The sequence below is a fragment of the Bos mutus genome, chromosome 15 (assembly GCF_027580195.1).
Source record: "Bos mutus isolate GX-2022 chromosome 15, NWIPB_WYAK_1.1, whole genome shotgun sequence".
NCBI lineage: Eukaryota > Metazoa > Chordata > Mammalia > Artiodactyla > Bovidae > Bos > Bos mutus.
This window is the reverse complement of record NC_091631.1, coordinates 16,200,193-16,344,371: the sequence shown is the minus strand read 5'-3', so window position 1 is coordinate 16,344,371 and position 144,179 is coordinate 16,200,193. Positions and strand designations below refer to the sequence as shown.

Here is a 144,179-nt window from a genome sequence, read left to right as displayed (position 1 = left end):
GGAAGGAGGCAGAAACTGGGCCAGAGAAGCGGAACCAAAGGTCGGAGGTGCAAGGTGAAACTAACTGGAAAAGGAGTAAAGACACTGGAAAGTGAGCCGATTAGAAACAGACAGAGTGAAGGCTTGACTGTATCAGGTGAAGGGCTGTGGGCGAGCCTATCTGCTGGGTGGGGGGCTTGTGGGACTAATACAGCATGGGCAGAGTGCGGGTACACTGGTCTGGGAACTGGGCGAGGTATCCATTGCTCACAGTGCAGGGTGCCAAGTCAATGACTGATAAACCCTAGGACCTGCAACCCAGAATCATATAAACCACGAGCCAGAGGAAACAGAAGTCAGATCATGGGATTAATGATAGTTAAAACTGACTGAACATTAACCCCAAGCCAGGCACATTGATAAGTGCTCTATGTAAATGATTTAACCCCCCGAGAATTATTTAACCCCCTGTAAATTATTTACAGAACACCCCCACCCCAAGACTCCATGTGGTGAAGAGCATGGGGTGAATAGAAATGTGAAGTCCGAGACCAGGTGGGGTTTGAATCTAGACTCCTCCATCTCTTAGTTCTGTGATCAGGGCAAGCTAGTTAAATTCTCTGTTTCTCAGTCTCCTCGTCTGTAAAATGGGAGCATGTTAGTAGCTCTGTCATATGGTTGTAACAAGAGAGGTAACATGTAAAATGGTGCATCACAAAGAATAAAGTCAATTTCATTATAATAATTGTTCCTATCATTTGCCCTTTTCAGAGACAAAGAAACTGAAGCACAGAGATCTAAGTAACATTGAAGTGATGGGCCAGGGAAGTAAAGCCAGCCAGTGTTCCTATGGAAGCGGTGTGTGTAACCATTATGCCTTGCTGCCTCACATCAAGTCAGAGGAACAAGGTGAAGAGAGGGCGCCAAGGTGAGAGGCCCGGGAGAAGGCAGAACAGAGAAAGGACTCCTGGAGAGAGCTCTGAGCAGATCCCAGGGCTGTCGGCAGGGGCTGAGGGTGGGAGATGAGACAAGTGCGCTCTGAGAGCTGAGCACAGCCAGGACACACTGGAGACTGAACTTCTACATGGTTCCGGCAGTCGAGATTCAATCCTCCTGTTGAAACAAGTTTTCTAGATGGGATGTGTGGCCTATATCCAAAAACCCCGGGGCTTTGCTGCCAAGTCATCACTCTGGCAAGAACCACACCTGACTTTGTAGACCTGAAAAGTGACAACAGGAAATCGTTAGTCCTGAACTCCCGTGGGGCCGGGTTGCAGAGGAGAGCAATGGTAACAGCTAAGACATACTGAGTGATGACCACATGCAAGGTACCGTTTGATGCACCGAGTGCTGTAACTGAGTCTTCACCATAACCCAAAGAAGTCCCAATAGTATCCCCATCTTGTAGATGATGACACAGAGAGGTCAAGTAACATTCCTGAGGTCACACAGCAGGTAAGTCACAGAGCCAGGAACAAAACCCAAGCTCTCTGGCTCCACAGTCCATACTCTTAACTGCTAGGATTTATAATACCTAATCAGCTATTCTCAAAAGCAACTAGATAATTTATCAGACCTTGAAACATTTATCTGTGAAAGGTTTCTCAGCCTGAGTAGTCAAGTATACATAGAACAGTCAACTAAAAACCTAAAAATGGAGAAATTATTAGGCAATTCCAACTTGAGAGGTGTTCTACAAAATAACTGATCAGACCTCTTCAAAAGGGGCAAGGTCCTAAAAGACGAGGAAAGACTGAGGAACTGTCACTGGTGGGAGGAGACAGGACAGCTAAATGCACCGTGGGACCCTGGACTGGATCCCAGAACAGAAAGGACCTTCCTGGAAAAACTGGGGAAATCCAAGCAAGTTCTAATAGTATTGGAGCAAGGCTGATTTCTTAGTTTTAATCAATGTCCTGTGGTTATGTAAACTGTTGCCATTACAGGAAGCAGACTGAGGGGCATACGGGAACTCTCTGTCTTATTTTTACCGTTCTTCTTTAAGTCTAAAATTATCTAAAATTTTTACAGAATTTGGCGTTGAAAAAAAATATACATATGGCAAAAGGATCAAAACCAGTGACATTCTCAGTTTATAAATGAATGTGTTTATCTTTGTCATTGTAATCAGACTACATTTCCTCCTAAATATGTAAATAAGTACTCATTTTAACTTGACATTAAATCTGTTTAAAATTGTGAACAACAGAAGCTAGCAATGATTAAGTTTAGAAACCTGGATCTTCTTTAGAAAAACATATCACTTCGGTTTTAAATGTATAGAAATGTTGAATCACTAAGGTATACTGTTGTAGGTCAATCATACTTCAAAAAAAACACCCAAAGTCATACAAAAAAGAGATCAGAAATGAGGATTGGGGGCAGGAGAATTGGATGAAGGCAGTCAAAAGGCACACATTTCCAGTTAGAAAATAAAGAAGCACTAGAGAGGCAACATACAAACGATGAATATAATTAACACTATTGTATGTTGTATATGGAAGTTAGTAAGAGAATACATCCTAAGAGTTCTCATCGTAAGGAAAAATTTTTTCTATTTATTTTATTTTGTATTCATGTGAGATGATGGATGTTCACAATACTTATTGTGATCATCATTTCATGATGTATGTCATTCAAATCATCACGCCATGAAACCGACACAGGCCTGCACGTTAGTTATATCTCAAAAGAACTGGGAGAGAAAAAAGAACAGATCATTTACACGTGCTTTGAGGTGTGTCTCTCTCTCATCTTTCCCTCTCTGATTCACATTCTCAGCATCACTACTCAATAGATCTACTCAGTATCCACAGGTTGATGGCCACTGCCCAGGAAAGGCTCGGATCCCCTGGAGGTGAAGTATCACTTCATAGGCATGGGTGAGCTTCCCGAAGTGCAGCCCGTTTGACACACACTAGGAGGAATGGGAGCCGTGGCTGCGCGGGCGCAGGAGGGCCTAGAGGAGCTATTCCACATTGAAGGTCAGGAAGGGAGGCAGTGAGGAAATACCCCTCATCCAAGGTAAGGAGCAATGGCTGTGCTTTGCTGGAGCAGCCGTGAAGAGATACCCCACGCCCAAGGTAAGACAAACCCAAGTAAGACAGTAGGTGTTGCAAGAGGGCATCAGAGGACAAACACACTGAAACCATGCTCACAGGAAACTAGTCAATCTAATCACACTAGGACCACAGCCTTGTCTAACTCAATGAAACTAAGCCATGGCCGTGGGGCAACCCAAGACGGGCGGGTCATGGTGGAGAGATTTGACAGAATGTGGTCCACTGGAGAAGGGAATGGCAAACCACTTCAGTATTCTTGCCTTGAGATCCCCATGAACAATATGAAAAGGCAAAATGATAGGATACTGAAAGAGAAACTCCCCAGGTCAGTAGGTGCCAAATATGCTACTGGAGATCAGTGGAGAAATAACTCCAGAAAGAATGAAGGGATGGAGCCAAAGCAAATACAATACCCAGCTGTGGATGTGACTGGTGATAGAAGTAAGGTCCAATGCTGTAAAGAGCAATATTGCATAGGAACCAGGAATGTCAGGTCCATGAATCAAGGCAAATTGGAAGTGGTCAAACAAGAGATGGCAAGAGTGAATGTCGACATTCTAGGAATCAGCGAACTGAAATGGACTGGAATGGGTGATTTTAACTCAGATGACCATTACATCTACTACTGCGGGCAGGAATCCCTCAGAAGAAATGGAGTAGCCATCATGGTCAACAAAAGAGTCCGAAATGCAGTACTTGGATACAATCTCAAAAACGACAGAGTGATCTCTGTTCGTTTCCAAGGCAAACCATTCAATATCACAGTAATCCAAGTCTATGCCCCAACCAGTAATGCTGAAGAAGCTGAAGTTGAACGGTTCTATGAAGACCTACAAGACCTTTTAGAACTAACACCCAAAAAAGATGTCCTTTTCATTACAGGGGACTGGAATGCAAAAGTAGGAAGTCAAGAAACACCTGGAGTAACAGGCAAATTTGGCCTTGGAATATGGAATGAAGCAGGGCAAAGACTAATAGAGTTTTGCCAAGAAAATGCACTGGTCACAACAAACACCCTCTTCCAACAACACAAGAGAAGACTCTATACATGGACATCACCAGATGGTCAACACCGAAATCAGATTGATTATATTCTTTGCAGCCAAGGATGGAGAAGCTCTATACAGTCAGCAAAAACAAGACCAGGAGCTGACTGTGGCTCAGACCATGAACTCCTTATTGCCAAATTCAGACTGAAATTGAAGAAAGTAGGGAAAACCACTAGACCATTCAGGTATGATCTAAATCAAATCCCTTATGATTATACAGTGGAAGTGAGAAACAGATTTAAGGGCCTAGATCTGATAGATAGAGTGCCTGATGAACTATGGAATGAGGTTCATGACATTGTACAGGAGACAGGGATCAAGACCATTCCCACAGAAAAGAAATGCAAAAAAGCAAAATGGCTCTCTGGGAGGCCTTACAAATAGCTGTGAAAAGAAGAGAAGCGAAAAGCAAAGAAGAAAAGGAAAGATATAAACATCTGAATGCAGAGTTCCAAAGAACAGCAAGAAGAGATAAGAAAGCCTTCTTCAGCAATCAATGCAAAGAAATAGAGGAAAACAACAGAATGGGAAAGACCAGGGATCTCTTCAAGAAAATCAGAGATACCAAAGGAACATTTCATGCAAAGATGAGCTCGATAAAGGACAGAAATGGTATGGACCTAACAGAAGCAGAAGATATTAAGAAGAGATGGCAAGAATACACAGAAGAACTGTACAAAAAGATCTTCACGACCCAGATAATCACGATGGTGTGATCACTGACCTAGAGCCAGACATCCTGGAATGTGAAGTCAAGTGGGCCTTAGAAAGCATCACTATGAACAAAGCTAGTGGAGGTGATGGAATTCCAGTTGAGCTATTCCAAATCCTGAAAGATGATGCTGTGAAAGTGCTGCACTCAATATGCCAGCAAATTTGGAAAACTCAGCAGTGGCCACAGGACTGGAAAAGGTCAGTTTTCATTCCAATCCCAAAGAAAGGCAACGCCAAAGAATGCTCAAACTACTGCACAATTGCACTCATCTCACACACTAGTCAAGTAATGCTCAAAATTCTCCAAGCCAGGCTTCAGTAATATGTGAACCATGAACTTCCTGACGTTCAAGCTGGTTTTAGAAAAGGAAGAGGAACCAGGGATCAAATTGCCAACATCTGCTGGATCATAGAGAAAGCAAGAGAGTTCCAGAAAAACATCTATTTCTGCTTTATTGACTATGCCAAAGCCTTTGACTGTGTGGATCACAATCAACTGTGGAAAATTCTTCAAGAGATGGGAATACCAGACCACCTGATCTGCCTCTTGAGAAATCTGTATGCAGATCAGGAAGCAACAGTTAGAACTGGACATGGAACAACAGACTGGTTCCAAATAGGAAAAGGAGTACATCAAGGCTGCATATTGTCACCCTGTTTATTTAACTTATATGCAGAGTACATCATGAGAAACGCTGGACTGGAAGAAACACAAGCTGGAATCAAGATTGCCAGGAGAAATATCAATAACCTCAGATATGCAGATGACACCACCCTTATGGCAGAAAGTGAAGAGGAACTCAAAAGCCTCTTGATGAAAGTGAAAGTGGAGAGTGAAAAAGTTGGCTTAAAGCTCAACATTCAGAAAACGAAGACCATGGCATCCGGTCCCACCACTTCATGGGAAATAGGTGGGGAAACAGTGGAAACAGTGTCAAACTTTATTTTTTGGGGCTCCAAAATCACTGCAGATGGTGACTGCAGCCATGAAATTAAAAGACGCTTACTCCTTGGAAGGAAGGTTATGTCCAACCTAGATAGCATATTCAAAAGCAGAGACATTACTTTGCCAACAAAGGTTCGTCTAGTCAAGGCTATGGTTTTTCCTGTGGTCATGTATGGATATGAGAGTTGGACTGTGAAGAAGGCTGAGTGCTGAAGAATTGATGCTTTTGAACTGTGGTGTTGGAGAAGACTCTTGAGAGTCCCTTGGACTGCAAGGAGATCCAACCAGTCCATTCTGAAGGAGATCAGCCCTGGGATTTCTTTGGATGGAATGATGCTAAAGCTGAAACTCCAGTACTTTGGCCACCTCATGCGACGAGTTGACTCATTGGAAAAGACTCTGATGCTGGGAGGGACTGGGGGCAAGAGGAGAAGGGGACGATAGAGGATGAGATGGTTGGATGGCATCACTGACTCGGACGTGAGTCTCAGTGAACTCTGGGAGTTGGTGATGTACAGGGAGGCATGGCATGCTGTGATTCATGGGGTCGCAAAGAGTCGGACACGACTGAGCGACTGATCTGATCTGATCTGAGGAGGAATGGGCAAGCCAGGGAGACCTGCATCTTCATGAGGGTCAACATGGCTGGCAGCCAGAGAGATAAAGGACAAACAGAGGCACAGCTCCCGATAACTACGTACAGGGCCCGGAGGTAAACACTCTGCCTGCATTAGCCCATTTAATCCTCTCCACAGCCCCAGGAGGAAGAAACTATGATTATAACTCTCAAGTCACTGATCGGGGAATTGAAGATCAGAGAGGTTAAACAATTTCTAAAGGTCACACAGCAAGTCAGCAGTAGAGTTGGGATACAGCATGAAAAGCATGTTATCATGAGAGACTGTAGGTTTCCCTTTCTTTGTTGACTTTCTTACTTCAGCCAAAATTGGATTGGCTCTCTCTAACAAATCATCCTCTGGTTTGTCCTCAACTCAGAGAGTAAGATGCAAAGTGAACCAGACAAATATCACAGAACACACACCATGTACCAGATGCTCTATATCCATCATTCCATTTGATCATCACCAAAGAGGAGTGGTTATCAACTCCATATTCAAAGGAGGTAACTGGGGCTCAGAAAGGTTGCTGCTGGGATTCTCCAGGCAAGAACACTGGAATGGGTTGCCATTTCCTTCTCCAGTGCATGAAAGTGAAAAGTGAAAGTGAAGTCACTCAGTCGTGTCCGACTCTTAGTGACCCCATGGACTGCAGCCTACCAGGCTCCTCTGCACATGAGATTTTCCAGGCAAGAGTACTGGAGTGGGGGTGCCATTGCCTTCTCCATCAGAAAGGTTACCAGACAGCTAAGTGGGCACACTGGAATTTTTCAAGCTTGAATCTTCCTGATAGCCAAGGCCCATCATGCTCTCTTCATTCATTCCATTTCCAAGGAAGACTCATAAAGTGAAAAAAAAAATCAAGTAGGTAAGAAGAAAGAAAACCTCTTCTCAAGTCCCTGCAGAGTAACCTTAAAAGACAGATCTACATAAGCAAATTCATGCAGATTCTGCCATTGTCCTTGATTTCACCTGTCACAGTGATCAAATCCAGATTATTTAGACCCTAAAAAATTAGAGTAGCTTGTTTGTTTTGCTTGTTTTCTTTTCTTTGGGGCCTACATCTCTTATTTTAGACATCTCCATGACTTAAACCATCTAGATAATTGCAAACACCCCTCTCCTGCATTCCAGTGTGTTTGTTTGTTTAAGAAACTCAGATTTACAATCCCTTTCACAAAATAGGCGTTCCTAAATGAAAACACGTGCACGTGGCAAATGGGCTCAGCCTGGCACTTGGAAGTTCCTTTACTGGTTTCAGCCAGAATAAAGCCACACCAAACCAGCTTAGTGCCCCTCAATGCAAGCCCAGTCCGTTGGTTTCAAACTTGGAAACAGAATCAGCAATATCACTCTCTCCTTCCTCAAAAGTGAATTCTCGGTATAGCATTTCACATTCTGAAAAGAAAAGCAATATGGAATTTTGGAAAGGACAGAAGCCCCAGATCCTAACACACAGGCGCAGTGGAAGCAGCCTGATGCCTCTGCACTATAATACTTGGAGGACCGATTATTCTGAAATGTTGTTTGGGCGATGACACACAGGATACTTGGGGGACCCTGCCTCCTGGGAACTCAGCAATCTTAGAGCAGCTCGCAGCTCCGCATCATACATCGCCTACAAAGGCAGAGGAAAAGCCAGAAATGAATATTAATGACTGATCTGAAGCAGTTTAAAATTGTCACAAACCTGAACTGTTTTGTCAAAATCTTCATTTCGGAAAACACTCACCCTTCCCATTTGCATCAGCAATTGGTGTCTTTATGAGCAACTCTAAAAGTCCACAGCTCTTCTTTCTCATGAAATTTAACTACTTAGCATACAATGAGAACCTTTCCAAAGTGCTGGAAGCAAGAAGGGCAGAGGGAACCAAAAGAGTCTCTTCCAGGAACTGAAACTCTGGACTGGATTGATAAATAGTGTGCTTTGAATTTACGGCTCACAGACCAACAAGAATATGAAAGATATGTGTGTCCCAACAAACACATAACACGTGGCTCTCTTCAATTAAATTCTATTGAAAGTCAAATCTGCATGGATGTCATTAAAAGCTGGCAATCTTGGAAAGTGTGTGTAGGCATCCTGGCAAATGGTAGCTCTGAAAGGAGAAGATAGACGGGTAAGCCGAAACCCCATTGTTTGTGGATTGACTGCATTAAAATCTGTGACACACAGACCAGTGTCTGGCATAAAGGAAGTGCTGCAGCAAGGTTAGTTAGCTGTCCTTCCTGCTGCTATTGTTATTACTAACATTCTTATTAGACTGCCCAGATGCACAAAATTTTTAGAAAACCTTCATCACCTTTAGGCAATTCCAGTTAGATAAGCAATGCAGATTGTTTAAAGAAGGCAGACATGACATCCAGAATGAGCAAACTCCCACCCACAAAGAGCAAGAAGTCCCGGCCTCTGACACTTTCCTAGGGAGAGACCACCTAGCAGCTGGGGAGCTGAGGAGTCTTTACTTGAGCCTTGAGAAGATGCCAAGGACTTCTGATGAGAACCAGTTCAGAAAGATATTTGATCGCATTTTCCAATGAGAAGCATATGTCCAAGGTACATACGCTTGCTTCATTCACGTAAGGATGGAAACAATGCTAAGTACACTCTGTCCTAAGAACTTAATTACTCATGCTTACCCTGCCATAAATCAGCCAACTGAAAGGTTGTTCTGAGAACAACTTCTGGGCAATCTTAATCGCGTGGCAATTCCCAAGAGCTAAAACAAATGCTCGATGTAGTCTGGACATCCATAGAGTTGATAAAAAGCTGTGTTTGATTTTTTTTTTTCTCCTTTGCATGAGCATCACTCATGACATCTATTATTCCGGGTAAGCACAAACAGCAAAACCCTTACTCTCAAGCTTCTATTGGGTTCAGGTTCATTATCTTCAAGAGACATCTGATTCTTCCAGGAAATCTATAAAAGGTCTGATCAGTAATGACTCACATATTTTCATAACCCATCTGATTTTATCATTTAATCCCTTGGCCAAGTTCCAAAAACAACCCAGTGCTCGTTGATTTGATCAAACAACACCCAGCACCTTCCCGAAACATGTGATGCCAATATTCTTAGCACCTCCGCCCCACAGAATGGGACACCTCCTTGAAACAGGAAAACCTCAATACCCTGGATGAGGCAACTCCACCTAAACATTTCACCAAAGGGGGGCTGGGTTTTGCTTTCCTTTGAAAAAAGCATCCAGGTAGCGATCCAGATGGTTTGTGAGCACTAACCTTCTCCGAATAGGGTCCTGGGGTGTCTTCATGGACACACACGGGAGAGTTATTCTGGGTGACCTGGGGTTAAAGAGTTTTATATTAAATCCCGGCTAATCTTTGCTGCTCCCTGGACTGATCTCTTGACACATCTTAGTTCAAGTCTACAAGAGAACTGCAAAATGACAGCGTGAATTTGTTGGGGGTTCGTTTCTCTTTCCCTTTCTTCCAGTCAATTCTGTCCTGTCAATAACCTTTTTCCTCCTCTGTGTTAAGTAGCGGTATAGTTGAGCCAAAGCGGAAAATAAAGAATGAAGAATGGAGCTGAGGGACCCAGTGGCTGTCTTTCCAAGGACAGCGCTAAGGCATTCAGGGAGCTGGGCTGCGGTGGCGCCTGCAGACGCTGCGGCCTCGCTGTTTGTTTTGACAGCCACTGGGTATTTTTAGATCTGTAGGGAGAAGTTAAGCGGCACAGGCTGGCTGCCACTAATGACACCCTGAGCTTAAAGAAGCAGGATGCACACAGCGACTGCTGAAGCTTCGGGCGTCGGAAGGCCACACCTGACTTAGCAATCACACATACGTGGAAGCAGAGGTGGAAAAGGGAGAAAGAGTTCTTCATAAACTTAGTAAATTAAGTACTGCAGAGCTCAGGTGTAAGCCACATAACCATGAGATTTTTAGGAGTTTTTAGTAGCTATATATATTTCTTTTCCTTCCTTCCTTTTCCCTCCTTCTTTGCTTTTTTCTTTTTTTCCTTTCTTTTTACTCTTCCACCCCTTTCCATCTGATCCTAGACGTGAACCAAGTGATCTAGTCAGATGACCTTTCCTACACCGGTCAGACCAGGAATGGGTGGGACTGGGATCCAGCTAATGAGGCTGTTCCCTGGGCCTTTTCCTTGAAGCATCAGGAAAGAAGCACTTTTTATTACTAAGCTCATCGACGGTGAGGATGCTGTAAGCTTTGAGCTCTCAGGAGCCTCAAATCACTACCTGAAACAAGACAACCCAGGAAAGCCCAAGAGATGGGAGGGAACAGCATGATCCTCATGATGTCTGTGCCCTTGGCCCTGATCCATCACTGACTCCCTAGACACCCTCGTGACCTTAACCAATAAAGCTCCCCTTTGCTCCCTTTGAGTTGGGGTTCCACCAAGAGTACCCCAAAGAAGCGTAAGGCAGAGTGATCTCCAAACGTAGATTTCTAAAAACGCCAGAGGAAGGTTAAAGTACAAGCCATACGCCTATCCACTCACGCCCATCCTGCTGCCCAAGGCCTCTTAACTGCCCTCATTTGCCCTCAGAAAGCAGGTGGGAAATTCCCAGCTGATCCTACTTTGTACTTTCGGAAAATAAAAAGTAGCATTCATTTCCTACAGTTGTCACATGGCACGCTTTCATTTGTTGTCATTCCCAGAAAACCAAACTTTCCTGATGGTTTTCATGCCCCACAACGGAGTGTGAGTACTGACCTCTGATCACACAGTCCCCTCCATTGAGTGATACTGACGATGATGAACTTGCCATAGTCTACGGCCCTGGGCAAAGCAGTCAACAGCAGTTAGACGTTTCCTTACAGTTCAGTTCAGTTCAGTCTCTCAGTCATGTCCGACTCTTGTGACCCCATGGACTGCAGCACGCCAGGCCTCCCTGTCCGTCACAAGCTCCCGGAGTTCACGCAAACTCATGTCCACTGAGTCGGTGATGCCATCCAACCATCTCATCCTCTGTCATACCCTTTTCCTCCTGCCTTCGATCTTTCCCAGAATCAGGGTCTTTTCAAATGAGTCAGTTCTTCACCTCAGATGGCCAAAGTATTAGAGTTTCAGCTTCAGCATAAGTCCTTCCAATGAATATTCAGGACTGATTTCCATTAGGATGGACTGGTTGGATCTCCTTGCAGTCCAAGGGACTCTCAAGAGTCTTCTCCAACACCACAGTTCAAAAGCATCAATTTTTCAGGGCTCAGCTTTCTTTATAGTCCAACTCTCACATCCATATATGACTACTGGAATGTTTACTTTACATATATATAATGTTTACATACATGATCTGGTTAAATCCTCACAACTCTTTGAAGCAGATAACTATCACATACCCATTTTACAGGTGAAGATACTGAGGTTCAGAAAGATGGAACAACTTGCGCAAGATCACACAGCAAGTAAGACGTGGAGTCAAGCTTCCAATTCAACCCCATGTACCTCCAAAGCCTGTGGTCGACTGCTATGTATCGAACCACCCATTGCTTGATGGACCTTTACTTGCTATTTATTCACGCTGTGTGTTCCATCCTGGTCTGTCAGCCTCTCTACATTTTCACTCCCACAGAGCTCCTGTTAAACTGATGTCTTCCTGAACTTTGTGTGTTTGATTCGCCAGCATTTCACTGTGATTCTTCAAGAGGGAGGAAGAGAGGCAACCAGACCAGTTACATCGTGATTTAGCTAATCTTTGGCAGAATCACGAATCCAGTCCTCAAGATGAAAATTCTATTTCCAAGAGAACAAATCCTAAGTTTAAAATTGTTCACCGAAAAAGTAAAAGATGATTTAGATCATGCTTCAAACATTTATGGTATACTATTTCTCAGCTCTCCAGGAATAAGAAGAACTTAAGTGCTTCTTTGGAACCGGATTCCAAAGTCTGGTTCTGCTTTCCTCACCCAAACACAACAAAAGTTAAAATCCAACAGACAACCATCTAAGGAAACTGTTAAACATATATGAAAAAATGTATATACAAAGATGTGTGTGATCACGTGGTTTGCAACAGTGATGTGTAAGAAGTAATGTCCAACAATAAGTGATTAAGTCAACAGCACAGTATGATTTGAAAACTTGCAAAGTGACGAGTCATTAAAGTTATGTTGATGAAGAATATAGTGGGGAAAAAACAAACCTGTCACAGTGCTCAGTGAAAGATGCAGACTTTAAAATGTTGATTAAAAAAAAACAGATTAAAAAGACATTAAAATGATTGTGGTGATTTTTTTTTTTGGTTGGTTGCTCTCTTGCTTTGTGATTTTTTTTGGTTGAAATCTGTTTTGTTTTGAGCACCATTATTTTTATCATGATGTTATTTGACAAATGATTGTTAATACTGGTTATTAATAAAAAAGCTACAAAGATTAGGCAGATGAAGATGTTACTGAGGTTATCAGAGAAAAGGAAAGTATTAGCTTAACGTGCCAGGGTGGGTGGGAGTCCAGACTCAAGTCAACTGCCTGGGATTGGATTCTGGTTCTGTTACTCACTTGCTTTGTAACTGAGCAAGTTGCCCATTCTCTCAGCATCTCCATTTCCCCACCTAGAAAACAAGGTTGAAAACAGTAATAGTGACCCCGGGGAGTCGTTCTGAAGGTCACAAGAGCTAACACACGTGAAGCATTTAAAACAATGCCTGGCATAGGGCATGTTCTGGATAAGCTGTTGCTTATTATGGTGAAAACCACTCAAGGGCAAGCACCCTATCTTATCCACATTTATATTTCCAGCAAGTATCACGAGGCTTCATGCACAGTGGGTGTCTGATCAATGTCTGTTGAATGGTACCCAGATGGGTTCCTGGGGGCAATGCTAGGGCTTGCAGGAGCAGCCACCACGATACCACCTCAATCATGATGCGTTTTGTGGAAATCTCTCTCCAGATCCTGTCCCTGGGGCTTCTTGGTGCCGAAGGGTCAGCAGTCGTTCTAGTGGTAAGTCTGGAGCATTGACAGTTAACAGAATAAAGGAGACAGCTGAAAAACAGTACGGCCACAACCCAGTAAAGTTTAGCAGTGGCCTGCCATCTTCCTCTACTGTTCTGGTCTGGACTCTGTTGGTTACTTGAAAGAGAAATGCACTCACACACAACAAAAGGGGAGAGTGTGATAATGTGAGGCGTGGGTATCTCATGGAATCCAAGAACAAGAAACAAAGTAATAATAGAAGTTGTCCTGCCAAATGCAATTTGGACCAGGGACTGGATGATTGGTTAGTGAGAGCTGAGGATGACTTTGTGAAATATCATAATTCTAGAAATATTTTAACTCAAAGTATATAACAAGCATTTGTCAAACTCTGGATGACCTCAGATCCCACATGGAATATGGAAGAAGAGTGTTCTCATCCATATGGCTTGATCCTAGAATGTCTTCATTCTGAACTCATCCTTAAAATCCCATGAGTTTTAGAAATATAATGTACAGATAAATGAAGATGACCTGTTCCTGCTCAAACAAGGAAGGCCAGCCCAGAGGCCATCTGCTCAGCATATGGCCATAATTCAAAACGACAAGCATGAGGAGGATCCAAGAATCCTGAATCCTAAAAGAGTCTCAGACTGTTCCAGCTTTCAGCCCAGTGGATTAGAGAACATCCATTCATCACTGAGGCTTACTCACTTGCTGAGTTACCTGTCCGTACTTGCGCTGTGGCATACTCATCAGTGTCCCAACCTCCAAACCTTCAGAAGATTCACCAACTTCACGAATGAAAAATACCATCACAGAGTTTTGGCCATTGATCTGTTTATGCTATTAGACAATTACACAAATAACTGAGAACGTTAATCATAGAATTTGGAGGATGTAAAAGGATTTTAGAAATCGAATCATCAACCTTATATTTTACATATGAAAGAAAGAATAAAGATTAGAGAGGTCAAGGTGATTGCGAAAGCCCAGAAGCCTACAGTCAGAGTCTCAGGGCAGTATAGTTTTTCTACTCTGCTGCTGCTGCTGCTAAGTCGCTTCAGTAAATAGGTAACCACCTGCCTACATATGGCCCAACTCATAGAGAGGCACTTGGTTAAACTTCCCAGAAATTTGTTGCTTATACAAGGATAAACTAAAGACATATGATAATAAAAATTTACTCACATGCTGAATGATGGTAAGATCATAATCACATATACATCATATGTGATCGGGCCTCAGAGTGAAATAGAAATATTCAAAAACAAAAGTTCTCCCCCTCTCCCCTAAGTGTAACTTAGAAAGACCAGTAAATCTCCCAGGTCAAACCATCTCTGCCGTCCTCTTTATGAATCAGAAAAATGGACAACTTTTTCGATACTCAGAAGAGGAATAACAGAGGTTGAAAGTATATGACATGAGAAGCGCATCACGGATTGTTTCTCATTTCATCCTCTTCACAACTTTACAAGAAAAATAGTATCTCCCTTTTTTCAGATGAGCAAACTGAGGCCCTGAGAGGTCAGGTAATTTCTCCAAGCTAGTCTGTTTTATTCTAAAGCCTCCAAATTTTGCAATACTGTGTCTCCCATTCTTCCCAGGCAGAAGATCCTGCAGCGGAGCATGGTTGCCAGAGAAATGGTCTTTTTGGAACTCCTTAAACATACACTGTTTGAGACCTGTAAGTTATCTCAGAACACTAGCTCTACAAGGAACCAGGCAAGCCCATCTGCTCTCCTGATCTTCCCCCAAGATGGGTTCCTTCAAAGATACAGGGCTTAGTTTCATTTCTCTCTGCCTGATTCTCCTTAGTATCTTCTAACCAAACTCATATAATAATTTTTCTTGACCCTACAGGAATTTGACTCATCAGAGTTAGAATTTAGGGGCTTCCCTGGTAGCTCAGTGGTAAAGAATCCATCTGATAATGCAGGAGACATGGGTTCAGGACATGGTCCAGGAAGATCCCGCATGCCTGAGAGCAACTACGCCCACGGGCCACAGCTGTTGAGCCAGTGCTCTAGAGCCCAGGAGCGCAACTGCGGAGCCCACGTTCACTGCAGCCCATGTTCCACAACAAGAGGAACCAAGGCAACGAGAAGCCCACATACCGCAACTAGAGAGTAGGTCCCTCTCGCCACAACTAGAGAAAAACCCAAGGAGCAACGAAGACCCAGCACAGCCAATAAATAAACAAAATTATTTTTAAAAGAATTTAGGCAGAGGAGATGCAAAGCAGCAAGCAAAATCATCCTTTGGAAAATACTATCTCTGAGCCTCACCGTGTTCCTTGCCATGTTTTTTCCATATCACCAGGTTTTCCTCTTCAATGGTATACCAAAATTCTTAGGCCCGTCTTGCCTTTTCATCTCTTACTCTCCTACTGTGTCAGGAAAGGAAAATTCCATGGACAGAGGAGCCTGGCGGGCTACAGTCTAGGGGTCACAAACAGTTGGACACGACCGAGCTTGCGCGCACACACACACAAAGGAACATGTCTTTTTAAAATGCATATATTTTCTATATACTTTCAGACACTGACAACCTCAGATACCACTGCAATGAAATTCAAAGATGTGAGTATAAAGCAAAACTCAATACTGAAGAAAAGCCATCAAAGTGTTATTACTTGGATGGCAGGTTCAAGCATTTTCTTCTGAAAGGAAAACAGGAAACCAATTCTTATTTTTGAAAATGAAAACAAAGTCACTTTAAGATGTTTTCTTTTGAATATCCTAATAGATTTCAAGAGATTCAACAATGTTAGGGAAATAATGATGTGTGGCATGTGAATCAACCATTTTAGGCACAACAATTAGCACACTGAAAGCTTACTGTGTGCCATAACTTCGCTCTACATTTTCTATGAATTTATCCTCACAACCGCCGCTAAAAGATCTGGTGAAACCTATATTACCTACGTGGAAACTGAGGCTCAGAAAATTTAAGCAAGTTGCTTTAATATTACTTTGTCTGAGAAGGTTATCTATGACTTTAACACGTGGCATTTCTTTAAAATAAAAATGAGGACAGCCATTTATATCTCAATAAGCTGCAAACCTACACTTTCTGACTTTCTCATCTTCCAGCAGCCTCCTCCATTCTCTCCTGGAATTGGTATAACAACTTGCTCCTGACCAACCAATCACTGTAGATGGACATCTTAATTATAGGAAGGATTATCTGAGCAGGAACAGGTCAACTCTTTCCGGGAATGAGAGAAAGTGCTCGTTTACGCATCCTGCTTCTGAACAAGTGACTCAGAGAGACACTCAGTCTTTTAAGCAACCTGAAATTCTGGGAAAACAGACTCTTTAGCCACAGAAGAGGATCAGGTGCAAATGGTTGGCTCATTTTAGTCTTTCCCTGCGGATGAAGTGAGAAAGCAAGCCCATACCCCATTTTCCAGCACTGCAACCGTCTCTCACTATTAGAGCCATGTAACCTTCCCCTTGGAACGACTCTCTGGACAGCTCTCTTTAATAATTCACTCTGGATAACTGACCAGAGAGGGTTTGGTTGTCATGGCAACAGCTGAAAGCCCTTATTTGTTTCTTTTTAAGTATCTAAAACATAAGACCATTTCTTCTCAAATGTTGAATTCATGACGGAAACTGTCTATATGTGAGAGTGAAATGTGAACAGGTGGAGAAAAGATACCTTAAAATGCAGTCTCTAAGTCATTAAATAATCAGGACATTAAAATAAATGCCACAAAAACATTCCTTGGCTCTATACTGCACTCTCCTGGAAAGAAGAGGAAGTGAAAAAATATAACATTTCTATACTCAGCTCTATTATTATGAAAACATATTCATAAGGAAAATTCATATGTAAAAGAATTTTTCCACACAAAGTTTTTTTATCTTCACATGTATTTCCCCAACTAATCTTTACCACGAACTTACGAGGCCAAAATTAGTATCCCTATTTTATAGGTGAAGAAGCCGAATCTTAGAGACCGTGGCTAAGCCTCACAGCCTAGAAGTCATGTAGGCAGGATCTGTGCCCAAGTCAACCTGAATCCAAAGTGTGTATTGTGTCCTCACACCAGTCCTGTGGGAAAGGGAGAAAACTGAACCCAACTGAGAGGGGGATAAACTCAGAATATACTTCAGGAAAATGGACCTTAAATCATTTTTACTATACACACTATTTAAAATATCTTTCATCACACAGCTAAAGAGAAGAAGGGAAAACGAGTTTTATCAGTTTCCTATCTTCAACTTTTGTACAGTTAGGAACCAGATAGAACAACATGCTCTTCTCCACTACCTTCTGAAAAATATTAGACATATTATTATAGAAAGATAAAAGCTGAGCTGTTTGAGGGCAGAGCATGAACTTACTTCACTTTTGGGTTGTTGCTCAGAAAAACGTGTGGAAGAATCAATGAAAGAATCAAGAAGAGAAAAGGAAGTACTTTTAAGCAACATCCCTTTAACTTGTGTTTCGTAAATCCCAAAGTTTCAAGCCTCAGGGACTCGTGACACTTAAGTCACTGGGTGAGTTGGCCCAGCTCCCATCCACGTGCACAGGTGGAGCCCCATCACGTGAGACAGGAGCTGTCCCCAAGCTGGGCACACAGAGTGTCTCATTGTCACCCCAAAACACGGCTCATGTTTGGGATCTTGGTTTCGCATTGCACCACTCTGGGTTTCAGCTTACTATCTGTAAAAGGAGGAGTCTTTGAAATTAAGTACAGCGATAGTAAAGTTTAAAGTTGAGAATTTTGATTTGTGCTTTTAAATGGTTGGCATGACACTAGGTAACTCGTTTGACTGGTTCTACACCAGTCATGTGGTCAACACAAAGCTCCTGGCACAGTCCTGCACGGCCTAAGTGAGGAAGGAACTAAACATCTCAGCCTGGGTTAAAAAAAAAAAAGCTTGACTATAGTGTGTAAAATAGTGAACATCAAGCATGTTTGACAACAGCCCACAGGAGGAAATACATCTGACATTTCTCACCATGACCCAGCACACACTTACACGCATCACACACACACACGCATGCACATAGACACATGGGCAAGTGCACACAAAACTGCAGGAAACAATCTGTATCCTTTCAATACAGAATGTACCCTGACAGGTTCTATCCTTCTCTATTTCGTTTTCTTAATTTGACTTTTTTCTAACAAATGGATTTCTTGACCCACTAAATGGTTATGATGGCAGTTTGAGAAGTACTGTCCAAAGCTGTGCTGTTCAATGTAGGGATGGAGCACTTGAAATGTGACTAGTATGAAATGAGAGGGGCGGTGAGTTTAAAATACACAGCAGACATTTAAAAATATTATCAAACATTAAAGTAAAATACCTCATTAATGATCTTTCCTAGATTGCATGTGAAAGCAAAAATAGTTTGGATAATTTGAAGCAAATGAAATATTTTACTAAAACGAATGTCACCTGTTTCTCTTTACTTTCTGTGGCTATGAGAACATTTAATATTACAGAGGAGGCTCATATTAAGGTTCTAGCGGGCAGCGCTGACCTAGAGCAGGGTCAGCAGCGACTGTCTATGTCAAATCCACCCCGCCATCTGTTTTTGTAGATAAACCCTTTTTGGAACACATCCTCTCTGCTTCATTCACATACTGTATTGGTGAAGAGTTGCCACACAGACAGTGTATGACCTCAGTTCAGTTCAGTCGCTCAGTCGTGTCCAACTCTTTCCAACCCCATAGACTGCAGCATGCCAGGCTTCCCTGTTCATCATCAACTCCCAGAGCTTGTTCAAACTCATGTCCATCAAGTCTAAAATATTTACCACCTGATCCTTTGCAGAAAAAGTTTGCTGACCCCTAAAAGCTCATCAGATGCTTATTGTCTGCCAGTTAATGTGTGTGTGTATACACACACACACACATATGCATACACACATATATATGTTATTTGACTTGATACTAATGACAATCCTGCAAGAGGAGTTTCATTACCACACTTTACAAAAGAGATTCCAAGCTATTAAGTAACTGGCTCCAGATCACTCAACTGGGCAGGAAAAAACAGAGCTGGGATTTGAACCCATGCTAGTCTGAGGAGGGTGAAAGAGGAGAGTAAGAAGCTGGACTCAACATTAAAAAAACTAAGATCATGGCATCTGGTCCCATCACTTCATGGCAAATAGATGGGGAAAAGTAGAAGCAGTGACAGATTTTCTTTTCTTCTGCTCCTAGATCACTACGGGCCGTGACTGCAGCCATGAAATTAGAAGTCGTTTGCTTCTTGGAAACTGTGACAAAGCTAGACAGAGTATTAAAAAGCAGAGACATCACTAGACAAAGGTCTGTACAGTCAAAACAGTGATTTTTCCAGTAGTCATGTGTGGATGTGAGAGCTGGACCATAGAAAAGGCTGAGCACTGAAGAATTGATGCTTTCAAAATTTAGTGCTGGAGAACTCTTTGAGGGTCCCTGGGACTGCAAGGAAAATCAACCAGTCAATTTTAAAGGAAATCAACTCTGAATATTCATTGGAAGGACTGATGCTAAAGCTCCAATACTTTGGCCACCATCTGATGCAAAGAGCCAACTCATTGGAAAAGACCCTGATGATGGGAAAGATTGAAGGGAAAAGGAGAAGCAGTGGCAGAGGATGAGATGGTTGCATGGCATCACTGACTCAACGGACATGAACTTGAGCAAATTCTGGGAGATAGTGGAGGACAGGGAAGCCTGGCGTGCTGCGATCCATGGGGTCTCAAAGAGTCGGACACGATTCAGCAACTGCATGACAAGGCCTGGGCTACAATTTCTACCTTGTAGGCACCTTCCCCTCCCTCAAACAATGCCTTCCTAGCTAGATATAGCACTAAACTCCACCTTTGTGGCTCAAGAACCGGCCCATCAGACTGTCAACCAGTCCATAGGAAAGTGGGGACAGGTTTGGGGAAGAAGGCCTCTCAGGGAATTTAAGGATTGTAACTATTCCTTTAGTTCTAGGGGAAATGAGCAGCTTTTGACCCACCATGCAAATAAATACTGCTCAGATGCTGCTCTGTGAATAACCAAAATGCCATCATTTCAAGCTTCTCTTCACTTCAGTTAGGGCTTTTCATTAAGGTGCTTCTTTTTTCATTTTCAACCATAATACTTCAGGGTTTCACACCTCAGATTTGATGGCCCCAGATAGCTAAATAAAGTTATTTTGGAAAAAAAAAAATAGTGTGGGAAAGACTGAAAAAGTCACTGGGGCTATTATAAAGTGAAAAAAATAAAATAGATTGCTGAGTGATATTCTATTTTGGTGAATAAATAAAAATCACTTATAAATGTCCTATTTTATGTGTGTGTGTGTGTGTGTGTGTGTGTGTTGAAGACTATTCTCACAAGGTGTGTGGAATATTTATTTGTTACAATGAAAACATAATTGCTGTCAAATTTTTGATGTTTCCTAGTTGAAGAAGTCACGCACATTTTCTGTGTGTGCAATTTTAGGTCGCTGCCATCCTTCCACTGATTTCCACGTAGGAAAACACAGAAAAAATGAAACCATGTAAGTACAAAGGACTAGGATCTTCAGGGCTCAGTCAGGAAACCCGGGGAGCAGCTCAATTGTTTTTGAGGAAAAGTGGGGCCACAGCGCCCCCCTGTGTCCAGGGCGGGGGATGTCACCAGCAGCGGGCAGAGGAAGCCAGCCTCTGCTGCTCTGGGGCAGGGGTCCTGATGGGCAATTGCATATAGACTATTGCATATAGTGGGCACAAGAAATGCCCGGGGGTCAAACAATATTTATGCTTGTTGAGTGAGACAAGTGAGAGAGCTCGAGCTCCAAGGCCCAGATTTTGCCTGTCAAAAGAAAGGCGTCCAGGGTTTCCAGACTCTTCTCGGTGGCAGCGGAAGGGCTTGGGAAAGCCACCGGGAAGCGATGCCCTGAGTCCAGCACAGCATCCATCCAGGCCTGGCGTCCTCAGATCTCTCTTTCTGGCAGATTTTTGGCAGCGACGACGTGCGCATGGACTGTAGCCTACCAGGCTCCTCAGTCCATGGGATTTTCCAGGCAAGAATACTGGAGTGGGTTGCCATTTCCTTCTCCAGGAGATCTTCCTGATCCAGGGATTGAACCCCGGGTCTCCCGCATTGTAGGCAGACGCTTTACCGTCTGAGCCACCAGGGGGACGTGCATAAATGTAGAATTAGTACACTTTGAATAAAGGTTTTTTACATTTTGAAGGCTCAGTTTCTGGTATTCCAGAGAGATTTAAGCACTATTGTGCTTACCTGGGAATATGTTTTATATTTTACACTAATGTATTTATCATTTCTTTTTGGCTGTGCTGGGTATTCGTTGCTGTGTGAGGTTTTCTCTAGCTGCAGGGAGCGGGGAGTACTCTTCATGGTAGCGTGCCAGCTTTTCACTGCCGTGCCTTCTCTTGTTGCAGGGCATGGGCTCTAGGGCACATGGGCTCAATAGTTGCAGCTCCCGGGTTCTAGAGCACAGGCTCAGGAGTTGTGGCTCATGGGCTTAGTTGCTCTGAGACATGTGGGATCTTCCCAACCCAGGCATCAAACTTGTGTCTCCTGCACTGGCAGGCAGATTCTTTACCACTGAGCCAGAAGGGAAGCCCTGGCAATATGTTTTATAACAGCCACCTTTTCCCCCAAGCACTTGTTTCAGGACCAGTCAAATGGCAGATGACTTTCATTACAGCCCTGCAAAGTAGATGCTATTATCTCTACTTTATAGTAGGGACAGAAGAGGAATCTGAAGCTCCAAGAAGCCAAGTTGCTCATCGGGAAAATAACCAGTCCGATACTCAAACACCTCTCACTCCTTCTAGGTGCCAGGGGTCCTGCACTAAGGTTCTGGCCAGACTGTGAGGACAGCTGGTAGCAGGAGACCAAAATGCATTCTCTCCAGGCACCAGGTGGCTGGGCCCCACCAGACGGTGGTATCTGACTCACGGAAAAGTGAAGTCACTCAGTCGTGTCCACCTCTTTGCAACCCCATGGACTATAGCCTGCCAGGCTCCTCAGTCCATGGGATTTTCCAGGCAAGATACTGAAGTGGGTTGTCATTTCCTTCTCTGGATGATCTTCCAACCCACGGATCAAACCCAGGTCTCCCACATTGCAGGCAGACTCTTTACTGTCTGAGCCACCAGGGAATCCCTACAGAGGGTCATCTTTAACACCAAAGCAGAGGGCCAGCTACTCTACAAGCAACTGTTAGATCAATGCTGCTGCTGCTAAGTTGCTTCAGTCGTGTCCGACTCTGTGCGACCCCAGAGACGGCACCCCACCAGGCTCCCCCGTCCCTGGAATTCTCCAGGCAAGAACACTGGAGTGGGTTGCCATTTCCTTCTCCAATGCATGAAAGTGAAAAGTGAAAGTGCAGTCGCTCAGTCGTGTCTGACCCTCAGCAACCCCATGGACTGCAGCTTACCAGGCTCCATCCATGGGATTTTCCAGGCAAAAGTACTGGAGTGGGGTGCCATCGCCTTCTCCGGTTAGATCAATGAACAGCACCTATTTTACTGCAGCTTGAGCCGGGGGCCCAGGTGATATTCCATAAGACTCCCCTAACTTCTAAAGCTCCCATGCTGAATACAGAGGCCAGCCCAGACCCTGATATTGCCTCCATCCTGCAGTTAACACAGGAGTCCCTTCCCTGGTCACTTTTAAGCCAGATGGCTGCAGGTGACTCACAGCATCTGCATTCTTTCTTCCAATTCTTTTTGCTATCTTAACGTCCTGAGCAGAGATGGCAAAAGTAATTCCCAAACTGGTATTCAGTGCTAAGCCTTTCATCAAATTAATCTTTGGTCATCAGGAAGAGGCTTCAGACAAGATGCGAAGGATGTTTCACGAATTTGAACAAAGTCATCAGTCACTTTTCTTCCAAGTTTTGAGCATTCTCTAGACTAATCTGTTCAGTTCAGTCGCTCAGTCGTGTCTGACTCTTTTCGACCCCATGGACTCCAGCATGCCAGGCTTCCCTGTCCTTTACCAACTCCCAGAGCTTGCTCAAACTCATGTCCATCAAGTCAGTGATGCCATCCGATCATCTCATCCTCTGCTGTCCCCTTCTCCTCCTGCCTTCAATCTTTCCCAGCATTAGGGTCTTTTCCAATGAGTTCATTCTTCGCATCAGGTGGCCAAAGTATTGGAGTTTCAGCTTCAGCATTAGTCCTTCCAATGAATATTCAAGACTGATTTCTAGTAATCTGTGGCCTCCTTCATATATGAAATATAACCAAATGAAAATTATTATGGGTGTGACTAGAACATGCATCTTAAAATGGCATGCAGATATTAAAAAGACATTTTAAGTAATTCTTTGCCTAAGAATGTTCAAGTTTTTTAAATATAAGAGAGAATACAGACTCCCTTTATCATCCTGTGCATTTCTTTCACAATTTTCCTCTTCTGTCTCTGAGGTTTTAATCTTGTGGGAATGACTAGAGGAGGTTCCAGACATTTGAGCCCCTTTTATAACCATGAGCCAGCATCCACCAGTTCACGTGTGAAGGAAGAAGATGTCTTTGTTCAACGGAGCCCTTCCGTCCTCAGCAATTTGCAAGCTTACTGCCTTTCTGTCACCAAATCCATCCCCAGCTCCTGAACAAATCCCAACCTTAACCCCAGGAGTCTTGAAAGATAAACTCCCCTGCCTTGTACAACGGAGAAGGCAATGGCACCCCACTCCAATAGTCTTGCCTGGAAAATCCCATGGATGGAGGAGCCTGGTGGGCTGCAGTCCATGGGGTCGCTAAGAGTCAGACATGACTGAGCGACTTCACTTTCACTTTTCACTTTCATGCATTGGAGAAGGAAATGGCAACCCATTCCACTATTCTTGCCTGGAGAATCCCAGGGACGGTGGAGTCTGGTGGGCTGCCATCTATGGGGTCGCACAGAGTCGGATGCGGCTGAAGTGACTTAGCAGCAACCTTGTACAAGGCCCCCCAGCTGTGATCCTTTCCCCCACCTCCCTCTCACAGGCAGTGGGGGCATCCTGCTTGGCTCACGTGGTCAAAGTGAAGGCTGAGATTCACACTCTGTGCCCAAACATGCCCTCAGCCAGGTGTGGAGGGGTCAGAGACACAGCTCCTGGGTCTCCAAAGCCTCGGCCCACTGCTCGGGCACCAGATACCTGCCACGATGTCCTATACCTGCCTGACCGTCCCTCGTACACTGGATGTGCAAATCTGGCCACCTGAATCTGCTGGAGCGAAAGAATGCTTTTCAACTACATAAATGTGCAAATAGCTCATTTAATTCTTCTGATTAAATATTAAAATTCCCTTAACATTAGTCAAAAGCATGAACTTTCTGGCCTAGAAAATGACCAAGTGACTCAGCAGAAAAAGGCAGGCCAGGCCAGGCGGGCAGATCCCTTCCTTTCTATCCTGGAGAGCTCACCCCATGGCCACAGCTTCAATCACCCCTCACCAGCTGGAAAGCCACCATCCCACTGGGCAAGAACAGGATGGAATTCCAGGAAAATTCGAACCTGTAGATTCTGATCTAGTTAGTGGAAATGAGCAGAGCCAAATGGCCCTGGGGTTTGGAGAGACACAGCTCTGGGTCCCATTTCTGCTGCACAATTAAATCACTGGTCATGATGTTGCAGCTGGAGAATAATAATTTTTAAAATAATATTTTTTAATTTTTAATTTTAAATAACTTTTTAGATTAAAAAAATATTAAAAAATTTTAATACCTTAAAAAATATTTTAAATTTTTTCAAAAAATGTTATTTTTTTTAAAATCATCATCCCCTCTTATATAGACTTCAATAAAGTCTATACATTCACAACACCCTTGTATGTGAGAGGCTCTGGGGGAATTAAAAGGCAAGGGTGCTAAGGGAAGGTTCGCTTTGCCACCTCACCTTCCACCAAGACTGCAGACAGAGAAGCATCATCCAAGGGACAGTAATGGTCCCAGGGACCCCAGAATAGCCAGCGGAGGCCCAAGGTGAAGGGACAATCACAGGTGAAGTGAGCAACACACCTTCTAAAACTGACACACTAGGAGGGAAGAAGAAAAGCTTAGAATATGCCTGAGACAGTCTTCAATTTCCATTTCCTTCTTCCTCCCAATCCTTCAAACTCACAGTACTCAGGGTATTGTGAGATTTAATGGACTGATTTCTGGTCCAGAAGCCAGTAGCAGAGCAAGGACTAAAACCCAGGTCTCTCTGCTCAGTTGGACTGTGGACTTCTGGCTAATGAGGGGGCTGAGCCAAATGTTCTGGAACATTCTGAGTCCATGGTGACAACAACAAGAAACACCTTATTATCCTTATCGTGACATAGAAGCTGATTCAGCATTCCTTGCCAAGGAAATTTCGCATGCCCTGACCGCTCTCTCTTTTGAAGAGGGTTGAACAAAAATAAGATCCGAGTTTGGCTAAGGAAACACAGCCCAAACTTGAAGTGCTACCCTGGGTGAGTCATCCAGAGGATATTAAGTTCACAGCAGCTCCACACTGAGTTAAGTAAAGCAGTGCCCCTTCCTCTCCCTCAGGGAGTTGCCTAATCTTAAGAGATCTAAATAAAGGCAGAGTCTTACCCTAAGCAGCAGCAGCTTAGCCTCCTACTCAGCTCCACAGGGCTGTGAAATACATGAGATGAGCTGATAGGCCATTCAGAGCCTTTTAGATAGGAAGGAGGGACACTGGCCCTGTGGAGCCTGCCCACGGCTGGGCCACCAGCTGAGAGACTCCATTTGTGAGTTTATTGGGTGATCAGGCTGCAAGTTACTTGCAAAATAGAAATTTTCAGCTGCAGCTCTTCCTACCAGCCTGGAAAGAGCAATCCCATCTACGCGGACCTGAGCATGGCCATTCTACTCCCCCTGCTCCCTGACCTGCCGTCCTCCCCACGTGGACCCCCTCCATCCTTAAGGAAGTCGAGAGCTGTCCAACAGACTCAGGTCCCCACAGACATCTCCTAGGTCACACAGGAAAGGAAAGCAAGAACTCTGAATGACTTGGTCCCCACACCTTAAGTCTGACCTGCCTGGATAATAAAGACAAACGGGATGATTCGCCCTGTTTGGTTGTTAGGTAGATGTCACCTCCTTAGGCTTGGGGCACAAAATCCAGATGACCAGAGCTGGAGGCAGGGAGGTGGCCTGGGTTGGGTCTCGAGACAAGAAGGTGAAGAACGGGAGAACCAGTGCTGGCACTCAGCACCTGTGTGTAGGTGAAGCCCAGCAGGTGGAAGCAGCTTGTTCAATCATCTCTTCCTAGACAGCGAAGAAAGGACACTTAGTTCTTGCCATCTGCAGCACAAAGACAGCTTCAGGCTGGCCGCTGTCACCAGTAAGACCAAAGCATTAGAGGGTTGGAAACTTCAGCCCCTCCTCCCACCTGGACCCTGGGGGAGGAGAAAGGAGCTGGAGATTGAGTTAATAACCAATGGCTGGTGATGTCATCAATCATGCCAACACCATGAAACTCCCATAGAAATCTCTAAAGGAAGCTTTTAGAGCTTCCGTATTGTAAACACATCAAGGTGTGCCCAGAGAGGGGACCAGACCCCCTTTTCCATACCTTGCCTATCATTTCTTCCATTGCGTGTTCTTGAGTTGTATCCTATACAATAAACTTGGACACATAGGGGGCTTCCCTGGTAGCACAGCTGGTTAAGAATCCGCCTGCAATGCAGGAGACCCCAGCTCGATTCCTGGGTTGGGAAGATCCCCTGGAGAAGGGAAAGGCTACCCACTCCAGTATTCTGACCTGGAGAATTCCATGGACTGAATAGTCCATGGGGTCGCAGAGTCGGACACGACTGAACGACTTTCACTTTCACTTTCTGGAAATGTAACTAAAGTGTTTCCCTGAGTTCTGTGGGTCATTCTAGCACATTAGCAAACCTGATGAAGGGGTTATGGGAACCCCCTTAATGTCCAGCCTGTCAATCAAAATACAACCTGGGCTTTCAACCAGCATCTGCAGTGGGACTGAGCTCTTAACTTATGGAATCTGATGCTAACTCCCAGGTAGATGGTGTAAGAACTGAACTGAATGGTAGGACACCCAGCTGGTATCGGAGAGTGTGGTAGAAAAAGCACCACGTGTTGTGAGGCAGGTGTGTTATGAGTAAAAATAGTTCAAGGGTTAAAAGCACAAAAAGAGAAAAACCTTCAAACAAACCATCACCAGTGCAAATACCACCATAAGATCAAAGAAGTCTGGGACCAACTTTCTAATCTTATCACCTATGGTTCTCAAGAAAGAATTAGCAAACACACACCCGTGCATGTGAGTGTTGGCAACCTAGCTTGCAAAGTAGAGAAACTGACAGATAACCCCACCTAAGCTCAGCAGGCTTAAAGCAACCCAGTAAAGGCTATTCCAAGATACAGAAAAACAATCATCATTACAGGTGGCCTCTGTGTCCCAGCCTCACATTCTGCCTCAATCCTTTCCAAACCTATCTGGTGGGTGACATTGTCCCTATTTAACAGATAAATAAACTGAGTCTCAGGCTAGTTAACTTCCCTGGAGTTTTATTGTTAGGAAGCCGTGCAACAGAAAATCCTTCCAACCACTACAACAAGGGTCCCAGAAGCTGTTTTATGCCAAGTATCTCATTATGAAACAGTCTAGGGCACTGCAAGAGATCAGATATTCTCAAGGTTATCACCCTCTTCCGTGCGCTTCATGGTGGGACTGGCCATGTGATTTGTGGGGCTTAGTGCAAAAATTAAAACCCCAGGACTCTGTTATTAAGAATTTCAAGAACGTGACTAAAGAGCATTAAGCCAAGGACAGGTCCCTTCTGAGCCCTGTGTAGCTGCCCATCCCATGCCCAGGAAGTCAGCTCTGCTTCCCTGTGTTTCTATGTGTATAATCAATAAACTCAAATAATCTAAGATTCTCTTGAAGGAGGACTCAGAAATTCTTGCAGTAAAGCTCACCCCCAGTGACCTTTTTGACTGTATTCATGTATATATTCTGTAAATATCCTATGGTTCTATGACATGAGAAATTCAAAAGTTAATTTTAAATGCCCCCTTGACCAGACACTAAACTCACAGCTACACAGAAGCCTGATTTTCCTGCTGCTTGAACACTCGAGAAGACCTCCATCTTGCTGACTGGCCTGGGCAGCTTAGCTCAAAGGTGGAGAGCAACGTCCTCTTTCGACCAGCATATGGACACATGGCTAAGGCCCTCCTCCTTCCTCTATGGTCTCCTCCTAAAGGAGTGAGCCCAGCAACCAGAACACAGTGCTTTCACACCTGTTTGAATTCAATTTTCTGCTTCCAACTGGGTTGGAACACAAGCTGGACTTCTGGGGTGGCTGGTTAGTCATTTGGAAGAGAGGAATATCCGCTTTCACGCTTCCACTCTTGCCATGTTTATTCTGGGGCCTTTCCAGTCCTTTCGAAACATACTTCTCAATCCCTTGTCTTTTTCCTCTCTCATTAAAAACCTTCTCTTCCTCCCCATGATTGCCTCTTCACTTTTAAAAAGTCTGCCAGGAACCCAGACCAAACCAGATTGGACCTACCCAGGCTCTGGAACCAGCAAGTCTCACTCGAAGCCCCCCGGTCACACTCAGGGAGAAGCCAGGAGGACTAGGATGACGACCCAGGACCAGGCTGGCAATGGCGACTGCTGTCAACTTGTTCTCAGCCTCAGTCCTGTTGCCCAGGTATAGCCTTGTGCTCCGGAGCTCTGGTCCCCAGGTATTTTAACAACTCCAGGTCACTTGGAAGTGGTAGGGCTTCCCTTCTCAAAAACCGTGGCAACAGCTGGTGCTGGCCTGCGGAGGGAAGTGCCTTCTGGCTCCTGATTCAGGGCAGCTGGAGAACCACCCTTGCCCCACAGCGCCCCCGCCTGGACAAACTGGGTAGATTTTTCTGTGTGCTGAACCATTATACATAGGGATTGTGTGTGGAGATCTGCAGCTTACTATCCTGGAAACCCACTGAGAGTCTTCAGAGGGAAAGTGAAAGCAAAGAAAGTAAAAACATGATCCGTGGATGCTCCAGCTAACAACGACTTCTATGTCAGAGGAGACTAGAAAACACAGCATCTCTACTTCAATTCTACTTTCAACTCAAAAACAGCAGTCTGACTGCCCTGGCTCTGAATCTAGGAAGAATCTAGCATTCACCATTAAGGATGATGAGGGTGGTTCCAGCTGAAGACTTTCTCATAAGGCTCAGGAAGGGGTTCCATAAACGGGCCCTTCATCCCATCACAGAATTCACCCTGAGGATGGAGAAAAAAGCATGCCGAGGGAGCAGAGTTTTTATTTTCTTATCCCACCAGGACACAAAAAACAGCCCTCAACATGTCCGTCCCAGCCCTAGAAAACTCCAGCAAAGAACTTCAAGAAATATAGGAATATCGCACATTTTTCTTTACATTACTGTTAGGGGAAGCACATTGAAACAGCCCACCCTGGACAGGCACCATAGTAGCCATTTGCATGAGCTGTTTTACGACAGGAGGTCCTGGTAAGGAACACGGAACTAACAACCCTCCACCAACCGGAAGAGTTTGGCAAAGGTCAAAAGGAGACACCACATGTCCGACCACCTCCCAGAATCCTTCTCTCTGGCCTCCATCTTGGCTGAACAAGGCTTGCACCACCAGGAAGAACTCTGAGTCAGAATGATTGGCCAAAGACAACCCGGAAACTGATCCCATCACCATAAAACCCGAGACTGCAAGCCATGTGGCAGAGCTGCTCTCCTGGGTTCCCCTACCCTGCTGCTCTCCACCCGGGCACCCTTTCCCAATAAAATCTCTTGCTTTGTCAGCAGATGTGTCTCCTCGGACAATTCATTTCCAAGTGTTAGACAAGAGCCCAGTTTCGGGCCCTGGAAGGGGTCCCCCTTTCTGCAACATTACCAGAAAACATATACCAACAGCAAGATGTTTCTATTTTTAGACCCAGCGCTTTTTCTTTTCCAACCACAATAGGAAGTCAAAGAAGGAACTCTAATGGGAATGTTTAAATACATTCAGAATCTCTTTAAAAGGTAAAAAGCATCAATATTAACAACGGAGTTGTCAGCTACGGGGACCTTTTTCTAGATCAGTTTCACAAGCAGTTGTACTGTTGAGCCCTGGATTTATTCACTGATGTAATTTACACATTATTTTTTACTTAAATCCTTCTTTGAATATCAAATGAGTGCTAACGTCTCCTTGCTTTCCTTCAGAAGGAAAGAGGAAAAGGAACAGAAAGACATCACTCAGAGAAAGCCAGAAGTCTTGGGAAAGGCAGGGGGAAGAGGGGGAAGCAGACTCAAAAACTCTTATCTGACTCCATTTTATTGCATTTTAAAATAACAGCAGCTATAGGAGTTTGTAATCTTTCCCAGACAACAGCATGGGAACATAATTGACTATGACAAATACATTTTTGGCCTCACAAGATGAGCTGCTGCCCAATTATTCTTATAACCTACTTGAACCTTGTCAACCTTTGCAGTGAAAAGGCTGGTTATTGACTGCTAGGCAGAGAAGTTCAACTGATCGCCAGGACCTAAAAAGGAGGACTTGTCCTAACAAGCAAAAGAGCAGGGTTGTTTTTTTTTTTTCAACTTTGGTGCTGTTCTTCCCTTAAAACCATCCTCTCTATGCCCCTGCATGTCTCCTTCCCAAATCAGACAATTCAGTTACACCAACATGCACTGTGATAATGATAAATTGGGGCACAAAGAAATGAATGTAGCCCTCATCCTCAGAGAGATCTCAGGATTGTGATGGCTCAGACAGACAAGAAAACACTTAGCACACTCCTGTAATAATGAAGCCTGTAGTAAATGTGATGGGGACAAAGTTCCTGGAAAAGGCCCAGCCCAAATGTCATCTCTCTAGAGAAGGCTTCCCTACATCCCCAGGCTGAGGTGGGTGAGTATTCAATTAATAAATGTGTATTGAGTGCATAGCGTTCGGATCCTGGGAGATGCCATGATGAACCAACCATCAGAGTGCTTACATTCTGGTGACGGAGGTAAGCAGACATAAGAAGATAAATAAAATTGTAACTGATGCCATGAAGAAGGGGAAAAGGAGAAATGATGTAGGACTAAGAAAGGGGGACCTACTTTCAGTGGTGGGATGAGAGGAGAGCTCTCTGGGAAACACTGCTCCAGCTAAGAACTAAAGAATGTTTCCGTGTAAGAGGGTGACGGCCAACTGGAGAATGGTGGTAGGTGGAGGATAGGAAGTGGTCCAGACAAAGGGAATGGGCCCTAAGGTGGGCAAGACTGGAGGGTGTTTGAGGAAATGAAAGTTAGGAGGTTGGGAAGCTTCCACTGGAGAGATGACTTGCCTGGGCTAGCATGAAGCATGACCATGGAGAGAAAAGGCCAGACTTAGATACGTTTTGGAGATAGAACTGAGAAAGCTGTAGGTTGGGACTGATGGAAGAGAAAAAAACAGGGCCAATACTTAACTTTCTAGCTTTGACTCTCTAAAGAAACTTGGGAAGGAGTAGGGGTGAGTCTGCAGGGAAAATAACCAACAGTTCCACTGTACCATGGTCATTTTTTTGTGCATTGCCCAAATGGAGATGTCCATTAGGGTGAAGGATACAGGAAACTGGAGCTGGGAGGAAAGGTCTGAGATAGAAACACACACTTGGGAGTTATCGGTATACATGTGGTATGCAAGTGCCCACGAAGGGATCCAAAGAGAATGCAGAGCTAAGAGAATGGGGATCGAGAACGAGTCCGAGGAAGTTTTAGGAGCTACACAAGAGCACAAACGAAGGATTATGAAGAAAAATAGAAGAGATCCAGCTAGTGAGACTTAGAAAGGCTATGGACAGTGAAACAGTATAAAAAAATAAATAACAACCACTACTAAAATATGCCCAGCTCCAGCCAGCTGCCCCCTCTCTCACTCAAAGGGCCACCAGGGTTGGCTGCATGGGTCTAGCAGTTTAGGGACATGAGCTTTTCCACGCCCTCTGCTCTGAGTCCTTCCTGGCATCGTGGGTTGAAGCAGGAAGACTGCAGGCAGCTCTGACCAAGCACTCAGAGCACTGCCCTGTCCTCTCCTGCAGGAGCCTCCAGAGCAAGTGATGAGTTACCCTCTGGGTCTACTCTTTTTCTTCATCAGCTTCTTCCACAAAGGGCACTCAAGATCTCAGCATCACTTAGACAACCTTTTGAGCATGCATACCTCACTCCTATACTGAAACGAAAGCAAGTAAACCAAAATGTAACCCTGCTCTCGCATCCTTCCCTTGATGCCCACTGTTAAAAAAAACCACATTCACTTTCTCTCCAGCCATTCCCAACTCACAATAACACACCAACAGTAGCCCTTATTTTGCTGACTCTAGCTCTGCTCAGCAACCACCTTGAAAATGATCCCTTTTCAGGACTTACATTATTTAATGTCACTGTAGCATGAAGCAGTGTCAGCCACTCCAAGACCCTTAATTCTCTCCTGATTCCCCCCTTACTTCTCAACATCCTAAGTACCCTGAAGCACTTCTGTCCAGAGAGACACATGGGAGCTCCCTAAGAGTCTTCCCTCAACCCACTACATGTGCTTGGTCACTGAGTCCTTCTAAATATCCTTGGAATCTGGTAATACATATGCATCTCTATAACCTAATATAGGCCAGTATTTTCCACCCAGATGTCATCTTCTAACCAGTCGCAGTGGTCCTGCCTCATTCTCTTCTTCAAATTCATATTTCACTCAAAATTCTCCTAATAATTATAATAACAAAGACTTGGAGATGACCTAAATATCTATCAATCAAGGACTGCTTAAGTCAACTATTATATAACCATAGAGTGGACAGTGAGCTATTACCAGATCAGATAAAATCAGTCGCTCAGTTGTGTCCGACTCTTTGCGACCCCATGAATCGCAGCATGCCAGGCCTCCCTGTCCATCACCAACTCCCGGAGTTCACTGAGACTCACGTCCATCGAGTCACTGATGCCATCCAGCCATCTCATCCTCTGTCGTCCCCTTCTCCTCTTGCCCCCAATCCCTCCCAGCATTAGAGTCTTTTCCAATGAGTCAACTCTTCACGTGAGGTGGCCAAAGTACGGGAGTTTCAGCTTTAGCATCATTCCTTCCAAAGAAATCCCAGGGCTGATCTCCTTCAGAATGGACTGGTTGGATCTCCTTGCAGTCCAAGGGACCCTCAAGAGTCTTCTCCAGCCCACAGTTCAAAAGCATCAATTCTTCGGCACTCAGCCTTCTTCACAGTCCAACTCTCACATCCATACTTGACCACAGGAAAAACCATAGCCTTGACTAGATGAACCTTTGTTGGCAAAGTAACGTCTCTGCTTTTGAATATGCTATCTAGGTTGGTCATAACTTTCCTTCCAAGGAGTAAGCGTCTTTTAATTTCATGGCTGCAGTCACCATCTGCAGTGATTTGGGAGCCCAGAAAAATAAAGTCTGACGCTGTTTCCACTGTTTCCCCATCTATTTCCCATCAAGTGATGGGACCAGATGCCATGATCTTCATTTTCTGAATGTTGAGCTTTAAGCCAACTTTTTCACTCTCCACTTTCACTTTCATCAAGAGGGTTTTGAGTTCCTCTTCACTTTCTGCCATAAGGGTGGTTTCATCTGCATACCTAAGGTTATTGATATTTCTCCTGCCAATCTTGATTCCAGCTTGTGTTTCTTCCAGTCCAGCATTTCTCATGATGTACTCTGCATATAAGTTAAATAAACAGGGTGACAATATGCAGCCTTGACGTACTCCTTTTCCTATTTGGAACCAGTCTGTTGTCTCATGTCCAGTTCTAACTGTTGCTTCCTGACCTGCATACAGATTTCTCAAGAGGCAGATCAGGTGGTCTGGTATTCCCATCTCTTTCAGAATTTTCCACAGTTTATTGTGATCCACACAGTCAAAGGCTTTGGCATAGTCAATAAAGCAGAAATAGATGCTTTTCTGGAACTCTCTTGCTTTTTCCATGATCCAGCGGATGTTGGCAATTTGATCTCTGGTTCCTCTGCCTTTTCTAAAACCAGCTTGAACATCAGGAAGTTCACGGTTCATATATTGCTGAAGCCTGGCTTGGAGAATTTTGAGCATTACTTGACTAGCGTGTGAGATGAGTGCAATTGTGCGGTAGTCTGAGCATTCTTTGGCATTGCCTTTCTTTGGGATTGGAATGAAAACTGACCTTTTCCAGTCCTGTGCCCACTGCTGAGTTTTCCAAATTTGCTGGCATATTGAGTGCAGCACTTTCACAGCATCATCTTTCAGGATTTGGAGTAGCTCAACTGGAATTCTATCACCTCCACTAGCTTTGTTCGTAGTGATGCTTTCTAAGGCCCACTTGACTTCACATTCCAGGATGTCTGGCTCTAGGTCAGTGATCACACCATCATGATTATCTGGGTCATGAAGATCTTTTTTGTACAATTCTTCTGTGTATTCTTGCCATCTCTTCTTAGTATCTTCTGCTTCTGTTAGGTCCATACATCCAATTCTTAATATGCAAACTGCATTATCCTATCCAGCTTACTTCAGCTTGCTTTTCACTTCATACCTCTAAGTATATAGGCATGCACATGCAGTTTGCATATTAAGGATTGGATGTTTACATTGTCTCATGTTACATGTTCCATGTCTGTCTCAAAAGACCCCAAAAGTGAGTATTTTTAGAGAACAGGATTGAGCTGAGAGACAATCTTTTATTTCTTTATGCTACTCTGTAATATTAGAAGTTTGGGGGTTTTTTGGTTTGTTTTTTAATAAGGCCACATTTTTCATTATGGGAAAAGAGCCACTAACCCAAAGGACAAAAAGTTTTTCTTTTAATTGTTTAAGATAATCTATTTGACAGTGGATAGTAAATTCTTCATACGCCCTTATCTATCTGATATATTTCATGTGCCAATTGTAGTCTCTAAATGTAGATTGAAAACAATCAGTGTTGCCTTACCCATTTGCTGGAAACATACACGATATCTATCTGCCATTGTAAATAAGAGACGTGTAACTCTTAAAAACAGGTAAGGAAGGAAGGAAGGTTTCGATGTTGGTTGCTTTACCTTCTGTTACTCTATAATTGGGCCATTTGAACTGAGTTGTCATGCTAATAAAAATACAAACACATTGATAACCCATGTCCTGGTCTCAAAGCAGACCAGGTCTCACCCGCTGTGAGAAAACAAGTGGAAATACCCGCAGAGGTATAATCTGCAAGGCCTTGGATTACATACAAAAGTGCTCTTTCGTCTCTGAACACATCTGCATATTTACCAAGGGAACAGAGCAGAGAAAAGTCAACATACAAGCGCTCTGGGCTGGAGGTTGACAGAACGCATGGCTTCTTGAATCAAAAGAACAAGGCAGTGGATGTTCCAGAAAGGGATGACCCAGTCCCCTGCCTCCCCTCTTCCAAGGCAAGGACTCCACGAGAAACAACAGTAGCAGGAGCATAGAAACAGCCGCTGTGAACGCTGGAACTATCAGTAATAGCTAGACTCTGGTTCCTGGGATATTTATCTGTTGATATTTCTGGCCCCTTCCATTCGCTAGAACAGGTTTCCCTTTCTTGGGCATCAATTTGAGATAATCAGGCTCCTGTTGGACCAGATACCTTTGGAAGGTCTGAGTGATGAGAAGGGTTAGGTCATCTGTCTTTGGGGGCTTTGTGGGTCACAGCTAGAATCAAGGCAGTGACGCCTGCTAATGCTCCCCAGCCTTGCCCACCAGAATCCACCTGCTTCCCTATTGCCCAACGGCACCCTCCTTTTAAGGCACAGTATTTTATTACAGATGACAGTTTTGTGGAGCCTGGATATTCAGATGGAAAGCAACGGAACCTCTCTCAAACATTTGAATTTGGAGCTAACAGTGGATGCTGTGGTGAGTTCCCCTGAAGGCCCCCATGTTCAGGACTGAGGCGTTTATCCCCCCAGCTGCCGGGAGTGTTGGTAAGTGACAATGCTTACCAACTCTATCTCTGTCTAAGGCCTTGCCGTGTCTTCACCCAGGGCCAGGCCCACTGCCTGAGCACAACCCAATCCAGAGGCGGGTTGTTCTAAGTGGTAGAGGTCTCTTTTCTCTCCATTCAGGACCTTTCTGCACCAGAACTTCCTGAAGGATGGGACAGGCACTTTGTTGGACTGTTTCAACTGCTTCCTCTGCTCCTCCTTGTTCCCTTCTCTCTTCTATAAGGATTTATTCTGAGAAGTTCTCTCAATAAATTTCCTGCACACAAGTCTCCATCCCAAAGTATTTCCCAGGAAAGAACTGCAACAGGTCCTCAACCCCAGTGTATTAATGTCTTGAAAAGACTGCAAATTTTGGTCTTTTCAGACTAAGACAGAAATGCCTGCAAATGATTAGTTCTTCGTTGAAATGTTAGCAATTAATCATGATGGAAAAATCAATGATCCCTGCAATGCTTCTGTGCTATGATGGTTTTACTAATGTCTGCTGATGGATGACTTTGAATCCCAGGAAAACACTAGGGGAACAGATTCAGTCTATAATTCCATTACACTCTATTCTCTTCTTAGAAATTAGTCCAATATTTACTTTTGACACTTCCTCTAGACCCTGTGTTGCATTTCAGTATAAAAAGTAACAGCTGAACCCATCCCCCAGAACTCATCATCCCTTTAGCATGTCTAAGCGTTGTCAGTTGATATTCATCCATTTCACTTCTAGACATAGTAACCCAATTTCGCTTTGTTCACATGGACTTCTCTAACAAAGCTGGTTATCAGATCATAACTGTCTTTTTACATGAATACTGAGATTAAAAACAAGAGCTTCCCAGATGACTCAGTGATAAAGAATTCGCCTGCCAGTGCAGGAGATGTGGGAGACAAGGGTTTGATCCCTGGGTCGGGAAGATCCCCTGGCAGTAGAAATGGCAATCCATTCCAATGTTCTTGCCTGGAAAATTCCATGGGCAGAGGAACCGAACGGCCTACAATCCATGGGGTCGCAAACAGTCAAACACGACTGAGCGACTAAGCACAGGAGGTAAAAACAAAACTACAATTTGGTCTACAAACAAAAATACAATTTTGCCTGATACCTAATTGAGAAGAATGCTTTCCTTCTTTTATCTGTTTTCTTTTACCTTATCTCCCTTGGTGCACTGCAACTGCTTCTTCTATTTGAAAATCTCTAGATTAATGTCTACAAGCTCAGGTCTAACCATCATTCTCAGTTGCCTAACCTTATTCCCACTTTGTTTCAATGGCAGTATTTTCTTTTGAATGTCACACCTCTGTTCAAAGATAAGTTCACTTCTTTTGGTCACCATTGCCATCCTTCTTGTGCGTTGCCTCTTAAATTCTTGATTATCTCTTCTTGCAAGGACACTTGGCTATCTTGCTTCCTTTGATCAAAATGATTGGAGCAAACAAATGAACAAAGGACTATAGACAAGTGGTCATGCCCTGTACTGTTTCCAAGCTTGTGAAATTTTAATAAAATGTGAATTAATTGCAAAATGTGGATACTATGAAACACAGTAGAAGTAACAGACAAAAAAACAGGTACCCAATTACAGTGTAAAAGCAAAATATCTCTGTTCCCCCATCTGTAAAATGAGCATAGTATTTCATAAGTTTTTCAAGGACTTGATGAAATCATATATGTGTAGTCATATAGACTTGGAATTCCAAGTTCAAGAAAATGGTCATATTTGTATTTGTTTATGGTGATATCTGGAGAAGGCAATGGCACCCCCACTCCAGTACTCTTGCCTGTAAAATCCCATGGACGGAGGAGCCTGGTTGGCTGCAGTCCATGGGGTCGCTGAGGGTCAGACACGACAGCGACTTCACTTTCACTTTTCACTTTCATGCATTGGAGAAGGAAATGGCAACCCACTCCAGTGTTCTTGCCTGGAGAATCTCAGGGACGGGGGAGCCTGGTGGGCTGCTGTCTCTGGGGTCGCACAGAGTCGGACATGACTGAAGCGACTTAGCAGCATGGTGATATCTGTAAACAGGGCTTCCCAAGTGGTGCTAGTGGTAAGCCAGTGCAAAAGATGCAAGAGACAAGGGTTTGATCCCTGTGTTGGGAATATCCCTTGGAGGAGGAAATGGCAACCCACTCCACTATTCTTGCCTGGAAAATCCCATGGGCAGAAGAGCCTGGAGGGCTACAGTCCAAAGGGTCTCAAAAGAGTTGGACACAACTGAGCACACACACACATATGAGAATCATCTCACGAACATCAAAAAAATATATTTGGTGGAGACATTTTTTAATCAAAAGAGAATGGGATCCTGTGAGAATTGAGATTCCCTAAGGACCAAAGGGACTCAAACAGCCAGTCTGGACAAAGTGCTGACATTTACTGTCACCTACTGGACAATCAGCAAACTGTGCCACTCTTAAAAATGCACAGAAATACATTCTCTGAGGGTCTTCCCAGGTGCCTCAGTGGTAAAGAATCCTCCTGCCAACGCAGCAAGACAAGGGTTTGATCCCTGGATCAGGAAGATCCCCTGGAGGAGGGCATGGCAACCCACTCTAGTATTTTTGCCTGGAGAATCCCATGGACAGAGGAGACGTCAGGCTACACCCCATAGGGTGCAAAGAGTTGGACAGGACCAACTGAACATAAACAATTGTAACAATATGTACAATTGTAACAATACACAACATATACAATTGTAACAATATGTTACAATTGACTGAACATACACACTCTCTGAATGATTCTTCCTCAATTTAAAAGGCATCCCCAGTCATCACTGTCTGCATATGTTGCAAAAAAAAAAAAAAAAAAACAAACAAATCAAGGACATCAGCCACACTCCTAAGGAGATAAGAAAAGTAGCTGGGTTAGGAAATGGGTAAGTGAAGTCACAGCCCTAACCAGCCACGCTTGAAAATCACATAAGAAAGAATAAATTCCAGGGCCTGCTAAATGCTCCACTACATTTGCCACTAAGAAGTATATTCTCAAGGCTCGATATTCCAAAGGATTGAACCCATGTGGTCGTGCACTGGGCTGTCTCAAAGCACTGCATCTGATAAGACCATGCTATTGGTGTCTGGACAACCAATAATTACAAAGGAACTCTTCATTAAGAACACAGTTAATGGAAACAAAAAGAAGGGAGTGTTTTGAAGGGATTAACAAGAAAAGTAGCCACAACTGCTAGACAGCGTCATACCCTGAGAAGAGAGACACCAAGCTCTCTTGCTCAGTGGCTGCCTTAGAGAAGTAAGGGGTCAAGCAAGAAACACGAGCAACTGGTCTCAGAAAAGACTGTGTCCAACCTGGAGAGCACATGGCCTGTCTTGGGGGACAGCCACTCTTCATCCCCAGCTGACTCTTCCCACCCTCCACCCCTGTGGGACCAGTGTAGCCTAGCGGTTAGAGTCTGGGTTCCACAGCCAGGCTGTCCGGGTTTAAAATCTGGCTTTGCCACTCACTCGCTGTAAAGCCAACAGCAAGCTGCTTAATCTTTCTATGCCTCAGTTTTCACACCTGCGAAATGGGGACAATAATAGTCTTTTTAAATCACATTGTTGTGGGGATTAAATCAGTTTATACATGCAAAGTGCTTAAGCAACTGTAGGGCTGTTAAGTATTTCAATAAATGATACCAAGACAAAAGGGCTGGTCCTTTATTATCAGATTTCCCAACATTTGGGAGAAACCAGAATCAACATTTTTTTTTTTTTAGGTGAAACATTGTTAAGTCTGAGCAAACTATTTAAAGGTTTTCAGAATCCTGTGTGACCCAAAACATATATGTCTGTGGGCCACCTACGGTCCACGGGCATCCGATACCCCAAATCTGCTGCTATGGGAAGAGCGGAGCTTGGGAGGCAGACAGGCCTCCACCCACTTCCACCTTGGCCACCATCTCCGGGATCCTTCAGGCACAGGGGCTGGGAAGCTGGGGTGGCAGGGACACATGATGGGAAGTTCCATGCCAGATTACAAAGACTGAGTGACAGATGGCACTCCTGACGAAATGTAACAGAAGAAAGTCCTCTTGGTTTAAATGAAGCCTCTAATATACAGGGTTTGTAAGTGGGGGAGTGGGGGTTGTCCCTCTCCTTGCCCCCATGGACTTCATTCAAGGTCTTTAACACACACCACCACCTATTCTACTGGGACCCAGATGGGCAAATCCAGCCGCCAAAATAGAGTTCATTCCATTTTTTCTAATTATTTTATTTTATTTTTTTATATTTTATTTTCTTTTTTAACTTTACAATATTGTATTGGCTTTGCCATATATCAACATGAATCCGCCACAGGTATACACGTGTTCCCCATCCTGAACCCTCCTCCCTCCTCCCTCCCCGTACCATCCCTCTGGGTCCTCCCTTTTAAAGGACAGTCCTTGCTCAACGAGTCCATAATCTGAAGCAGCTGCTGAGACTGCCAAGAACACCAGACGGCCGTTCAGCAGACAGCCATGAGAAATTAAATGGATCCACGAATGAAAGATAAGTAAATAAATATCAATATCATTGGAAAACAGCCATTTAAATTAAAAAAAAAAACCAAAACACACACACACTAAGAAAATGAGGTATCCTTTTCTGAAATTTAAGGATCTACCCCTGCCTTTATTCATTCCCCTTTCATATTGCTGGCCTATTGTCTTTTCTGCCATCATCTGATGCCAACCAGACAGATTTATAACGAGATGCAGGTCCTTTTCTATCCTACTGACAAATCTGCAACCCATCTGCCTCCAATCAATGATGGAGCACGTGGAGATGGAGCAATGAGATATTTTAAAACACTCCTTTAATTAATTCACTCCAAGGACTTGGCCGCTTGGTGTGGTGAGGGGTGAGGGGCAGACAGAGGGAAGAGAGAGCAAGCTCATGATCTGGTAAATAAAGAGATTTGCCGTAATCTGGATACCTAAAACCCTTGCTATGAAACATTCTGCTGGCCCCAACAAGCTGTTAAGGGTATGGGAGAGAAGAGAGCAGGCAAGGCGGTGTGTGGCATTTATTTGCTTTTTCAAACTCCCAGAACAAGTTCTGAAAATGCAAACAAAACTAAAATTTCATCTTGAGAATGACTCTTTTGCCTACTATTACTAGATTTGAAATGACCAGTGTCTGGTTTGATTAAAATAAGTATAGCAAGTGATTGAAATGAGGAGATGTAGTTGGTTCCAAGAGGAAGCAAGTCCCAAGGGGGGAAAAATCAGCATGAAAAACAATTTAGTTTGCCTTTAAAAGAGGGAAAAACCAGACATCTGGGCATTGTGTGATACAGCCGTGGAGGAGGGTAAGGAGGCAAGATTTTCACTGAAATCAACCTTTCTTGAGCTTCAAACTGTCAGTTTTGCAATCCTGGATCTGTATGATTTATGGCACACTGACCCAGAAATCTCACACCTTGTTGTTAAATATTGCCTGTTTCTGTACCCCAAGCACTGCCATCTCTTAAAGATTTTTCCTTATCTGACAATTCCCTTAAATCCAAAGCCAGGGGAGACAGCCCCTAATTATGTTGCATTAGAGAAGAAAAGAAGTGGCCATTGATACTGATGGGCAGAACTGTTTCTGGTTTTTAACATCTTGGCTTTTTCCATATCACAGGCTTCATTTGGTTTTAGAAATTGTTTCATGAGAATTAAGCTTTCAATCACTCACAAGAGGCGATCTTAGTAAACGTGAAATGGCTTTCTCATTTGAGTTTCATGCATCTTTATTTTACCCAGGGAGGCTGATTTTATACTCTTGAAAATGAGAAATTAAAACTGCATGAGGCAGGCAACATGCAACCCCCTCTGGACCCTACACCTATGCCCTCCGTTCCTTTTTCAATAAGTCTATTCTGTGGGTTCTTCCTCCCGCTGACCTCAACTTCACTCCCAAGGGGAGGCGGGAGAAGGCAATTGTTACGTTTTGCTTTTTGTTTGCTTGAAATAATAAATCCAGTGGTCCCTCTTGCGGGGCTTTTCTGCTGTCAGCAGCTTTCTGTTTTGCTGGCTTTCAAAGTCAAATTGAAACCCAAGCCCTTGCACTTGGCTTTTGCTCTGACCCCTTGGCTCCTGGGAGCTGATCAGAAGACAGATCGCCTTGGGTCCATGACATACTTGGTAACCTAGCCATCTCCCACCCCTAGAATGTATTTCTGAAATGCCTGCCACTACGCATCTGAGTGCTCCAACATAATTCAGTATATATTGGACACTAGCCAGTCTAATACTAATAATCTCTTCCCAATTTGGATCAGGACCAAAACCATAATTCTTAGCCATGTCTGAGGACTCAGAAAGACAGAATCCTCAACTATCAAATTAGACACTGCTTTGCAGGAAAATGCCCCTCAGGGTCTAGGAACTACCAAAGAGTCCATGTAGAGTCTTCCAGAAGCTGGATGCTAATAATCCCAATTCCAAACAATCATAAACCTCACATAACCAGATCGTGTTTGAGTATGCTGTGCAAAGGCAATAATCAAGTGCACAGGCTGATAATGAGAATATTCCCAAAGGCAATTTGCACAGTGTATGCCAAAGTTTCAAAAGAAAGCTGGTAATATCCTGTGCCAGACATGCCTAGCACACTCTTCCATGATAACTGGTATTTCCAGATGGTAACTCTAAAGTTGGGTCAAGTCCTGGAATCTTCCCGGAAAGATGATGATACATTCTATGTAATTTTATCCTTAAAGTTCATCCTCATTGGACCGCCTATTTCACAGTTACTGGAAGAATCAAATGTGATGATGACACGAAAGAGCTTTGAAAGTGAAGTGCTAAACAAACATAAGATGTCACTATGGCTTCTAATAATTCTTTCAAAATTGGTAATCTGCCTATGTTGTTGACTGTAACTACATCACCAAATAAATGGTGACCAGAATGGCCAGTTTGCCATACAGTTCCATTCCCCAAACATTCAGGATCAATCGAACTCAAAATACATATATTGAAAGCATAAGACTCTGTTGCTATTTTTTGTTTCCTTCTCAGCAATGTTTGTTTCAAGGAAACAGCTTGATATGGGCTAACAAAGGCAACCAACCAGTCTGTGGATTCTCCGTGAACTTCCCTTTACAAGGTACATTAACTAAAGGCATCAGAAGAGGCAAGAGAATCTCACTAAACCATATGAACAGTCTACTAATCAAAGTCTTACATCTTTGGAGCCCCCACACACCCAGAGTGCCCACCACGTAAGGTCTACCCAACAGGTCCTGAGTTAATGCATCTGGTGAAAAGATGGAAGAAAGGAAGAGAAGAAAAAAGGAAAGACCAGGGCTTCTGAGAGTGTCACCTGCTCATCAGTACTGCTCTGAAATGATAAAGGGTCAGAGTTCTTTCTCTATTTGTTTCCCAGTCTTTCAAATTTTCTCAGTTCCTCCCTAAATACAAATACCTTTGACCAATCTTTTCTTGACAATGGCACAGGGCATAATACCTTACTAATAGAATGTGAATCCCTTCTGCTCTATACTTAAATCAAATAGAGAGTCAAATCATTTGGCAGCTCTCATTTAGGACAAAGGTGAGATAAACACCACTTGACTGGGGGATTCTTGTTGTCTTAACCTCTCCCTTTACTATCTGGCCATCAAATAAGGATGCAGGACTTGAAACACTGCCATCATCCATCTTTTTCACAGATGTTGTCCAACCTAGCCCTTACAAGCAGGGGCAAATCTAGAAGGGACCTGAAAGCAGCCAGTAGTGCCTTTGTATCTTCTCTAATATGAATGACTAATTAAACAGGCAAAAAGACTCTGAGGATGAGGCATATTAACATTGAACTCTAGAGATCTGTGGTAGAACAATGTACTGCCCTCCTTGTACACAAACCTCTTTCCAGAGCATCGGTTTGGAGAAGAAACAGTCAAAAAGGTCCACACAGCTGAACTGTTAGGACGAAAAGAGAGGAGAAATGCTACAAGATACCAGCTGCCCCCCACCCGCTTTGGAAGGACTCCAGGGGCCAGAAGGACTCCAGGGCCAGAAAAAAAGATGGGTTCCTTCTCCTGGACACAGAGCAGACGGTTTCAGAAATATCTGTCCTTCCTTGGAGGTTGAAGTTTAGAGCTCTAACTTTGGGGCTGCTTTATATGTCTACTTAGCGATCGATTTCCCAAAACAAGCCTGCAGAGTTGGTAAAATTTGTTAGAAGCCCTGGAAAGCTCTGGCACCAGGGATGCTCCACCTGTGCTTAGAGGAGCCCCTGGTACTGGCTTGCCACTTAATATGGATCCAGTGATGCCTTGCAAGAGGCTAATGCACTTTTGTGAATGAACCAAAGGGCTGAGCTCCCCAACCAGTCCCTTTATTCTTACTCAGACTCTACCAATCTGAGAGACTTCCCTGGGAAATACTGATCCAGGGACCTAGCTTTGGACCCTTCCTTGGGCTTCCCTTGTGGCTCAGCTGGTAAAGAATCCGCCTGCAATGTGGGAGACCTGGGTTTGATACCTGGGTTGGGAAGATCGCCTGGCTAAGGGAAAGGCTACCTACTCCAGTATTCTGGCCTGGAGAATTCCATGGACTGTATAGTCCATGGGGTCGCAAAGAGTCGGATACGACTGAGCCACTTTCACTTTCTTTGACATAGGAGTACGAGTACTTAAGGGTTTCTTGCAGCTAAATCTCCTTCCTGGTAAAGAAGCTGCCCTTATTATCAGCGGGAGCATTCTCCATCCAACTGCAGCCTCAGGAGGCAGGAGACAACTCCAAGACAGCGAGGAGAATCGGGGAAATCAACGCTCCCCCCGCTGGAATTTGGGGACTCCTGTCCCTCCTGTTCTTGCCCGAAGCCACTTATTTTCCCGCCTCTTCTCGGGAAGCACCCAAATCTTTTCCACGCTTCCTTCAAACTGGCTAGGGAGATTCCGCCATCCAGGGACAAGGAGAGATCAGAGCAAGCTGGGTATCTGCTCTGCGACTCTGCAAATCTGACATTCAAGGCTGCGCGCGCTGGGCTTCGCCCCGCCCCAGCCCGGGTCCCAGTTCATTCATTCCCGGCCGGTCCCCACCTTCCATCCGGCGCCGAGCTCCAGGCGCTGCTTCCCTCGGCAGCGTCTGCCGCTCTTACTGTGCCCAATCCCTTATTGTTTGCAAATCTCAAAAGTAACCCCAAGAGGATTCTTCGTCACTCTTTTGCACACCTCCACCGAAACCTTTTTTAATTAAAATGAAACAATCCTCTGTCTCTCGCATCTTCAAAGGGTTAAGCAGCAAGCTTCGCGAAAGAAAATCAATATCCTCTCCACCATCCCACCCCCAGCCCAGCCATCGCTCCGTCACGGTCTCCGAGGCCCGGCGCCGGCGTCTCTCTGTTCTCATCCGGGATAGGGAACCGCCACTCCGCGCGCGCGCCGCCCCCACCCGCATCCCCTTGCCTGCCGGTAGCGAGCAAAGCCCCCCTCACCCTTCAGTGGATGCCATGTCCTGGGGTAACGCCCCCTCCTCTTCGGCACTATCCGGCAGCGGCGGGCGTGGAGTGAGCGGGAGCCGGGGTGAGCGCAAGAGTGCAGCAGAGCGCAGTATTTAAGGGGGGAGCCTCTCCCCGCCCTTCCACCCCCCTCCTGGGTAAGCCCTTTAGCGCCTCAACGCGCGCAGGAGGCTCCAGCCGGCTCTAAGCCGCGTCCCCGCTCTCCGCCGCGCGCGTCCCGCGCTCCCTCCGCCGGCCTCGGTGTCGCTTGGCTGGGTGCTCTGGGTGGAGGGCGGGGGAGTGGGGGTGCTTGGAGGGTGGCTTCCCCGAGAGAGCGCCGCCCTCGGGCTGCAGGAGGGGGCGCTGGACGGCGTGCAGCGGCCACCTGTATTTGCTCCGGGGCTCGCCGCGTGGCGGAGCGCGGGCTCGGAGGACGGTGGCAGGGGGGAGGGCGGCGAGTGTGTGCGGTGGGTGTGCAAGGGAGTGGGTGCGTGCGTGCGCGCGTGTGCGGTGTGTGTGTGCGCGCCAGGAGAGGCGGTGGAGGCCCCTGCACCCTGGCTCGGCGCCGGCCGGGGAGGGATTGCAAGGTTTAGCCCCGCCGGAGCTGGGGATTTGCAGGCGATCCCTCTCTATTTTCGTCGAGAGCTGACATCACCAGGGCAGCCGCCTCGGGAGACTCCTTTAACTGCCGCCCCCTCGCCCCCAGTCTCTAGACGCGGTCCCTCCTCTGCCATCCCTCCGCCCCCAGCCTCTCGCCATAAATTAGCCAAATAAGAAAAGAAGCCCGGCTGGTCTCCCGGGAAAGCCCGGGCTGCCCTTGGCAGGAGCCCAGGATCTAAGGAGTCGCTATTGTTTCCCCTCAAGCCCGCGTGGCCCCGGGTCACCCCTCGCTGGGCACAGCGCTGGCCACGTCGCGGAGACCTGGGATGCTCCTCTGTCCTTGCCTCCCTGGAGCAGCCCCCGGCACCTCGCCTCACTCCTTGGTACACCCGCTCGGGCTTCATTCCCAAGCTCATCCTCACCGGCGGCACACCCACTCCATCCTCCCACGTCCTGGGTACCAGGCCTAGCGAAACCCAAGCGGCCGAAACACATGAGTGGCCACGGCCGAAATACAGCCCAGCTGCGCACCTCCCTTGCCTCGGCCCGAATAAATCTCCGGCCTTCAATTATGCATCGGGATTAATATTAATGCAGCTCCCTGGGGCGGCGGGAGGGTACGGGATTGGGGGCGGGGGGGCTGTAGGTGTTTGTTTGTTTGTTTGTTTGTTTTAAGCCAAGGGAGGTCGGCCTCGGGGGCGCTGGTGGTGAAGAAGTGGAGAGATGGTGAGGCAAGTAGCGGGGACGGGTTTCCACCCACTCCACTCTGCTCATAGTCGGCTTCTGTGCCCCGGGGGCGGCGTGCGGAGACAGATGGGCTCGGTCAAGGGAGGGTCCGAGCCTCCCCGCCGGCTTTGCATAATAATGGCAAAATCCGTGCAGATTTTATTATCTCTGGGAAGAGGCAGACACCTACTGCTCCACCACCTGCCGACGTAGCGGCCACTGGGGAGGGCACGCCTCATTTTGCTCTTCCAAGAAATGGAGCCAAAACAACCCCCTTTGCAGGGCCGCGGTGAGAATTAAACAGACTCTCTTGATTTCCAGAGTGGCAACTCGCCCGAGAGATGTCCGCGGTGCAAACCTGCCCCTTGGAACTTGCCAGATTTCTCCCGGCGGGGTCTGGGACGCGGGTACTGCCCTCAGTCGCCGCATGCCTGGCCTGGTTCCTGGCGCTCTCCAGCCCGATGGTTGTGCTGACACCTTTCCGAAGACCGAATGCAGCTGGCCACGTAGAAACTCGGGAGTTCCTCTCGGGGACCGTGCCAGGGGAGCTGGAGCTCCAGCAGGGCGGCTTCGTGGTTAAATGCCTGACGCTGATATCTGAAAGCTGGAGTTCTTCACCTTCCAGTGGGATAATCTGGGAGGAAATTCCTCAACTCTTCCTCACTCCTTCTGCAAAACGGGAGTACCATTCCCAACCGCACAGAGCGAAGAGATCTAAATGAAATTAAAAGACACGCAGAGTTCTTAGAGTCTGGCACCCAGTAAACCTTCAAAGTGTTCAGTTTAATCTAAGCGTCCTTGGAGGATAGTTTTCTGAGCACGATATCCAAGAGGGAATAGGCAGATGAGGGAAATAACAAGAAAAAGAGGAAAGAACTAAATAGAAGGTTTTTAGACGTTTCTGTGCACCTCCCTTCTCCAAATCTGAATTCGAACATCTTCCTTCATCCAAAGCTTCCCCCATCTTGTCCCTTCCCTCTCTCTCTCTTTTCTGTAAGCCCCCGTTAGATTAACCAGACCTATATCTTATCTATCATAGGACCCCTCATAGCATCTCTAATTTTCTTTTTTAAAAATTTAGTTGCGATTTATAATCATTTGTAGATGAAAAACGACCTTCCTGAGCCTCCATGTCGTGTTTGGTTCTCCCTTTTGAGTCCCGTCAAGAGTGGACGTGTGACTTTGTATGTGAGGTTTTCAGGTGCATATCTGTACAGTCTCATTTTCTCTTTATAATTTAAAGATTTTACTGCCCTTTCTGCTGAGGTGACAGCTGGAGAACAACACCTCGGGCATCTTCCTAGATGTTCGTGCTCCCAGCACACTACCACACCCCCTATACAAGCAGCACGGAGGAACTCCTCTGTCTGAATCCCTCAGTACCTGCACTCAGGTGAGGAGCACTGAGCCACACCGTTCCTCAGCTCTCACTGCCAAGGGCAATACAGCTGGTGGCACAGAAACACAGAGCAAGTAAAAGGACAGAGAAAGGGGGGTGGTGTTGATTTTACACATTAAACCATCTGATCAAAAGCAGTCTTAATTATATTTTCAGCGTTCAGGATCAGAGAGAATTCTGGTGGGTCAACAAGCATGGCCAGGTTCCATGGGAGAAGTGGCTCCACTTTGCACCTTCCCTGCAAGCGGCTTTGTTCGGGAACCTTCACATCTCATGCTACAATGAGAGACATTTGCATTCAGCTGCCCTTGGAGATGAGGCCTATTAAATCGTGTGGAACATGCCGCAGATAATTCTGGATAATAATCATTAGCTAGAAGGAACCGATTCTTTTTCCTCGCTCCAGAGGGCCCTGCCAACATCCCCACTAATTCTTCAATTTTTTAGCAGCAAATTGGAGCAGTGCTTTCCCATATTGACTGCTGATTAAAATGTACTGAGAGAGCTTTTGACAAACAATAATGCTCAGGCCACCTACCAGAGATTTGGAGCAGGGTCCTGACTCAGTTTTTGGTCTTTCTCTTTAACTTCCTCAGGTGATTTATCCTACTCCAGCCAGCATCAGGAACCACTGGACTAGAGATGGTTCAACAAGATGGAAAGGTGTCCAGAAACATGGCCCTGAGGAGCACTTGAAGTGAGTTGGTGTGTTTAGTCTTTTGGGGGTATGGGGAGAGGAAGAAAGATCCCGGCTGACTCTCTTCTCATCAAACACAGGGCATGTAAAAATCTATTCAGGCAAACATGTGTGTGCTGTTGTGGACAACTAACACGAAAAGCTATCAAACATGGAGTTTAATTCTCAGTTTGCACATACATGGAACACTGGAGGGTAAGCCAGGCTCTCTCTGCCTCAGTCCTCGATCTAAACTCAGAGCTAAGTGAGGCAGAAACACTTTCAATACTGCCCCTGGCGTCAGTAAGACTGTATAGTCTTAGACTGGGCACTTTAGGTGTTCAGCTTTCTCATCTGAAAACCAGAGAACATAATAGTTCCACCTCATAGTTGCCATGAGGTTAAACCGGATAACTAACATGGAGGAAACGCTTAGCTCTGAAGCCGGCACACCCTGAATGATCAGCAAAGGGTCATCTCAGACATATGGAAGCAGCAGCATGCACCCCATTTAATTTCCCACTGAGCCCACTTTAAAATCTAGCCTCCCCTAAAACCATCTAAAGCGTGACCCCATTAACTCCTTTCTGTCTTCACAGCAAACTACAAATCTCCCAGCCAACATTAAGTCGATAAAGCTCTGATGTGAGAACAGAACGAGGTCAACCCTATAAGCCAGCAGGAACACTTTAGAATTTTCTAGCATCTCTCAATCTCTTCTAGGGATTCCATGGTTATGGCAGAAGCAGAAGGGGTGGGATGCTCTGACATTTGCATGTAGATTCACCTTTCTTAAGTCTCACCCACAGGTTATCAAACTTGCCGTGAATAAAAACAGCTCTGCAGGACTGAATACCAAAAAATTGACTACACGATCTTGAGGGATGTTCAAGGCTAATTTGACTCTGAGGAATTATTTTTTTCTTTTTTTCTGTATTGATTGTTGACTTAAAACCTAAGTTAAGCTATGAGAAGTAACTTACCATAGTTGAACTAAGGTAGTGTTCAGGTTGAGACTTCATGGTAGTTGTATTAATAGTTTTACTCACTTACTGAGTCCTTACTGCGTGTTCCAAGTATCTTTATATATCATCTCATTTGATTCTTAAGATGTCCTTCTACAGCATATATTATTATTATTACCCCCAATTTACAGAGGAGAAAACCGAATCCAAGAGCAGTGATAGAATTTGACCAACATTACAGAGATAGTGAGTGGTTGTGTCAGTCAAGGTCTCAGCTAGGAAAAGTTGGCATATTCAAATTGGGGAAGTTGTGCAAAGTTTAATAAAGAGACAATTTAGAAGGGTAAGGGAAGGATGTGGGGAAACTCTAAGGCATAAGGCAGAGCCCACAGGTTGTAACAATGGGGCATCATTACCCACCCTAAGCCTGAACCCGAAGAACACACCGGTTCCAGCTGATGCAGACGGAGACTTTGTTGCCATGGCAACATGCTGGCAAGGGGTCTGGCAATAAATAACTTGACCCCCACTTCCCGCCTGTTCTCTTCTCCCCTGCGGGGACTCCCTGTTGACTATAGCTGGAAGCAGAGGGCAGGGGAGCACATTGGCATAACTCATATGCAGTAGTTATAGTTCAATTCTTATAGTTCAGCCTCCCGGGGAACAGTGCAGAATGGAGACAGTCAGAGAATGAACCTACAGGACCGATGGAATAAGGGGGGCCAAGACTGGTGTTTGAGTACAAGCAGTCTTTCTGCAGAATCTTGCTTTTAATCTCTCTTCTATGCAACCTATAATAATAATAATGACATCACTATTGGAACAGTTCACCCCCATGCAACACCCTCTCCATCATGGAGGATCTTCTAGCAGAGAGGACCCAGTCAGGCCATTTGCTAGAAATGAGAAGGTGGTACGTTTAATACCATGGAACAAATCACCAGATGGCCTCAAAGGTTCCAATCCTAAATCCTATAATTCTCAGTGTTCTTCTCCAGTACTTTTAGGAGCTTAGTTGGACCAAAGAAGGGATAAAGACTTTGCCTTCTCTTATTTATTCTTCTAAGGAATTCATTCCCTGTCTTGGTTTTCCTTTGGATCGCCTGAGATTGGTTATTGCATCTCTGATGCTGCACAGGGCGGGAGGGTGACTCCTAATATAGAAAAGAAAGAAAAAAGTCCTACACTGCTTTTTCATAAAAGGCCATTAAATAAGCCCATTTCCCCATCATGACGACAACAGAGGAGAAATGTTTCAATGTCCAGAGTTTATCAGAAGAAAGTGACCCAGAGAAACAGCAGCATGTCTGGATCTGTCTTTTGAAACTTTGGTCCGATCACTTAGGCTACAAGATAGACACCGTGAGGTTTTTAAGAAAGAAATAAAACAGAGAGGATGTTGGAGGCCCTTTCATCAAGACAATTGAAATGAGTATGCTAAATTTTCAGAACTGTGAGCTATTTTTAGGATGAATGGAAACCATGAATGAAAATCCTTGTATAATATTCTATTTTAGAAGGTGATATTCTTGCACAGCATTGGCTCCGAAGCTGAAAGCATCGAAGAGAGACATTAGAGAAGCCTGAAACTTAACTTGAAAATGAAAAGGTTGTAGAAAGAGAAGGGAGTTTAGGGTGATAACTGGTGGGAGGAAAATCTTCATAGCAGCAGCCACAGGTCATTGTCTTAAGAAAGTGACGGTGGCATCCACAGAAGTTATAACATGGCCTTCAGAATTGGCTTCCCTGATAGCTCAGTTGGTAAAGAATCCACCTGCAATGCAGGAGACCCTGGTTTGATTCCTGGGTTGGAAAGATCCACTGGAGATGGGATAGGCTATCCACTCCAGTATGCTTGGGCTTCTCTTATGGCTCAACTGGTAAAGAATCCGCCTTCGATGAGGGAGACTTGGGTTTGAGCCCTGGGTTGGGAATATCCCCTGGAGAAGGGAAAGGCTACCCACTCTAGTATTCTGGCCTGGAGAATTCCATGGACTATATAACCCATTGGGTCACAAAGAGTCAGACAAGACTGAGCGACTTTCACTTTCAGAATTACACTGACCTGGGAACCACTCATTTCAATCATGTTTGGAGTTGTGAGTTTCAGATGGAATCCATCTCCCCCCTTTGCATTTTGAATGAACATGAGTGAGTCACTTAACCTTCTGGGCACTGATGGGACTAGTAATGACCCCACCTGCTGTGCTTGGAGGAGAACTAAAGGAGGTGATGTCACAGTTTCTGGCATACAGTGGTGGCTATTGTCATCTTTATTATGTCAGCCTCCTGCCTGTCACGCTGTCGTCACTCTGGAGTGATAATGGCGTAGTGCGTCAGATCCAACCACACAGTACAGCTGCAGATGAGCCTGCCTATAGTACTGTTTGTCCACTGTGGTCACTGAATAGAAGAGAAAGAGAATTACCCCTCCCACAGGTGTTCAGAGCAGTAAGATTCAAGTTAGGTTCATTCACTCTTTTCTTGTTAACACGCATTAGCAAAAGGAAGTAAGGGAGTTCTATTTTTACCTGACTCTCTATGCTGATGAGAAACGAGATGTCACTTCAGAGAAATCTCAATTCAGACTGAGAACTTGGTCTAAATATAATCCATTCTTCAGGCGGAAACCACCTCATTAAGTAGAAGGCTCAGGAAGACTGAAGCATTTGTTAGCCACACTTATTGCCTGATGAATTCTAACAGAAGGAGCGTGAATTCACTCCATTTACTCAGCACAGATCAAAGACGTAAGGACACAGGGGAAACGATGAATTGTGAGTCCCTGGTTCATCATTCCTGTGTGTCAGCATCTTCTAGGAGATAACTTGAGACAAAATGTCAGGGTTGGTGCAAATTCTTTATGTCCACCATAAAAACCACACAATTTTGAATTAGAGTAACTGTCTCTTTTTTAGTAGCTTGATCCCAGTGTAAAGTAGAAATGCTTCTCAAGAGTTATTGCTGGTATTTTCATTTCTATCTCCCCCCCTCCCCCGCCCCCCATCTCTTCTAATCATGGCAAAGAATGCTGCTTATACATCTCTCACTTCGCTTTGTTCTGCTATGGTGGCATTCAGCAGGGACATCTTTATGATGGGCAAAATGATGGAGAGAGGGTTTTTTTAACCTTCGGGAGAGGATTTTGTTGCTTGACACAGCTTACTGGGGTTAAATGCTAAATGATTTGGCTAAAGGATCAAACCAAGGACCCAAGCTAGGCTTCTGTGACCCCAGAAATCCAGTGATGTGATTATGGTTCTATTTTCTATATTCACTTTTTTTTTAATGAAATAACTTGGTAATTCTGAGTGGGGCTTTGTTATCAAATCCCAAAATATTTTTCTCATAAAGTTATTTTCTTTATCAAGAGAGAGAGAGACAGCAACCAGGTAACTGACTTCTTAGTTGAGGTTATAGATTCAGTGACATTTTTTAAATCAGAGGCTACACTATGCCTTTGGGGAATAACAGCAAATTAGGAGAGTCCCAATTCACTTGGAGGTTTTATTTATTAGCACCTACTTTTATTTGTGACATCCTGTCCCCCTTTTGAAACAAGGATTAATAACATTCTTTCTTTCTCTTTTGTTTGGAGTTATCTTTTCCTAGAAACCATAAGTTCAGATACATAACACTGTTTTTTGTTTCCTCTGAGAATTCAATCTCTAATATTATTTGTCACCCAAGAAAGCTATTCCCTAATTTTATCTACTGACTCTTTTTTTCTTTGTTGACAAAACCCTCTATCGTGCCTGGTCCACAAGCCTCTGGATAAACACTTGGTGAACTGGAATACAAACGTGAAGTGATCCCTAAAAACCTCAGCCATTGAGACAGTCTTCTTAAAATGCTGGGCCTCAACAGCACATCCGGCAGAGCCCTGCCAGGGAAAGCAGGTCCTCCTGCCAAGAAAAGCAAAAAGAGACCACAAATGGCTACCAAATCACTCCAAAATGTTCTCATCTTTCCAACAGCCCTAAAAAGATAAACTTCCCCAAGCCTAGGGATCCAAAAAGTATTTCACTCAACATTTTCACAGGATACTAAAGAAAGAGTAAAAACTAAAGCAGGAGTGAAGCTATAAGTGTCTCACTTCTTTGCCCCTTGCATTGACTTTCGGTCTTTTTTTAACTCCCCTCATCCTCATTTAAGATCTTTTTTAGAACGTGATGCAATTGTGTCATTGCTGGGAGACTCAAGGTCTTCATTCATAACCAGGTTAGAAGGATAACAGAAAAACACAAGGTCAAAGCCAAAGGCTATAGGTGATGAGTTGATGGCCTCACTAATAGCTCCTAGTGCACATTCTCGGAGTTCATGGAGTTTGACATATAGAGTGTGGTGCTCCCAGCTCCCCGGGTGGCCATACACACCAAAACTACATTTCCAGCCTCCCGTCACACCTCTCCCTTCCTCATGCTTTCCTCTGAAGCTTTACTGGGTCTTTGGAAGTTCTCTATATATGCCAAAAGCCCTTCTCTCAACATCTCTGCACATGCTCATCTCTGCCTGGAATGTTCTTCCCCTCTCCCCATCCTCCATCCAATAGTCAACTTCTTCCCAGATCAATCATCACATTCTCAGGGAGGCAAACCTTTTATCCTGCCCCATCCAGGTTAAATCAGCAACCTTTGTTCTACAATTTTACAGTACTCTGTATTTTCTTCCCAGTATTCATTATGATTTCTGATTATTCATGTATTTCTGGGACTATCAGATTAAGGGCAAGCACCAAGCTTATGTTGTCCACCTTTAGTATTTCAATCCTTAACACTCAATTTTTGTGGATGGATGAATGATAGGTAGAAAAACCAATGAACTCACAATCTCTGATTGAATTCATGATGGAAGAGATTTTATAGACTAATATTCCAATCAGTTCAGTTCAGTTCAGTCACTCAGTTATGTCCGACTCTTTGCAACCCCATGAATTGCAGCACGCCAGGCCTCCCTGTCCATCACCAACTCCCAATAGAGGAGGCAAATGTGGAAGCCCTAGTAAGTTATGAGTAGATGATGAATTTGGAGGCATGAAAATCCCAAAGAACTGTAAAGATTAATATTCAAACTCCACAGCCATAACTCCAAAAAACAACAAGTATTATGCTGGTGAGGACTCATTGAGAGGGCTGCAAATTTCCTACTTGTCTAGCTGTACCTGATCCTTTTTATTAAGTCCATCCTGTATGCTCCCGAACTCCCACCAAACACATATACACACACACACATGCAGACAGGGAAATGTGTAAAAAACTGGTGCAAGCTCTGACACTTTTTCTTAGAAATTTATCCAGACTACTCCCACTTACAAAGTCCTATTGCTTTTTGTTTGTTTGTTTTTGACTGTTGCACACAGGATCTTTAGTTGCAGGCATATGGGATCTAGTTCCCTGACCAGGGATGAAACCTGGGCCCCCTGCACTGGGAGCACGGAGTCTTAGATGCTAGGCCACCAGGCAAGTCTCTAGTCCCATTGCTTTTTGCTCTCAACCCTGTTGGTTCTTTTAACCTGAAGTGAAGTGAAGTTGCTCAGTCATGTCTGACACTTTGCAACCTCATGGACTGTAGCTTACCAGGCTTCTCTATCCATGGGATTTTCCAGGCAAGAGTACTGGAGTGGGGTGCCATTTCCTTCTCCATCTTTTAACCTGAAACCTCATTTATTTCTGCCCACCCTTTCCTGTTTTCAACCTCATTCCACAGATTGCCAAACCTCTTTCCACATGCTTGTACCTCAACAGCATTCTAAATCCTCTCCTCCTCTCTCCACCCCTATAAGGTCACTCATAACTGGTTTCTCCATCTCCAGTCTCCTCTTTGAAGAACAGCAATGAAACAGCAACCGTCGTAACGGTGGCCAGTATCTACAGAGTGCAGTAGGTCAGATGCGGTCTTGCCTGGAGAATCCCCGTGGACAGAGGTTCCTGCCAGGCTACAGTCCATGGGTCACAAAGAGTCGGACACAACTGAGAGACTGAGCACAGGGCAGATGCTGTTCTACACACTTCAGTCACAGTCATGTTAACTCCCGAATCCCCATATCATTTCACTCCCATTTGTGGATAGAGCAACAGTAGGACTGAGATTGAATGTCACTCTCAGGGCCACAGCATGTAAGTGACAGAGCTGGGACTTGAACTCAGGCTGGGTCTTTTAACCATTGCCTCTATCTAGCATAGCCAGCCTGATGGGTTTTTCTAGAATTCCACTTCTGTCCTTTCACTCTCCTGGAGACATCAACATGGGCTTGAATGTTTGCAAATGGGCAATAAGAAGCCAAATTCTTGATCCTAGCTTTTGAGAGCTACCACCAGCTGGCCTTACCTTGACTGGCGCTGGCTGGCCAACCTGGCCTGTCACTGTAATAAAAATTCGTGATAGGAAAGAATTGGCTCTTCCCAAACTTCCCTGGTGGCACAGTGGATAAGAACCCGCCTGCCAGTGCAGGGGACATGGGTTCGATCCCTGGTCCTGGAAGATTCTGCATGCCATGGAGCAACTAAGCCCGTGCGTCACAACTACTGAGCCTGCTCTCTGAAACCTACAAGCTGCAGCTGTAATACTGAGCACATGCACTGCAAATACTGAAGCCCAGGTGCCTAGAGCCCATGCTCTGCAGCAAGAGAAGCCACCACAATGAGAAGCCCACGCACCAAAATGAATAGCAGCCCCAGCTCATTGCAACTAGAGAAAAGCCTGTGCATAGCAACGAAGACCCAGTGTAGCCAAAAATAAATTAATTAATTAAAAAAAAGAGAATTGGCCCTTCTCTAAGCCAGCCCCCCCTCCATGTTTAATCCTATGTACTTCCCAAGCATTTTCTGTACTTAGAATATCCTACACTTTCTTTCCACCTACACTCAAGACTCAATTTGAAGTTCTAACTACCCTGTGAATAAAAATATTGCTTATTTGGATTGCCCCTTCCTCTCAATTCCCGCTGGAGTTTAAGTAAAATAAAGCAGTGTGGGTGACTACTCAGTAATTCTTGAAAGTCCACTTGATGTTAAACCTGGCCAATCCTAGTTGAACAAGATGGATTTATTGCTCTTCGAAATGCAAGAGAATGTACATCATCAAGCGAGTATTAGAGGGAATTCCCTGGTGGACCAGTGGTTAAGAATCCAGTTAAGAATCCACCTCCCAATGCAGGGGACCTGGGTTCCATTCCTGGTCAGGGAACTAAGATCCCACATGTCACATGACAACTAGAGAAAGCTCCCGAGCTGCAATGAAGACCCAGAACAATAACAAAATTTAATAAAAAAATAAAAGAGTTTTAGAAAGAACTTATTCTAGGATTCGGGCTTCTATTAGGTGATTTTGAGCAAGTCCCAGGGAAGTGGGGCTTTCTTGTGGATTGGATGCTATCAGTTAAATAGAGGTAATTCTATAATTGGCTATCTTTATAAATCTTATCTAGGAGGAAGGAAAAATAGAGGCTAACACTGTAATTGGTGAAGAAGTAAAGACGGTCACTGCTCTCAACCACGAGAGGGGGACCATTTGTATTTTTTAGTTTGTATAATGACCTTGCTTTTGCCTCTTCACTGACAAGATATAAAGCAGCCTTGTGTCTGCCTTGATCCATCACAGTCACAGAAGGATCTTGACTGATACCAGCATGCTGTGAAATAATTGATCTTCTGCAGGAGAACACCATAGCTTTGAAGTGAGTGCCAGGCCAGCTCCTAGACACCAAGGCTTCACTGATAGAATGTCAGATGTTGGGGGTTGCACATGTCTAAAACAAAACAAAACAAAAAGCCACTACAAAAGAAATTAGAGCCAAAATAATCTGGATGAAACAGAAGCCTTCACCAGCTCTCCACAAAGGCATCCCCAGTCAACAACCACATTAATATTTCATGCAATGATTTGTGATGACTTTTGTTCCTTGTCGACTTAGAGAGGGGCTGCAACTACATTTGCAGAGTCCCCTTCCCTGTATGGCTCCAGGTTAGAGTGGGCACCAGAGAACTTAACATGAGATTTTAAAAGGAGAGTAAAGCTACAGCTGTCTCCACGCTCCGGAAGTTGGTAAGAGCATTGGGCACCTTGGCAGTTCATACACAACGGTTGCCTCGTTCACCTTTCCGGGGCGGAACAGCACCCTGGCCCGCAGCCCTCCCGTACCTGCTGGAAATCCTCTTCCAGCTTCTCCGAGTCTCCTGGACTAGGTGTGTGGGGGTGCAGGTCACTCAAATCATTGAGGTTGGGGACAGCAGAGACAGACATGACTTTCGATGTTTTGTGGATTCCAGCTCATTCTTGCTCTTCCAGTTTCACATCCAACTTTCCTTCACAACTGCTGGCCACTTGAATTCAAGTCCAACACCGGATGCAAAGGCCACAACCTCAAGGAGACTTTGCCACCAGTCCCCATAATTGTCTGTGGTCATTGTAATCCCTTATGCTACATGGACCTTACAAGTTCTGAAAAATCCCTGACTGATATGCACTCCAGATTTCCAGCTAAGAAGAGATCCCTCATCCTTGGCATTCTATCCCTAGGATGTAAGGACCGCATGACAAAGAGAGACAGATAAGATTCCTCCAGTGCCAGGTATGGCCCAGGGACAGGCTTGTATCTGACTCCCTCGTCCTGATTAGCGTGGTTGAGTGCTCGTAGTGAGAGCAGTTCTGGGGCAGGAAGATCTAGGGAGAGTGGCAAGTGGCCATGAGGATATTATTAACTAAGCAGCCACAGGCGGTGTCACCCGGCCTGGGGGCCAGACTCAGCTTCTAAAGGGAACAAAGTCATAGCAGAGATGATGTATCGAGAACCAAATCTGAGCGGTGAGGCAAAGATAGAAAATGACACTAAAGAGTAAACAGAGTGTCAAGAAACTAGGGAACGTGTTAATGCAGGGGAGGAGTCAGACCAGCGTGAAAGAATGGAAGGTGTAAGCATGGACGCCCAGGTGAGAAGTGGTGGATATGAAGGCTTTATGGAGCTGTGCCCAGCTGGACAGCCCTGCCCCTGCCAGGGTTTAAAGGCACTGAGCTGTGTGTCAGGTACTATATTCACTGCTTTACACAGGAGCTCACTGAACCGTCACAGCTACCGCAAAAGACAGACTTCAGCATGCCAACCTAATAATTGACGAACTGACGCAGATGACATTAGGTGACTTGCCCAAGATCACTCAAAATAAGTAGAAAGACAGGAATTTAGATCTTTTTGATCTGACTACCATTACACCTCTTGAGATCTAAACTTTCTAGGCTTAAAAACAGCAAGGAAAAAACCTTTTGAGTAACCTGATGAATGTTTGTCAAATCCAACAGTCCAGCTTAACCTATTACATGTTGGATGGTTGTTCCTCAGAAGTCGATAACCAATACATTGCTCTCAGATTAAACCGCGAGGATGGAGGGAGTGATTGAAAGGCGGGGGGGTGAGGAGCCTGACTTATGGAAAGCCTCAAGGAAGCCTAACCAAGAGAGAAAGTACCAGAAATTCTCTGCTGGCTCAGGGAATGATGCAAAGACACAGAGATGGGAATGCAGGTTGGGGGACAGATGTGGCATCCTGCCTTGGGGCTAAAGTTCTTGGGGTCGAAGTTCTCACTGATAAGGGAGGGAAGAGTTTCTGTTGGGGTCTGTAGGATGGGACTGTCCCCAGGCATCCTGCACCAACCTTGGGCTTTCAGGCCTCAGGAGGTACAGAAAAGACCTAGATGTTCCACAAAACTTCAGGGGAGGAAGAGGAGGTCAGTGAAAGGTCAGCTGGGGAGCCTCCCAAGAAGGCTGCCACTGTGGCCAGGAGGCTGAGTAACCCTAACAAACCAGTGTCAAGACGGAGTCCCCCTGGATCTCAGGAGTATCAGTGCAAGCCAGACCCAAAGAGCAGCCAAATGAGCGCAGAGGACCGCAGAGTCCCAGGGAAGCAGAGAGAACTCCGCACAAGTTACACTCGTTACAGACCTGAGCACCAATGTCCCCCAGATGCCCAGGAATGAGAAAGTAATACCACACACACCCAAGAGCCTGCAGAAACTCAGGAGTCCTCCAGTGTCCTAGGGCTCAAAGTCACTTACGCCTCCATGGCACCATGTGGGACAGGGAGGAATCTGGTGAAAGCTGGGGAGAAAGGATAAGAGAGTGAGTCACCCCAAAAAGAGAATGTTCCTGAAAAGGCCCCTTCAGGGACTGGATTGCATTCTTTTCTTTTTTTTCCTCTGCTATGCAGTGGGAGTCAGGCGTGGGGCTGGAAAGGAAAGTTGTGTAAGTTATAGAGAAGAATGAAGTAGCGGGTTCTTGGCATATCTCAATCAAGTGTGAATAAATAGGTGATTCCAATTCAGATGCTGTGAAAATACGTCCTAGAGATTTCTGGAGATTTAAACCAGGGTCTTGTGTTTGAATGTAGAACATGAGAACCAGAGGGGACACTAGAAATTGTCAAGTCCCTGATATTTTCCTCTGCTTGTGCCTTATCTGATGGTGCCCGTCCCCTTTCTCTCCTACCCCATGAACAGCAAACTGCAAGCACTGGCATTGAAAAGATGGCACTGGCTTTGCTATATGCATTATTTGGAAATGATGATTCATTAAAAGGCTGCCCCCAGCCACAGGTCCCAACATATGTAGCTCAAAAGAGGCTGCAGGCAGGAATCAGAGCCATAGGACATGTGTTCTGTGGGTCAGAAGCCAACCCTGGTTTTATTAAAGTATGTACAGGTGACTGGGAAGGAAAAGGACCACTCTGTGATATGGCCAATGCCACAGCCAGGCTCGCTGTCTGGGGCTGGCCCATTGGTGGCTCTTTGGAAGTCGGTCTGGTTGGAGCCTTGGAAGAGACCTGATGAATCCGATCTCGACCTTCTCTTGACCAGAGCTGACCATGGCATCTGGTCCATCCCCAAAAGGCGGGAGGGGAAGCCCACTGGGTTGGTAGAATGGGGTGAATTTCTTTGCCACTTACATAGTCTCTTTGTAAGAAACTGAGTTCTTGTAAGCAGCGTGGGAATCTTCCAGAGGACCCCAGCAGTCAGGGAGGCAGTGGCCTACCAGAAAGTAAGCTCAACTCGCCCTCCACTGGTTTTGAAATCAGAAGCCCGGGCACAGCGAAATTCACGGGCAGAATCCCACTCTGGGTCCATACTGCCCTGGCTGACATGTACACGGACGGCTGCACAGAAACTCTCCTCTCTGGGCCTGTGGCTCACTTCATGTTTCTCTCGATCCAGTCTTTAAAAGGCAGCACTTTGGTGAAGGCCGTGGAGAGGCTGTGGCTGCACGTCTTGTCATAGCTCCAGCTGACCAGCCCCACCAGGTGCCAGCGGGGCTCCGGGGATGCCCGGCCCGGGAAGGACACAGCCGCGATGCCCCCTGTCTCAGCTGTGCAGATGTCAGAAGGGGCCGTGGGGTCCCGGCCGGCACAGAACATGCTGTCCGTGACACTCACCGGGATCCCCTGCGCCTCGTGCTGCTCCTCACACAGCAGCGAGTCCGCCACCCTCACCACCCCCGAGCGCAGCGTGTCGTCCTTGTAGCTGGGGCTCCTGGAGTCCGCCAGGACATTCCAGCCAGCCACGGTGATGCGGGACTCCTGGAAGGAGGTGCTGAGATCCCGAGGGGCCGCCAGGCAGATGGGCTGGACGCGGGTGCTCATGCGAGCCTTGTCCAGGAGCTTCAGGATGGCAATGTCCATATCCAGCAGGATGGGGTCGTAGTTGGGATGGAGGATGATTGCAGAAATCTACGAAGGTAAAGAGAATGGATAGCAGTAGTGAGTGGCCGACTCCACGGTGACGGCAACAGGCAAGCCCCGGGCTAAATTATTGAGAGAAAATGTCTGAGAGCCAGCTGCAATTATTCGGACACACTTCACTCAATGGATCACAGAAAGCAATTGCTCTGTTTCCAGGGTCGCAAACTGAAATGCCTACCAGGGCTGGCAGGTGGTTTTTAAATAAGTGGAGTGGACATGGGAGGCTTCGAAGGACGGGGGTGCATACCCCAGGCAAAGAGGCACACCACTCTGCTCAGCTGACCACTGCCATGCAGAGATGCTCATTTTGCCAGAGAGTAGACTCCAGACCTCTGGCTGAAACCTCTTGGTTTTTAAATGCTGGCTGCTGCTGCTGCTAAGTTGCTTCAGTCGTGTCCGACTCTGTGCGACCCCATAGATGGCAGCCCACCAGGCTCTGCCGTCCCTGGGTTTCTCCAGGCAAGAACACTAGAATGAGTTGCCATTTCCTTCTCCAATGCATAAAAGTGAAAAGTGAAAGTGAAGTTGCTCAGTCACGTCCGACTCTTAGCAACCCCATGGACTGCAGCTTACCAGGCTCCTCTGTCCATGGGATTTTCCAGGCAAGAGTACTGGAGTGGGGTGCCTTTGCCTTCTCTGAATGTTGGGAAATAACTGATTAAAAAAATATACAGTAGCACTACCAAAACACAAACCTCTACAGGCTACCAGGTGGCAGCCTCTGGTCCACTGTAAACATTTCATTTACCGTCAAGCCAGTAAATTAGAGCTACACCTAGGATGGTCCATGGGACTTTTCCACCAAGCCTCCCCTGATTATCCCCATTCTTGCTCATCACCCTCTTTGATGGGGCCCCCTGGAGCTTACATCTATGATACGCTGTAACATTTTTATAGACTTGTTCTATATCTGAGCTCATTTACCCAGGGATTCTATTGTGCTGGATTAGTCACAATATACTGGTCTGTCTCATCCCCTAGCCTGTGGACTCTTCAGGGCAAAAATCATGCCTTGTTCAGTTCTGTGTGTATTCCCAATGAATGGCATGCTGTGGGAGCTCAACAATGGATGGATGGATGGACAGGTGGATGAGCTAGATTGCATGAGAGGGTGGATGGTACAGAAGGAGGGAGGGAGGGAGGGAAAGAAAATAATATTAGAAATTTATTGAGTCTCTATGTCCTCACAGTCTACCTAGCACCATGTCCTAAACATAATAGGTGGTTGGTTACCTTTCAATGACCCCAATGATAGAAGATATTTTTTATTATCTTATTTAAAAAAAATTTTTTTTGGGGGGGAAAGACTGCATAGTCTTTCTAGATGCCCCTTTCTAGTATCTGCCAATCATGAAAGATTAGGCTTCTAGGTGGCACAGTTGGTAAAGAATCTGCTTGCCAATGCAGGAGATGCAAAAGACAGGGGTTCAATCTCTGGGTCAGGAAGATCCCTTGCAGGAGGGCAGGGCAACCCACTCCAGTCTGCTTGCCTGGAGAATTCCATGGACAGAGGTACCTGGTGGACTACAGTCCATGGGGTTGCAAAGAGTCTGACAGTACTGAGCAACTGAGAATGCATGTGCCTAATATTTCCAGGCTCTGGACTGGATGTCAAGGTGACAGACTGACAGAATAACTGCTCGCCCGGTGCTGGGAGCTGCTGAGAAAGAAACCAGACTTCCAGGCTGCAGCCCTCTCTCACCCGCAAGCTCTGGATGCTCTTCTCATCCCGGTCGTCATCCCTGTAGAATTTCCCCAGGACGACTTTGAGGTCTGCCGTCTTGATCACGGTGACCCTGCCCAGGTCAGTGACGCAGTGGGCAGCCACCACCACGGTGCGCTCGTTGACCAGGGCACCGCTGCACACCAGAAACCAGGCGTCCTTGTGCAGACCACCCCCGTGCACCCCGCCGGCCCTCCTGTAGATGGCAGCCTGCCACGGCCAGCGCGTGCCCTGGGTCTTCGGAGCAGAGACGTTCTCGGTTTTCCCACAAACTACGGAGAAAGCACCAGCTCAGTGAGATAAACTCAGACCTTCCCATCCAGAGGGGAATGTGTCAATCAACCAACAGAGCACATATCTGGAAAGGTGGGCCCTACGGGTGTCAAGACCACAGAGCATCTAACCTGTTGTTGTTTTTTTTCCTTTAAATACTAATCAACCACCTTAACATGCTTGACTATGAAGTCGAGGGTTATAACTGGGAGTCTTACCATCCCAGGCACTTACTGGGTAAGTTGCCTAATCTCTTAGAGCCTCAGTCTTCCTGCCTGCAAAATGGATACTGTAATCACAACTGTCTCCTAGGTTCTTGCAGAGAGTGGATGAGATGATGTATAATGTATAGAAACAGATTCAAAATATCGTGACTACTGCTCTTCTCCTCTGACAAAAAAGGATGGGGGTAGTAGCTGAGTATGTGCAAAAGCCCACTCCAGACATTTCCATGTATTACCTCCGTAATTATTATTACATAACCTGTAAGTAACTGATACCTCATTACTTATGAACAATAACGTAATTAATCCCGTTGGGTGATGAGGATGAAAACGGGGGCTCAGGTAACCAATATGACATAACTAGAAGTTCTCTGGCACTTTTAATGCCTTCCCCACATGGTGTTTAATGACTGTTCTGTCCCTTTTCTCCAAGTAAATATGATAAAATCATCCACAAGAAAGCATGCCCCCTCTTCCTCAAAAATTCATCTAAGATTTAATCATCTCTCAAATTAGGTTAAGCCAAAGGAAGGAAACTCTAACTGTGGAATTTCAGACTTCACCAAGCTGGGGGAAAGTATTAGAGGACTATTCTTTTGGACCAGGATTTTTTCCCCAGAAGTCTTCAACAGGGTCAGGGGCTTTTCATAGGCAGCCATGAGAGATGCAAGCTGTTTTAGTGCAAGGACAAGCCTTGACTCACTAGGGATGCAGGATGGGGCACGGCCACTCCACTTCCCAGTCCTTAGACACGTCCTCCGGCTGCTGCCCAGGCGGCGATAGAAGGGTGAGATGCACTCGTACTGGAGCTGGGTGTGCAGATGTTGGTACCCAGGTGGCAGGTCTCCAAAGGGAAGGACTGGCTTCTTGGTAGGGGCGTCCTGCAGTTTCTGCTTGCTGAAGGCTGATGAGTATAGCTGATGTAATGGCGTCTCCCTGCATCACGGCAGAGGGGCCCGGAGAGAAAGGAGGGCAGGAGACGGTCATTACAGCCCTTTTAGCATCCATGCCAAGCTACACGAAGATGTTCAGGTACGAAGGAAGAAAACAACAGCTATCTCATCCTGTGTGTGGGTGATTCGCTCTCCCTTTCTCCCCTCACCTCTCTCTGTCTCTTTCTCACACACACACATATCTCTTCTACTGAGCAGATTTTCTTGCACACTTCAACCTTCTATTTATTCCTCCATTTCCATTTCTGGCATGCCTCCAGCTACCCAGGGTTTTAACCGAAGAGCATAATATCTGACATAATAGCTGCTTTCCAAAGGTACACTATACATGCACACACACACACACACACACAAATTAATTGTGAAATTAAACAAGAAAAGAAGTTAATTTCAAGGAAAGAAATCCAAATGACTACTCTGCTCTAACCATTATCATAATGGAGCAATATAAGGAATTGACTCAAACTAAACTGTGTTGATACAGTAGCTTGATTTAGCAATTAACGGATATAATTAGTCCACCTCAGAGAATAGAACCTTCTCTCAGAGCTCATTGATTGGGAGAAATAAGAAGCGCTGTGTGCAAATGTGAAAAGGCCTTTTAAATGAGCCCTGAAGTTGAAGCCCCAGAGGCCACTCTGGGGTTCTTGGGAGAGAGGTATGCATACTACACAGCTTATGCTCATTTTATATCAGTGCATAATGACTATTAACTGACAAGTTAGATTTCCTTTAGGAATCAATGTTTTCATCCCTGTTTAATGCATGGAGAAAGGAAGCCCAGAGAGGTAGGTGGGGATGCTGAAGGACACACAGGAAGCCAAGACAGGACCCCAGACAGCACTGGGCAGTCACGATTCTCACCCCGGTGAGAATACCATTTTAAGAAATGTTTCACGTGTCTGTACAATGCTTTGCTCAGAGCAAATATTCCACCTACATTGATTCCATTCTACAAATCTTTAGCTCATATTTAGAACCAGCTCTGTAGCTCAGGGGGCTCTTGTACTTGCAAACAAGCTCAGGTTTTGGCCACTGAAGCTTTGCATTGCCTTTGGGGGTTCCTGGATGAGCCTGTCTGCTGAAGACCGTCATATCCTTGCTCCAGCAATGAATCTTCCAGGGAGATATTTGCCTTGCATTTAATCCTTAACAATTCCTAGAGGCAAACGTTAGTGTGATTGCCCTTATTTTTGAAAAGAGGAAACTAAAGGCTCTGCAAATTTAGGAATCTGCCCAAGAATAGCCAGCACTAAAGAGAGATGACAGAAACAGCACTTGAACCCGTCCATCCAATCCAGCCATTCACTCATTCACTATTTTGGGGGTGTCCACTATGCGGCAGGCGCTATTCTAGGTACTAGAAGTTCAGCATGAACTAAACAGAAAATGTTCTTGCACGTGTAACTTTAACAATTTTTTGGTGGGTTGTGAGGAGACAGAAATTGAACAAATAAACAAGCAAATGTCAGTAGGACAATAGGTGAAGATGGATGCCCAGGTGCAAATTGGAGATCTCTGTAAAGGTCAGAGAATACTGGGTAAAGAAGTCAGCTCAGCAGTCAGGGTGGAGGCAAGGGTGCTATCCTTTTTAAAGGACGGTCATGGAGGGTCTCTCTGCCAGGTAAAAACTGAGTAGGGAACTGAAGGAAGCCAAGCATTAAGCCTCGTTGAAATCCAGGGGAAGCAACTTCCCTAGCTTGCCACCAGGGGTCCCCACCTCTGTCTTTCCAGGAGAAAGCCTCCCGCCCCGAGGCTTCACATCCTTCATCAGGGGCTAGTCATTCATCTCTGGTTCCTAGCTCCACCAGCCTGCTTTATCTGATTGATCACTACCAAGGACATCTTCCTAAGCCACGACTGACTGTGTTTGGTAGGAATGCCATCTCCCTAAAAGCTGCATGATAAATACGCAGTCATTTTAGAAGGACTCAAGTATTAAAATCCAGCTCCTCAAAGGCCATCTTAAAGTCTGGCTTCCCACCAGCCACTGACTTTCCCACGATCCAGTGAAACCTGTACATATTCCAACAGTTGCTACCTCTTGGCTAAAGGCAGCTAGCTAATAAGCCTCCATCTAACAGGCCCTTTTCTTTCCTGGCAAGTCAACACGGAGTGTCCCTAAGAAACCTCAGACTGTCTTTGGCCAAACACAAGTAGGGAAAGGGGGTGGAGAAAGGAATGGTCATTTGCCTTTAAAGCAGAGTTCAGGTGTTTCAACCTCACCTTGACTGAACCTGCATTGGAAGAACTTTCCGTCTCACCAGGTCTGAGATCTTTGGCTCTCGGCAGGCTAGAAAGAAAAAGTTAAAGCTGCATAATCCTTTTCCATACTAACTGTTCACACCATGAATTCAGATTCATACCTGACCACCCTCTCTGGACACCAATGCACATTCCCCAGGCTCTCAGAAGTGAGACGTGTCAGCCAAGCACGAACAGCTCGCTTAGCAAAAGAGCATCCTGAGAGACTTCCCTGGCGGTCCAGTGGTAAGAATCCACCTGCCAATGAAGGAGAGCCAGGTCCGATCCCTCATCCAGGAAGATCTCACATGCTGCAGGGCAACTAAGGCTGTGAGCCACAGATACTGAGCCCATGCTCTACAGTCTGTACTCTAACAAGCGAAGCCACCCCAATGAGAAGCCCACGAGTGCAACTGAGACCCAGCATAGCCCAAAATAAATAAATGAATTTTTTAAAAACAGAGCATGCTGAGTTTCATTTATTAATAAAATGGCATCCCCCTTTGAAGAACCCAAGGAGAATAAGAATGTCTGCAGAGCTGCTCCACACAGGTGATATGAAAGTGTGAAAGGATTAGCCGCTCAGTTGTGTCCGACTCTCTGTGACCCCATAGACTATAGCCCACCAGGCTCTTCTGCCCATGGACTTCTCCAGGGAAGAATACTGGAGTGGGTTGCTATGCCCTCCTCCAGGGGATCTTCACAACCCAGGGATCAAACCCGAGTCTCCTGCATTGCAGGGCAGATTCTTTCCTGTCTGAGCCACCAGGGAAGCCCAGTGATATGAAGCAATAGTAGTTAATAGAATTATCCATTTACGTAAATAGTATTAGCAAACTGGATCAATATGGAATAAAAGCCAAGGGCAAGGTTCTAAAATGTAGCCCAAGATAGGAAATCACAAGGTTCTCATTTAAAACTGAACAGCAGTGTCAACCAACAATAAATCTTGAGTAACTGATTCCTCCAGGTCCTTTCTCTGCAATTAAGGCTTCTAATGATCCTTTGAGGGCAACTCAAAGACTGGTTTAATTTTGTTGAAGTCTCTCTTTCTTCACAAGTGAAAAGGAATCCTTCCCATCCCACTTTCCCAATCAAGCAGCCAACATTTGTCTAATTAGCAACCTAGGGAACTCTAGTTGTATTAATTTGTAAGAGAAGGGTTGACAAAAAATCTCCAAAGACATAGGTAACACCATTTCCATACCTAATGAAATCAAGACTCATATTCTGTGCTGCTGGGGATGAAGGTCGCTCCTGGCTAAAGTCTAAAGTCTTCCTTTCACAGCCTTCCTCTTTCATTCCTTTTCCCGTGATTCAGGTTGTTGACAAACACTCAGAAGGCAAAGCGGAGGACTGAAGCAATCATCTGGATAATCTAGGCCAAGGACATGCTTTTCTTCAGGAAACAACCAGTTAGTTGTGTGTGTGTGTGTGTGTTACTTGCTCAGTCCTTCCACCAAAAAGAGCTATTGTCGACTTGGAGCAACGAGTGAATCAAGTTGATCAGAAACTATGGGGCTTCCCTGTTGGTTCAGAGGTAAGGATCCACCTGCCAATGTAGGAGACACGGGTTTGATCCCTGATCCTGGAAGATCCACATACCATGGAGTAACCAAGCCTGTGTGCTGCAACTACTGATCCCGGAAACCTGTGCTCTAGAGCCTGGAAACCTCACCTACTGAGCCTACCCACCCTAGAGCCCATCCTCTGCAACAAAAGAAGCCACTCCAACAAAGAGCAGTCTCCGCTCTCCACAACTAGAGAAAAGCCCGCACAGCAACGAAGACCCAGCACAGCCAAAAACAAATAAAAAGTAGATAAATAAAAGTGCATATTTATATATATATCATGTATACATGATATATGTATAAAAGAAACTACACATGCCTACTGTCATGGAGTCAGGTCCAAACTTCCTTATGCAATGTCCCATTTGTTCTGGTCTCAAACTACCTTTTAAAATTTACCTCCCAGATTCCCCGATTGACTGATTTTTTCTACTTACCATGATTCTTTCACTTCTACCTATACCACTTTTTGTCTTCCAAGTGGAATACCATCCCAACTCCTCTTTATCTCAGTAAATCCTTCCCTGCTTCCCAAAGGGGCTCCAGTCCTCCCTGCTGCAGGAGAACTGGAGCTCATATTTCTCAGAATACACACTACTCATTTGCTCTATAACTCTCCTTTGAATGTTCAAGGGTTTATTGTCTTTTAAAGATGCTTTTAAACATTTTAACATTTCAAACCTCCCTCCACACAGGCTGGCAGGGATGATGTGTCTATTGTGTCTTTTATTTCTTGCATTGATTTAATGTTGCACAGAGAGTAGATAAATGTAGTCATATAAATGCATATTAATTGTTTCAGTTCTATCCTTGGGGTTACACATAAAAAACTCAGCCTTGTCATCTCTCTAAACTGCTCTGATAACTACATCACTCTTCTTGATCACATCAAGACATTGTGATGAGGATAAACTGGTCCTTTGGCGGTCTAAAAAAGAAGCACATGTTTTATGGATATGTTTTTGACACACCAAAATAAGAATAATGTATGGTTTCAGTGAGAACTTAAAAGAGACAGGCAATTTTTTTCCCCAGGGCTTCAAAAACAGGTATGGGAGCTACCAAAATGTTCAGCAACTCCACTTATCTCTACAGACTTCAGAAATATTTGCCAGTCACCTTTTATGCAGATTGGCTGTTTCCCTGACCACTCTCCATTCTGCTGGCAAGTTCTCATCTCATTACCACTGAGAACATAGGAGCTGTTACAAAAGAAGGTCAGGACGGTGCCGATTTTTGCATAGTGCCCATGGATAAGCCCAGGGCCTCCTGTAATTTTCTTGTACCCATTGACTGGGTCCCCAGGGTCTGAGCAGTTTCTTTCTTCAAGGACTGAAAGTGAAAAGAAAAGAAAAGGAGCGTTATTAAGAGTCTGAAGCATTCCACTTTAGCACTGAATCTTTTCACGTCTCATTGAATTAAAAATGCAGTGATATGGAGCCTGCTAACAATGGTACTCAAAGGAATTACCAAGAGAAAACGCATAACAGAAAAATCCATGCATTAGACATATCTTCTTGTTTTAACAATTTATTCTTAAATTGAGAACTGTTTCACACCATATATATATATATATATAAATTTGACAGCACATCAGGCTCTCATGTAATCACATTCATTTGCTTCCCAAATTGTGAAATCTGGACAGGCCTAGACAAAATAAACATTTTGCCTAGATTTTATGCTCAGTATGCAAGGATTGTTGGTATTCAGTATTGTAATATCATCTTCTTCGTTCCCTAAAGCTTGGGCAATTAAACCAGACTATTCAGTTTCCTACTTGTGTTGTACCCAGAAAGTGCAATAGATTAGAAATGAGAGTACATTTATGAATTTAGATTTTCTATTTCATCTGCCAGAACACTGGGTGTGTTAAAAGTTGTAATTAAAAAACACTAGAGGCAATATAAATTCAGAGATACAACAAAGTCCCTTAATCTCCAAATAGAACTTTCCATCTAAACATTTAACAATACTCATTATAGGAGATCTCTATTCTCTCATTCATACTGCACAGCTACTTAGAGTAAAATTGGCATCAACAAAGCTATCCTGAGCACCGAACAGGATAGTAGATATATCCTGGAAATATTCGATCAGCTAGACAATATATTTTTCTCAAATGGATTATGGTACAATACTGAATATTACTTGCCTAAGGATACAGAGTAAGTCCCCTTAGAATTCAACCTTTAATTACTGAGTTTAGATAACAATCACTCCATCAGGCTCTCTAGTCTCTTTTTAATCATTTTTCTAAGATATGGGCTCATCCCTATAAAACAGGGGCTTTCCCAGGTGGCTCAGTGGTAAAGAATCCGCCTGCCAATACAGGAGACACACGTTTGATCTCTCATCCAGGAAGATCCCCTGGAACAGGAAATGGCCACCCACTCCAGCATTCTTGCCTGAAAAATCCCATGGACAGAGGTGTCTGGCGAGGTAGCAGAGTCAGACACAACTGAGCACATTATAAAACAGTCTCCACACAACTCAGTTACGCATCGGACATTCTTTTCTTCCCTTAAGTGTCCCAGTTACTTTTCAAATAACCTGCTTGCTTGCCTCCAGGCAAGAAATGGATATCCATTCATATAACGCTTCTATAATATTTCAGGACTAAAAATTAATGCATTGTTCCTATGTGCAATTTGGCAAAGTTGCTAAAACTGGTCAAGCTCCTGGTTTGTCTACTCTAAGACTGCTCATAGCTCACATGACAGATGATCTCAATGACACTGTGTGCTTTGGACTATGCATTCTGCGCGATCTCCCTGTGGTTGATGCCAAAGTCCCATTTTAAATGTCAAAAAGGGATCTCACTGAGTGAGTTGTTTAAAAATACCAAAATGGCATAGAGAAGGCACTGTACTTTTTGAAGCTTCAAGTGGACTCAGAAAAATCCCAGTGCTTATACTTCTAGGAATCCCTGGATGATGTGGAACGAAGAGGCAGAAAGAGCCTTCCGTATTGCTTCATTGACGGGCCACTGTCTTATAGTACAGACTCAGTTGAAGCTGAATACATAGCCCGGAAACAACCGGAAGAGCCCACAGACTTCAATCATCCCCAAAACATATGTCATACCTGCAAGTTTCAGAGAGTGGAATTCGTTGTCAACATAAAAATCAGACAGTGTCTTATAAAAATCTGTGTTACTAGCTTCTGACAAAATTTAGCTCTGGAAACCCTGGGTCTATACTCACACACGGCAAGAATCAGGTGGTGCAGGGCGGAACTCTCTACTTAGACAGGATCACATTCTTGCCTTGGTCACAGTCCCCATCCACCAGCTGTATGGTACCCGCAGAGACTTCAGTCTGTGACCAGTTAGACTATCAAAGGGCTATGACTTGTGTAATTCAAGTGTAGCTCCTCATTCATTTTGAACTTTGCTTGCTAGAGATCACAGCCAAGAAAGAGCCTGTCCTGGAATACGGAAAGAAAATGAACTAGCCTCTAGCCATGTCAGCCTCAGTGAGAATACAAGAAATCACTTTTCCTGTAAGCCTAATCATTGGATTTTTCTCCGCTTAGAAGTAAGTACCTTCACGGTCCATTAGGCTTCCACTTCATGATCTCTTACGTGTGAGATGGGTCCGATTTCTATTACATTTCATGTGGGTTTAACTGGCAGGAACCTTGGAGAGTTCTCAAGCCCTTCCAGGTAATAAAGCCTCATGACAATCCAGGTTCTTCATGTCATTGAAAAGGGTTTAAAGGAAGATTTAAAGGGCAACAGACTCAGGATATCTAAACACGTCTGCCCAAGGTGGAGGAATTCTGCCACATTTGTATAATTCTTAAATGCATATTCCTTTCTAACATGACATGTCTGAAATCAAGACACATGCCTACTTTTCTTGTCTACTTCTCTTTCATTTGGTTTTAAGTTATGCTCATGAAATATGACCAGGGTTGAGCAGGATGATGCTTCCAAGGGAAGGTTCAATGGAAGGTGAGACCATGTGGCTGAAATTCAAGAGAAATGTAGATGTTAGAAATAGATTCATAAAGGATTCAGATAATGGAGTTGTCTGATACGACTTAAAAATAGACTGAAAATATTCAAGGAAATAAAATATAAAATTGAGGACTTTGGAAGAAAACTTTCACCTTAAAAAGTAACCCAAGGAGAAATCTAGAACACAAAAGTTATAATGACATAAAGTAAAAAATTCAGTGGATGAGTTTAATAGCAAATCAGATACAACTGAAGGGTACTGACAAACTGAAAGATAGTTTCAAAGAAAAGACTCAGTATGAAGCCTAAGAGACAAAAAGATGAAAAATGTACAGGAAAACGTAAAGATATAGTAAGAAGGTTAATAAATGCATGTAACTGGCATCCCAGAAGAAAAGAGAGAGAATGGAGGAAAACCAGCATGTAAAGAGATAACAACTGACATTTTTCTGATGAAAGACACTGACCTACAGATTTACAAGGTCCCAAGCCAGATAAGTATGAAGAAAATCACACACAGACATAGCGTATAAAGCTGTTCAAAATCAAAACCAAAGAAAGAAAATTTAAGCAGCCAAAGGAATAAAAGGACTGGAAAAGCATACTTTAAAATAATTGCAGTCAGTATCTCTGGTTTGTAACTTTGAGAATGTTTCTTGCTTCTTTCTACTATTTTTTCAAGTTTTATAATCAGAAAGTGTAGCCATAAGATTTTGTATTTTATAATTTTGTTGTTGTCCTATAGCTATTATTTTTTAAAGTGTCAGGGAGATGGTTTGGGTATCCCCCACTAAGCCTATAAATCTACATTAAGTCTTCATGCCTTTTTTGTGTGTGCTCCCAGACCCTCTCTGCCCCCCGCAAATCTCTTTACCATCCTGCATAACCAGAGTGTAATCCCACGTTCCATGAACTCAGATTTAAATGTTTTGTCACTAGACTCTGGCGGAAAAATAGTGGCCTCCAGGATCAGATAGCTATAGGCTCAAATACACAGGTATTCAACAAATGTCTGTGTGTGGGTAGAAAGAATAAAGGCCAAAATGTACTCATTCTTCCACTTAATAAACTAGGGCCTGGGAAAATTAATCTTTTCAGGTCTTGTTTTCCTTGTCTACGAAGCAAGATAATAACACTTTTCTGGTTGGTCTGGTTTTGAGTAGCAATTTAAACTACACATAGTCTCTACTTCCCTTGTTTGCCTTTATTTACAAAGCATCCAACTGCCTTTAAAAATCAATTCCCCAAATGCATACACCTTAAGGAAAAATCCATAAAGGAATCTAATTATTGAACCTTTTCAAGTACAAAGCAATACTTTTTGGTCTCTTGGCAATGCGATGGGTTTCCAGATCTGGGTCCAGTGTGTTGATTCAGACTTCTGGGCACACCAAGCATGGTCTCTACATTCATCTATTTTAATCCTGTGTAATGAAGCCTTAAAATTATACTCTTACATCAAACATCTACTGAGCATTAGTCTTTCTTCCCTCATTTATTTCCTGTGCTTTTCAAAGCTACACCTTCTCCTCTGATGCTTTTGAAGAGAATTCTAAGACTTCCGCATCCGTCCTTTTCTCTCCCGGTTTAGACCTCTACCTGTTGGGTTCATAGACCATCTGCATCTCATCAGAGCATCTCCCTAGGGTTAGATTTCAAAGCTATCTCTCTTTTCTCCCTGTGGGTTCTCTGTTTAGAAACCTCTGTATCTCCCCACTGAACAGACTCATGATTCTTTCCTATTTGATGTTTCAAGTGCTTTTGATTTCATTTCTCCTCAGTGGGATGGATGTTTTCACACAAAGCCAAATGAGAATTTAAAACATCTGCATCACTGCTGTGAAGGAGCATCAAACTCCTGCTTTGCTAAATAAAATATTCCATAATTAGTCATAAATAGCACATTGTCCTATTACTTTGGGGACTCAGCCTAGGGATATAAACACATTAAGTTTAGCATGCCTTTACATGCTACCTTGTAAGCAAAGGCAGTACTCAGGATGCACTTCTCTGCAACACTGTTTCAGATAAACGTTTTTAAAAAGACCTTCTCTCCCTTGTCTTCTTTGCTCTTCAGAACAGCAGTATTAGGCAGTTCACTGCAGTACCACTTTACAGAGGAGATGCAATAGCTTTGCAGGGCTCTTGTAGTGATCACTGTTGATGCCCCATCGAGGTCTCCTCTTAACCTTTCCCAAGCTCTGCTTCTATACGTGTGCTTTGCTGCTGAGAGCTGGCACCTGCCACCTTCACAGACTGCCCTTGGGCATGGGCACCATCTCACCCAAATGAAGAGCTAAAAAATGCCTAGATTTTCGGCCCCTTCATGCTCACCCCAGGGTTGCCTGTAGCCAGTGACAGATGGGTGCGGAAGCACAAAGGCCCCACTCCTGTTCTTCAAGGTGTGGTTTACACTTCCCAGCACCTTACAGGATGGGGCTGAGTCTGGGAGTTCAGTTAAAATCACTCATGCTTGGCTTGTTCCTCTTTCCCATTTTCCTTCTGCAACTTCCTTAGTGGTTGATCCTGAAGGTACTTCCTTTAATAAATCATGTGGACCCAAATGTGGCTCAGGACCTGGTTTGGGGAGTTCTGTTTTCTTAGCCCTGGGCATCAGAACCCTTCATGCCTCCCCATGGCAGCACTCCTGGGAGTGATGAGAAGCCCAAGAGGTGGTTAAGTCAACCCCTGGCACGGGGCTTGCTTGGCTTTCCACACTCCTAGGAGATCTTGGGGAGGATGACTGGCAGGGCAACTAGAAAGGTCACATCTCATCAGAGGCTCTCCAGCCTTCACAGATAGTCTCAGACTCCAGCATCCCATCCCCCAGGCTCCATCAGTAGGGCTGTTTTGACCTGAAGGGAACAGGAGCTTTAAGACATGGACTTCCCCAAGCTGAACAGTGTGGACCCAGAATACACCATCCAAGGATTCTCCTTACTGATTTGCTGCTGTCTGTGTAAAGCCAGGGACCTTTTGCAACCCTGGGGTACAGAGATGGCCCCAGCAATGACTGAACTTCCCATGGGCCTGAATTGTGGATCTTAGAGTTGGACTTAAGTTGATTTAAAGCAAATAAAGTTATATCCTTTTCTCCCCTGATTGGTCCACTAAGATTCATACTCAGCATAAGGTATAATAGCTAAGATGACCAGGTCCAGAAGGTTTTATGGACCATGACCATAAAAAATGGACATGAAGATAGAGACATCAAGAAGTATATCAGGATACTGTAGAGACATTATAAGGAGAAGCAGCTTTTTGGTGCACACAAGTAACACCGCCTTCTTCGTGCCCTCTGCTCAGATCAACTACACTGACCATAACAAAAGGAAGTTCATACTCTTCATTCCTAATTTAGGGAGACGGTCCATTTCCCATCACCCTAACGATCACAGAATTCAGAGGGCAGATCCAGCTGTGGCAAGAAAGCAGACTGCTTGTTCCATTATATTACTCTATCCTTGCTCACAAAATGCCTTTTTATGAATGAATTTAGAATTTCAATATGATACACCAGATTCATGAGTATTTGTCTTTTCCTTTCTTCTCAAAGCTGTAAGTTCAAATTTGGAGATAATACATAGAAAAAAGCCCCTAGGAACCAAAGAATTCAACCACCACTTTTCTTTCTGGAAGCCCAATATGTCTTTCTGTAAAGGCTTGTGAATTGCCGTTGGCTGTTGGTATCACTGATGACTTTTCTTGCATCCTCTATTCAATGGGCGCCTCCTCTGTGTCCAGCAGAATCAGGTATTGGCAGATGTGCTTCTGTAATTTTAATGAAAAATTTTCATTTAAACCCAGACAACCCAAGGCCCTCCCCTGCCTTATTAAAATAAGTGCTTATGTAAGCACTTATTAAAAAATGGTTTGAGGCCTTCCAGAGACTTAACCCCCAAGTCTTCAGGGGAATGGAGACACACATATATAATTATTTTCATTAGCACCATTTCATCCTAAAAGACTAGTGTCTAACTTTGCTTATAAAATTATATCAGAACATAGGAAGGTCTAACCAGAGAATAAAGTAAAGGTAATCACTGGGGCCTTAAATAATTTAAAGAGGTGTAGGGGGGTGGTCTCAGAAAATACTAGCCAACCACAGCAATTGATGGTGGTCTGGGTTGCACCAAAGATTCCATCAGGTACGATTAACTGGGTTGATACAACTCAGCCTTTGTGTTGCCTGAAAGATAACCTCTCAATCTACAGGCAGACACCTGGGTGAAATGGAACCAGGCTCTATTTTAGATGCTTATGCTAAGAATAATCATTTGGGATTTGTTGGAATCTGTTGTATCACATGTGTGTTCTCCTTGTGATACTAGACAGATGTGTTGACACAGAGACTACCATTTAACCAGGGCACGTGTTACAGTTAATGCAGTGAGACCAACTGATCAAGGGCACAATTAGGAAAGAGGACGCAATTAGCACAGACCCGGTGATGCTTCCTTACGATGAGAGCAGCTGCTTTCTAACACGTGTCTGAAAAATGGTAGATGGCAGAGGATGACCAAATCCTTCAGATTTTAAGTCCTTTGGGACACATCATAGGCTCTCTCTAGAAACATTACTGGCGTCTCCACTCACTTGTACTACCCCATCTCACAGAGGACTGGGCTGGCTCTTTCACACCGAGAACAGTGTGCGTGTGAGAGTGAAAAAGACAAAAGAGAGAGAGATCAATTCTTGGATTTAACATTGAATCTTTTTAAATCAATAATACAATCATACTTTGAGCATCCTTTAGACAATGTAATCCTGAAATGTATGTTACTTAGCATTGATCAATGTCTTACCCAATATTTTAAAGAACCAACCAAATAGTGATCTAGCTGACTTGAGCTCTATAACTCTATTAAGTTAGCTCCTCAGAGAAATATCTTCACAAATTATTTTAGGTTGGGTTCTTCTAGAAGCAGGCTGGGAGAGACAGATTTGAGTATAAGTAGCTTATGTAGGTGGTGATCCCAAAGAAAGAAAGTGAAGTCACTCAGTTGTGTCCAACTCTTTGCGACCCCATGGACACCAAGCTCCTCCGTCCATGGGATTTTCTAGGCAAGAGTACTGAAGTAGGTTGCCATTTCCTTCTCCAGGGAACTTCTCGACCCAGGGATTGAACCCAGGTCAAGAAGGGCCAAAAGTAGTGTAGGGAAGTAAGACACAAAAGTTTTTATTATTAAGAAAGTTACTACTGGGGGCAATGGAGTTTCAATGCCATTGGGAAACTCTGGGAGACAGTGTAGACTATGCCTCAGATCATACTACCCAGAGAGCAATGGATATGAGTTATTACCTACAGACCACCATCAATTATTTGTTGAAAGATGATGAGATGAACATTAGTTCCTCAGCACTCCAGTCTTTGCTCATATATGAGTCAATGGACTCTGAGAGCCAGAGAAAGCCCTTAGGCAGAGTTGCAGGAGCCTGGGGCTGGAGATCACTGGGTCAACAGTAATAGTGTTAGCATAATAAAGTCTAGCTACCTTTTGTTTTTCCCAGGAAGGTGGAAGAACCCAGTTTTTACACGTTTGGTATAAAAAAGGTTAAATTTCTGTTATTTACAAAGTTGAAGTGAAAAACACTTCTCCAGCACCCACCTTTAGATAAGGAGAGGAAAGAATTAGGGATTAAAATAACACAAACAATATTTGCATCTGCAAATGAACTTGTATTTGCTTTCCGTTAATATACAATGAGAGCTATACCAGCGAAGGCCTTTCTCTTTTTTGCCTTTGCTGCCAAGAAACTCAGAATTGCAGACTTTCTGAGGCTGATCATTCCATCTGATGCAAACATTGAACTTACTCTCTCATCCCATATAGAGTCCTCCTTCTCTGTTCTTGTCCCACTTCTAAACTTTCTTACTTTAATTATTATTTATACCCTGTGTGTGTGTGTTCAGTTGCTCAGTTGTGTCTGACACTTCACAGCCCCATGGACTATAGCGCTTCAGGCTCCTCTGTCCATGGGATTCTCCAGGCAAGAATCCTAGAGTGGTTTGCCATTTTTGTCTTCCAGGAGATCTTCCCGACCTAGGGATCGAACCCACGTCTCTTGCATCTCTTGCATTGGCAAGCAGATTCTTTACCACTAGCACCACCTGGCAAGCTGATTGCTTATAAAAATGGTTTGATGTCTTTTACAAAACTGCACCTAAAAAGTCATACATTTTTTTCCTCAAATTTTATGTTAATGATACATTTAGGGTAATGAGAGAGTCACCTGAGCAAAACACTAAGGGGACCACTCTGTCTCTTTAACAGGCACTATTAGAGCTGTAAGAGTATCTTGAGAGTTCCAGCAAGGGACACAGATCCAAAGTCAACAACATTCAGGACTCCATTATCTAGCTGGCAGTGTGAGCTGGGGTATTAGCCTCAACTCTTCAAATACTCTGCTATCCACCCGTTCTCACTTGTCACCAAATTCAAAGGAACAATTTGTGATAATTTCAGTTCTGTTTGGAAAATGCATTAACTTTCTTTTTTTCCCTTAATATGTATATTTTATTGAAGTATAGTTGACTTACAATGTTTCAGGTGCACAGTAAGGTAATTCAGTTATACATATACAATATATTATTTTTAAATTATTTTCCATTAGAGATTATTACAAGATATTGCTATAGTTCCCTGTGCTATACAGTAAACCTTTGTTGCTTATTGCATATCTGTTTTTTTAATTAGAAATCTAGCATTCTATTCATACTAAGTCAAACAAGTGGAATCAAAATGTCACAAATTTTTTAGTTGGGCAAAAATTCATAAGTTTTCTAAAATACATATATTATTTATATATAAAGCATTAACTTTCTTACTGGGACTTCGTTCATCCTGGAAACCTAACTTAATATGAGACCAACACCCAGAGACAGCCTTTGGATAGGCTTGAATCCCTTTCGCACTTCTTCCTGTTCAGTTTTTATCTGAGTCTGGTGCCTCTGGATCCAACATCTTTTACCTCCAAAACGTCTTCCCCAACCAGGAACAATGACACCAACTGGTGATATAACCCCTCCACTGAAAACCCTTTTTATCCCTGTCCAGCTGATGGAACTCTGCCCCCTGATGTTTTCCAGCCTTCCAAGGTTGTGAATGAGACAGTGCCCATGTGAAATTATACTTGGACTGCACACACTGCTATTTGTTCATCTGGCAGCAATTTGGAGGCTGAGGCTTTCAATTAGCTACTTGATCTTAATCAGTATTGTCCTTGGCTCCTGGTACACTGTGTCTTTCGGATACCATTTTTCTGGTGTTTAGATGGCCTATTTCATTAGACAGCTGAAACTCCCTGTGCCTAAGAGACGGGTCCGCTTCAAAAAATCCTCAGAAAGTCCTGGTTACTTTGCTTTTGTTTAAAATCAACATCCTCATTTGGTACAGTCGATGGGTAGCTTACATAACTATAGAAACTTAGTCGTCTTCTACCTGGTGTGTGCTCAGTAGGTCTTCTGAGGGCTCCCTCGAATTTCAGAGTGTTTCTGAGTCAGCTCCAGGGGATGGGGCTGGACAGGTAGGTAATAACCCTAAACTACTAGGGGAAATGTCCCCCAGCGGCATTCATCGTCAACTTTTCAAACGTGAAGTATGCTCACGGTGAAAATAGTCCAAACAAGGAAATTCCGTTTAGCCTTGGGGATGGAGAGGATGACCTTGCAGAGGAGTCCTGAGCTTCAGAGGACATTTGAGTCCTGAGATCCTGCCCACTTAGTAACTCTCATCATCACCATCATTACCAAACACCTTTCTAGAAGAAGTAGTATCTGGGAAACACATGGCATGACCACTCTCCTGTGTGCCAGAAAAGGGCTAAAATTGGAACTGCTGTACAGTTCTGCCAAATGAAGCAGGAAAATACACCAAAGAGCCCTGCCTTACCTTACCAGTGCCTGGTAAGGTAACAGACACTCAACTAACAGACACTCAAAAATGTCTGGTTGGATGAGTCTGCAAAGTGGGGAGGATCACAGTACCTACCCCAGGGGGATGTGGTGACAATTAAATGAGACAGTGTCACACAGAGCACTGAGTCTGGTCTATATTGAGAATGCACAGAATAACTACCATTGTCATTTTTAATACTTGGATATCAATAAACATGCCTTGTGTTTTGCAGAAAAGAAGCTTTCATCTTCTGAAGCAGGGTGAGGGACAGGTGGTGAAAGCCCCACAAGGCAGAAGTTTTTAAGGAAAATGAGAACACTGTAACCTCTGTCAAGTGGCTGGAGTCGGTCTCGGGGTCTGCGATAGCAGGTAAGTTGCTTCTATCAGAAGGTAATTCGGCTTTGCTCTCAAGTTCTTCTACTCTTCTTATCTTCCCACCACTTCCCTCCATGGGCATATAGTCTATCCCAGCTCTGACGGGTTACTTCTTAACCCAAAACCAAAATAAATCCTACCCCTGCATGAAGTCCTGCCTCAGGGACCTTGTCTGCCAAAGCAAAAGCCAAGGGGGTCCCCACAAGGAGCAGGCAAGTGGAAGCAGTGTCTTAGTAAAACAGTGGTAGACTTGGCCCATCCCACACTGATGGGCACTCCATCCCAAGCTCTCAGAGTCAGTCAGGCTGAAGAGCTGTTTATGAGGCTTGATCTGTCCTCTTACTATTTGGCTAGAACACCATCCATCACTAAAACAATTGCTGACCAGCAAAATGCACCCCATATATACCAATCCTAATCATCTTACTCTGAGTGAGAAGAGGCAATGCCTTGATTAAAAGGCCACAGATTCATGGAGCCCAGCAGAGTTAAGGCTAACATGTCATTTGGTCTATGTAGACTCAGATTTATCCAACAAAAAAAGATTCAAATGATAAGGAAATTTTCTCCCTGAATTATAAAAGCAAGCAAATATTAGATAGTTGTGAAAGGGCAGCTTCTACTGTGTTCAGTGACCACTTTGGATTTCCAGATCTAAATCCAAATGAGACAGCATCCCTCCAAACATGCTAAGAGGGGTGGCAGAGATTCATCTCCGTGTTACAGAGAGACAACAGATGGGAGGCTCTGGTATAGGAAGTGTAAGAAGGAAGCAGACTACTAGCTAAGCATCCTCCCAGGGCTCCTTCCATCTCCAAAGGCTCTGGGTTACTGAGTGCTGGTGGGTAATAACAGTGGATCCCCAGGAACTGTTTTTTTATGAAGTTATCCTTATACCCCTCATGTCCTCTCCAGCCAGACCGTGCATTCTCTTTTCTGCCCTGTTGCTCTAATTTAATATGCAAGGGATGCTCTGGAGACTTGGTCTCCTGTATAACCACAGGGGACAGACATAGAGTCCACTTCATGTTAATGAGTGACCATTAAAAAAGAACCATGAGGAATAAGGAGGCTGACCAAGTAACATGATGCTTGGGGCAACCTGTCCCAGAGTTTCCCAATGCAGTTCCCCCTGCTATTACTCCATGTTTCATCTCCAACAGCCCCCTATTCTGGCTGTTCTGGCTACAGAGACTCCCCATCCATAGTGCCACTGTGCGTGTCTACTCCTGGGATCCAGGGTTTCTTTATGACAATGGCATTGGCAGTATCTACCTGTCCTTTAAAACCCAATCTTTCTTGTCTGGATGCAGATGTAATGGTAGCAGTCCTTAGCATCTGGCAATGATTCAGGAGGAACAGTTCACAAAAAAAACTCAGAAACTCTTGGAAGAATTTTCTTAAACCTTGAGAGTCTGAGAAAGGTTTGTCACGATCATCTAGTTTGTAGAAACGAGTGCTGATGCCCTAACCCCTTAGAACATCCCTGCTTTCTGCCAAACTTTTAAATGGCTACAGGGCCCAGAAGTAGTAATAAGAATAACTGCTTCTATTAAATTCAGTATAATTCTATCACTATCTGTATCAATACACAAGTATCTTAAATGGATCATCTCATTCCCTCCCTGCCATCACCCCTGAGAAGAACTTGATAAGATTTTCCTAGAATTTATAAGTGGGGAGACTGAGACTCCTAGGAGGTAAATTACGTGCTCAAGACTTACCAGGCTGGTAAATCGCAGATTTAGAACCAAACCAAAGTCTTTCTGACCAGAGTCCAAGCTCTCCACCCTAGGTTGTGTCATCGCAGTGTGGACAAAGGTATTCTTACCCGTCTTCTACATGTTAAGGATGAAACAGAGCTTTCGAACTCTAAAGAAGCCAGTACAAAATTCCATTTTTACAATGTCTCCCCTAAGAGATCTTAGAACAAATACGCATTAATCCCAGCAAGCCTGCAGCCCATTATTTACCTGTGATGGGAGAGGTGACTGTGACCCACAAGGGTTCTCAGCACATTCATCACTATTAAGGTCTCCCGGAAAACCCCAAAGTTCCCAGTCACTTATTTTGATGAGAAACACGGGTTGGCCCTTTGAAGCTAAAATATAAAGTGTGCCTCTTATCCTAGGCTGTTTTCTTCCCAGTCCTCGGGACAGGCTAGTGGGAAACCTCCTGATGCCCCAGAACCCCAATGAATCCAGAGACACCATTTGTCTTTAATTGGTGGAAGCCGATTTGTGTTGTTCAAAGGCGCGTCTGAGCCCGCAGGGTGAGCATTGTGCCCCAAGATTTAGCCCGTTTCATCGCCCTTCATTAGGATGCAGGGGGGAGACCTCGGCACCGTCAACTGGGCCAGAGGAACAAAGACGACATGGAAAGTGGAGCGGGCAGTGAACCCCTCACTCTCTACTTTCAAAACAAGACTCCGACCCTTTACTCAAGAACTTACTTTGTCCTTCTGTTCCATCCAAAGAAACAGGAAACTTCAGAGGAAAAAAAAGGGGCCCCAGTTTCCTACATGGTGGCCCAGGGAGGCTGGGGTTGCAGAGGGTGCTGGCAGGAGGTTAGCTTGGCCCCAGAGCTCAGGAGGGGCCACTCCCCTGTTTTGTTCTCAAAGGAGGTCATCTGGGAGCAGGAGGAGGTGGTTCTTCCCTGGAAAACAACTTGAGGAGAAGGTGGAGTTGCAATCAGTGAAGACTGCCCTCAGGGCTCTCGCACCCTCTCAGGAACCCAACGGGAAAACCTGTGTTGATAGTATCTTCTTGTTCATCTTGCTTGCTCGTTTAGTGGTTAAGTCGGGTCCAAGTCTTTTCGTGACCCCATGGACTGTAGCCTGCCAGGCTCCTCTGTTCATGGGATTTCCCAGGTAAGAATACTGGAGTGGGTTGCCATTTTCTTCTCCAGGTTGTTTATCTACTACCCCACAAAATCTGAACAAAACATCTCCCCTCAGACTCAAAGAATTCCTTTGAAAATAAATCCATTTCCAACTTGACAAGCATAGACTGAGCTGCTGACATGCATGTTCTAATTCTTATTTTGAGGACTGGTGTTTATAATGGCTTGTCTCGTAAGCTGGTAAAGTGACTTTTGGTGACCACTTTGGCAACAGCTCTCCAAAGTTTAAATACAGGTAACCTTTGGACTAACAGTTCGACATCTAGGAATTTTTTTACAAAACACCTTTGCATGTGAACAAAGAAATATGTGAGGCTATTCATCTCAGCCTTTTTCATAATAGTGAGAATATTAAAAATGACATTAAGTCCATCTTAAGCGATGGAATGATTATATGATTGGATAGACATTCATATAATGGAGTCCTCCAGCAATCATTTTTTTCTCCCAAGAGGGAGACCAACATGGATTGACCTGGGAAAATGTCTATGATATGAACACTGAAGGCAAAAAGTTGAAAAATTGTATGTATGCTTTAAATTCACTTTTGCTTGAAACCAGGTTTCTCAGTCTTGGCACTACTGACCTGTCGGCCAGACAGCTCTTTGTTGTGGGGCTGTCCTGTGTGTCTTGGGGGGTTTTGCAGCATCTCTGGCCTCTACCCACCAAATGCCAGGGGCAGCCTCCCCTCCTGCTGTTACAACAACCAAAAAAGTTTCCAGTTTCCAAAAGTCCCCTGGTCCTGCCCCAGATCAAAAATCTGGGACAAAATCACCCCTAGATGAGAACCACTGGTTTCAAGTAATGACATATAGACTGCCTAGGTTTGCACGCCTTAGAAAAAAGTTTAGAAGGATCCTCATCAAGTTGCTAACCCTGGCAACCAGGATTGTTCAAGGAAAATAATGTTCTTTTTATTTTATACACCTCTGTACTGTTTGATTATTTTTACAAGTCTATATTTCTTCTGTAATTAAGCAGAAAATCTGTTTCAATTCTATTCCCACTCACGGACATAAACACACACAAGGAAAATAAAGAGAATAACTCATATCAAGAGACAGTTAATTGGGACTTTCTAGAGAAGAGAGACAGGTGGGTCTTACCTGGGAAGAGAAGTCCTCTGAGAGGACTTGATAAGACAGGATGCTAACCAGAGCTAATCAATCCATCATCTGTAGTCTCACCAAGCCAGGTGGTGAGAACGGTGTCTGAGAGATTGTAAACAGGGTGGGAAGTGTGGAATTCTGGCCTCTGGTCTTGAATTCGACCAATTTAGTGTCTTAAGCCCTGTACTTCAAATCCTTCATTTGCTTAAAGGATCATCTACCTTCCCACAAAACCTTTAGGAGAGTAGCACATTAACGCATCATCCATGAAATGATTTCCCCTTGTCAGATTTGGTGCTACATAAACAAAAGACGGAATTCTCATTAATATTTGTTTTGCTGCTTTAAAAGTCATTTTTTAAAAACATATGCCTAGTCCAATATGGGCATTTTAGAATTTAGAGTATCCTAGAATGCTTCAGTTTCTTATTAATTTTGAAAGAATTTCCTCCAGGGAGGTATTTTCAGCTTTTTGATATACCTATGATAAAGTTTTTTTTTTTTCTTTTTGTTTTTTTCTGGAAAAATGGTTAAAGTTTGTTCAGAAATTACAAGGTAAACTGTTACAATTGTGATGATTCCCTTATTGAGTTAGTTGGAATTCATGGTGAATATTCTAAAATGGAAAAACAGACCTAAATCTTATGGAAAATTATCAAACATTTGGTCCCCCAAGGCTTTCCTGGTGGCTCAGTGGTGAAAAAAAACAAAAACTCGGTGCACTGCAGGAGACGTGGGTTTGATCCCTAGGTCAGGAAGATCCCCTGGAGAAGGAAATGGCTACCCACTCCAGTATTCTTGCCTGGGAAATCCCACAGACAGAGAAGCCTAGTGGGTTACAGTCCATGGTGTCACAGGAGTCAGACATGACTTAGGGATTAAACCACCACCCCCACGTTGCTGCCAGCAAATGGCTTATCAGATATCTACCACCAGTATCTTCCCCCAATCTCAACTACAGGGTACTAAGAGAATTATGGTTTTTGAACAACGTTTTGAAAAGTAGCTAGAAAGAATTCTCTTGTCCATCTACGCTGATGTTTTGAAACCAAAAATGACTTGAGACCAAAAGGGATTTGAGACAGTTCATGAATCAAGTTATGACTCAGCTCATAATGACGTCGTTTACATTCGTTTTCATCATGTTTATTTGTTTTGTTCTGGTTTTTTTTCTGGATAGAGTAATAATGCCTAGAAGTCCGTTTTTCACTCAAAAGCTACTCATAAATATTCTAGTCAAAACTTTTGGACCAATTTCCTTCCCTCTGCTCCACTTCCCTTCCCCAATTTGACTCAGCTTCTTACAGGTATTTCAACTAATTTGGTAATGTTTTACTTTTCTCCAATTTTGCCTTTGTTAATCAAAGCCCTAATATGGTAAAGTTAATTTGTCAAGAATTTAGGGCTTCCTTTTTGGTACCCCTCTGCATCTAAAGGGTAGCACTCATGATTGGTCATTATCAAGACTCCACAATCACTCCATCTACAAATTCCTGAAACAAAGGGAAAGCAACACTTCTTTTCTCCACCTTGTACGCCTCACAGAGAACTTGAACGAGACAAGAACCACAAAGCAGAACATAATTTTCTAAGAATCCGGCATAATCACACTTAGGTCAGCTGAGACGCCCAAAGCAACGGGTGTGTTAAGTAGAATGAAATGTACACTCAAGGACACACTCCCGACACTGGCTTCATGCGCTGTTTGCAAGGAAAAGTCACGAAATTAACCGAAAATGCGTGAACTTTATAGAACGTTGTCACACCAGGTCTCTTATATCTAGGATGACCCCAGAGTAACCTGAGCATGCCAGTCAGAAGTGACAGCAGCAGAGGCTGCTGGGGCTCTGTCCTTGGATGCCCCTTACGTCCCCTCCCCCACCCAATCTACTGTTTTACTTCCAGTGGCCTGCACCAACCAACTCCACTGCTCGAGTGTTACTGGAACCACCCTGGCACATGCACAGAAAAGTAAGCACGTCCTACTTGCCCAAGGCAGTCCTTAGCCAATCGCCAATTGCACTTGGGATAGGAAAGCCCAGCTGTCTTGCGTTAAAGCCAGGACACACTCTGAGATGTGCATTCCATTCCAGATTCCACTGCCTGTTAACACTCGGGCTGGGATTTTGCCCGAAATCACGCCTTTGCTTGGCTTCCTTCCCTTCCGGTCCAGCCTCCCCACTCCCTCACCAGCTTCTCCTGGAGGACGTGTCCTTGACATGTCATCTGTACACACGTTCCCACGTCAGGATCTGCTTAGGGGGAACCCTCCCTAGGTCATTAGCTGCCCTCCTTTGCTTTCCCCCAAACACTGACTCCTCCTGTTCTGCTCATTTCATCCATGTGACAGCTGCGGTGTGGGATACCAGTTTTAGGTCTCAAACTTCCGTTAGGACCACTTGTCATGCACAGACAGGCTCTTGATTACCAAAGACCCTTGATAGTTGATTTCTGGTCATAGTGTTTTCGTTCCTTTCTGCCAATGGCACAGTCCTGGGCACCACCCCACTGGGCTGGGTGCTGCCTGACACTGCCATATGCATTGGCCTGTGTGTACCCTTCCCAAGGGCAATGCCATATCAGACACCATTATCAGATAAGGATTTGCCATATCAGATACATGTTCTAGTTTCTCTCCTCTGGCAAAAGTTTGAGTCCAATAGCACACAAGAGTCACGTTCTGCCTTTCAAAAACATGAATGGGAAACTCCTACCTGCTTTGGAGTAAGTCATTTGTTTGACTTCTGTCTGCAAGAAAGTGTGGGTGACCCAATGGGACAGCCAGGATATGGCTCAGGCAGGAGGCGGTGAGGACTCGAGTGGCAAGGGCAGAAAGGGAACCATCCTAGAGAATGATATGTGGACTGCCATGGCTGGTAGACTTCTTTCCTCTATGACTCCTCTGGGCTATACCACCCTCACAGCCCCATCGCCTCTCAGACCTGCTCAAGAATTACCAGAGAAGCACAGAGCTGAGCTCACAAGTCGGGATAAGGTCCTTCAGAGAACAGCAAGACATGCTTTCTTCTGCATTCCCATAGACCTCAGTGCTTAGTAGTCTGTCAATAAAATGTTGCTTTGCCTGTGACTCATGTAACCTGGTCAGATCATCATAAGATGATGACTGTACTTTGTCATCCACTCAGGACACTTGAGTATGAGAGTATGCTATAATAACTAGACATAGACAAAACGCATAAACTGTCCCCGGGAATCTGGGGCTCATAGTTATCCTGTATCTTTACCATCCTCAATGCAGGGCTTCAGACTGCACAGAAACACAGTGAATGGTGCCCTGGAGCATGTCTCCAAAATTCAGACCATGGGATGGAGAGGGAGTTCAGACTCCGGGCCTCAGGAGCGTGTATGATGGTAGCTTTCTACTGTTAACTCTTTCTCAGTGTGTTTGAGTACTGGATGCTATTTGCGGCCACTGAAGGCGTATCTTTCTAAGATAGATATTTCTAAGCAGTATTTGCAGCAGGTGAGGGCAAACTGGGGTGGTTCCAGACATTCTGACCCAGAGGGATCCCAGCCCTCTTGAGATTCACTCAATGGGAGAGTCCATGTTACCTGTTATCTTGGACAGACCATGTAGACACCAGGGAACAACACTCCCCAGACCCTCTCCATGCCAGCCCCACGTGACGCCTTCACTCCCACTCTGCAGGCAAACTCACGATTTTCACAGTGCTTCCCGGTGTAGCCCGCCAGGCAGGCACACTTGTAAGATCCGGTGCTGTCGAGGAGGCAAGTGCCATCGTGGAAACAAGGGGACGAGGAACACGCTGTAAGAGAGAAGGCAATTGCTCTCAGTGCCCCTGTGCGTGAGCCCTTCATTCAAGCCTGGAGTCCTGATCACAGCCTCTCACTTGTCTTTTAAAGTCCTTTTATTGAAATCATGTTAACACTGTTTCAAGATTGCCTAAAACAGCTACTCACTAATCAAATGCTGCTGATGTTATTTGATGTTTTCCAAGCCCTGGAAGTCTGCTTCAGACACCTCTAGTCTAGGACAACACACACGAGTGCACCACATAATTAAAGCAGAAGCAAGCTTCACCCCTCCCATGGGGGCTCCTATGGGGAGAGAGCAGGCTTGGCTAACACATCATCTTTTATTCAAGGAAGCGCAGCATCCGGGGTACTGGGGGAAAGGAACTGGAAGACGACTTCATGACACTGGTGAAAGGGTACTCAAGAATTTCCAAACATGCATTCTGTAAACAGTAGTCCCTTGACGTGTTGAGAGTTAATGGTCTCAGATACGGTGGGGAAATGCTACTGGGGTTAAATGATAATTCACCAGGTTTCCGCACTGCAGAACTTCTCAGCACATTCCACGTTCTAATGTGCATTGTGAATTTCTAAGAATGCACATAACATTCTACCTTTCACAGGCTTATTTGATCTGAGAGACTGCATTTCACAGAGTGTCCTGGGGACCATTTTTCTACAGAGAACACTTTGGGAAACACTAGTCTGCTTGTTTCCCACTAACCCCACCTTCATTTACCCTGGTGTAGAAATACATGGCTAGGCCAAGTGCAGCAAGCCTGAATTGAGCGCTGGCTCTGTGGAAGGCGCTGGTGAGATACAAAGACGAACAGGAGAGCCTGCTCATCAGGACAAAGCTTTGTGAAGAAGAGTCGGCAGTGACTATAACCTGAAGTTTGATTCAGTGAGTGTCAGAAAAGAGATAAAGTGCTAGAAGACATTCAGAAAAGGGCAAAGCCACAGCTCATTGGAAGAAGGGAAAAGGCTTAACAGGGCAGGAGAAATCTGACAGGGCCTCCGGGGATGGGACATGACGTGCAGGAACGGGAAGGGGGCTTTAGGCAGGAAATAAAGACTGCAGGTGGGTCACACCAGGTGCCTGAGGAACAGGAAGATCACACAGACCAGAGTCCTCCAGGGGAGAGTGAGGAAGAGACCCTCCTGACCCTTCCCTCAGACACAGGGTCACAAGCTGGTGAGCCGCCTCTGCCCCCAACTTCTGACTGCCATGAACACCCCCAGACAGATCTCAGCCTTGACTGGCAGGGCGGCACCGAGGGGCAAGGACTGAGCCGCAGGCTGACCACAGCGTAGCAGCAAAAGCCTCTAGAGCTCCCAGGCCCTGCAAGTCTGCATAGGAGACACACGTCCTGGGAGGAAGTCAGCACACAGCTCATAGGAGCAACCGCCGGAGGCCCTGGCAGAACGTTCTCAGGGGGACCACGTGGAGAGGGTGAGGTGTCTGCTGGTTTTGCTGAATGGGTGAGGCTAAAGAAAGGCTGATTCCACCTCCGCCCACCTCCGTTCCTGAGATATCCGTATCAGACCTTCCATAAGGGAGCTTGAATGGTCAAAAGGCCATTGCAATTTCTTAAATTCAGTTATTTGTTTCAAAAAATAAATATTTCAAGCTGGAGTTTATTTTGTAAAACCTGATGCAATCCCATCTCCAAGGAGTAAAAAAGATCTGGGGTGATTCCTTAGCACTGAGCCCGTTGTTCATTTTGGCCAAATGCTACTTCCTCATTTGACAGGACAGGAGGTGAAGTCAGACGCAGAGTTCCTCATAAAGTGAGTGGCATTTCCCAGGTAGTGTCAGACTTGGAACAATTATTTGAAAGATGACAAAGGAGGCTCAGGGCACGCCTGGGGCAGGGTGGCTACTGAGGGTTTCCTCTGCACCAGACATTGCTCAGCTCTTCATCTGTTCTGTCTCCCAGAGACTCCTTAACGGAGCAGGATCTAGGGTCACGCCCTTATTCACTGATTAGGAAACTCAGGCCCAGAACAGTAGAACTTATCTAAGCCATATGGTTTAATCTGCCAGGGACCAAAGCTAACTCTTTAACCATGAGAGCCCCTAACAGGAGCTCCAGAGCCAAACTGTGCAGATTCCTAGTTCCATCTCTAGAGCTGTGCAACCATAGACAAGTGACCTGATCTATCTGTACCACAGCAGCTTTACAGGAGAAGGAGAAGTAAGAATTCCTAGTTCTGGTTCTGGTGAGTGTTTCTGAAACACCCCTTGCCATTTCTCTCTACCTTCTCAATGTGCAGGTCATTTCTGAGAACCCAGAGGGTGGGGTTTTAACAAGGCTGGGCAGGAAGGAGTGGGATACACAGAAAGGAATGTTTATCTAGAGCGCAGCCATAAAAAGTGACATTTGGGAACTTCTCTGGAGGTCCAGTGGTTATGAATCCGTGTTTCCACTGCAGGGGGTGTGGATTCAATCCCTGGTCGGGGAACTAAGATCCCACATGCCGTGGGGCATGGCCAAAAAATAAATTCTAAAATAAAATAAAATTTGGCCTTTCTCTCTCTGGCCTTTACCTGTGATCTCCTCAAAGATGGCATGGAAGCCGTCGAAGTTCTTGGAGCCATCTGAGTGGAAGAGGATGTGGAGTGAGGAGCCCGTGCTTCGGATGGGAGCTGGCCGCTCGTTGCCACAGAAACGCTTGATGATCTGGCTGTCGCTGCTGTCCCCGTCGCGGACCTCAACATAGTCATATTGGCACATGTAATCAAACTCCAGGCTCAACATGACAATCCTGGAGGAGGAGAGGGTGAGAACAGGAGTCAGGTGAGGCCCTGAAGAATCCTTCCACCTGGCCTGGGCAAGTTCAAGGCCAGATGATAAGCAGACCTCCGGAAGAGAGGAGCTATGCCCTGATCTGAGAGAACCGTGGCCCTGGAGGACTTGCGAGCAGCTGCATTTCTTTCCATGTGTGTGGGCAGGTGTACCGTGCACAGGTGTGTGGACGCATGCCAGGTGCAGGGGCAGCACAGTCCATTCCGAGAACCTCTGCACACACCAGCTCCCCGTTCAGGGGCACTGCTCCTCCCAGGCTGCATGGCTGGTTCCTTCCTAAACTCAGAGCTCAGCTAAAATATTCTCTCCTTAAAGAGGCTTCCCTGACAACTCTTTCTAAAGGAGAGCCCTTGTTTTCATCATAATGTGTATAGACATTTTACTTTCTCATATTTATCTCCTTGACTTTGTGAGTGTGTGTGTGCACACATGCATGCCTGTCTGCTCCCCTAGCTCCCCTAGACTGCAAATTCCTTAAGGGCAGGGTGTGGCATCTGTCCTACTCCATCACTGTTTGCTTAGTGCCTAATGCAGTGCCTAGCATGTAGAGACAATAAACAAATGTTGTTGAGTAGGTGATAAAATGGATACTTCAATTTTACAATTGGAGAGTGATAGAGTATATGTTATCTTAAAGACCAAGTAAAGGAAAAAACTCTCTGCATGCATACTCTTCTGTCTGATGGAAGGATCAGAAGATAATTATCCTCTTGGTAACAATAACTCTTGCCCCAAAGAGTAGAAAGAGTAGCATCATATCAAAATTTCAGAATTGAAAGAGACATATCTTTGATTACCTCAAAGGGATCTTGGGTTTGGAAATATTGGGGTGCAATGGATCAAAAAAGCAGAAGATAAAACCCTAAGCTCTCATTTCCAAGAGGTAAGAAAAGAGGCAGATACACACCAAGGCAAGAGAGGAAAAGATAACTTTTCAGAAGATTCCAAGGGAATGCCTGAGTTATCAAGTTCACAAAATGTACATCTGTATCTTCTTCCTCACGTTCTGGAGAAGTGGGAATAGACAGAGAACTCAGAACTGCCACCTGAAAAGTTCGGACCAGTGCCACTTCTATCACCTTGGGCAAAAACTCCATGTGCCAGAATTAGAGAACAATCAGGATATTGTAAATGATCTTAAAGATCTTATTTAAAAAAGGAATGATCACTGAGTATGGCTAGTGTTTATTTTTCAGAAATTTTTATCACAAAACCTTTTGTACGGGAGTGTAAGTCCTACTCATCATAATGTGTGCAACTTGCTATAGTTTTAAGGATCTGGCCACACCAGCTCACTGCCGGCCTTGAGCAATCCCTTGCTTCTCTGGGCTTTGGTGTCTTAATTTGAAAAGGGGGAAGGGATGTGGCGGGGGTGGGGGGGGCAAGGCCACCACCAAACCGAGATCACAGCTTTTTCTGAAACTGAAACACGAGACACTGCAACCTGCATTTACATTCACTCATGTGTTCCTTATTCAATGCATCTATGGCAGGTCTGCACTGTGACAGGCGCTGTTCCAGGTGCTGAAAGTACGGCAACTTCCCTAGTAGACACAGTGCCTGCCCTCATGAGTTCTGATTTGAGGGACAGAAAATAAGCAAGGAAACCAGAAAACAAGGGGATTCCAGAGAGTGTTAAGTCCTAAGAAAAACAGAGCAGGTAAGAGCACTGAGAGTGACTGGGAGGGTAAGCTTTCTACATACATGGTCAAGGGTAGACACTTAACTGATGAAATGGAGCCAGCCATGTGCAGGTCATGGGGAAGAGTGGTCCAGGCAGGAGAAATCTGTAAGTACAAAGGCCCTGAGGTAGTCATGAGCATCTCTGAGGAAATGAAAGGAGGCAGGGATGCTATGCTGCCAGGCAGTGCATACCTGGGAGAATGGTGTGAAGGAAGGTCAGAGAGGAGAGCAGGAGACGTTTTGTATGGTGAGGAGTTTGAATTTTATTCCAAGCTTGAGAGAAACCACTGGAAGGTTTCACCAACAGAATGACAATTTGAGAGAGGATTTTAAAGGATCACTCCAGCCACTCTGAAGAGAGGAGATGGCAGAGCCAGCAAAAGTGGAGGCAGGGAAGCCAATTAGGCCACGAGAGGATCCAGGTAAGAGTTGGTGGCAGTTCAAAGTAGAATTTTGGCAGTAGAGACAGTGGACAGATGAGATTATTTTACAGCTGAGTAAATAGATTCTCTGGTGACCTGGCTGTGGTAGGTGATGGAAAAGGGAACACCAGGGATGACGACCAGCTTTGGGGCTGGACACTAGGCTGCAGAGTATTTCCATCCTTATAATTATCCCTGGCCAGCAGGTCCAGGTTTGCAGGGAAGAAACCTATATACTTCTGTGCCTTCCTAGGACCCTTTCCTAGGCAGGTGATGCACTTCTCAACCCCTCCAACATTTTGGATTTTTGGTTGGTGGAGTTGGGGAGGGGGAGCTGATTTCTTTTCATCCTGGGTCTTGGAGAAGCTCTCCAGAGGCCTCTGAGGGGACCATTTGTCCTGGTCCCTGAGTTGCTGAAAAATTAGCCTGTGGCATCCAAAACTGTCCTTATCACACTGGAAGATCCAGCCTGGAGCCCATTCAGCAGAATGGTGTAGCCTCTCACTTGCTTCTTGAACTTCCTCTAGGAAAGTTCATTTACTGAACCTTAATCCTAACCCCAGGACCTCAGGGAACAAGAAGACCAGCAACTAAAGGGTGGCTTTGATGCGCAGGTTGGGAAAGGGACCTGAGTTCTGGATCCTCTCGATGTGGGGTACCGTGTTGCCCCTCCTGCACAACAGAGTGCCATCAAGGAGCCAGCTGACATAAGGGAACCTCTGGGTGCATCAATCCACCCAGAAAACACCGACTGGAAGCCTGTGCTCTAGAAGATTAGAGATTTCCATCACCGCCAACATCTCCATGAGTTAGAAAAGGGAAGAGCTAGGTGGACAACGTCCCTGAAAGTCCTGGGCTGAGTGGGCCACTCTGCTTTACTAAAGAGGAAGACTAGAGGTGTCTGCCAGGAGAGAGGAGAAACACTGGCAACAGGGAGCAGATCTTTCAACTTTATCTATGCAGGAAGGGTCTATCGAGCACCTGTCGTGTGTACCATGTCCTGTTCCAGGCTCCTGGATGCAGCAGTGAACAGTTCTCACAAAGCAGGATGCACTTGTGTTATTTATCTCTAGTTACAACTGGGTCCATGGCATGAATTAAACATTTCTGTGGACCCCAACGTTCCATAGGATGAACGGCTTATCGTCCACAGAAATGAAAGAATCAGCTTATTGGTTGTGGAGGCGGTGGTTGGCTTATTGGTTGTGGAGGCGCTGGTTGGCTTATTGGTTGTGGAGGCGCTGGTTGGCTTATTGGTTGTGGAGGCGCTGGTTGGCTTATTGGTTGTGGAGGCGCTGGTTGGCTTATTGGTTGTGGAGGCGCTGGTTGGCTTATTGGTTGTGGAGGCGCTGGTTGGCTTATTGGTTGTGGAGGCGCTGGTTGCTTTCTGAGAACAGCAATGAAAGAAGCTGTGACAAACATAAACCCCAATCTAGAGAACAAAGTCCTTCAAGGTTAGGCCCGGCCTTATTTCCTCCCCTTCCATAGAATCCAGCCAGTACTAAGTGAATTAGGTGACCTGGTCAAGGTTATGGGTGGGCAGGTTGCTCTCAGTGCTGTGTTCTGACATATTGGTGTCTTCCTGGGGTCATCGTCACCTGAGCCCCACTGTCTGCAGTCAGTGAAGGACAAGCATTTAATTGGTGGTCGTCTTACCCAGGCCTTATCCCACAAAATCACTAAGAGGTAAACAGAAAGGCTCTAATATACATTTTCTGCTTTCAAGAATAAAATGTAGATGGTTAGCCCTGATTACTAGGGTCCAGGACCTTTGGTTTTGTTACTGCACTTCCTCAAACCTCAGGTTCCATAATTCTGACCGCAGCCCCTTACCTGAGTTGGATGATAAATCCAGGTTTGGCGTGAATGGTCCACTCACAGTGAGCATTCAGGGGGTAGCTCTCCAACAAAATCTGACCCTTTGGAACACGTAGAACCTGGCCACATCCTGAGAAGAGAAGATTGAGGCATAGAAATTGGAGTCAACAGGAAAGAGACGGTAAAAGGTCTCGAAGCCTCTGAGCTCATCCACGCCCCTAAAAACAGAATGGAGAAGGATATTTCTATTTCTCAAGCCCCTGGCGATATGCTCAGCAACTGGCAATGAATTATTCATTCATTTAACCCAACAGCTTGAGAAGGGAAATAGCATCATTCCAGTTTTCCAGATGGAAAAATGGATAACCAGAGATTAAATAATTTGTCTAGCTATTAAGTGACAGAGCAGAGATTTAAAACCTAGCTGTGTCTGAATGTGAGGTCCAAGCCACCCTCATCCTGCCTCTCCAAGACTGCCACACCCCAGCCTGCTGCTGCCACCTTACAAGGCTCAGAAAGTTGGCCCTCCCAGCAGCTCTACCTGGGACACTGTGGCCTTTGTTCAGCGTCTAAATTTATGTAAGCCCCTCTGCTCTGTGTCCCCTGCACACCCTCAATCCACACATATAATCCCAAAGCAACTCCTTTTTACGTGCCTCCATCCAGTTAGAAAATGTATGTATTAATTTGTTCTATGAGCAATTATGCAATAGCGAAAGCATTAGTCACTCAGTTGTGTCTGACTCTTTGCGACTCTATAGACTGTAGCCCACCAGGCTCCTCTGTCCATGGAATTCTCCAGGCCAGAATACCGGAGTGGGTAGCCATTCCATTCTCCAAGGGATCTTTCTGACCCAGGGATGGAACCTGGGTCTTCGGCATTGCAGGGAGATTGTTTACCACCTGAGCCACCAGGGAAGCACCTCTCTAATGCAAATACCAGAAGCGGGACATGAACTCCAACCAGTCCAATTGGATTAGTGATTTTCGATTTTTTTCCTGGCTCCCAAGACCTTTTTTTTTTCCCCCCAAACAAACTCTTATGAAGACCACCAATTTAATTAAAAAAAAAAAATGAATCCAACAGGGGGTCCTGGTTGAAGTAGAAGCTAGGACCCCAAGCCCTCCATCCTCACTATCACCTTGGTCCCCTGAGCTAGTTCCAAGGAATCCCCAAGATTTGAAAACCACAGAACAGAGTCTCCATTCAATTACATCACATCTCTAGCGTCGAGATAAGCAGAGGTCTGTACCCTCGTTGTAGGGAAAAAATTATCTCGGTCATGTAAATAAACTATATTTTCTGCCAGAGTTGGCACACTATGATCCATGGGCCAAATGCAGCTCACTGCCTATATTTTAAATGAAGTTTTATTGGAACAGAGCCACATACATTTTTCATGCTTTGTTTAAGGTTGGTTTCCAGCCACAATGACAGACTTGAGTAGCTGCAAAACAAGACAGCAGAATCCACAGAAATGTAACTATTTACTACCCGCCCCGCTATAGGAAAAGCTTCTTTAACCCTATCTACACAGAACTCAGTTTGACATCATAAACTCCAGACCTTCAGTTATCTTTAATAACCTCCCCCAATAAATTCCCAAGCTCAAAAGAAAAACATGAACATCAGTGGATGGTACCTCATGGCAAGATGATGGTGGTAATATTTCTACAGTGGTAGGAATATAGCTTAAACTCTGTTTTCAATAAGCTGTGAGGTCTGAGGTGTGTGATTTTTGCAAAATTGACTGCTAGGTTGCCCAAGGCATCTCATCATTAGGATGTTTATTGCTTCTATTTCCGCGTGGGAAGCATCCCTCGCCCCTTTCCATGTGAGTCTCTGGATTTGGCCGGGCCTCCATCGTCTCTCTGTGATCTCAGTCTCCCTGCATCCATCCTTTTCTCCCAACTTTCCATTCCCCATATAGCTGCCAAAGCTACCGTTTAAATACATGAATGAGATCACATTACTCTCTCGACTCGCCCCTCCAAAGACTGCGCCCTGTAGCTCACCTCCCCACAGCATCCACGGCCCTGCCCTCTGTTCAGCCTCCACCACCACCCACCCAGTCCTCACTCTGAGCCAGCCACACGGCCCCCTTCCTGTCCCAACTCCAGGCCTCGCACCCACTGCTCCCTTAACCTAGAAGGTTCATCCTCTTCCACGTCTCCTCCCTTTGGGAATTAAGCTCAACTGCTACTTCTTCAAAGAGCCCTTCCTGGACCACCCAGCTAAAACGGACCTTCATATTTCTATGGTCACTGCCATTACTTTATTTTGTTTTCTTCATAATGGACATCGCTACTGGAAATTTTCTAGCTTATTTGCTCACTCCCTTTGGCAGAGCTAGCACCCATCTAGTTTGTATGCCTAGAATGGAAACTGGCACAGAACACGTGCTCAATAAAGAGCTGTTGAATGAATGAACGATGACATTGTGACAGGCCAGGGACTGGCTAAAAGGCTTACACCTTCTCTGGTTTAATCCTCACAAGAAAGTTTGGAGATAGCTGAGGTAGATGGAGAGATTGGTTTAGTTCATCCTTGGGGAGGGGGTGGATAGGAGAGAAAGGAGTGAGGAGAAAATAGGCCTGGCCCAGGAGGACAGCCAGGGTCCTGGCAGAGTATTCACTAATCATTCATGGACAGAGGAGCCTGGCAGCCATGGTCCATAGGGTCACAGAGAGTTGGACACAACTGGAACGACTAAGCATGCAGCACACACGCCTTAATTTCACATTTTGCACATTTACAGACAGTTCCTAAGGGAATACACGACACACTGCTATATTTAAAATGGATAACGACAAGGTTCTACTGTGTACACAGGAAATTCTGCTCAATGGTATGTGGCAGCCTGGATGGGAGGGGAGTTTGGGGGAGAATGGACACAGGTATATGGGAGTTGGTGATGGACAGGGAGGCCTGGCGTGCTGCGATTCATGGGGTTGCAAAGAGTTGGACACGACTGAGCAACTGAACTGAACTGAACTGATACGTATGGCTGAGTTGCTCTGCTGTTCACCTGAAACTATCACAACATTGTTAACTGGCTATACCCCAATATAAAATAAAAAGTTAAGAAAAGAAAGCTGGGTGAATGACATTTATCTCCCCATCCCCCAGACGAGGAACCCTAAGGTTGGGAGAAGTTAGGTATCCCCATGGCCAGACAGCCAGGAAGTCGGAAGGTGGCAGATGACTGTTCTAGCTGTAGAGCAGTGGTTGCCATGGGACGTCGGAGTCCCCTCTCAGTATGGGTCTCAACCTTAGAGTCACCAGCTGTGTGGCCTTCGGTGAGTTATGGCATCTCTCAGAACCTCACCAGACCTGAGCCAAATGGGAATAAAACTGGCATCTACCCCATTCGTTTTGTGAGATGTGAATCAGATTATGCACACCGAAAGCCCTTAGCAGAAAAACCAGCAAATGTTAGCTGTTGCTAGTTGGTGGCAGATCAAGGACTTGAACTTGAATCTGCCTAGTACCAGCGCTGGATCTCTGCTAGTACATTAACCTGTCTTAGGGTTTCCTGACCCAGCCTTCTCCCGCACCATTTTGAAGCGGCAGGATTTCCCACCCCCGTTCCCAAATACATTGAATCTTTGCCTGTCCCCCTCCCCCTCGAGCTATTGGAAATGCACGTGCCTTCTTCCTGCACACCTCACACTCCTCATCGCCCCCATCTGCCCATCTGCTGCCCGGCTATGGAAGTGATACACGGGGTGTGAGAGACAAAAAAAGAAACCTTCCTGCACAGCCTCCGCCCCCCCGGGGACTGGCAGCTTCCCCACCACAAGGTGTTAAGTCCCAGCTCCGCAGCAAACCTCCCGCAGGGACCCCAAGTTAGAACCGGCAGCAGATGCTGCCAGCCAACTTCTGGTTTCCTCCCTGGAATCAGACAGCAGTGTCACTTTCAGATCCCTTCTCCCCCTCTCAGATCTGGGGGAGCCAGCAGGCTTTGGCCAGCCCGAGGGTCTTATGGCCTGGGGAGTACTCGGGGTCCCACCCCCAACCCGGGTGCTGGCCCCTGGCCACGTGAGATGTGAGACCACTGGTTCCTGGAGACCAGGGGCTGTCCTTCAGAAACAGCCAGGATTCCCAACCACACGCAACAGCTGGGTCCTTCATGATGTTTCCCTTCTGTCTCTGGAGGGGAGGGCAGAGTCGGCCTCAAGACAGGGTGCAAGTTCCAAGCAGCCAGAGATACAGAGGCCACTTCTCAGAAATGTGCTCTGCAGGGGGAGGGGTGGGGGGCGCAGTTAGTGGGCACCGGGCAAAGCAGAAGGCACCCCATGCCCTCTTCACACCAAGGGGCTCCTTCAGCCCCCATCTCACTCCCACCCCCACGGGGAGTCCAAGGAGCCGGGTGCAGGGCAGACTCACTGCACCCTCTGTCTAGGGCTGAACACAGCCAAGTGTCCTCGCTAATGAAGTGCGGTTGGCCAACCAAGCAGGTGGTCCTGGGGCTGAAAGACGGGAGTGGCAAGGGCCCGGACAACGTGCTCGGATTCCCTGACCACGTCTGGCTGCAGGAGAAGAGGTGTGCATGTGCGTGCGTGCGTGTATGTAGGGGATTTTGCCAGCCATGCCAGACTGGCCCCTGGGATCTCAAATCCTGGACTCATCTCCAACCCTGCCTCCTGCCCTATCCTTGCTACAAACCCAAACAGGAGAGAGAGCTGGATAGACTCTGCTTCGACAGAGCTGAAAGGAAATCTTCATGAATTTCCAAACTAGAACGAGAGCTGGAAGCTTCCCAAAAGCAGTGAACACCCCCAGCATTCTGACAAGTGTCCTTATCTCCAGCTGGGGGACAAAAGAGGGAGGGGCGCTTCTGAGAAGCAGTGGATTTTTTTTTTTTTTTTAAATCTTTCCTTTAGGCTGGGGGCAAGGAGGACTAAAGAAAGAATTCTGTTAGCTTCTTTTTTTTTTTCACCATGCTCCACAACTTGCAAGATCTTAGCTGCCTGACCAGGGATTGACCCACACCCTCAGCAGTGAAAGCTTGGAGTCCTAACCACTGATGCATGTGTGTGTGGGCATGCTAAGTCACTTCAGCCACCTCTGACTCTGTATGACCCTGTGGACTGTAGCCCCCCAGGCTCCTCTGTCCAGGGGATTCTCCAGGCAAGAATACTGGAGTGGATTGCCATGCTCTCCTCCAGGGGATCATCCCAACCCAGGGATCAAACCCATGTCTCTTATGTCTCCTGCACTGGGAAGCGGGCTCTTTAACCATTAGCGCCACCTGGGAAGCCCCTGGAAGCCAGACCAGGTCCTAATCTCAGTTCAGATTTTTCCTAGCTGTATGACCCCAGACAAGTTCTTCAGATTTTCCAAGCTGAGCGTCCCTCATTTGGAAATAACAGGAGTACCTACAACCACGCTGTTGTTGCTGATTTATTATTTAAGGATTAAATGAGATAGTTACTGTATGTGAAGCATTTAGCAAAGTGCCTGGCACACATAAACAATAAATGGCAGCTAACACTGTCATTTCTCAAGTCTTGTCTGGATCTGAGACACAAATTTGGCAAAAGAATCACAGGTGGCAGCCCAGGTTCTGATCCACTGCTCCAGGTCTCCTAAGAGCCTCTTTGCATCATTGGCTAAAGCTCTAAAGCCTTTAGGCCCAGGAGCCTAGACAGGGATGGCAGAACAAAAGCCTGGATAATGACATGGGAATGACCCACACACCAGACAGGGAGCAAGAAGGAAGCTGATACTGCCCATGTGATTTGGTTCATCCTACCCTGACCTGGTCATCCCTCAGACAGGTGCTTGGAGTGAGGACCTCAAGGGCCTCTCACTTCAAGAAATAGCTTAGTTCAGAGGAAGAGGGACTGGACTCCGGGGCCCAGCTTCTGAACTGGCATCTTGGCTCTGCCACATAATAGCTGTAAGACAGCAGGTAAAGTGACTCAGCCTCTCTGTGCCTCGAAGACCTCGCCTGTAAAAGGCTGGATGAGGATGAATGGTTCATACATGAAGGTACTTGAGCATTGTCTGGTTCATAAAGAGTGCTGCTGCTGCTGCTATGTCACTTGAGTCGTGTCTGACTCTGTGCGACCCCATAGATGGCAGCCCACCAGGCTCCCCCATCCCTGGGATTCTCCATGCAAGAATACTGGAGTGGGTTGCCATTTCCTTCTCTAATGCATGAAAGTGAAAAGTGAAAGTAAAGTTGTGCTAAGTGATAGCTTTTACCAGGGGCTCACGTCTTCACTGGCTCTCTAGAAATGACTTCATGGCTCACTCTGTGATCTGGCCTATAGTTCCAATCAATCTAATACTTTAGAATGGTTGCTTAAGTGTGTGCTTCTTCCATGACACAGTTCCATGAAAGCAAGGACCTTTGTCTGTCTTGCTCACCTCTATATGCATGAAATATGTGCTTAATTAATTAACTGAATGAATGACTCTGCCAAATTGTATCAAGCCTCTTCCTGCCCAATCAAACCATTTTCGAATCCTCTTCCCAATACTGTACCAAATGGCCTATCCGTTCAGTTGAAACCGTTGTCCAGCAAAAATACTATCTGCCACTTTGTTGCAAAAAGGTTTTTCTCCCCCAGATTCATCACAATCTTCGCAAAAAAAGCATACACTGAGATAACCCTGACAATCCAATTCAAAAGTCGAGGACTGGGTTTGAGCAGCATAAAAAATTAGACAACTAAATATTTTTTCTTTTCTTTGTGCTTCAGTTTGGTTGATTTCTACCAGCCTGTATTTACATTCTCCGATCCTGTCTTCCATCATCAATCAGCTGTTAACCCCTCTGATGATTTTTTAATTTCAAATATTACAATGTGTTCAGTTCTGGGATTTCCTTTTGGTTCTTATTAATGCTTTCTAAATCTATTCTCAATTTTCGCATCTCTTCATCCATTATAATTACCTTTTCTTGCAGATCCTTTAATATATTCATTTTTAAATTATTTAAAACTCCTTGTCTGAAAATTCTAATAGTTGATCCCATGTGGTGTGTTTCTCTTGACTGATCTTTCTCTTGACTATTGGTCCTATTCTCTTCTTGCTTATTCACAACAGAAAAGACATATTTTCTTTTGATTGGTAATATCTTTTCCTCCATTAGGCAGGTAGAATGAGGTACTGATCAATTTGATCAAATCAGGAAGCAAGGTGGTTTGGGGCAGGGCTGAAGCTATAATCCCTCGAGAAGCATCTTGAAAGTCAAGCAGTGGGAACCTTAGAAAACTTATTTTTGATTTTCAACACTCCCCCTGCCCAACTTCCTGCACTTCCATGACTGTAAGTTCAGGAATCTTTGATCCTGTGAGACCATGAGACTCTGAGATGACAAATTTTTGAAACTGGAAAATGACAACAATATTCCAAGATCTTCTGCTTTCTAGCCTCACCCCCAGCCTCTGCTTGCTCAACAAAATTTCACTAATGAGAAGTCTCAATGGATAGGGTAATCTTTGTTTGGGGGTATTTTTTAGATGTAAGTTCAATAGGCCAGCCCACAGGCTCATCCCAAGTCTGGCTGGGTCCTCCTCCTTCTCAGGCAGGCCTTCACCTGCCCTGGCCCTGACCTCAGTAGCTGGCCTCAGGTAAGACGTATCCTGCATCACTTGCTCTCCTAGGAAGAGCTCTTTCCTATGGAGTTTAGTTTCTTTTAGATTCTGTGTTCATAGATATGAGAGGGCTTTAAAGTACATTCTGAATTTCCTTTGATTTAGAGTGATTTCTTGCTGTTTGAACAGGAAGGAAGGCCTTTTTCATATCCCTCTCCACCCAAACCAGAAGTTGAGCAATAATCGATGAGCTCTTTAATAACAAAATCATCTGCAGGAGTTCAAACGTCAATTCTCTAGAATCAAGAACTTCAGCACATAACGTATGAAAAGCTATTCGCCACACATACAATACTTGTCCTGGAAAGCAGCCTCCCGTGTGCTGTGCTCAGTCGCGTCCGACTCTTTGCGACCCGTGGACTGCAGCCTGCCAGGCTCCTCTGTCCACAGAATTCTCTGGGCAAGAATACTGGGTGGGCTGCCATTTCCACCTCCAGAGGATCTTCCCGACCCAGGGATCAAACCCACGTCTCCTGCACCTCCTGCATTGGCAGATGGATTCTTTACCACTGGGGCCACCCTAATCTCCTCATGGCCAGCATATATCCTCTTCTTTCTTAGGGAGTTCTGTTTTAGTATTTTTCCTCTGTGGCCCCACACTGATTTCCTTCCCAACAAAGAAAAGACAAAGAGCACCCTTCAAGGCTCTGATTTAGTAATAATACGAATAGCAGCTACCATTTATCAAGCACTTACTATGTTCCAGACTCTCTATTAAGGAATTTCATAGATAGCACTTCATTTAACCCTCACATTAATCCTTCATTAAATCCTCTGATGGGGCACTGTTATTTCCCCCATTTTGTAAATGACGAAGCTGAGATTTACAAAGATTGGGTGGCATTGCCAAAGTCACAGAAGGAGTCATGAAACAGATTAAAATCCAGGTCCTACAGATTAAAAGCCTGGTTTCAAGCCCAGCTATTAACCATCACATAATACCATCCTCGATTTGTACCAAATTGAGCACTGCTCCTTTCCTGGAGGTGCCAGGACACAGAAGCCCAGACTTCCACGAGCCAGTTTTCAGTAACTCCACCCAGGCGACTCTACTCTTCCCCAGCAGTACAGCTCCAGAGATGAGTAAATCAGTGACACCCAGCTTTGTGGCCTCTTCTTCCCCTCCCCTCCTTCCTTCATTCCTTCCTTCCTCCTTTCTCTTTCTCTCTCTCTTTTCCTCCCTCCTTCTCTCCCTCTCTCTCTCCTTCTCTCTGTCTTTCTCATCGACTCTCAATCATTCCTGGACCAGCCAGCACAAACCATGCTCCCCTCTGATATTCCACCCCCACATTTTGGTCACCACTGAAGGCCCGTTCCTCTGCTCCTCTGTGTCTATCTACAATATGACTAAGGAAATAAAAAGTATCCCAGGTCTATTAAGCTCTCCCCACAAACCCTCTCTCATCTAGGTTGCTCTCCTAACCTTCCTACCTCCCCGAGACCCTTTGGGGCCTGAAGTGTTGGCATCACTTCAGTGCTACCTGGAAGCGTGACATCCGGGAGGCTCTCGGGCCCTCTCCTGCTCATCTCATTTAGTGGCTTAGGAACTTGGTCTGAAGGCCAAAGTTAAATAAACTTCACTCTGGAAGTCGGCAGAGTGGTTCCACTTAAGAACTCAACTTTCCAGTTTAAGAAGCTTTGAAAGGACGCCTTGATTTTAACTTTGGAGATCAGTGCCTCTCATTGCCAGCGCCAGGTCACAGTTCCTAAATATCATTCCCCACAGCAGGAACCAGGATTGGAGAAATGGCTCATTTCAGGACTTGCACATAAAAATCAAGGTGAACTTGAAACCCTGAGCGGGTGGGGGCAGTGCCAAGAAGCAAGGAAGTGCTCACAGAATGAGGCAGCGAAGTCATCTTAAAGGGACTTTGGTGGCCAGTTCTGGGACAATTTAAGCATCAAAAAGAGGACGATAGGATTAAGGGGAAAAAAATGAAAATTCATGAGCTCACAGTACAGAGGAAGAGAGAGAAGACAAATGTGGGAAAATTATAATAACGGGTGAATCCAGGTAAAGAATGAATGTAGTATTCTTTCAACTCTGCGTATTTAAAACTTATCAAAGTAAAAAACTGGAGAAAAAAGGAATCACTCCTCTGAATATTCTGCGATTACTAAACCAATCTCTCCTGGCCAGGAAAATGTGAAGAAAGTTTTCCCTGGGCTCAGTGACCTCCAGCCCTTCTCCAGTTCTCTTGCTTAATGTAACTTGTCGATGGTTATGAGTGAATCGATCACATAATGGATGTTAAGACTGTAAAGAGTTGGGTCAAAACCATCTGTGACGAGCATTGTCAAAGACAGTGAGTAAATAAAGGTGCTACCACGTCGGCTCAGTGCTGAAAGGTCTATAATTAAAATATAAACACTGTGATCCTTTCTGGCATTTGCTTGGCACTCCTCCTTTCTTCTAAGGTTCTATATGGCACTCAGGAAAATGTGCCAGGGTTCTACAACGGTCTTCAGCAAGAAGCCCTCCTCCTCCAGAATTAAATGATCTGAAAGGATCACTTGGGCGCCATCTACTGGTCAAATGCTTACACTGCCACATGGCTCCAGCACTGCGCCCCAGCCATGCACAGACCACCCAGGTGTTCAGCTGCCCCTTAATAGAGGCAGGCAGCATCCTGCCTGCCTAGTCAGCAGGGCAGACAGTCAACAAATACTGAAATGAATTACTTATGCCTGGGAATTCCCCTTGCATTTATTTAGTATGAGCTGTAGGTGATGAGAACCTAATAACATCATGTTGATGTCTTATGGTCAAGTCCTGTTTCCACGAATGTATTGTAAACTCATGGAGGGTTCCCTGTTTCCCCTGGTGACGTGCCTAGTGATCCATAAGAAATGCTCTCTTTGTGTATGTGGCTGTGATCAGGTAAACATGCACTGCATGTAATGAGGCTTTCACCATGGAATTGAACAAGCATAACTGAGCCAACACAGAATGGAATAGGAGTATGATCATTGCTTTGTTTGTTTCACAGCATTGACCACATTCTTTTTGTCTCTCTTCTCTAAATTTCAGGTTCTAAAATGGCAGTGACTACATCTGTCTTGCTCATCATTGCACATAGAAGCACATTCTTTCAAGAAGCATTGTTTGAATGGATTGTTGTTTGTTCAGTTGCTAAGTTGTGTCCAACTCTTAGCAGCCCTGTGAGCTGCAGCATGCCAGGTTTCTCTGTCCTTCAATATTTTTGAATGGATGGGTAGATCTATTCATTACCTCTTTTTAATGAATGGGGGCATGCGTACTCCACTTTGCCTGCCTAGTGGTGGTGACCCATTGCCCTGAGCCAATTCTGCTGTCCTTGAGAAAGTTCGATCCTATACATGGAAACCATCACCAATCCAGACCAAACAGACCTACACAGTCGGCTGTTAAACTGAGGCTAAACGCAAGACTCAACCAACAGGTACTATTTGGAAAGATACATCTACAGGATTTCTTTGGGAAAATGCAGTCCTCTGTCTTTGACTTCCTGCATGCAAATATTCTTCCCCTTCTCTGCCCTGTCCTCTAAACAAACTCACTCACAGTGTTTAGAGTATTGTTTAGGAAATACTTGTATCCTTTTGTTTGAGGTAGAATATACTCTCATACTTGACTGATTTGTGGCTCAGCCACGTGACTTGCTTAGAATATAAGTGAACGTGGTGAGAGCAGAGGCCAGGAATGTGGCCGTGTGTTTGGCTTGACTGCTTGTGCTTCTGTGACACACTCAAAGCAGATCATACCCCAAACTGCCCGCTGTGGTCTGAGCTCCGAACTCTAGAGTTCAACCCAGGCCAACCCAGCTGACACCAGTTAAACCCCAGCCAACTCACAGATGCATGATAGAGAAAAATACACATCTATCCTTTTGAGGGTGACTCTTATGCCCCCCAAACTGACTAATACATATGAACACACTATCACCACCACCTGTGAAAGCTTTGACTTAGAAATTCTACTCTCTGACCACAATACCTCTTTCATCTACATGTTCGGTGGCTTTATTACCACTAAGCCTGCTTTTCCATCTCACCGACACCTCCAGTCTCTATTTTCTTTACCAGGTTCATTTGGGTTTTGTGTCCTGCCCACGCTGGACCCCTGGACAGTCACGTCTCTGCCAACTCTTAGGTCAACCATGTGACTGCTTTTATTCACCTCTGCTACCGTGCTGCTGCTGAGTATCACCCACCTGTCCAGGCTGCATCACCTACACATTAGTTCCAGCTTCCACTGGGTCCTTGGCCATGCTTGGGCATGCTTTAACTTTTTGGTAGCTGACACATTTCCTCATTCATCAGGTGGCTCTCCCCAAATTTTGGTACTCTCAAGCCTCAGCTTCCCTTCTACTCTGCTCTCATTAGAGACTTCATATGCTGCTTGCAGAGAAGACAGAGCTACAGAAGAGTTCACCAGTAGGAGGTAGGTGAGACAAGGGGTCTGAAATCACACAGACCCCTAAATCACACAGACTTAGGTGTCTTAGGTATTTTTCTTACCCTTTGCCCTAGACTCTTGCATTTTTGCTACATGTTTGATCAGGCAAGAAATACCAATAACACTCCATCCTCTATTTCTGTGGACTGGAAATATCGTTCGTAAGAGTAAAATTAATGAGGCTCTAAAACCATCCTGATTGCTTCTAATTTAAATGGGGAACATGTAAAATAGGCTTAACAAAATCATAACAGTTTATACGTTGCTCCAGATCCTGCTGCTCAGAGTGATATTCACCACTGGGTTGCTGCATGGGGGAATCTTAAACTGAGAGACAGTTTAGATTTCCACTCCATTTTCAAAGGATTATTGACACAGAGGGCAGCACTAATAAAGATTAAGCAATTCTTGGAGATCAAGCAGAACCCAGCAAGGATCCCTTTCCTGGGACAAGTGGCATGCTGACAGTTTGATGTGGTTCCAAGAGTGGAACTCAGGATTTAAGAAGTTTTCCAATAGGAATTCATATTTAAAATGCACTACAGACAACATTTTTGAAGCCTTATTCACTGCCTGCTGACCAATGACAGCATGCAGTTGCTTCTGGAATGGACATGAGGCATGCTTGTGTGCAGAATGCCTTGGCTTCATTCAGGAGAGAGGGGAAGATTTAAGAGGAGACAGAAACCTCCCATGGCCAATTCCAAACAGATGTCCACAATCCACACCCAGCAGAAGGAAACATATTTTTGTTTCTTACAGTCTTACGTAGGAAGTCTTCTGGCCACAAGCTTTCCAGAACTCACAGAGTCCAACAAGATAAACCTTAGTCCACGGCAAGGTGAGACTTGACAGGAGCCTGAAGTAGAGATGGAGCTAGGTCAGGGACTACTCACGCATGCAGTCTCCTCCATACCAGCCCGCACGGCACTCTGCACAGTAGATCCCCTTCACGTAGAAGTCGTCGAGGGTACCCCCCCAGGAGCCGTTTCGGCACGTCTTGCAGTTTTCAAAGATGGTGCAACCTGAAACATTTCCAAGCAGAATGGTGTTCGATTAAGCACATGCAGGTTCTGATGGGTTGCACGAGAAACTGTGGACTTTGCCAGGATCTTGTCTCACCTAAGAGCATCTGGACTCAGAAAGGTGCCCTTAGGAAAAAATGCTCATCCCTAGGAAGATGCTAGAGTCACCCAGCATTCAGACTGAGGAGTTTAGGGGATGGTCTGAACCATCTTCCAGGTTAGCAGCTGATGGCTTGTTTTAAAAAAACTTAGCTTCTGGTCATAATTATGAACTTCAATTTTCAATAAAATACAATGCTATTTAAACTTATTTTTAATCATTATGCTTTACAAAGCAAATAATATTGATGAAAATACCCCAAATCTAAGACTGGTAGCAAATGCTTATTATTACATTAAAACCAAATCTAAATTACATTGCTGTCTGTGCTAAAGGAGAAGCCTCTTGCTGATTGTAAATTTTTCACATTTTTTACAAGGATGCCTATCTCATATATCATCAGTAACCTGAAAAGTATTATGAGATATTGAAAATATTTAGTAATAACCTTCCAGATTGATTCCACATTTTGGTTCTAATTAATAATTTTTTAAAAAATCAACATTGACATAATTCAGACGCCATAAAATTTACTGTTTTAAAGTTTACAATTCAAAAAAAGAAAAATAAAGTTTACAATTCAGTGGGTTTTAGTACATTCACAGAGTTGGGTAACCATCACCACTATCTAAATTTAGGATATTTCATCACCTCCCTCCATAAAGGACCCCATACTTATTAGCAGTCACCCCCTTACCCTGTCCCTGATCCCTGGCAACCAGTAATCTACCAGTCATTTCACATAAATGGAAACAGGCAACACATGGCCTTTCTTGTCTGGCTTTTTTCGTTAGTGGCTGATGCTCTAATGCAAAATGAAACAACCTGTAGTAAAAGGCAGACTACACTAATATAGGTATTTTTTCCTCTTTATAAAAGTATCACATATTGATTGTGGAATATTAAGAAGATTCAAACAAGCAAAAAGAATTCAATTGAAAACACCTAAAATTCCATTACCCAGAGAAAACCATCTGTAATACTTTCCCTCTGTATACACACAAACATTTTTTAAAAATTAGGCTTATATTATACACTGCACATTCTGTTTTACTTTTTGATTTAATAAAAATAGTAAACATCTTCCCATTCCACTAAATATCCTTCTATGTCATATACTCCTATAGCCAGAGTGTGCTGTTGGAAACAGCCTCAGTGCCTATTAATGGGCTCACCTTGGAAGGTGTCAGGCTCCCCCGGATCAGAAGACCACACCAGAGAGGACTCAGCAGACCTCAATCAAGGGTTGTTTTTAAAACATGGCCTCCTGAGAGGTGGGGGATATTGAGGAAAGGTGGAGATAATCCAAGCCCGCTTATTAAAACAGAGCGCTAAGTTCTGGCTGCCCCATTCATTGTCCAGCTGTGTGTCCTTGAGCAAACTGCTTAAGTTCCCTGTGCCTCAATGTTCTCATCTGTAACCCTGGGGTTAAAAAATGTACTTATCTCATAAAGTTGATTTAAAAATTAATCTCACACCAATAAAGGGCCTGGCACATAGCAATTCCCCCCAAATATGAACTCCTATTATTATTCTGCATTCCTGTACTTCCACTTACTGGGCTTATCCCCACCATAGCATTTGGCATGCTGAATTTTAACTGCCTATTATCTGTTTTCCTATATAAACTGAAGTCAAGGACTGCATCTTATTCAACACTATATCCCCCCCACACTTAATATAGTATCTGGCACATAGTAAGTGTTCCAGAAATATTATATGAGATTCGAGTGAATGAATAAATGGATAGATGGACAGTTGGAGAGATGAATGAACTGCTAATCCAGGCTTCTGAAGTGTCTGAGATAACCAGCATTTCCTTGAGCTGATAGCACACTTTTCTCTTTGGCTAAAATTATTAGGTTTTCATTGGCCCATAATGCCCATGTGCAGTGCATACGTGTGTGATGTCTGTAAGAGACAGACTTGCAGCTCTCTGCATACCATTCTGAGTTTGCTCCCTTCTTCCAGTGCTTGCTTCTTTCAACCAGAAAAAAATTGCTAATACGACTCATCAGAGTTCATATGACCCACAACTGGGTCCCAGGGGGGACCTCTGTGTCTTTAAAGGCCATCTTCACCCATGTGTCACATTCCCATCTGATTCCCTCCCCGCTGTGCCGCCGAGGAGGTCAATGGACTCCATCTGCCTTCAATGACCCTGCCAACTCTCTCGCTCTCTCTCCAGGCCATTAGGGGCAAGCCATTAAAAACCAGTTTGGTGATTAAGATGAACAAGGCTATGTTAAAAAGACACTAAGCAGCTCACAGAATTGCCCAAATGGTAAGAGAACCAAGGTCAGAGCTAACAGCCTAGAAATGCACTAAAAGATGCAGCCAACCTGCTCCAGTGAGGGCCCCGGAGCTGCTGGATGTCAGCACCACCATCCCCACCGCCGGGCCTCCCTGTGGCACAGCAGCAAAGAATCCGCCTGCCAACGCAGGAGATGCCAGAGACGCGGGTTCGATCCCTGGGTCAGGAAGATCCCTTGGAAGAGGAATGGCAACCCACTCCAGTATCCTTGCCTGGAAAATCCCCATGGACACAGGAACCTGGCAGGCTACAGTCCACGGGGTTGCAAAAAGTTGGACATGACTGAGCACACACACCCACACGCCACCACCAGGCCCCTGGACATTGGTCCTCCTGCAATTACTGCCATCATAGGAGAAAGAATGGTTGTCCATCATGATGACAGAAGTGATAGAAATTCTAAAACCAGGCAGAGATCCCGTTTCTCACCTTTGAGACTGAAAAAATTCCAAAATGGCACATTCTGTTGTAAGACTTCAGGCAAAGAATACTCTCATGGATGGCTGCTGTGAACGCCAAACGCATGGAGAAGAATTTGGCAAAGGCTGGCAAAATGACACATGCGCCCCGCTTTGACTCAGCAATCCTTCTTCTAGGAACCTGTCCCAGAGATATGCTGCAAAAATACTAGCTGATGTACGCCTGAGGCTATTCACTACAGTAATATTTATAACAGCAAAAAGCTAGAAACAATCCAAATACTCATAAACTATGGTAATCCACAGTTTATGATGCACAATGCAGTTTTGTGCAACTGTAAAAAGGAGTGGGAAAAAATGGCTTTATACTGTCAGTGAGCCACCTCCAGCATATATTGTTAAGAGAGAAAAAAGCAAGGTAGTCAGCAGTGTTTATGGCACGCTGTCTTTGGTGCACGAAGGGGAAAGACACATAAATGCACACACAGATTTGCTCCTATTGTCAAATATAAACCTACCTACATATCAAGCAAGTGGGTTTCGAGTAACTGGTATAACACCATAGATAAAAGAACTACAATTGACTTTAAAACATAGTATTCTGACTCTATAACCTAATGAGATATATTCTAAGGTGAATAAAAACCATAAGCATCAGTGCTCTTATTACTAACACCCATAATGCTCTAGTGTGGCTTCGTACAAGTTTAAGATAAAGCGAGTAAGTGATTTATTTAGTTTATTGGGACACAGGATTTTCACCATGAAAGAAAAGGCATACAAATACAAAATCCAAGAAGTTAATTAACAACCTTGGAATGTTACATTTGAACTTGAGTAGCAGTAAAAACATTTTAAAAATGCACGTTTCCCAGTTCTAGACACTTAAGAAAACAAACAAACAAAACCCTGTAGCAATGACGGTTCAACAGCAAGGAACAGCTCAGGTGACCTGATCATGGTCTCAGACCAGAGTTCCTTGGAGAAATGGCTGATTCCAGATCTGGGGCAAAAAACAGACAAGAAGAATTCAAGAAGTCTTCAAAATCAGTGTGGTCATGCCAGAAGAACACAGACGGACACAAAGGGGAGCCCAGTATTAAAAGATGGGATGTATGCATTAAAATGAATAATGATTGACATGGATTAAACCACATAATAAGTGAAAATGCCTGAGTTCATAATGACACTCACACACACAGAGAAACCTCTTTGATCACTGATAGGGACTGCTCAAACATGAATTCGCTATTTTCGAAAATAAAAAATTTTTAAAAAGTCTTTCTCTGGCTCTTCCTTTCAGGGCACCCATATGGTTAATGTGGAACAGCTCTTCACTACTCAGTTGGGAAGACCCTTCCTAGCATCAGTCCAGGTGGGTGCCTCCTGTATTGATGTAATAAGTTGTTGGGTGCAGTGTGGCAGATGTTGATGGCCTTCTCTAAGATGTGATATGAAGCGACAGCACTGCCTACGAAGTTCCCTTACTTACCCCATGACCTCATGCCATCTCACAAAGCCAAAGCCAGCCCCAGCCCCTGCTGCCACCACAACAGTAATTGTTAGCCTTTTGAAAATATTGAAAGTTGTTCAGACTTCCGTACTCCTGCCAAGGATCCCTAGTCTGGAGATCCTGACTTAGCTCTCAGATTTTCCTTAGAAAATCTAGAGGCACTGCTCAACGATTTCCCTGCAAACCCTACTCACCATCAGGGAACTGGAACAGCGGGTTTCTTTTCTGGATCAAATGTGCAAGGGTCATGCTGAGGTCACTTCTATTTTAAAGCTCAGCATTACTCTCTTCCAAGAAGGAAAATGGTTTAGACGTAACACCTGTATACTTGAGCCCTGTTTTCTCTCCCCTTCTATGATTTTCCTCAAAAGGAAGTTCCTGGTAGTAATAAGCATCATCCTCTGTGTTTGTAAAAGAAGGGGAGAGGCAGAAAGGAGAGAAGTTCCCAAAGCCTATTTTTGACATCCTTTTAGTCTTCAGTGTAAGGAAAGTGTATTGGAAATTCTCTACATCCTCTGTTTGATCAGGCCCAGAAGGGAAAAGGACTCACAAGGCAGCAGATATGAAAGCACCAAGAAACCATTCAGTGAGTTGCTAATCACGCTAGAAACACATTAAGAGTGAAACTCAGTGTCCACATGGCTCTCAGCAGACAGACACTTCAGCGAAGGAAAATCACCATCTCCTCTGTGGTGGGGGCCAGGGAAGTTGGGGTTTGGGGGAAGGCAAGTCTAGCTTGATGTAAAGCCAAAGGAATGGGCACCGTGACCTGGGAAGGCCCCATCTCGTCCTAGGATGCTCTCATATCACTGGGTGGTGTGGTGGTGCACGCGTGTTCAGTCGTGTCCGATTCTTTGTGACCCCATGAACTGTAGCTCACCGAGCTCCTCTGTCCATGGGATTTTCCTGGCAAGAATACTTATTACTGGGACCAGTTCCCAAATGCCCAAGCATCACCCTTGACTTCTGCGCTTCCCTTCCCTTCCAGCCAACTCCAAACTGCCATCAACTGCACTCTCTGATCTCTCTCAAATCCCTCCACCTCTCCCCATCCACAGGGCTTCTCTTCATCAAGGTCTCCGTTATTCTTCCCCTACCTCTAATTGTGCCCTTCCTCCAATCCTTTCTCCATATTGCGGCTGAAAAGAAAATCGGCTTTCACCTCTTTACTAAAAGATCTCCAAGTGTTACATAAAATATCTTCAGGATATAGCTTAAACATCATAGTACTGCCTGCAGAGCCCTTCAGCATCTCACTGATTTTCCTTCGCTGAAGTGTCTGTCTGCTGAGAGCTGTGTGGACACTGAGTTTCACTCTTAATGTGTTTCTAGTGTTTCTAGTGTGATCTGCAGTTCCCTAAACTCCATGCTTTCTCTTGCCACGGAGCCTTAGCACGTGCTATTCTCTATGGCCTGACCTCTCTACTAGATTCCCTTCACACTCCTCAGTTCGCTGCTTCCATCTTCAGCATGCATATCACCTCCTCTAATAAGTCACCCGCCCCCGTCCCCACCCAGGCTCCCACGGCACCCGTGATCTCTATCACAGCACCTCCCATGATACATTACAGCTACCTATTTACTCTTCCATCTCCCTCACCAGGCTGCAAGTTCTAGAAATGCCAGGAATGTCTCTTTTTCTAAAGCACTGTGTTCCCAGTACTTGCCATAGTATACAGGGGCGCACGGTCTGTTTGTTCAATGAATGAATAAGTAGATGAATCCACAGCTTTGTAAGTTTGGCACTGAAAAGGGCACTAACCCTCCAATTCCTCTGCCTGTATTTAGAGTGGGTAGAGTTATGCCACTTTTAATCATTATGGCATCACAACCCCTGATGTCTACCTGTCAGAATTCAAGTGTTCTGCCTGCTTCCATCAGTGACCTCAGAAAACATGGAGGCGATCCAAGGTCTCCCAGCGCACACTCACCTGGGTGAATCAGGCAGGAGTCACATTCATTCTCCTCGTTCCTGCAGCATGGGATGGTATAACCCACCACTTCCTTCTTTCCAGGGCACTCACATTTAATCTGATCATATTCACAGCACTCCCGACACATGATATTCCACTCGGCTCCAGGGCAGGCTTCATTGATGACTGTGTACTCTGAAACAGAAAGCAGCAAGTGAGGAGGGAGGGCCTGGCAGGAACAGGAAAGTCCCAGAAGTACTCTACTGCCAAGAAGCACCTTGCCCTGGAACCTGCCCGAAGGATGTTCAAAACCACCCAGTGGGGCACAGGAGAAATTTGTTATTTCAAATTTCAAAGGTGCTATTCATTTTTATTTTTAATAAAAAAGAAATCATGTTTTATCAATATAGAATCTAAGTGGATTAACACACATGCACATAAATAACAAAAAGCATACATTTCCTGAGTGTCTATGTTTATTTCTATTTTTGCTAGAGTATATCAGACCACTGTTTACAGCTACACAGGTTGTGCACTGCACAATTCCAAAAGGAACCATCCAACTGTACAACTGCACAGCACAGTCCAGGCATTGGGGCTGTCAGGAAAGTCTGGTGACCACTCTCTAGGCTAGTTCTATCAAGTACAAGGCTGAATGCCCAGTAGAGACCATGGCATTTCCTCCAAACTTGGCTCCTGGATTTTGCAGCAAACCATTTTTATGGTATCTTCAAAGCTAAAACCAGCAGAAAAGACAAAAAGTATCTTAATTAGTATGTTTGGGAGAATTTCAACGTTTTATAAGAGTGAACTCATTGGCAGAACTTCATTCAATCCCTCAATACAACTGAGTGTTCTTTCCCATGAGAAAGCAGTACTCCTTTCTGGATAGAATTTCTCTCTTTTTTCCTAAAATATATCTTAGGTAAATGAAAAGGAAAAACCATCTGGCAAAAACTATAAGAGTAATCAGTTGGAAGTTGCCCAGAGGAATCCAGGGTAAGAAACAAGACCTCATTTTGATTTCCTTTCCCTCCTGCCCCAACTCTCTAGTCCTAAAAAATTTTGCACTAAGATGATTGAATCAGAAATAGGTCAGATAGGAAATGGCATGGTCTCTACTTGGCATTCAGCCTTGTACTTGATAGAACTGGCCTAGAGAGTGGTCACCAGACTTTTCCGATGGCCCAAATGCCTGGCTGTGCTGTGCAGCTGTGCAGGTGGGTGGTTCCTTTTGGGATTGTGCAGTGCACAACCTGTGTCACTGTAAACAGTGGTCTGATATACTCTAGCAAAAATAGAGATAAACATAGACACTCAGGAAATGTATGCTTTTTGTTATATGTATGCTTTTTGTATGCTTCCTCAAATAGCAGATATTTGAGGAAGAAAACGAATCGGGCTTCCCTGTGAAGGCTTCCCTAAAGACCCCAGGCCAGGATCCTCATCAAACTTTGCAGACCCATTAAATCAACTCTAAAATCTATGGTGGCTTCTAACCTCTTAAATTTCATAACTTAGTTTTCTGTTTTCCTTCCCTAAATTTGCAAGTCTGACAAAGAGTAGATCATTCTTAATTTGCCAAGTAGAGTCATATAGAAAAACTCTCACCATCTTCTCTCGGGCTCTGGTCATAAGAACATTCTAGCATCATAGAAAGGAACCGCTTGCATGATAAGGGACAGTTTCTTAGAATGAATACATGCAGTTTTATGAAAAAAATCCCTCATTTCTTTTCCACAAACACTGGTAGGGCAGCAAAGCCCTTCATCCTGGCATTTGGGAACAAGCGGCATCGATCACTATGATATTGTCATCGCTGCAATTTTGTTTCCTGAACTATTCTGGGAGCTCCTCTAGGACACACTAAAACTTACTCAGCTGAGCTTCTCATGTTTCTGATTTTGGTGGGATGTAATGAATACTTTTTAAAATCTAGAAGAGAATTTAACGGTTAAAAGTGAAGGGAAGTAAAGGAAAACATAGGAGTAAGTCTCCATGATGCTTGACTTGGTATGATCTTGGATTCTTAGGCATGACACGAAAAACAACAAAAGATAAACAGACAAACCGGACTCGTCGAAACTAGAAACTTTTGTGCAACACAGTGCGTTCTTACGAAAGTGAAAGGACAACTTAAAAATGGGGGGAGATTTTGCAAATCATATATCTGATAAGGATTTAATATCCAGAATATATAAAAGACCCCTTCAACTCAACCACAAAAAATGAAACAACCCAATTTTAAAATGGGCAAATGACATGAATAGACATTTCTCCAAAGAAAATATACAAATGGCCAATAAACGCATGAAAAGATGCTCAACACCACAAGTCATTAGGGAACTGAAAATCAAAGGCACAACAAGATAACACCTTACACATACTTCAGTTCAGTTCAGTCGCTCAGTCGACTGAACCATAGCCTTGACTAGACGGACCTTTGTTGGCAAAGCAATGTCTCTGCTTTTGAATATGCTATCTAGGTTGGTCATAACTTTCCTTCCAAGGAGTAAGCGTCTTTTAATTTCATGGCTGCAGTCACCATCTGTAGTGATTTTGGAGCCCAGAAAAATAAAGTCTGACACTATTTCCACTGTTTCCCCATCTATTTCCCATGAAGTGATGGGATCGGATGCCATGATCTTCGTGCAGCCATGAAATATCTTCGTGCAACCTAGATAGCATATTCAAAAGCAGAGACATTACTTTGCCAACAAAGGTCCATCTAGTCAAGGCTATGGTTTTTCCTGTGGTCATGTATGGATGTGAGAGTTGGACTGTGAAGAAAGCTGAGTGCTGAAGAATTGATGCTTTTGAACTGTGGTGTTGGAGAGACTCTTGAGAGTCCCTTGGACTGCAAGGAGATCCAACCAGTCCATTCTGAAGGAGATCAGCCCTGGGATTTCTTTGGAAGGAATGATGCTAAAGCTGAAACTCCCGTACTTTGGCCACCTCATGCGAAGAGTTGACTCATTGGAAAAGACTCTGATACTGGGAGGGATTGGAGGCAGGAGGAGAAGGGGATGACAGAGGATGAGATGGCTGGATGGCATCTCTGACTCGATGGACGTGAGTCTGGGTGAACTCCGGGAGTTTGTGATGGACAGGGAGGCCTGGCATGCTGCGGTTCATGGGGATGCAAAGAGTCGGACACGACTGAGTGACTGAACTGAACTGAACTGAACTGAGGGTGGCTATAATTCAAAAAAAAGAAAAGGAAAATATCGAGTGTTGACAAAGATGTAGAGAAACTGGAATCCTCGGATATTGCTCATGGGATTGTAAAATGGTGCAGCTTCTGTGGAAACCAATTTGACAGTTCCTTCAAAAGCTAAACATTGAATTAATGTGCAGCTCAGTAATTCTACTTCTAGGTATATTCCCCCAAAATCAAAATTAGAAACTGAAACAGATACTTGCAGCATTATTCACAATAGACAAAGGGTAGAAACAACCCAAGTGTCCACCAAAAGAGTGAATAAGCAAGAAGTTGCATATGCACACAATATTCTGAATGTGGAATATTGCTCTGCCGTGAAAAGGGACAAGATGCTGATACAAATTATGATATGGACAAACCCTGCAAACACACTAAGAGGCCAGACACAAAAGGGCAAATATTGTCCCATCAAATTGTATGCTTAAAATGGCTAATGTAGCAAATTCTGTATTATTTTCATTATACTTTTAATGCTAAAAAATAGTGCAAGAAATCAAAATGTTTAAAGACTTAAGCATCAGAGTCAGACAGATCTGGGTTTGGAATCCCACCTCTGCTGCTTACGGGGTGTGTGATCTTGGCTAAGTTAGTTTACTGCCTCAGTCTCAGTTTATCATCCAATGAAATGAATTCATTATATAAAACTCAGGAACTAGCTGAAAGGTCTAGACAAGACAATGTACATAAAGAGTTTAACATAGTGCTTAGTATATAATGAACATTCAATAGCTATCAGCTTAAGAAGATACTATAACTCCATATTTCTCAAGGATCTCATTTTTTGAATATACCACATATCAACTCCTTACATAAAAGGTTTCTGTTGTTTCCAACTGCATTTGGAGCAAACCTTAAATGCTCTGGTATGGTTCCCAAGGCTTTAGAGAGCTGCTGTCTCCTGAGTCCTATAGCCTTTCCTTGGACTATTTTCCACCTTCTATTTCTCAAAGCCACAGAGGTCTTGCTCATCCCAGGGCCTTCACACTGGCTTTCCCCACTGCCTCTATCAAAGCTTTGGGCTTCGGTGGAAATAACACCTGTTGAGAATGGTCCTCACTGACTTTCTCATCTGAAGTTTGTGCCTCTGCTCATCCTCCCATAGTATTCTCTATCAGAGCATCCCAGTGGCCTGCTTTCGCAGCCTTTACCACAATGTATAATCCCTTTCTGTGTTTCCACTGACTGGTATGTCATCTGTCTCTCTCACATGACCAGAAGCTGGCAGAAACCTCATCTGATTTGTCCACCATAGATAGGGATGGGCCTGGCATGCAAGAGACACTGGATAAATCCTTGCTGAATGAATCAGCCTCCACTCTAGAGCTTCAACAGTCAAGAATTTTCATCCAGTGGGTCAGAGCGATGAGCCAGGAGAGCTTGTTCTGCTCAATAATTTGCTGATATCAAACAGGGGCAGTTTCCCTCCCATGATGAAGGGTGTAGAACAACTGGCCTAGGTTATCTAACTTGGGTCCCAATCCCTTGGCGCCAGCCTCTGCCTTGTCCAGCCATATGATTTCTCAACTCTCTGAACATCTGACATGCCTGTGGGGTGTGGCTCATGTCTTACCCCTCCCTTTGCTCATCTGAGGGCAAGTACTCCATCCTTCCAGGTTTTCTAAGAATTTACAAATATTGATGACTCCTGGGGGACACTGACAGAATAAAAATTACTTGCAACTTTTGTAAGTCTTGTACTTTCATAAATGTGGAAAGCCAAGCAAGGTTTGCTCCACTGCAGTAGAGGGTGGAGCCTGTTTTTCCTAAAGCAGCAGGCTAGTCCAGCCATGGAATACTGCGGGCCTCCCTTTACCCAAGAAATTAATTTCCTAAAATGCCTTCACTGGCATCTCTCTTTATTTCAATGAACAAGTCCACTCTGCCCCCCCAGCACATACATTAATTTCATAGGTACCGTCCAGAATATTGTATCGTCTTAGCCAAAGGGAATGACCCCAGGGAAGTCCATTTCTATACTGTCTGCCAAGTCAGCCAGCTGGCTCCTTCCCAAGCAGTCTGTCTGGAAGACAGAAAAACAGCCCCAAAGACGTACATATCTTAACCTTCAGGACCAATGAAAATGTGACCTCACATGACAACAGGAATTTTGCCAATGTGACTAATTTAAGGATCCTGAAATGGGGAGAGAATGGGGGCTTGTCCAGGTAGGGCAAATGTAATCTCAAGGATCTTTATAAACGGGAGGCAGGAGGGTCAGTCAGAATAGAGTGTGACAACAGCAGCATTAGACAGATCAGAGTGCTGTGCTTTCGACATAGAAGAAGGGACCACAGCTGAAAGAACACAGGCAGCCTGCAGAAGCTGGGCAAGGAAAGAAACGGCTTCTCCCCGAGCATCCAAAGAATGCAGGCCTGCCATCACCCTGATTTTGGCCTCCTAAGGCTCACTGTAGACCACTGAGCTCCAGAACTGTACAAAAATACAACTGCACTGTTTTAAGTCACTAAGTTTGTGGTAATGTTACATCATCCACAGGGAACTTAACACACTGTGTCTTCTCAAAAGAAAGGTTAACCCAAGGCCAGTCTTTTAACCATTCCGGTCCTCAGTTTTCCCACTGAGCACAGTGCCAAGACTGTGGGTGAACTGATGAGTTCATTCTTTCATCCCACAAGTGTTTACTGAGCGTCCACCACGTCCCAGGTAGGAGGCTGAGTGCTGGGATACAAGGGAGAGAAGAACAGACACCATTCCCATGGAGTTTCATAGGGGAGCAGATGTTGAATGAACTCACAGCCTCATAGAGGAGTAGACATTGGATAAAGGACCTCACAAACAGAGGATCACTCACCGTGACGAGGAAATATACAACGCAAAGAGAACAAATGGATGGTCATGGAAGGATATTAGCACCACATCTACAGGACTACAGGGTTCAGTTCAGTTCAGCTCAGTCACTCAGTCGTGTCCAACTCTTTGCGACCTCATGAACCACAGAACGCCAGGCCTCCCTGTCCATCACCAACTCCTGGAGTTCACTCAAACCCATGTCCTTTGAGTCAGTGATGCCATCCAACCATCTCATCCTCTGTTGTCCCCTTCTCCTCCTGCCCTCAATCTTTCCCAGCATTAGGGTCTTTTCCAATGAGTCAGCTCTTCACATCAGGTGGCCAAAGTATTGGAGTTTCAGCTTCAGCATCAATCCTTCCAATGAATATTCAGGAATGATTTCCTTTAGGATGGACTGGTTGGATTTCCTTGTAGTCCAAGGGACTCTCAAGAGTCTTCTCCAACACCACAGTTCAAAAGCATTAATTCTTCAGTGCTCAGCTTTCTTTACAGACCAACTCTCACATCCATACATAACCATTGGAAAAACCATAGCCTTGACTAGACAGACCTTTGTTGGCAAAGTAATGTCTCTGCTTTTCAATATGCTGTCTAGGTTGGTCATAACTTTCCCTCCAAAGACTAAGCGTCTTTTAATTTCATGGCTGCAATCACCATCTGCAGTGATTTGGGAGCCCAAAAAATTAAAGTCTGACACTGTTTCCACTGTTTCCCCATCCATTTCCCATGAAGTGATGGGACCAGATGCCATGATCTTCGTTTTCTGAATGTTGAGCTTTAAGCCAACTTTTTCACTCTCCTCTTTCACCTTCATCAAGAAGCTCTTTAGTTCTTCTTCACTTTCTGCCATAAGGGTGGTGTCATCTGCATATCTAAGGTTATTGATATTTCTCCCGGCAATCTTGATTCTAGCTTGTGCTTCCTCCAGCCCAGTGTTTCTCATAATGTACTCTGCATATAAGTTAAATAAGCAGGGTGACACTATACAGCCTTGATGTACTCCTTTTCCTATTTGGAACCAGTCTGTTGTTCCATGTCCAGTTCTAACTGTTGCTTCCTGACGTGCATACAGGTTTCTCAAGAGGCAGATCAGGTGGTCTGGTATTCCCATCTCTTTCAGAGTTTTCCACAGTTTATTGTGATCCACACAGTCAAAGGCGTTGGCATAGTCAATAAAGCAGAAATAGATGTTTTTCTGGAACTCTCTTGCTTGTTCAGTTCAGTTCAGTTCAGTCGCTCAGTCGTGTCTGACTCTTTGTGACCCCATGAATTGCAGCACGCCAGGCCTCCCTGTCCATCACCAACTCCCAGAGTTCACTCAGACTCACGTCCATCGAGTCAGTGACGCCATCCAGCCGTCTCATCCTCTGTCATCCCCTTCTCCTCCTGCCCCCAATCCCTCCCAGCATCATAGTCTTTTCCAATGAGTCAACTCCTCGCATAAGGTGGCCAAAGTACTGGAGTTTCAGCTTTAGCATCATTCCTTCCAAAGAAATCCCAGGGCTGATCTCCTTCAGAATGGACTGGTTGGATCTCCTTGCAGTCCAAGGGACTCTCAAGAGTCTTCTCCAACACCACAGTTCAAAAGCATTAATTCTTTGGCGCTCAGCCTTCTTCACAGTCCAACTCTCACATCCATACATGACCACAGGAAAGACCATAGCCTTGACTAGACAGACCTTTGTTGGCAAAGTAACGTCTCTGCTTTTGAATATGCTATCTAGGTTGGTCATAACTTTCCTTCCAAGGAGTAAGCGTCTTTTAATTTCATGGCTGCAATCACCATCTGCAGTGATTCGGGAGCCCAAAAAATTAAAGTCTGACACTGTTTCCACTGTTTCCCCATCTATTTCCCATGAAGTGATGGGACCAGATGCCATGATCTTCGTTTTCTGAATGTTGAGCTTTAAGCCAACTTTTTCACTCTCTTTCACCTTCATCAAGAGGCTTTTTAGTTCTTCACTTTCTGCCATAAGGGTGGTGTCATCTGCATATCTGAGGTTATTGATATTTCTCCTGGCAATCTTGATTCCAGCTTGTGTTTCTTCCAGCCCAGCATTTCTCATGATGTACTCTGCATATAAGTTAAATAAGCAGGGTGATAATATACAGCCTTGATGTACTCCTTTTCCTATTTGGAACCAGTCTGTTGTTCCATGTCCAGTTCTAACTATTGCTTCCTGACCTGATACAGATTTCTCAAGAGGCAGGTCAGGTGGTCTGGTATTCCCATCTCTTTCAGAGTTTTCCACAGTTTATTGTGATCCACACAGTCAAAGGCTTTGGCATAGTCAATAAAGCAGAAATAGATGTTTTTCTGGAACTCTCTTGCTTTTTCCATGATCCAGTGGATGTTGGCAATTTGCTCTCTGGTTCCTCTGCCTTTTCTAAAACCAGCTTGAACATCAGGAAGTTCATGGTTCACGTATTGCTGAAGCCTGGCTTGGAGAATTTTGAGCATTACTTTACTAGCATGTGAGATGAGTGCAATTGTGCAGTAGTTTGACCATTCTTTGGCATTGCCTTTGTTTGGGATTGGAATGAAAACTGACCTTTTCCAGTCCTGCGGCCACCGCTGAGTTTTCCAAATTTGCTGGCATATAGAGTGCAGCACTTTCATAGCATCATCTTTCAGGATTTGGAATAGCTCAACTGGAATTCCATCACCTCCACTAGCTTTGTTCGTAGTGATGCTTTCTAAGGCCCACTTGACTTCACATTCCAGGATGTCTGGCTCTAGGTCAGTGATCACACCATAAGGGGGTTAAATAAGATAACAAATAAAAATCTATCATTTCCCAAGAAAAGGTCACTGCCCAGGAACATGGAAGTGAGGGAGGAGACAGGGTTAATGGTGTTACTGACTCGGCGCCCCTAAGTCCATCACCTTACTTCTCACCTGGCTGGAAAAGAGACAGGAATGTGCCCCCAAACGTACATGTAAGAAATAAACAGGTAAGTTGATTAAGAAATATTCTATGAGAAATATTTAAAGTTGATCAGCTGAAGAGATCTGAAAATACAATAAGCAGACAAAAACAATCTCCTGGACTTTTCCTCCTCCATTTGTGACAAAGGGCAAAGGGCACACTGGTCATTTGGCTTCCGATCTCCTGGAGGAGGAAATGGCAACCTACTGCAGTATTCCTGCCTTGAAAATTTCATGGGCAGAGGATTCTGGTGGGCTACAGTCCATGGGGTCACGAAGACATGCATGCATAAACGTACAAACTTCAGGGAATTTCAATATGATGCTAAAAGCCAGTTACAAAAACTAGGATTTAAAGAAACACGAACAGCGGAAAAGCAACTGAAGGTTTTCCTGCATGTATGCTAAAGCATTTTAATATTTGTTTAGCTAAAGTGTTTTTATATTGTTTATGCAATTTAATTTTAAAAACGATCCAGAAAAATGGGTAATATTTTCTTGTAAGTTCAAATGAGTTACTCTGACCTCTTCACTTTATCAGTGAGGAAAAGAGCTAAGTAGGAAATAAGCAAAGAGAAACTCCAAAGACATTTTTTTAGGGAATTCTGAGAAGAAAGGGAGGCCTGCAGAATTTCAGGCTTAGGGAAGACATGAGCAAGCCTGCTGCTGAGGGCAAAATAGGCCAGGACAACCTCCAGTTTTTTGGGCTGCTGTAGGTGAACAAAGGTTACTTCGCTGTCCACATTTAAGAACAAAGCCTTACTTGTTGTCTAACCTAGGGATTGGTAAATGGTTTTTGTAAAGAGGCAGGTACATTTTTCTTGGCATTTTAACTTTATCTTTTTAATTTTTTATTAATTTTTGTTGGAGTATAGTTGCTTTCCAATGTTGTCTTAGTTTGTGGGTCACGTGGTCTCTGTGGCAACTACTCAATAGAAAATAGCCACAGATAATATATAAACAGATGTGCATGACAGTGTTTCAATAAAACTTTATTTACAAAACAACAAGAAAAAAAGAACAGTCTTATTAAACCACAAATGAGTTTTATTCTGCCAGTGCTTCCTAGGAAATAAGTACAAACTAAGCATCAAGAACTCACAGAGCACCACCTGGAATCATCCAAGGCACCAAAGAGTCAAGCACGTGCCCATAATCACATAGCAAAATTGAACTCACAAAGTTCCGGGCATATTATACATTCATTCATTTATCTGAACTCTTCCACTGGATAAAGTATTTATTTTTTTCATAAAACACTCTATGAAAAGTGAAAGTGTTAGTCGCTCAGTCATGTCAGACTCTTTGTGACCTCAGAGACTATAGCCCACTAGGCTCGTCTCTCCATGGAATTCTATAGGCAAGAATACTGGAGTGGTTTGCCATTCCCTTCTCCAAGAGGGTCTTCTTGACCCAGGGATGCATTGCAGGCAGATTCTTTACCATCTGAGCCACCAGAGAAACCCATAAAAGACCCTATACTTTAATAGAAAAGATTTCTTGTGAAAGCATCAAAAAATAAAATTATACATAAAGAAAAAGTATTCAGAAATAACTTACCATTCAATTGTCATCTTTTAATTAACATATACATTCACACATAGACGCTAAAAGATGTGTACAGTCTTCTTAACCTCTCAAAACTGGTAACCTATTATATTTTTGGTTTTCTTTAGAAACTGCTTTATTTCTTTACTTCAGTCATGAACATCTTCTCTTGACCTTGAGTAGTCCTGAGAAGTGATTTTAAATTGCTGCATCATTATTTTGTGTGGACAAGTGCTTCTCTTTCCTCTTTTTTTTTTTTTTCGTAAATCAGGGTAAACAAATATCAAGAGAGTTGCAGAGTATTGGGTTGGCCAAAAGTTCATAAAATTTTACGGAAAAACATAAACAAATTTTTTGGCTGACTCAATACTTTGGTATCACAGGCTTTGCCCAAGCCCTTCCTCAGGGGCAGCCCCCATGAGTGGAGATTTCACTTATAATGGTCCAGCTCTGCTTTTTCCTGAATTCACGCTGGAAAACACAAGACACTTAACCTCTCAGTTCTGTTTTATTCATGCAAACACCAAGGCAGTGCCAACTGACTGGCACAGGTTCTGCTTTTGCTTATTTTAAATTTTATTTATTTACTTATTTTTGGTTGCGCTGGATCTTCGTTGCTGCTCAGGCTCTTCTCTCCTTGCGGTGAGCAGGGGCCACTCCCCAGTTGCCGTGCACGGCTTCTCACTGCGGCAGTCTCTCATTGCAGCATGGGCTCTGGGGCACGAGGGCTTCAGTAGTTGCGGCCCCCGGGCTCTAGGGAATAGGTTCAGTAGTCGTAAAGCACGGGCTTAGATGCTCCACAGCGTGTGGGATCTTTCCAGATTAGGGATTGAACCCATGTCTCCAGCATTGACAGGCGGATTATTTACCACTGAGCCACCAGAGAAGCCCAGGTTCAGTTTTTATAGATGTGGTGAAAAAGATGAATGAATGAGTGAGAGAAGCTGGCTGTCCTCAGGGCCTTCGGCATTATTTTCACAGCCTGGCAGCTAGCGTTAAGGCTCTCCAACACTGATATATTTCTCCTGCTGACAAGACGGAGAACACTTAATCCCTCAAACAACCAGGGCTTAACTCCACAGAAGGGCAGAAGGGGCAATGGAGTCCCCACAGCATCATCTCTGAGTAGCACACTTTCAACACCAGGTTTCAAGGAAGTAAGCTGACACAGTAACTGTTCAGGCGAATCTGAAAAAAGTCAGAGACTTCTTGATGAAAATGTGAGTTGGCCTGTTCCATATATGATGTTGGTTGTCAGACCAAAGGCCCAGGCTGAGGCCACCCCAGAAGGTGGCAAAGAAAGGGGCTTTCATCAAGGGCTTATTCCTCTTTGATGTTAGAATATGCCTTTGTCTCCACTTAAAAACCCCACAGCCCTCCCCTCTAACCACATTTAATGAAAATCTCTACTGAGTGTTTTGCTGTCCTTCACATTATAAACCTAAGACCAGAAGGGGAAAAAAAAAAAGATGTAGGAATCATAGTCCTACACTTAGGCAGCTTGGGCTGCCCTCTCATCCCCACTCACTCCCCCACCTCCTCTCAGGCTCTCTGAACTCCCCCTATTGATTTCTAACACAGCACATTCCTAACCACCTGAAGGTCTGACCGCCCACTCCATGGGGCTGATGACAGATGCCAGGCAAATCCCAGATGGAAATGCTGTGAGTCAGGGGCGATGGAATGGTTACTAGGGCTCTTGATGACTCAATATCTCCTGTGACTTTGAAAACCCTCCCACCACCAGTGACTCTCAGTCCCAGCCTGGCTGGATTCCTACCCTCAGTTGACCTTGGTCTTCCCCTTCTCATAGCTCCTCTTGGTAATAAGATAATGATAGCTGGAAAGTCAACACGTTCATCATCCCCTTTGGGTATCAGGAGTGATAAGTCTTTTAACAGACTCCCTAGAAATCTAGTTTGCAGGCCTTAGTACATTGGGGAGGAAAGGGAAGCAAAAATCAATTTGTCACTTTCTTCCCCTCTTCATCCTTTATTAAGCACACTGCTCCACTCTGTCATGTCTCATTCATTGTCCCCTCTCCCTGGGTCCCAGCCCCCACAAGAACGTATCCAAGCCTTTGAAAGAAACCAGTTCACTGAATCCTCAGAGCCACCCTTCAAAGTAAGTATCATTTTCTTCATTTAACAGATGAGGACACTCAGGAACAGAATGGTAAATAAACTGTCCTAGGTGGCAAGCTTTCAGGTGAAAAAGCCAGCTCTTTCTAGGGCCAAAGTCTTATTCTTTTCAACACAATACTTTGATTCTTGACAGTTCACAACTTTGACTTTATAGATCAAGAATGCATCACTGGTGAAGTGAACACACTTGGGAATCAGATTACTCAAATTTTAATACTGAATCTGCCTCTCATTTATGCTGCTGGACAATCACAAACAAGACATCTTGCTGTGGCATTTTCCCCGAATCTCAAGAGAATGGATGTAGCCTGATGGGGTTGTTAATGTCACTGCAGTTAAAGAGGCAATGAGCATAAAGTGCTTTGGAAGAAAAATTCCATGTTTGTTGAGACATTACCATTATTCTCTGTAGAATTAAAACACATCAACAGATAAAGAAGATACGGTGCATATACATGTTGGAATATTCAGTTCAGTTCAGTCACTCAGTCGTGTCCGACTCTTTGCAACCCCATGAATCGCAGCACGCCAGGCCTCCCTGTCCATCACCAACTCCCGGAGTTCACTCAGACTCACGTCCATTGAGTCAGTGATGCCATCCAGCCGTCTCATCCTCTGTCGTCCCCTTCTCCTCCTGCCCCCAATCCCTCCCAGCATCAGAGTCTTTTCCAATGAGTCAACTCTTTGCATGAAGTGGCCAAAGTACTGGAGTTTCAGCTTTAGCATCATTCCTTCCAAAGAAATCCCAGGGCTGATCTCCTTCAGAATGGACTGGTTGGATCTCCTTGCAGGCCAAGGGACTCTCAAGAGTCTTCTCCAACACCACAGTTCAAAAGCATCAATTCTTTGGCGCTCAGCCTTCTTCACAGTCCAACTCTCACATTCGTACATGACCACAGGAAAAACCATAGCCTTGACTAGACGAACCTTTGTTGGCAAAGTAATGTCTCTGCTTTTGAACATGCTATCTAGGTTGGCCATAACTTTCCTTCCAAGGAGTAAGCGTCTTTTAATTTCAATATTACTCAGCCATAAAAAAGAATGAAATAATGCCATTTGCAGCAATATGGACGGACCTAGAAATTTTTACACTAAGTGAAGAAAGTCAGACAGAGAAAGAAAAAATACATATCACTTATATGTTGAATCTAATAAAAAATGATACAAATGAAGTTTTCTTACAGAACAGAAACAGACTCCCAGACCTGGAAATCAAATCTATGGTTACCAAAGGGGAAACATGGGGGGAAGTGATAAATTAGGAGACTGGGCTTAATGTATACACACTACTATATATAAAACAGATAGTTAACAAGGACTTACTGTACAGCACAAAGAACTCTACTCAGAATTCTGTAATAACCTATATGGGAAAAGAATCTGAAAAAGAATGTGTGTGTGTATATATATATATATATATATGTATCTGACTCACTTTGCTGTACATTCTAATATACTCTAATGAAGTATAGTTGATTTACAATATTGTGTTAGTTTCAGGTTGTAAATCAACAACTATATTCCAAAAAAAAATTTTTTAAAGCCATCACATGTGTGGCTAAGATACAGATGGCTAGGGGAACAAGACGGGTGAGTAACTGTCTCCCTCAGAGGCCCACACATACATGGCATTTCAAGCAGTCTGTTCTTGTTTCTATCATGGCATTCTGAGTTCCTCCCCCTTGCTTTTAGATTTCCTAATCTCTTCTCTCTAAAACCTCCTCTTCAGACACCTATTTAAATAGGACATACCTCACCTCCTGCTGCTTCTCTTCTAGGAATAGAAATTCTGCATCTATAGCCAAAGGGAATGAAGCCCAAACTTGAGCATCTGGGAAGGGCCCCAAGTTGCCATTATCCTCAACAACTGTGCTAGAAATCCCTCGCACAGAAAGACAGCTGCTTCTGGGTTATTTCCAACACTGCAATATGAGCTGAATAGATCTTATTTTTTTAATTAGCATTGGCTACTAAAAATTTTTTAATAATGCACCTAAAAGTTCCTGGCCATAGAACCCAGCAAATATTATTCAAGCAAAGCATTAGAATGTATAAATTAAGAAACAATAAAACTTGGGAATTCCCTGACAGTCCAGTGGTTAGGACTCTGAGCATTCACTGCAGAAGGTGCAGGTTCAATCCCTGGTCAGGTAACTAAGATCCCACAAGCTGCACGACACAGACAAAAATATATAAATATTTTTAAAAGTAATACAAGAAAAGATATTTCCTTAATAAAACAATAACACTTATGCTTACCCTAAAAATCTAATCTGGATTTCCTCAGACATAAGAATTCTACAAACAATCCCACCTGTTCCCCAATCCTCCACATGTTTAAAACCTTCTTTCTGAGCCAGAGTCTGCCAGGGCTCTATGGGGGCCTTGGTCAACCACATCTATCCCTTTGCCAGGAGCCTCCAGAGTCAGTGTTACTGTGTTCACGTTCAGGTTCACTGATGCCAAGCAAAAGCAGATGGCCAAGAGCCGATGTCAGGCTGAACGAGGGTGATGCGTTTATAATGGTATGTCCTATGGTTCACTAAGCCCTAAGCTGGCAGCAGCTTCATGCAGGCTAGTCCTCATTATAGCTGCCTCCCCCAGCTCTACAAGCTTGAACAAGATGAAGGGGAACTTCTTTTGGCCTGAGGATTCCTGGCTGGCTCTACCCTTGAATCACAACAGGTGGCCATGGGCACCATCTCATGTTTGGGAGACAACATCACTGACCCAGAATCCCCCACTCTGCAAGACTCCAGCCCCTCAAATCCCTGCAAGAATCCAGCACATGGACAAACTTAGGCATGTGGAAGGCATTTCACCCTAAGGTTGGAAGGCAGATGCATGATAAAAGCAAGGGGAGAAAGCAAGTCTCAGAGAAATAAACATACGGTGAATCTTTAGATTTTTTTTTCTGACACAGAGTCACAGGTGACAGATGACTAGGATAGGACTGTGCACCAAGATGAAGTGAGCCTGAAAAGGACCATGTAAATTCCAGCCTACTAAAGACAGAATACCCAATACTTCTCTTTCTTAATTCCTTCTGTGCTAGTGGGAAAAATACTAGAAAAGAGAAGAGCAGAAGATGACTTTAATTTCCTGAGTACTCCTTTTTGCAAAGCATTATACTGAATAGGCTCTCTCTCTTTTTTTTTTTTTTTTGGCCATGCCATGTGGCATGCAGGATCTTAGTTCCCCAACCAGGGATCGAACCCTCACCCCCTACAGTGAAAGCTCAGTCTTAACCACTGGACCACCGAGATATTGTCACACTGAATGAAGTAAGCCAGATAGAGAAAGACAAATACCATATGATATCACTTATATGTAGAAACTAAGAACAAGGTGACAAATGAATTGATCTACAAAATAGAATTACAGATGTAGAAAATAAACTTATGGTCACTAAAGGGTAAGGAGGAGGGAGGGTAAATTGGAAGGGAGGGATAAATCAAAGATTGGGATTGACACATAGACACTACTATATATAAAATGGATAACTAAAAAGGACCTTCTCTATATCACAGGGAACTCTAGTCAACACTCTGTAATGGCCTATATGGGGAAAGAATCTAAAAAAGAGTGGATATGTGTACATGTGTAGCAGATTCATTTTGCTGTCCACCTGAAGCTAACACATTATAAATCAACTGTACTTGGTTTTCTCTTTCTAACTTCACTTCACTCTGTATGACAGACTCTAGGTTCATCCACATCATTACAAATGACTCAATTTATTCCTTTTTATGGCTCAGTGCTATTCCAGAGCCTGCTATATAGCACAGGGAGCTCAGCTCAGTGCTCTGTGATTACCTAGAGGGATGGGATGGGGAAGGTGAAGGGAGGCTCAAGAGGGACAGGGCATAAGTACACATATAGCGATTCATGCTGTTATAGAGCAGAAACCAACATGACATTGTAAAGCAATTATACTCCAAATGAAAATGAAAAAAAAATAATAAATCAACTATATCCCAATAATAATTTAAAAGTAAATAGGTTATCTCATGTGTGTGTGTTAGTCGCTCAGTCATGTCCAACTCTTTGCAAAGCCATGGACTGCAGCCCCCCAGGTTCCTCTGTCCATGGAATTCTCCAGGCAGGAATACCGAAGTGGGTCGCCATTCCCTTCTCAAACTCAAATAAAGACACTATTATTCTCAGTGTACAGGTTGGAAGGTGGTAAGGCCACATGAAAGAGGTTAAGTAATTTTTCAAGAAAAGAGCCACAAATGATGGAGGCAGGATTCAAACTCTGGCCCATGTTTTAAACCATAATACTCTACACCCCATGTTTATACATATCCATCCATATACACACATAAGTGTATATATAACTATATCTATTTCCTAAAGGAAATCAATCCTGAATATTCATCAGAAAGACTGATGCTGAAGCTGAAGCTCCAATACTTTGGCCACCTGATGCTCAGAGCTGACACACTGGAAAAGATCCTGATGCTGGGAAAGATTGAAGGCAGGAGGAGAAGGGGACGACAGATGATAAGATGGTTGGATGGCATCATCGACTCAATGGACATGAGTTTGAGCAAGCTCCAGGAGACAGTGAAGGACAGGGAAGCCTGGTGTGCTGCAGTCCATGGGGTCACAAAGAGTCAGACACAACTGAGCAACTGAACAATAACAACCATACCTATACTTTTATTTTTCTGTGTGCATGTATATTCAAACTTGAACACATCCATACTAAGATATCAGCAGCAAAAACGAAATACATACAATGGCCAGGAAGAGCTAAATCTTTGCTGAGAAGGTTATGGGTTGGGCAGAAAACCCTTAAAAGGAAGAGCTGCTTCATTCCTTATCCATTGCCACTGTAATCATCCAATCTGAAACAAGTCTGGGCAGAGACAGGAGGCAGGCAATGGGAGGGCTAAGGGAGAAACTGTGTTGCATGCCAACAAGAACAATATTTAGGAAAGGGAGGAATAAAGCTGTTCCCAGAAACAGCAAACAAGGGGTTGATGAACAGCTCAAACTCACGTGCTGTCTCTATGGGATACAGCACCAGTGTAAACAGCCCAGACCGCTTCCGGGTTGTAAAAATCAGGATCATGGTGCCTGAGCTATACCCAAACTAGCAGACAGAAGGGTAAATAAGAAAAGATTGGAGACAAAGCAACATGTGTGTTGAGATGGGGGGAGGTTAATGAATGGACTTGGATCTTGAACTCAGTGTTCCCAGGAGCTAGAAGGATGCTCGAATATTCTCCTCATTTTTGAGGTGGGGACAGTGTAACTGTCACCAAGGTTACAACCTAAGTGGGGAAGTCAAGTCACAGCTCTTACCACTCCCTGGGACTGTCACATCACCACGTGCACCTTAATCAGAGTCACACCTCATTCCACCCAATGATCCCAGGGCAATCACATTACTGTGAGCACCTTGTAGGTCAAGAATAAGCTTTCTTGGTGAACTACGCAGGTCGATGCTGGTGAGGACTTTTATCACAACAACAGGGCCGGGATCACCCCGACGGTTCTTTCAACGACTCAGCAAGTGTGAAGTGAGCAGACGACAGACTTCCTGCCTGTCTCTCAGCAGAAGGCCGAAGAGACGCTCCAATTTTATAGATTTTCAAATTCCCTTCTTCCCTTGTCCTCCATAATGGTGAGAGAGATATTCTTCAATGTTTTATCCATTATGGACAAGAGACCTGAAAAAAACTGTGTTCCATAGAGTGCCAAATCCACTGATGGTATAAGGTCTGACATGAAAAGAGGTTCTGCAGCTGAACAACCTTTTAAATGCTAGTAATAGCTTGCTTTATTGTAGGGCTTTGCTGAGCCTATAATATTCTTTGTACCAAGTTAATTCCCACATTCCCCAAACTTATTTTACCATGACATCCTAGGTTTTATTATTTCTGCTGAATATCCTTTAATATTAGTATCTCATGAAACCTACTTTGGAAAACACCAGGCTAGACCATGACCTCTCTCAACAGATTACAAGTGTCTTTAGGAAAAGGACTGGTCTCATTCATCCTGCTATCTCTAGATAGTTTGTTGAATAAATATATGAATGCAGACATATCAGGCATATGTGATTTCCAGGGTCAGGTTATTTGTGACAAAGACTGCTGTTAGAAATGGCTCCTGCTATGACCTTTTGGAGTCTATTTTACAGGGAATCCATTGGGTCCACTTCTGTTGTTGTTTAGCCACTCAATCGTGTCTGACTCTTTGCGACCCCAAGACCTGTAGCCTGCCAGGCTCCTCTGTCCATGGGATTTCCCAGGAAAGAATACTGAAGTGGGTTGCCATTTCCTCCTCCAGGAGATCTTCCTGACCCAGGGATCAAACTTGAGTCTCCTGCATTGGCAGGTGGATTCTATACCACTGAGCCACAAGGGAAGCCCCAGTTGGGTCCATTACTGCTAAATATATTTTGCTTTTTGTGTCTTACAGTTTGTATCTCATTTCCATGAAGACTTGAATATTCACTTGTTCTGTTCCACCAGTGAATTGGCCAGGGGAGCCAGGTTTGCAGAGAAAGGAGGCTGAACATCACTTAGAAGCAGGCAGTCAACCACCCAGTGGGAGGCAGAAAGCCAAACAAGAAGTAAGGCAATAAAGATTCTTTATACCAGCCAAGCCCTCCCTTCTGCTTGCATCCCAGGTGAGGAAGTAGTATATTAAAACATGGGAATAGATGCTACCAGCTAGAAGCTAAGCTCAGGCAACTTGTCCTGGGCTTCCTAGATGTTCTCCACCATCACCACTGACTTCCAAAGTGGGGTCGCACGATATAGGGGATTAACTGATCATCTTCAAAGGAATCCTATGATGTAAATGGGCACAGAACTGGGTTTGAAAAACTGACACTTCAGTTCGCCAGAGTTTTCAAATGATTTGATTTGAAGCAAACCAGGCCAACATCCCTCCTCCACCCAGTGGTTTTCCACTAAGCTAGATGGAAATTTATTTTAACCAATCATAAATTCAGCTTATGAGGACACTTGCTGCACCTCCCCATGAGCTAAAGTTGCCTGAACGTGTTCCTCACTCTGTTCTGGCAGCAGCAGCCCTGGTTTTCCAATCACCAAACCAACTGACCAGACTTCTACTTACCGACACTCGCTGCCAAACCGCTAACTCAGCCCCCTGAAACAGCCAGAGTCTCGGAGAGGGCAGTGATAAAGATGCCTACGCTGCAGGGATAAAGGCATGTCCCCAACTCCAGAGGCAGAAGGGTGACAGAAACATGTGTCTTCATTTGGGCTCTCTTAACCACTCGACAAAAGACTCAAAAGACAGCAGATCCTCATTCAAGGTTGGAATGAACTGGTTAAAATCCATCTCAGTATTAATGGAGGGAGGCTGCATCTCCATCCCCTGCAATATCCATCAGCTGTGTTATGCCAAAAAAAGAAGAAAGAAAAATGCCTCCCCTTATTCAGGCCAGGCCTGCTACTCTCCTGTTCCATCACCTAAGAATTTACACATTGACGATCTTGACAGAATAAATCCATAAAAGACTAGTGCTCCACGGTCTCAGGGCCAGGCATGAAGCACGTCTCATCCTTAACTCTGTCACTCCACAAACAGAAACGTGATTTTGATTATAAAATTTGACCATGAGACAAAGAAATTCTCACTTCCCATGTCTAATCATAATGAGATGCATGTGCCTGTGGACAGCTACCCAGAAATGAGTGGGATTTGTGATCTGCTTAACATTCCTGTTTCCTCTAGAAAATGGCTCCTCTTGGGTTCCACGTGGTCCCACGGGGACTGCTGAGGTCTCTCCCTCGTCACTTACATCCATTCGGCCTCCACAGTGGTGAGCATGTGACCTTGCTGACTCAGGGGCCGGGGAATATCAGCTCTTGGAATATCCACAGGATAACCAGGACTTTTTACTAATACTGTGATTCCTTATGTTTTGGCCAAAATACAGACAGAAGATCTACCATAGTTGGTAGATCTTCTATACCACTACTGACTATAGCAGTGTTATTGCTTCGGTACATGCATTATGGGGTCAGACTGGGTTCAAAACACTGATGTCCAGCTCTGCGACCTGGGCAAGTACTGTGCCTCCCTCTCAGTATGTAAACTAGGGATAATAACTACTTACCTTCTAGGTATGTTGTGAGGATTAAATGAATACATGTAAAATATATAGAAGAATGCCTGGTATTTACCACAAATACCAGTAGATTATTTGGGATCTGGTCCCTTAGGTATGAGGCTTCCACCAGTGGTGTTTCCACCATTACAGGTGAAATATCTGATGTGCAGCCCTCCTTACTCCACTCTCAACCCACACAGGCTCTGTGTCTGTATCACAAATAGCAACCGAGAACAACGAAAGGAACAGCACTGGGCGGTGAGTAGTAGAAAGTCCCATTGGTTAAGAGAAATATCTCCAGCCAACTCTAATTCTCTACCTTCCCTGAGTGGTTTTGTTCATAGATATGGAGTTTGACTTTTCCTGCATTTTGCTTCTTTCTCTCCATTATAAACCTAATGCTTTGGCCCAGATCTTGGGATGATTGTCAAACAGAACTCCTTAAACACAGACCAGGCTTGAAATCTGATAACTTTCTGCCACTGATCTGGTAGCTTTCAAAGCTCCAGCTGGCCTCGGGGTCTTCTGCCCTGGAATTCAGGAATTAGAAAATATAAACACTGGTTTTCCCTCCCCTTTAAAATAAAATGAGAGGGATCTGGGCTCTTGTGACTTTCAAATATCCACAAAGTGGGGGTGACAGGTCTTCCTACATGAGGGGAGGAGCAGGGTATCACTTTCCCTCATTTACTACTGAAATGTGCACCCTTCCCCCCAAATCAATTGCAGCTTCTAGAACTAGGCTCAGAAAAGGCAGGTAGAGAGGTTTTCTCTTGCATCGGGATCGGCCACCCCTAGGAGGGCAGATGGAAATAATTTTCTGACTTAAGGCCAATCATTAGGTCCTCCAGACACCATGAGACGCCATAATCTCAGCCGATGCTGTCTAGCCAGGGTAACCCAGATGCAGATAAATTTAAGTCAAAACCACAGTCCCTGCCAGTAGCATTCCAAAGCCCTCCCTAAGGCTTCTGGATATTTCTAAGGGACTTACATGCTCCAGGTCATCTCTGCCTCTGGATCCAAAGGTGCTTTGTCCCCAGCTTACTGACCCAAATATAACACCCAACCTCACCCTCAACTTCAACCAACAGCTCACCCTCAAGGGCATTCATAAAACATTTTACTGGTGGTCATAGAGGTGAGATTGTGTTCCACAACACACACAAGTGAAAATACATTTATGTTCCTGTCCGCTGCAAAATGCTCACTTGTACCTCTCCCCATTCAGCACCCAGCTTTCCACTTTCTCTCTTTCACATCCCATTTCTCCCCCATCCCTCCCAAGAACAGAGATCAATAAGGCAAATACAAGCAGGGACTAGCAGGTAAGACACCTGTGAACTGAGAAGTGGGGTGTCAGACCAGACAGAGGACCCAGCCCACCTCAAAGCATTCAGGTTCAAAACCTTTCAAGCACTATACCCTGCTGAATACTTCTGCAGACCTTTACCCAAAGGCTGCCAGCCCTTCCATGCTATAGTCTCCCTCTTTGCTAGAGTCACCCCACAACACAACAACAGCACCACCCACATGGGAGAGAGCAAGGACCCTCTCCTGCCACGTGTGTCCTGAGACCATGCCGCGATTACATGCGCATCACTGTAGGAGGCTGTTAGCTGTGTGAGTTTCTCAGCCGGGTACCAGGTGAGCTTGAGCTCAGGAATCTGACAGTCTGGGCTCACCCCAGGCTCCACTAACCTTCTTGTGTTTTCTTTTTATCATGTTGCTGTACTGCTAAGTCACTTCAGTCATGTCCAACTCTTTGAGACCCCATGGACGGTAGCCTGCCAGGCTCCTCTGTCCATGGGATTCACCAGGCAAGAATACTGGAGTGGGTTGCCATTTCCTTCTCCAGGGGATCTTCCAGGCCCAGGGACTGAACCTGCATCTGTTTGTATCTCCTGCATTGGCAGGTGGGTTCTTTACCACTAGCGCCACCTGGGAATCATTTCTGCAGCAGAATGTAAATAACACAGATTTACCATTTTGATCACCTTTAAGTGTACAGTCCAATGGCCTGTGTAACCATCACTGCTATACATCTCCAGAATGTATCATCAGATCACTGACACTCTAAGCCCATTAAACACTAAGTCTCCAATCCCTTCTCCTCCAGCCCCTGGTAACCATTGTTCTACTTTCTGCCTTTATGAATTTGACTCCTCTAGGCACCTCACATAAATGGAATCATACAGTATTTATCTTTTTGTGTCTGGCTTCTTTCACATCATGTTTTCAAGGCTCATCCACGTTGTAATTTTAATCAGAACTTCACTCCTTTTTAAGGCTGAATAGTATTCCGTTGTGTGTATAGACCCACATTCTGTTTACCCATACGTGGGTTGTTTCTCCCTTTTGGCTGCTGGCAATAGCGCTGCAGTGGACACGGGTGTATGAATATTTGCTGGAGTTTCCGCTTTCATTTATTTTGTGTCTATTCCCAGAGGTGGAATTGCTATATCAAATGTTTCACTTTTCCAGGAACCGTGCCTAATGTATCTTTGAATAGGTCACAGACCCTCTCTAAACCCCATCTGGGAAATAACAGCACCTACCCTGCTTCGGTTTAAGCACTGAGCCCATCATAAATGCTTAGAGGTTTACTCCCCTTGCTCTCTGCCTTTTGAGGTACTCTGACTAAATGATCTCTCCAGTCACTCCTAGCTCCTGAAACCCATGATCCCACCATCAAATTATTTCCCTGTTGGAAAAGCTAGGAATTCTCAGAGTATATATCAAGAGAAAACCCTCTTCATAGTCCCCACAAAAATCTAGCTCTGCCAAGAAGGCCCAATTTTCATAGCTCTTTCCTTGGAATTTGCTAACACATCCCATTATAAACCAACATCTAATTTTTCTTGCCACTCCTTCCCCCTTGCTTTCTTTCCACATTCCCTCTCTCCACTGTTGCTCCTGCCCACTGCATATCTGGGCTTCAAATTATCCTCCCCGGTTGCCTGGATGCTCGCTCCCCACCAGCTAATGTCTGTTGGAAGCAACACTTGTGAAGTTATTCATGTGAAAGCTTCATTCCCCAGAGTCACATCTTTTCAATGAGTTGTTCCTTTTAGGCTGGATCCTGCTGGCAGAGCGACTGCTGTTTGGTGAAGTCAGTGGAATTGGGTTTCTCCCCTCACATGCTGTTTGTGTTGGGTTATCACTTGGCCTGATGTTTGGATTCTCATCCTCAGACACGTGTCCCGAGTCGATGAGCAACAACCGTCTGCCGTGCCATCCCAGTGGATGTTTACATCTCATCAAATGCTCTTTTTAGAAAAGTAATTAGAGGAAATATGCTGCTAAGCTTTCCTTGACGGGGGCCAGATTCAGAATTCCAGCAGGGAGTGGACTCACTCGCTCACAACTTGAAATATTTTCCTTCTCCACTCCATCCCTCTGTGCTCCCTTTAAACGTGAATGTTTGACAGACAATGAAATAGCCTTGCTCTCCAGCTCAGTCAGCAGCTTGGCTGCCCAGACGCCATGCACATTCCCTGAAGCTCTTCTTTTCTGTTTGGCTTTTTTGTTGTTGTTGGTTTTGTTTTGGTCTCTAAGTTGCGTCTGACTCTTTATGACCCCATAGACTGTAGCCCGCCAGGCTCCTCTGTCCATGGAATTCACCAGGCAAGACTACCGGACTGGGTTGCCATTTCCTTCTCCAGAGGATCTCCCCCACCCAAGGACTGAACCCCTGTCTCCTGCATTGGCAGGCGATTCTTTACCAGAGTCAGCTTTCTTTTCTGAGTAAAAGGTATAAGAGATTCTCAGGTCAGGGATAAACGGGTTTTTCAGATCCTGGGCAAGGAAAAAGGGGCAGCTGAGCTTTAGTTTTCAGCTTTTATGGGTTTCAGCCATCTCACCTGCCACGTTAGAAAAAGAGATGCGGGGACAAGAAAACTACACGTGGGAGCCCTGGCACTATAGGAGGAAGCCGGCTCCTCTGGAGCTGGGCTTGGGCCACCGTGCCCTGGAAGGTCGGCTCCAAAAGGCAGAGGTGGAACAGGGACACGTCTCAAGGAAAAGCCACCAACTAAACCCCAGGCAAGAGGCTGGGTTAAAGGATTATCAGACTCCACCCTCCCGGGCTCCTTCTCCCTACGTTATTGGGCTGTTCCAGACACCAATAAGGCAAAATTCAAATGAAACACTCTTCAGCTTGAGAGTAAATCACCAAGGAAGATTTCACTTGGGGCTGGCAGGTAGATGGAAAGTATTGACTAAAGTGGGCGGGGGTGCTTTTCATGTATCTCGGTTTTTGTTCACCATGAAGCGACATGTGCCAAGGTCCGGCTTCCCTTCTACAGTAGCTGATGGCTTTCTACACCCTCACCACCCAACTTCCTCTGTTTCATTGTTGGGCACTTGCCAGCTCCATGCAGCAACGAAGCACCCACTTCTTAAGTAAAGCAAAGGTGTCAGGTCACCAGCACAGGTGTCAGGTAACCCCCACAGAGGGGAGTAGCAAAGGCTTACGCACTCCCTGCTCCTTCACAAAGCTGCCCTATTTTATCACCTGTGCATCTTACCTCTTGAGGCCTCACCTTGCCTCCTGACACCTGGCCTCTCTAGCCATAGAGGGACAGATGCTCCTAAGAAGTCCTCCTTCCCTGCTTGCCCAGCAGCAGTCACAGGACAAGCCTGCTCTCCCCTTGCTTCTGCTGGGTCAAGAGGCTCCCAAGAGCTCTGTCTGGGTCTTGTTTCAACCTCACTTGCCCTAGAAGCCTATCTGACGTGGGGTTTGTGGCTCAGAAAATGACATGTGAAAAACACAGAAGCCACAGCTCTTTCTAAATAAACTCTGCGCATCCCCAAAATCAACTTGCACTCTTCACCCTGGCTTTTTCTTCTTCTTTCTCATCCTTATCGGAAAGGAAGTGTATATATGCTGAGTGAGCACCTCTCCCTTGCTGGGAATCTGTTCTGAACGGTTGTGGTGTGAGATTTCCTCAACCAGATGCTCAGGACAAATACCCTCGCTGTAAGCCCTGCTCTTATTCACCTCTTTCCTCCCAGCTCACCTGGGAGGGGGCTTTTTCCAGGTAGAGATTTGGCTTTTGCATGTCAGAGGGGGCACCTGAGCCTGAGTAGAACCCCGGCGATAATTTTGTGCTTTAAAAAGCTTAAGAAAAAAAAAAAAAAGGCACATAAAACTGAAGCTGGTACGTTTCCTGAGGGAGTTCAGTCCCGCAAGTTGCGATGGCAGAAAAACGGTGTCACGTTCTTAGAAAGAGGGACACTTCAGCACCACCAGCCAAACCCCCAAGATTCCCACTAGAAGAAAGCTCACCACCACCACCCACAGACACACAGCACCCTCTCTTGGGACACCTCGCTCCTGCCCCCTAACTAACCCCAGGAGACAAAAGTCCCCTCCTGGGGGGTCCTGAATGCGACCCACAGTACCTCTTGGCAAGGACGAGATGAGAAGGAGCTGCAGGAAAGCAAGCCCCAGCTGCGGCCACCAGCCCAGCTCCATCGTTCCCGCGGCGGTGCCCGGAGTGACTGCTGGGGAGGGACCGAGGGAGGCCGGCGGGCAGGCGGCTCCTACGCGGACCTCCCAAGCCCCAGCTGAGCGGGAGCTCGGGTTTCAGCTCGCCAGGCTCTCCCATCCTCATCCGAGGGGAACCACCTTCAGCCGGCGCGACGTCAGCCCAAACCTCTCCTCTCCGCGGCCGCCTTAACCCTTGCGGAGCCCGGGGAGGTGTGGCCACGAGGGGAGGCCCCGGGCTGTGGCTGGAAAGGAAGCTGCGGGGCACGGAGGCCCGCCCAGGTCCGGCTGGGCTCCCCGAGGCGGTGAGGGCAGGGGAGAAGCCAGCAGGACCCTGAATGGGGGCGGAGGTAGCCGGGGCTGCGCCCCCTGTCCCCCCACCGCAGGTGAGGTCTGAAGCCCCACCCCCACCTCCAGCCCGGATGGGAGGTCTAGTGGGTGCCTTGACTGCACACACTGAGCCCGCCAGATTAAACGCCTGGCCTTGGGGGAGGGGGTGAGCTGGAGATGGGGGGAGAAAAGCGGTCAACCCGCCTCCCCCCTCCACCTGTATCCCCAGTCTCCTTCCTGCCCAGCGTTTGCTCCCAGCGCTCACAGTCTGCAAACCTTATCCTTTGCCTCTATAGGCTGCTGGGGGTATTCTGCATGGTCCCACAGTACCCGTTATGGTGAGTTCAGCAGCTTAAAGAGCTCCTGCCCACATGCCAGGCAGGGTACTGGGCTCAGGGATAAAAGAACACACAGGCACTGTCCCGGTAGTGAGGGCATTCAGTCTAGGTATGGAGATAGCAAATGAGATGTTGACGGGAAGAGGAAGGATGTGTTACAAGATAACAGCTGACATTCTTGATCAATTTCTCTGTGCCAGGCAACTGAGTACCATACATGTATCAACTCATTTATTCCTCATAATACATCTGTCATCTCAGTCTTACAGAGAGAAATACTGGGGCATGAGAATTCAATAGCTCATCCAAGTAAATGGCAGAGCCAGGCTTGAACCCAAGCAGCTTGCCTCCAGAAGCTACAATCCCAGACAGCAGGCACACTGCTTCTTAAAATTCTGTGTATGCAGTGTTTTATTTAGCCATTATAGTCACCGTGTACAGTAGATGGCACTGTCCCCGTAGTATGGATGCTGAAACCAACACTCAGAGATGAAATGACTTGTTCAAGGTCACTTGGCTGGAACTGTCAGAGTAGGACTGACACCCAGGTCTAACTCAGAGAAGCACTGGAGTTTCAGGTCGTGCTTGATCTCAGTTTGTGAGGTCAGATGAAGAACCGAGGTTGGGAGGAGTGATCATTCGGGCCTAGAGCACTGGGAGGCTTCCCAGAACTGGGGAAGCTTGAGCTGGGACCTGAGAGAGGCAGGATCTCAATCTATGGAGGGAGTGGGAAGGTCTTTCTAAGAAAAAGGGCTGAGTTCATCTAGTGCCACTGGGAAATAAATGACTATTTACATGTTTAATTAAAGGATACTTTATCCTTTTATCCTTTAATTATCCTTCCTTCAAAGGATCCATGGCAATGTAAACCATTAAAATGAATTTTAGACACACACACACGCACACACATATATATATGGAATCTAGAAAGATGGTGCTGATGACCTATTTGCAAGGCAGTAATGAAGACATGATGAAGACCCTGATGCTGGGAGGGATTGGAGGCAGGAGGAGAAGGGGATGACAGAGGATGAGATGGCTGGATGGCATCACCGACTCGATGGACATGAGTTTGAGTAAACTTTGGGAGTTGGTGATGGACAGGGAGGCCTGGCACGCTGCGATTCATGGGGTTGCAAGGAGTTGGACACGACTGAGCAACTGAACTGAACTGAACTGAATGGAGACATACAAAACAGACTTATGAACACAGTGAAGGAGAGGGTGGGTCAAATAGAGCAAGTAGCTTTGAAACATATACAATTCCATATGTAAAATAGATGGCTGGTCGGAATTTGCTATATGATGCAGGGAGCTCAAACCCAATGCTCTGTGACAACCTAGAGGGTTGGGATCAGGTGGGAGGTGGGAGGGCGGTTCAAGAGGGAGGGGACATATGTATCCCTATGGCTGATTCAGGCTGATGTATAGCAGAAACCAACACAATATTATAAAGCAATTATGCTCCAACTAAAAATAAATAAATTTTTAAAAAATGAATTTTAGGGACTTCCCTGGTGGCCCAGTGGCTAAGACTCCAAGCTTTCAAGGCAGGGGGCCTGGGCTTGATCCCTGGTCAGGGAACTAGCTTCAACTAAGAGTTCAAATGCCCACAACTAGAGATCCCACATGCCACAACTAAGACCTCGTGCAGTCAAATAAATAAAATAAATAAATATTAAAATGACTTTTAAACAGTTTTGAGATTATACACACACACACACATATATATAATCTCATTGGAAAAGACCCTGATGCTGGGAAAGATTGAAGGCGGGAGGAGAAGGGGATGCCAGAGGATGAGATGGCTGGATGGCATCACCAACAGGGTGGACATAAGTTTGAGTAAGCTCCAGGAGTTGGTGATGGACAAGGAAGCCTGGCGTGCTGTGGTCCATGGGGTCGCAAAGAGTCAGACACGACTGAGCAACTGAACTGACTGATACAAACACACACACACACATATCTCAGAACAAAAGCCAACTCAAGAGGATAAACACTCTGTACAGTTTGGAGACAGAAGGTAAAGAGAAAGCATGTAGTCATGGTGCTTGGATTTTATTCCATAGTTAATGGAAGACTCTGACTGTTTAGGAGCAGAAGGTGTGGGGCCTAAAGCAAAGTCCTAGAAGAAAAGCCTTTCTGGTGTCCAGAACAGGGGATGGAGGAGGCCAAGGCCTGGCTAGAGAGAACAGCCTGGAGCGAGGAGCAAGCCATGGAAGTTGAAGGGAAAACTGTGGGAGGAACTTGGGGAAGGCAGAGTCCTGGGACTCAGGACAGCCTAGGAGTGCAGGAGCGCTGCCAAAGGGACTCCACTTGGGGAAATCCCTAAAACCCACCCCTGCTTCTGGGGCCCACCGCAGCCAAAAGACTGGGAGCAAGAACCTAGCGGTCAAATCCTCCATTCACCACCAACTCTCTGAATCTCAACTGTCTCATCTGTAAAATGAAAATAATAACCAAAGCTACTTTGTGGACTATTTGGAGAATTTAATGAGATTATGTACATAAGGCCCTTAGCACAGGGTC

The 144,179-nt window shown here is 44.8% G+C and overlaps 1 protein-coding gene and 1 long non-coding RNA gene across 2 annotated transcripts in view; one reads left to right on the top strand and one right to left on the bottom strand.

Moving 5' to 3' along the window:
- Positions 1-12,424, top strand: part of LOC138990941 (uncharacterized) — a 12,963-nt gene extending 539 nt beyond the window's left edge. The window contains exons 1-3 of the long non-coding RNA XR_011466975.1: positions 1-136; positions 751-1,434; positions 11,702-12,424. The exon at positions 1-136 is cut by the window's left edge and continues 539 nt beyond it. This is a non-coding gene — a long non-coding RNA (uncharacterized lncRNA). The remainder of the gene's footprint in view (positions 137-750; positions 1,435-11,701) is intronic.
- Positions 12,425-60,580: 48,156 nt separating this feature from the next.
- PAMR1 (peptidase domain containing associated with muscle regeneration 1) lies at positions 60,581-141,216 on the bottom strand. Its single transcript, XM_005890905.3, has 11 exons — positions 140,898-141,216; positions 114,754-114,930; positions 108,348-108,476; positions 95,418-95,532; positions 91,221-91,438; positions 88,573-88,680; positions 69,765-69,977; positions 67,057-67,123; positions 64,581-64,813; positions 63,360-63,652; positions 60,581-61,645 (listed from the first exon to the last, which is right to left on the bottom strand). The coding sequence occupies exons 1-11, from the start codon at positions 140,968-140,970 to the stop codon at positions 61,109-61,111; spliced, it is 2,163 nt and encodes a 720-aa protein (XP_005890967.1). The 5' UTR covers positions 140,971-141,216; the 3' UTR covers positions 60,581-61,108.
- Between the last annotated feature and the right edge of the window lie 2,963 nt (positions 141,217-144,179).

What these genes read in the sequence shown, in the direction of transcription:
- PAMR1 (XM_005890905.3), bottom strand. Translation starts at nt 140,970, where the DNA reads ATGGAGCTGGGCTGGTGGCCGCAGCTGGGGCTTGCTTTCCTGCAGCTC. An exon ending in CCAATGCAGGTTCAGTCAAG is followed by an intron (nt 64,814 to 67,056) that starts GTGAGGTTGAAA and finishes GCCGTGATGCAG; the next exon opens with GGAGACGCCATTACATCAGC. An exon ending in AGAGCATCCAGAGCTTGCGG is followed by an intron (nt 61,646 to 63,359) that starts GTGAGAGAGGGC and finishes TTACCTTCGTAG; the next exon opens with ATTTCTGCAATCATCCTCCA.